Consider the following 105308-nt stretch of genomic DNA (forward strand, 5'->3'; position numbering starts at 1 on the left):
CGTGAGGCACCGTACCCAGCCAAATCTCTGTTCTTTTAAGCTACCAAATTTTTGGTAATTTGTTATGGCAGCCCTAGGAAACCAATACTCCTTGCAATGCTCTGCCCACTCTGCAACCTCTGCAATGCTCCCTCCCCTTCCAGGTTCCAGTAATCTCCCTCCCCTTACTCCTTGGGCATAGTGGTGATGACAGTTCTGCTGCTGCCAGACCTGTGTTCCTGCGCTATCCCTTCTGGCTGCCCTACACCTGTCCACACTTTTGTAATTAGTTCTTTTGTAAATTAACCCTCCTTGAATCATACTAACTTGAGTGTGCTGGTTCCTGTTGGGTCCCTGACAGATATACATGACAATTACATTCCCGAAAAATTCAACATATATTAAAACTGTATAAAAATACTTTATGATTATTTGCAAAACAGAGTTAGGTTCTAGGCTCCCATAATTGTAATGTCAGATAAATGAACACCTGGTGGACCAAATGAAAGCTGTGGGGAACGAGGGACAACTTGTCATTGTGTAGGAGTGTCCTAAGCATCACAGGATATCCAGCATCCCTTGACAAAAGGGTTCCAATATCATTGTTACAACTAAAAATGGCCCTGCAAATTTCTAACCCCCAGTTCCCAAGGGATAGCATCATCCTATTAAGAACCACTGATAGGCTGGGCACAGTAGCTCATGCCTGTAATCCTAGCACTCTGGGAGGCTGAGGAAGGAGGATTGCTGGAGGTCAGGAGTTCGAGACCAGCCTGAGAAAGAGTGAGACTCAATCTCTACCAAAATTAGAAAAATTAGCCAGGCATCATGCCAGGTGCCTGTAGTCCCAGCTACTCTGGAGGCTGAGGCAGGAGGATGGCTTGAGCCCAGGAGTTTGAGGTTTCAGTGAGCTACGATGACGCCACTGCACTCTACCCAGGGCAACAGAGTGAGACGCTGTCTCAGAAAAAAACAGAACAAAATTAGCCGGGCAACTAAAAATAGAAAAAAATTAGCTGGGCATGGTGGCACACGCCTGTAGTTCCAGCTACTTTGGAGGCTGAGGCAGGAGGATTGCTTGAGCTCAGGAGTTTGAGGTTGCTGTGAGCTAGGCTGATGCCATGGCACTCTAGCCTGGGCAACAGAGTGAGACTCTGTCCCCCTCCTACCCACCCCCAAAAGTCACTGATATATAACATTTCATTTAATCCCTATAATCACATTTTGACACACGTACCATCTCTATTTTACAGATGTGAAAACAGGCTCAAAGAGGTCAAGAAACCTGCTTAGGTCTGTCTAAGGTAGAATGGGGGTTCAGCCCCTGATTCAGTGAGACTCAAGGCCTGTGTTCCTAATTGCAAAACTGTACTGCTCCTTTGCACTTTGGGTCTTTGTCAGGGGAGAAGGGAGGGGAGGGCTGGGGCAGAGAGATTGCTGGAGGAGGTCGAGTCTAACTCTTTGTAGAGAAGAGGGACTCCACCAGCACTGTACTGGTCTGTGTGCTAGGCTATATGTAATAACTTACAACTTCAGAATCTCGGTGGCTTCACTGGTAAAGGCTGATTTCTTGCTCCAGCAAAATCCAATGTAGATCTTCTTAATAGTGACCCTCTCCTGGGTAGCTCTCCTCCAAGTGGTGAAATCACTTCCATTAGGAGTTTCCACCATTCTCAGGGCCTTTTGCTCCCAGCCTCATAGGTGGAGGAGAGAGGGTGTGGAAGATTACTTGGGGGATGTGATGGCCAGATGTGGAAGTGGCATGCCTCTCTTGTACCCTCTTTCCACTGGCAGAACTCACTCACACGCTATACCTAGATTCAAAGGGAGCTGGGAAACACAATCTGTATCTGGTGAACACAGCATTGCCTCTGCAGAAGGGGTTTCAAGCTCATCCAGTCCCTATAGCTGGAGCATAAAGAAAGGAGACTTAAGTTCAGGTGTTTTCTTTGCTATTGATTTGTTGCTTTGGTTTGAATGTGTCCCCCAAAGTTCATATGCTGGAAACTCAATCTCCAATGCAACAGTGCTGGGAAGTGGGGCTGTATAAGAGGTGATTAATGTCATTATCTCAGGAGCGGGTTAGTTATTGAGGGAGTGGGCTTGTTATAAAAGCGAGTTTGGCACCCTCTTGCACTCTTGCTCTCTCCATCCTGTCCTTCGGCCTTCCACCAGGGCATGATGCGGCACGAAGGCCCTCACCAGATGCTGGCACCTTGATATGGGACTTCCCAGACTCCAGAACTGCGAGAAATACAGTTTCTTTTCTTTATATAATAAATTACTCAGCCTGTGGTATTCTGTTACAGTGACACAAAACAGACTAAGACATTGATTGAATGATCGTCCTCATGTCCTGTCTCCTTTTAGTTTCTTCACTTGTTGGATGGCTATGGAAGCTCATCCCTGATATCTGCACAATGATCAGATGTAAGGGATGAGTAGAGGGCTAGTTGGGGGAAATCATGATGAGAGCGGCCCCCACATGAGGTCTGGCCTTGTCCAACAGCTCTCCTGACTCCACTTTCACCTGCAGCCGGGAAAGCCCAGCAGGATTTCCTAGTTGCTGAGGAGGCAAAGCTGCCTCCTCCTGTCTCTGAAGTTTCAAGTGCCCATGGTTTCTCTGAACACCAGCATTGTTGAGGAAGAAGGGTTCAGAAAAATGAATAAAGAATTGGAAGCCAGACACTAGAATCTATCCGAGGACACTGGCAAGGGCCCTGGAGACCCAGTGGAGGCTCTAGAAATCCAGGCATCAGTCTAATGAGCTGCTGGAGCTATGGCCAAGGAGCCAGGGCAGGGGTAGGGGTGGGTGATGCTCACTCCAATGCTCACCATTGCTTGGTCTTCCCAAAACCTCTTTCCCAGGTATTAACTCTCCCACACCCAAACCACATGGTTGTACTGGGAGTTACTATGTTTCTACAATATGATCTTGACACCTGCCTGGTCACTTGTTGGGGTCAGGTACCTGACCCATGCTGGCACAATAGGTTTTCTTTTTAGGAATGTTGAAAAGAGAGAACAGAGAGCTATATTAACTTCTCTGTGGCTGATTGGTCCAGTAACATAACATTTAAGCACATAGCCACTGTATTTTCCTCACTGTGTAGACATATAAAGCAGAAGGAGCTGGTTTGATGAGATAGAATGGAAGATGAAGAGACTCCCAGTGGCATTTGAGTTTCTAGTTCTACTCCATTCCTGAGGCCAGGCTATAATCTAGTCCCACGTCTCTGTGAGATGTCCTAGTGTCATTAGAATCGTTTTGCTTCTTAGTTAAGCTAGTTGAGGTAGATTTTTGTTAATCACAATCTAAAGATTACTAAGGAATTGTATGAACTTTCTTATCAGAGGTATTTACTCATTCAGGAAATATTTGTGGAGTAACCACTGTGTTCTGGGTACTGTACAAGGTGCAAGAAATTCAACAATGAATAGGATAGACCTGGTATACCCTCATGGACCTTCTACTTGGAGGTGGAATACAAGGCTAGGGCAGGAACAGATCTCAAGCAAGTGCTATACTGATAAAGTCCAGGTTTATGAGAACACAGAACAAGGTTATAAGAACATATGAGCTGAGAACTGAAGGACTGAGTGGGATTTGGGTGGAAGGAGCTGGGAATTAGGATGTAGATGGGGTAGAGCAGCCCAAGAAGGAAGAAGAGCTTGCATGCTGCTAACTCCACTCTGTCATGAAGCCAGCATCCTTTGGAGAGAGAGCAACACTTAGCTGAGTTGGGCCAGCTGAGGGTCCTGATTTCTCCCCTCACGCCACCTTGGGCCCTCAGCGAATACATTGGTTAGAAGACTCTTTCCTTCTCCCTGGAAGTAGCTCAGCAGGGACCACTCCATCCTATTCAGATTCTTCCATTCCTTGTCAAGATATTATGGGGAGAAATACAAAACATTTGGCACATTGATTTGCACATCAATCCCCTTTCATTCATGCCCCTTCTGGCAGAGAATCCTACCTTTCTTTCTAATACCCACTATCCTACCTTCCTTACTCCTAAATCGGGAGCAGCAATGTGTCCAGCTAATAAGACTACATTTTCCTTGCAGATGGGAATGGCTAATGAGAAGTCAGTGGAGGTGACTGGGTGGGGTCTTGAGAAAGCTGTATAAATGGGGCTCACTCAGCCAGCAAGCACCCCTTACCTTTTCCCTCCTTTCTTCCTCCATCCTCCCTGGGACACAGACTTGAGATCTTTTATCCATGAGGTGATCTTAAGGAGTAAAATCACATACTTTGGATACCAAATCAGAAAATAAATGGATTCCAATCTGGAGAGTCCCCATACCAGCCTGGCCTTTTTTAGGAGGAAACAAGTCTCTATCTTATTTAAGCTACTGTTGCCTTGTATCTCTCTTATAAGCAGCTGAACAAAATCCCTCATTGATATAACCCCCAAACCCTCTTGTAATTCAATTTCTCTCCACAAAATAACCCAAAGTCATTCATTTATTCAGTCATTCAAGTAAATACTCTCTGATTGACAACAACCATCCCATATTCTAGAATCAGAGGAGATTATGTGGGTATAAACAGGTGCTGTAAATACCAAAACATTAAACACATTAGATTATGGTATTATTTTTATTAATATTATGATTTATTGTTACTCAAGTGTCACAGTTAAGGAGATTTTAGTATGTAGTATGCAATTTACTGGGGGGAAACTCCTGTTAGTGGTATAAATTATTGAAACCCACTATGATTTATGTTGTAAATTAAAGAAGCATGGGGTGACTTAGTGCAAGTGCTTCTCAAACTTTAATATGTATAGAGGAAAAGTTGGGTATCTTATTAAAATGCAGATTCAGATTCAGAGGGTCTGGGATATGGCCTGAGATTCTGCATTCCTAACAAGGTCCTAGGTGATGCTGCTTGTGCTGGACCTTTGAATAGCAGGGACATAGGAGACCTTCCAGATACTGGGGAAGGAAATGATAGGAGAGGAGAAAGGTAGCTGAGAGCAGAGAGGAGAGAATTTCTGAAAATGAGAAATGAGAAGTTATTTAGAAGCTGTATCTCCAGGCAGGTTAGTAATGTTAATAAATGTCAGGAACTGTGCGTAAACGATTTCATTTAGCTTTTTACATCGTATGTAAAAGAAATTATAATCCTTATTTTGCAATTGAGAAAGAAAGTGGAGGCTCAGAGAAATTAAGGATGTACCCAAAGTTAGTGGCAGGGATAGGATCAGGACCCAGGATTTTCAGTGGCCAGAGCATGTATTTTTTTTCTAAGCATCTTGCTAAAATGCCAGGGGAAAGCTTGTTCCTTTTGCTGCATTCTTCCTCTTCACCCAGGACATATTGGTCAGGGGAAGAGGACAAGGCCATTCTAGGGAAGCACACTCACCTATATTTGAATCTGCTTGGCTCAACTCATGTATCCTGGAGGCTTTCTATGGCTGAAAGTTCTGTTTGCACACCCTGGAAGCTGGGTTTTGGTGGGGTCCCCAAAGTGGGGAGCGAGAGAGGTTCTAGTGGGATGTTTAAAAGTTTCTTTGCACACTTTCCACTTTGTAAGCTCAGTTTCCTTTCTGGAGGCTTCCATATCCCAGAGTAGCAAGAACACGTCCTGGCGAGTGGCAGCTGATGAGGTAAGAGCAACCCCAGCTCAGGCTCTGACCCAGGACCCTCCCTTCTCCCTGGATGCCTGAGAGCTTTGACAATTTGGCCCAGCAACTGGTGAACTGACAAATGCAAGTCTCAATAAGGACCCTCATTTCCTCCCAAGATAGGAGCTAAATGGGCATTTTGTGTCACCACAGAGGGCCAGCCACTCAGGGAGGATCCTCTGCCACAGGCTGCTGGTTCTGCTTCTTGTAGCTCTGGGGTACATCTGAGCCACTTCCTTCTCCAGTTTCCCACATGTGACCAGCCTTTGTCTAATGTCACCACCGTGGGGAGCTGGGGAGGGTTCCCAGCACAATAAATCTTTGATTGGGAAGGTGGTTTTATCATTTGAAGAGAAAGAAAGTTAAAGAAAGGGAAGATGTAAGTGATGAATGTGTTCAGGGGGCGATGCAAGGGATGTGAAAAGGAAGGGTGGGTCCCCAGCTGAACCTAGGGTGACAAGAAAGGGATGAGCCTGGCACAGCAGAGCAGGGTTGAGGAGGTGGCAGTGGGGATCACATCAGGAAAGCCAGCCTGAGTGCAGAAAAGTGTGAAAGAGCCTCCAGGTAAGAAGAGAGACCCAGACACACGGTGTAGTTCCCCTTCCTTTCCAGAGGACAAACTGTGGTCTGGTTTGACATTAGCTCCACAGATGTGCTGAGGCTGTTGGACACATTGGTTCCAAGGCAGGGATCCAGCTACAGCACAACCCCAGAGGCAAGGGTGGGGGTGGTCGAGGCAGCCTCTCACTGAAGGACGACCAGAGGCACCCTAGTGTGGAGCGAGCCAAGGGGAAGGACTTAACAGCATTTACTCTGGCCGAGCCTCACTCGTCCTCCAGCTTCCATTCCTTCAGAGATGTTTCCTATTCCCAGCCTGCTGCTCTTCCGTTGTTTCTGAGACAGCATCAGCATTTCCAGAGTGATGAAGGCCAAAGTCACCAGATGGGCTGCAACAACAAACGATGTTGGATATCCCAGACCACTCTTGCTCTGATTGCCCTGGTCCTAGAAGCAGAGAACAGCCACACAGTGCAGCCCACGGACTTCTCTGTCTCCCGGCCACCAGTGTCTCCTTCGGGGTCATGCTTCTCAAAATGGTTGACAGTCTTTGCTGCCACCACTTTTTCGATTCTTACTCTCCCAGCACTCTATATTCTGGCTTCTGCCCTGTTCCACCCATAGAAACTGTTCCTGCTGATGTCATCAACAGTCTGGGGCCAAGTCCACTTCTCAGCTCCTACTTTTCCTCTGAGCCATTGCCTATTGATTATACTTCTTTCTTTGTGAAAATCTCTATTCTAGGGGTTTTTAACCAGGGATCTTTCAGTCCCCTGGATGGTCTTTAGGAAGACACAATATGCAGTCCCCAAAATTGTTATTAAACAAAATGTTGTACATATGTGCGTTTTTCTAAGCAGGATGGTTCAGGGCATTCACTGAATTCTCAAATGGATCAATGAGCTGCCACAACGTTAAGGATCAGTGTGCTCTTGAAATCTATACAGCCTAGGATTAGGTTTGGCTGAGAGAGATCCAAGATAACAATGGCTTCTTTGTCTTTCATGTATACAGAGGCAAACCATCAGGGCAGGACTGACAGTTTTGTCCTATGAAATCTTCAAGGACTCAGGCTCTTTCTAACTCACAGTTCTCCACCTCTTAGGGCATAACCCTCAACCTTATAGACCAAGATGGTGTCATTTCATGCTCCAAGCAGCATGATGGGCGGAGGAACAAAGAATAATGTAAAGGACATGCTCCCACTGTCTCTCAAGGATTCGTGGGAGCTACTACGTGACAGTTCTACTTTCATATTATTGGTCCAAACTCTGTTGCATGGTCATATCTATTTGGAGAGAGGCTGGGAAATGTAGTCTTTATTTAGCTAAAAATTCTATTACCATGAATGAGTGGGAGAAGAGATATCAAAGGACAACTATTAATAGCAGCATGTGTCAGAGCTTCCATGGCATCACCAATGGTGGATACTGTGGACTGGTTCACACAACATCCCCTCCCATCTCCTTCTAGTACACTAGAGCTGAGAAGTCACACTTTCTAGACTCCATTGCAGCTGGCATTCTAAATGCACTTTAGGAATTGCCATTAAATGAACCTGCATGAGACTTGAACGTGAAACTAAGTGAAGTGAGGAGAGAGGCAGCAGGTGGGGCATTAATTTTGCTGTTGTAGATCATGGCAGACTGCTTTTGTAGTCCCCAGCTTCCTGGTCCAGTAGCTTCCCATGACAGGAGTAGTGGTGGCAGCTTCTTTCCTGATCACAGTGGCAGACACACGGTGATTCCAAGGGCTCGCAGTAATTTCTGGAAGCTTCGTTTAAAGTCTACTCCTGCAGCCCTTCCAGCAATGTTGTAAGCCAGAGTTTCTCAAATTTTAACGTTATATGAATGGCCTGAGGATCCAGCTAAAATGCAGATTTTGATTCAGTAGATCTGACAGGAGATCTAAGATTCTACATTTCTAACCAGTTCCAGGGTATTGCCTGATGGGTAAGATGGGTTTTTGAGTAACTTGATCCTAGAGTGTCCTCTGCTCACCTATACCTGGTTATAAATTTCTTCCTGCTTTAACTACTGTATTAGTCAGGGTTCTCTAGAGAGACAGAATCAATATGAGATACACAGACACAGACACAGACAGACAGACAGACAGACAGACAGACACACACACACACACACACACACAGAGGAGGTGACTGGAGAACCTGGGATGCTGGCAGCATGGCTTAGCGCAAGTCTGAAGGCCTCAGAACAAGGGAAGCTGATGGTATAACTCTCAGCCTGAGGCCAAAGGCCTGAGAACTCATGGGCCATTGGTGTGAGTCCTGGAGTACAAAGGCAGGGAAGCCTGCAGTTGTCCAAGGGAAGGAAAGGAAGAGTGTATCCCATCTCCCCAGACCCCCAGCAGATTGAATGGTGCCCATCCACAATGAGGGTGGATCTTCCCCACCTAATCCACTCAGACTTGTTCTGAGTACTTTCTTTTTTTCTTTTAGAAACAGGGTCTTGCTTGTTGCCCCGGCTAGAGTGCAGGGGTGCAATCATAGCTCACTGCAGCCTGGAACTCCTGGGCTCAAAGTTTCCTCCTACCTCAGCCTTCTAGGGATGAGCCACCTGCACCTGGATGTTAGTGTTTATTAATTGTGATTCTTAGGTGTCAGTTTTTCTGCTTGTAGTGTAAGGGAGGAAAATTAATTTTTCCTCAGTCCTCATAAATTCTTAGTTGGTTCCCTTTTTAAAATTTAATTTAATTTTATTTTTTAGAGGCATGGTCTTACTCTGTCACCAAGGCTGGAGTGCAATGGCCAGATCATAACTCACTGCAGCCTCTAAGTCCTGGGCTCAAGCAATCCTCCTCTCTCAGCCTCCCGAGTAGCTGTGACTACAGGTGCGTGCCACCATGCCGGGATAGAAAGTTCTTAGATGGAATGGACCCCTGTAACAAAAGACAGATTAACAAGAGAAAAACAAACAGAAATTTACTGGTATGTGTATTTCATGGGAAGTACCCAGGGAATGAATAGTTAGTTCTAAAAGAGGTAGGTGACTTTGAATTCCAGCTCACATAGTTCTTCAACAAAGAACAGTAAATTTTTTTGAGAAGTGACAAGGCAAAGGAAAAGGACTTAGAGTCTTTAGGGGCAGCAAACTGTGGGAAGGCAAATAAAATGGCAGATAAAGACTAGATAGTAAAGCTCCTTGTAGATTCCTCTGGTGCAATCTCCAGGCTGTTAAGCTCTAAAGTTGTTTTTAGTGGTTAACCTTTGTTTTCCTGATAGAGAGGGGAGGAAGGCACTTTTGTTTTTGTAAATCTCCAGTGCCTGCAGCTCAAAATAATCATTATGCCAAAGTGGTATTTTGGGGGTGGCATAGTCTGGTCTCCCACAGTGGATTTTGATGGCCCTGTTTCAGTGTTGATTTTACTCAAATGTTGAGTAATTCTAGACATTTGTTCATCTTTTAATTGTGCGTTCTTGTCCTTGTCTGTTCTGTTCACTGAGCCTACCTGTAGTAAAGTTGTGGAAGTAGTGGAATGTGTTGATTGGGTGCATACATGGGGGATGTCAGGAAGCAGAGGACCTGTCTTATCTTTGGTTGTGGCAATTGTCTTCCCTAGTGGGGGTCTTTGCTTGGGGTAAAATCCCCACTGCAGCTGGCTGATTAGTACAAGTGTCAGAAGGGGATGGATGCCTCAGATACTCTAGATACAGTTGCCCAACTAACCACCCCAAGGAATAGCCCAGAGCCCTCTTTTACTTGTATTTATTAACTCTGACTTTAGGGTAGAGTTCTTTCTTAACCTGCTTTTGCAACAATCTTCTTGTGCATGAATTCTTTTTTACTAGTGTCAACCATTTCTTTCTTATCTGTCTTTGGTGATAAACTTAGAATGGTCTTGTGTACTCCTTCTCCCTTCCAAAATTATAAATATTCAACTGTTTTCTTCTTTTACTATTTTTATGATGTTTTACATTCAAATCTTTAAGCCATCTGGAATTTATTCTAGTGTTAGCTATGAGTTGGGGCTCTGACTTAATTTTTTTTCCTAATGTTGAGTAGGTTGTACCCACCATGTTTTCCATGTGTGGCATTTTAAAATGCAGCCCAACCCTAAGAGCTCCATAAAAGCCTAGGAGTTCAGAATAGAAAAGCTAGGAGTATACTAACTCAGTCAGCTCCTAATTTCTGCTCCATTACTGCTCACTCTGGGACTCTGGCAGATCTCAGTTCTTCTTAGGGAAAAGCTCTGACCAATGATTTAAGGCTGGGGGTGCTGAGGCAGAGAGGAGGATTTGCAGAGAACCCTCTAGAGGAGGTTAATAGTTGCTGTGTCTCAGCCACTGTGCATGGCCTTGTGAGAAACAGCCACTCAGCCTTACAAGAAGCTGCAGGGGCCCCGAGCTCTACTTTTTAGCTCTATTTTCTTTCTTCAACCCCCAAGTCCTTTTTCTACTCACTCAAAGTCCGGCTCCAAACCAGTGAGGCTTAGATGCTCTTCCTTCTCCTGGGTCCAAACTGCATTTTGCATATATCTCTAGAGCAATTTTTGTAATTGTTGAATGTCTGTCATGGATGAATAATTAGTTGATAAAGTGATCAGGCATGACGGGTGCCATCTGCCAGGTGCAGGGGAACAAATACACCAAAGGACATGGGGTTGCTGCTGTCTCTGTAGACACTTTCATCTGTGTCATTTGTTGAGGCCCCGAGGGGGTCATGGCATAGTGGTTGGCACCATACAGCAGCTGTGACTTTGATTAGGTTGCCTGAAGCTAAGGAGTCTATTCTTTTTGATCAAGTATTAGGTGCTGGAGCTACCAGGGAGAGTCGACTTTGTCTCTTTCCTCAGGGAGCTCATACTCTGGTGTATAAGTGTATAGACAGAATCTTAGAAAAAACTCTAGGAAGGGGAGAATCAGGCACATCAAAATCTTCAGAGAGAGCAGGGAATGCAGTTGAGTTGGAGAATGCTCCCTCAACTATAAAAAACAAGTGCAATCATGGCGTCAATGCAGAAACGACTACAAAAAGAACTGTTGGCTTTGCAAAATGACCCACCTCCTGGGATGACTTTAAATGAAAAGAGCGTTCAAAATTCAATTACACAGTGGCTTGTAGACATGGAAGGTGCACCAGGTACCTTATATGAAGGGGAAAAATTTCAACTTCTATTTAAGTTAAGTAGTCAATATCCTTTTGACCCTCCTCAGGTCATGTTTACTGGTGAAAATATTCCTGCTCATCCTCATGTTTATAGCAATGGTCATATCTGTTTATCCATTCCAACAGAAGACTGGTCCCCAGCGCTCTCAGTCCAGTCAGTTTGTCTTAGCATTATTAGCATGCTTTCCAGCTGCAAAGAAAAGAAACGGCCACCAGATAATTCTTTTTATGTGTGAACAAGTAACAAGAATCCAAAGAAAACAAAATGGTGGCATCATGATGATACTTGTTGATGCCACTGTTATCATTCTCCTAGCAGAAGATAGTCCTACTGAGAAAATGAGCACTTTGATCATTCAGTCTTTGAACTTTAACCTTTGACTGGAAGTGACCTATAGGCAATGAAGACTACTTCCTTTTACTGCATTTTTACTCGTGTGCATCCTGGGTGCACGTTTATCGCTGGTTCCATCCAGGCAACTGACATGCTTTTATTAGTCATACAGTATTAATGCAGGTGTCAGGAAATGTCAAATATAATTCCATTTTTAATATTTATTTTTTTAAGCTTTAGGAAAAGTTCCAGGTCCTCACGTATTGTGCAATAACAATGACTTCCTTGGCAGTTTTGGGACGTTCATTGCCGGCAATGGATGTTGTAACAGGATAAGTTTTCATTAACTCCTGCCACTCAATGATTCATGCATGATAGGGCCTATGAAATGAATTTATCGGTTATAGTGGGATTATAAATAAAGTGAGGGATCCAACATTACTTTGAAAGTCACCCCAGCTGTTTATATTTGGATTCTATGCACTGTGATCTCATGGTTAACAGCATGAATTAACATGCATCTTTAAAGGACTGTAATGAAAATCATTGCATACTTATTTAATTCTTTTTTTTTTTTTTTTTTTTTTTTTTTTTTTTTTTTTTGAGACAGAGTCTCACTTTGTTGCCCAGGCTAGAGTGAGTGCCGTGGCATCAGCCTAGCTCACAGCAACCTCAGACTCCTGGGCTTAAGCGATCCTACTGCCTCAGCCTCCCGAGTAGCTGGGACTACAGGCATGAGCCACCATGCCCGGCTAATTTTTTTTTTTTTGTATATATATTTTTAGTTGGCCAGATAATTTCTTTCTATTTTTGGTAGAGACGGGGTCTCACTCTTGCTCAGGCTGGTCTCGAACTCCTGACCTCGAGCGATCCACCCGCCTCGGCCTCCCAGAGCTAGGATTACAGGCGTGAGCCACCGCGCCCGGCCCTTATTTAATTCTTTATATCTGCTGTCAAATTGTTTTGACATGGAAGGTTTTCAAGTAACATTGGCAGAGAGGTATAATATGTTATCCCTATGGTGAAAATAAATTCATTTGTTGTATATAGTTTCTCAATCTCTGAAGTAAAGGTATGAATAATATAGGGTATGAATGGCTTAACCAAGGCTTCATTTTGGAAGTAAGAAAAGTGGCGGTGATGATTAAATTGCTGCAGTCCCTAATTTGGGCTTGTTATTTGTACATTAAAAATTTTTTTCCTAGTAGATTACACTCTGTTACTTCCTACTAGCCATCAGCATGAGCCCTACTGCTTAAACACTATTTCATTTATTTATGTTTGGAAAATCTATAAACATTTTTGTTTGTATTCTTGTTTCTTTTGTTATGTTTTAAGTCAAATTTGAATGTTACTCTACTTTTATTGAAAAACTTTGTCAAGTTTTTTCTTGTAAATTTTCTTTACTTGTAAGTATCATCTTGTCCTTTAATCCTGTACCCTAAAATAAGAAATACATTTTTGACAGAGGCTTAATGTTTAAAAAAAAAAAAAAACCAAGTACAACAGCACTGAACCAGCATTTCCTGTGTGCTGAGTATGTCTGAGGCTCTAAACTCTTTGTACACTTTATCTCATTTGATCCTCACAGAAACCAGGTGGCATTATTGATTTCATTTTGTAGATGAGAAAACTGAGTCTCAGAGAAGGGAATATTTACCTAAGGTCATAAAGACGCAGCCACGAGCAGAAGCCCAGGTAAAGAAAGGGGTTAACTTTGGAGAGGAGAATGACCTAATCTTTGGCCAGTGTGTACTCCCTCCCCTTCTCCTTCTACTTGGAACTAGTTGTTGGAATTGAACAGAGTTTGCAGTTTTAGTCCTCTGGGCCTTTGCTCTTGCAGTTTCCTTTGCCTGCAATGCCCTTCACAGCTCTTCTCTTCTAGTGAAATCTTTGCTTTCCATTAAAGACTGGCTCCAATGTCCTGTACCTGGTAGGGCCTCTTCCCCATCCCCCACTCCCTCCCATGGCTCCTGTAGCCCCTCAGACAAGGGTCTAGCCTAGCCCCTGAGATCAAATTCATATCACTCCAGGGCCCTACCATCCCCAAGGCTGTTGCTCACAAGCTTGACCCGTTTTGGTATCTCCAAGGCCTAATACAGGGTCTGGCACACAAGCTTCTTAAATAAGTATAAGAAAACCAACATCTTTTGAGTACAGTCAATGTGTCAGTCTCAGAACTTGCATTGTTTGGAATCCACCCCTCTGAATCTTCACCCAGAGATTATGTGATACAGAGCTGAGTACCATTAAAATGCCCATTCCTTTGACTTGTCTTTTGCGTCACATCCTTGGGAAGCATCAATTTTTTCAAAAGATATTTTGCACTTTGAGAATTAATCAAAAGAGAATTTCTTTCTTTCTTTCTTTCTTTTTTTTTTTTTTGAGACAGAGTCTCACTCTGTTAACTGGGATAGAGTGCCGTGGTGTCAGCCTAGGTCACAGCAACCTCACACTCCTGGGCTCAAGTGATTCTCGTGCCTCAGCCTCCTGAGTAGCTGGGACTACAGGCATGCGCCACCATGCCCAGCTAATTTTTTTTTGTATATATTTTTAGTTGTCCAGCTAATTTATTTCTATTTTTTGGAGAGAAGGGGTCTCACTCTTGCTCAGGCTGGTCTTGAACTCCTGACCTTGAGCAATCCTCCGGCCTTGGCCTCCCAGAGTGCTAGGATTACAGACATGAGCCACCACGCCCAGCCAAAGAGAATTTCTTAATTTCCAGGTGTAGTATTAAAAAAACTTGTGGTAAAATAACACAAAATTTACCAACTCAATAATTTTCACATGTACAGTTCAGTAGTGTTTACTATATTCACATTGTTGTACAACCAATATCCAGAAATTTTTTACCTTGCAAAACTAAAACTCTGTAACCATTAAACAATAACTTCCCATTTCTCCCTACCCCCAGCCCCTGGCAACCACCACTCCACTTTCTGTCTTATGAATTTGACTTTAAGTACCTCATATAAGAAGAATCACCCAGCATTTGTCTTTTTTGTAACTGGTTTATTTCATTTAGCATAGTGTCTTTAAGATTCATCCATGTTGTAGCATGTATCAGAATTTCCTTCCTTTTTAAAGGTTAAGTAATATTCCATCCAAATATGGTTTTTTGCTTATTTAATTTTCAACTTTTCTATTACCTTTCAGTTTCTATTTTTGCTATTACTTTCTAGTTTTAGTGCATTGTGAGCAGAGAATGTTATCTGTACTCTTTCTACTCTTTAAAATGTATTGAGGTTTTTGTTTGCTTTGTTTTGTTTTTTGTTTTTTGTGGCCTTACATGTGGTCATTTGTAAATGATTCATGGGTACTTACAAAGAGAGTATATTCTAGCTTCTCAAGGTATGGAGTTTCATGTCTTTTAATCCAATGTACCTCACTAATTAACAAAGCAAGTCCTCTACAGCCATACTTATTGTATGGCTTATTGATCAGTCCTGGGCTAAGAGAGGTGAATTAAAGTTTCCTTCAATTATTATATTTCTATTTCTCCACATATTTCCCATGATTTTTTTTTTGCTTTATGAATTCTGATGCCATATTATTTTATACATATTTACAACAGATCTTCACTGTAGCCCTCAGCCTTTATCATTATAAAGTGTTCTTATGTGTCTTGTTTTTTGACTTTTTTGTGAATTCAACCATGTCTGATATCAATATTGTAACCCCTGTTTTCTTGTTGCTTGTATCAGTGGCATTTGTTTTTGTTTTCTATTTTTCCCTATCCTTTTACGTTTGGTCTTTCTGAGGAACACTGTTTTAGATGTATCTCTTGCACATGACATCAGTTGCATTTCATTTTGTGACTCCATGAGCTGTTTCTAAAGAGTGAGATCACTGGGTCTCAAGTAACAAAAGCTTTTGTAGCTCTTGACCTGAACCTCGCATCCAAATACATTGTTTTTCAGAGGCTGGACCACTTTACCCTGTGACCAGCCATTTAGAAGCAAACCATTTCCCTACCCCTGCCAGCACAGCTATTATACTACTGCTTAAATATTTAATAGGTGAAAATGGGACCTCATTGTTCTTCCATTTGCTATTCTTGGCTTCATCAAATTCTACTTTAAGTAAGTTAAGACGGAAGAAAGATGAAATCTAAATGAAATAGCCCTTTCAGATATCTTCAATGAGACTGATGGGTGGTGGGGTTTCTTATTCCCGATTCCCGTGGTGACAGTGGATCAATCCCTTCCCACAGACTCCTCAGTCCAGCTCCGAAGAAATAATCTGTGTCCCTTCCTCACGGCCCTTCACCTTGCTTTTTCTCCTTCTATAGAGAATAGGTAATATACCACGATAGGAAGATATAGAATCTGGAGCTAGAATGAATGGATTCAAACCCTACTCCATCTCTGCTTAGCCACTTATTGGCTGGGTGATGTATGGCAGTTACTTAACCCTCTCTGTGCCTTCATTTCCTGAGGTGGTAATTCCCAAGGGTAATAAAGATTACAATAGTAATGCCTATTAAAGTTGTGCAAAATAATTAACATAGACAAAGGACTCAGAGAGGGCTATTACTATTAGCTCTGCCTCTGGAAGATGCTCCTTTCCCCACTCCAACTATGAGGTTTTGACAGAAGATACTTCCTTCTCACATGACCCACTTCCTTAGCCACTGCACTTAGTCTTAGGCCGGGGCAGGCCCCTGAACAAGCAGAGCCAATCAGAGTCCTTTCCTGGGATCTCTGACACTGGGACATGAGAAAGAAAGCCTTTGCTGCCCCTCTGGTGGGGAAGCTCTCAGATGTGAGACACAGGCTATTGGCAGCCAGGTTTCCAGCCTGCAGAGGAAGCCAGGCTGCAAGAAGAAAGCTGATGGGTAGAGACAGAGGCAGGTGTTAGAGGCTGGCATTGTTGGAATCCCTAGGTCTTGCCGGCTCCAAATGCATCCTACGAGCCATAAATACCCCATTTTCCCTAAGCTTGCTCGTGTTGAGTTTCTGTCACTTGCAATCAAGAAAGAACTTTAATACACCTCCTAAGGCACCTTAGGACAGTACAGATTGTGAGGTCTCCCATCTGTCTGTCCATGTCTCTCTGAAAAGCCAAAAGCTCTAGCAAGCCCCTAAGACACACACACACACACACACACACACACACACACACACACACAGATAGCAGTTCCCACTCCAACCAGTGTGAACTGTGTTCCCTTCCCTGCCCGCGCTGCCTGCACATGTCTCTACTTCTCTACACACACCAAAAGACAGCTGTGTCAATGCCCAGGCCTCAGGAACTGCACTTGCTAAACAGGATGTTATTCCGGAAATCTGTGCCCTTCTCTGTATGCCTCTTGTCCTTTTTCACTGCCCTATTCAGTAACTTCACAAATATATAATGAGCACCTGCCAAGAACCATGTCAGGCCTGGGGCCCCAGAGAGGCGGCAAACAGTCCCCGCTGTCAAGGAACCCGCAGGCTGGTGGGGCCATCAGGCTGTGAAAAGACAGCTCCAAGAGAGACAGTGGGATGAGTGTTGAACAGATGTTTTTGCCAAGTGCTGCAGGAGCTCAGAGAAGGCCTTGTCATTTGTTGCCTGGGACAGTCGTCTGGCTGGTCGACCCGCCTCCAGCTTCTCCCACCCCAGCCCACCCCGCACATTGCTGCCAGGGTGTCTTCCTGAACACAGCTGTGTGAATTCCTCTCCCCTGCAGGCCTGAGCCCATGTTCCTTAGACTGGCAAAATCCTAATCTTGATACTGCCTCAACCCACTGTGTCAGCCACATCGTTCACTGTTCCCCATTCAAAACCTCACCCACAAGTCTAACCAGCCACTCACCTTCATCATTTCCTACCACACATCTCTCCTCGCCCTGTTCCTTCTGCCTCCCATCTCTGCATGTCTCGACCGTACACACCTTCCAAGGTGGAGGGTGCCAGGTGGATTTCATTCTCATGTGATACTCTGATCATCCAGCTGGAGTGTTGTGTTGAGAAGAATTTCGTGGGCATACCTGGGCTCAGTGAAACTGTAAAGGGATCTGTTTGCAAAATCTGCCACAGACACCAGTTTGGTGTGTGTAGGGGGAAGAGCACACTTGGGAGGTATTTGCAGACCTTGTTCCAGGTCTAGGAAATCGTCCTTGCTCCTCCAAGTGAAGTTAACCTCCTCCTTTTCTGTACTTTCATAACCCACTCTCTATGCCTCTGTTAGAGCACAGATTGCTCCTGCCTTTTTAGGGGTGCATATGTTTTTATCTGTCTGAGAAGACAGATGGTATCCTATGGAGTATGGTATAAGGTAGGGATTTGAACTGTGTACAGGATCTTTGGAACCATGTGAAACACCATCTGCCATTCAAAAGGATGGGTGCACAGCTGTTGAACTGCCTCAAGGTCCCTGTCATGATGAGCTGGCTTTAACTATTGGCCCTTGCCCAGTGCAGACTCTGAGAATAGCGTTACTGTGGCCATGTTTTCAGTCCTGAACTCACCTCTGTCTCACCTGTCATTTGCTATCTTCTTGTGACCCAATGCCTCCTGGGTGGCCAGTTCCATGCTCGCTCTTAGGGATACAAGGATGGTGTCCTGCCTTCAAGCTGATCCCTGAGTTAGGAAGAGTGGGGAAGAGGTGAAGGAAAGACAGAGTCATGAGTAACAGGATGCAAGGAGAAATGATGTGGCCCCAAGAGAAGAGCAGGTAGAGGGCAGTGTAGCGAGGCTATTGACACATCCACACCCTCACCCACTGAATTCCCTCTGCCTCTACCATCCTCAGCACCTTATAACTGGGCTCTTTGATTGCTGCAGCTGCAAACTCTGACCCCTACCCCCGAGTTTCAGGACCTGTGCAGATGGAAACATTTAAATAGCCTCAGTATATCTCACCACCCCCCGCCTGTTCTCCATCCCACACAAACACACAAACACCAAGAGCTCAGCGCTGATCACCTTCCCAGACCTGGAATCCAGATACTACCAACTGGACTCCCTTGAATCTTCTCCGCTGCAATTCATACCTGGGATTCTAGGGCCAGGTAACCATCTGGGCTCCTAAGCTGCATGAGGTCCCTGGTTCTCTTGTCCTTAGGTCTGGGTGACCACCATGGGCATCTGTGATGTCCCTAAATTATTACAGGGGCTCTAGAACTATAGGCCAATTTGCTAAGACTTCTCTGCTTTCTGTCCCTCTGGGTTCCTGGTCCCACCCTAGGTACCCCTTCCAACCTCCTCCACACCTCCCACTCCCCTGGCCAACATGTTTAGGCTGCCAGACCCAGCGGCAGAGCTGTATAGCCCTGTTGGCAGGAGACAGGCGAGCTCCAAGAGAGTTGGCTGGAGGGGAATGCAGCAGATCACATTTCTTCAGCTCAGGCCAGATATTATTCAGACATAACTTTTTCAGACAGACACAAATTGCTCATCCAATAAACACAGAAGGGCTATTCCCAAGACATTTATCAAAGTGGGGAAAGATTAGCGAAAGGACAAGTCACAATAGGCCTTTGAAAGTGGCTGGGTATGGCTGGCCCGAGGGGAGGTGGTGAGACTTTCATGCACTCTTGGGGTTTTCTCCTTAAAGAGCCTGAAACCCAGCACCAGGGCTTTGGGATTTGCTGTCATCATGACATACAAAGCCTTCGTTAGTGTATACACTTCGCTGTGGTGAACAGCGATGAAGAAATAGACGTGGGCCAGGCAGCCTTTGTGAGCAGATGGACCTCGCTCCCTTGTGACAATGGTCAGGTGGGAGAGCTGGCTGCAAGGCAAGACCCCTACCATGCATGCAGAGAATGTGCTCATGCCTCTTCTGTATTTTCAGGGCTCTCAGGGGGACAGTCCCTTCTTGCCTGGAACCTCTCACTTCTGGCTTACAGGTGTGAGAGTATGGTGACCAGAGGCACAGTGTCCTCTGTCCATATCAGCGGCTGGCCAAGCCATTAAAGTTGTTTGCCAGTCCATCTTGCTAGGCCCTTCTAACTGGCCCCATGAGCTTTCTCGTCCAGGAACTCAGCCCAGAGATGAGAGAAACCAGACCCTGGTCTGAGGCCCAACCTCTGGAGCCCAGAGGGAGGGAGGACTAGATGAGGCCTCTAGAGATGGCCTGGGTTCTCCCGCTGCCTGTGCCAGGGTCTGTGCCGTGCCACTGGCTCTCTGAAGTGTACCCAGTGGAGAGGGTCCCCTTTGGGAGAAGGAGGCAATGACTAGATCAGGATAAGGGTATGAAAATAATAGCCAACTTTTATATAGTCAGAATATCTTGAAAATTAAAGCAGAGCAAATAAACTCTCTATAGGGCCAGACTATAACCTGAGGTGGCAGTAAAGTGGGGACATTATGGCCCCCAGACCTTCATGGGAACAAGGTCCTTTCTGGCACATGGGGTTCTGATAATCAGGAAGGCTGAGGGAGTGTTCTCACAGCCCCACAAGGTAGGTGTGCTATTTGTGGTATTACTTTTTAGATAAGGCACTGAGAAGTTAGCTAACTGCCCAAGTCAAACAATTAATGACCAGGAGCCTTCAGAATCTGTGTTTTTAATCTGACCCTGCTATACTGCCCACAGGCCTCTGGAGAGATATGGCAGTTTCAGAAATATCCAGTTGTGTGGAAATCCTTAGGAGGGTAAGGTTTGGAGGTCTGGTGTCCCTAGCCTTGGGATGATATCTCCAGGGCACAATGCTCAGGCAGGGTTCCAGTGAGAACTTGGGGCCTCTATAACTAGGGTTTCCAGAACTGAGAGTTCTTGGTATGTGGGGCTTTCAGTTTTAAAACTGGGATCGTCCTGGGCAAACCAGCACAAGTTGGTCACCTATCTGTAACAAAAGGACTAGGCACGGATCATTGCCATGGACATCAGGACCCAACTGCAGCTCAGCCAAGACTCACACCCATAGGCTGGTGGCCACAGAATGTCATGCTGATTAGCAAGATGGGCAGAGCAACAACAAACTGGGACTAGCTCTTCCTAGACACTCAGGAGACCCAGACTATAACCTCAGGCGACAGTAAAGCAGGGACACTGCGGCCCCCAGACCTTGATAAGAACAAGGTGCCTTCTGGCGCGGCTGGTCCTCACACAATCAGGAAGGCGGAGGGGAATTCCAGGCGGAGGGATGTCAGGCAGGCAGTCAGCATGAACCTGGCGTCCTCAAAGGAAGCCAGAAGCAGAGAGGGCCCTGCCCGCTCTGCCTTGCAGAAAGGAAGTTTTTTTCTGGTTCCTGAGACTTCATTCCTCTCAGGAATGGCTTGTCTTCTACCTACCCACCTGGCTTTTACCCTTCTCCCTCTCTTTGTCCCCATTTATTGTATAACCATCTGTTCATCAGTCTCTTTGGTTTTGAAGACCTGAAACTCACTGGTGAAACACCTGGAAGATTTTAATATAAGGAGATGGGGTTTTGAGGCACAGAATCCATGGGCAGAAATGCTATTAGGCCTCAGGAAGGACCAGAATGTAGCCTCATGAATGTAGCAGTGCCCTCTCTTCATTTCTATGTCCATTTCTCTTCCCTCTGTGGTCTGTTTCATTCTCTCAGCTTTCTTTGCTTCTCGGTGAATTGGCAGAAGGTGGAATGTTTACATCATCTCAAGTCCAACCACACCCAGGGACACACTGGCAGTCCTGAATCTCAAATCTAAATTTTCAGGAGAGATCATCTGATTGGTCCAGTTTGGGTCAGATGGTCACCCCTGGCCCAATCAGCTGTGGCTGGTGGGTGGGGTCAAGCAATACAAACATGGCTGCCAAGCACCCTTCCCAAGGAGGGACAAGTTTTTAGAGAACGGAGTCTACCTGAGCTGGCTAGACACGTTCACTCTCTATCGTATATGTTTTCTGGAACTGCACCTTCTCTCCCAAGAGTTTATAAAATTTCCTTGGTGCTTGGTTCAATGTTAGTCTCGCTCTGGAATATTTTAAAAATTAATTTGGATAATTGTGATAAGCTATTCAACAAGCCAGTTCTTAAGCCCTGTGGCCCATCGCCTCTACCACATACAGCACCCTATCATTTTCCCCTTGCTACTCAAAGTGTGATCTACAGATTAGCAGCATTGGTATTGCTTGAGAGCTTGCCAGAATGCAAAATCCCTCCCTTACCTACTCATGCAGTAGCTGCATTTTAACAGCTCCCAGGTGATTTACAATAAAGTTTGGTAAGCACTTGGAGGGGGATCCTTGTCTTATTTGAGGGCAGGGAATCTATTTAGCACATTTCAATTGTACACTTTCTATGTGCAAAGTAATTTGCTTTCAGGAGACAGAACTCCAAATACAGTTTCAAGGGAATCTGAAGCTCAGAATAGTGGTTTAAGAGGGTAAATTAATTACAGTAGTCCCCCCTTAACCTGGGGGATCTGTTCCCAGACCCCCAATGGATGCCTTAAATTATGGATAGTACCAAACCCTATACTATATATATGTATATATATACACATACATATATATACCTACATATATATATACACAGTGTATTTTTTTAATCTCATTATCAAGACAGCTACCAAGTGTCTAACAAGTGGATGGCGTATATGGTGTGGATAAGTGGACAAACGGATGATTCATGTCCCAGGGAGGATGGTGCAGGGAGACAAAAGATTTTATCACACTCAGAATGGTGTGCAATTTAAAACTTATGAATTGCTTATTTCTGGAATTTTTCATTGAATATTTTTGGGCCATGGTTGATCTTGGGTAACTGAGACCCCAGAAAGTGAAACCATGGATAAGGGGTGACTATTGTATATGGTATCTGAGCTTTGCTTTAAAATAATCCTGCAGGAGGTGGAGCGAAGTTGGAGGTATGGATGAAACAAACATGGCTATATGTTGATATTTTTTAAAGTGGGGTGATGGAAACTTGGGAAATTATACCATTCTCTCTACTTTTGTGTACTTTTGAAATTTTATTTTTGAAAAATTATATGAAAGGGATAATGGTTGAAGTCATTGTAAGACATTACCTAGCTGCTCAAAAGGTTTGTTTCCTAGCCAAATGAAATAAATCCAAGGCATTAAGAGAATTTCCAAATGAAATTGCTGAACCCCTGTCAGAGACTTTTGGAGTATGAGTGGAACACTGGTCTTGTGCAAATGATTTTTTAATTTTGCAAAAGGAAGGGCGCTAGTCAGTTTCTTTCTGTTACTTCCTACCAGCTTAAGGGGGGAAAAAGGAGGGGGAATTTGCCAGTTCTCATAACTGGTCAGTTCAGGGGGAGTCAGATATGGCATATCAGGACACATCCCTCTTGCTTACTTGTTGGCTTAATTCTCAGGCTCTTTCTACATAGTGCATGCAGTGGATTGAATAGTACACTTCCAAAATTCAGATGTATCCAAAACCTCAGAATTGACCTTATTTGGAAATAAAGTCTTCGTAGATGCCATTAGTTAAGTCAAGATTAGGTCATACTGGATTGGGGTGGGCCCTAAATCTAGTGATTGGTGTCCTTATGGGAAGAGGAAAGGACACATCAACAGAAGGGAATCACACATGGAGAGAAGGCCATGTGAAGGTGGAGGCAGAGATTAGATGATGCAGCTATAAGCTGAGGAATGCCAAGAGCTTCCAAAGCCAGGAAGAGGCAAGGAAGGATTCTTCCCTAAAGCCATAATAGAGAGCATGGACCTGCTCTTATCTTGATCTCGGACTTTTAGCCTCCAGAACTGTGAGAGAATAAATTTCTGTTGTTTTATGCCACCAGGTCTATGGCAACTTGTTACAGGAGTCCTAGAAAACTAATGCAATGCTCTCACTAACTCCAGGCTGGAAATTCCAGAGGAAAGGAAGGGCCTTCTTCTCAACACTTGCAGCAAAGGCCCTGGAGGACTAGGGGACACTGGTCATTAGCTCTCCTTGGGCCATGTGTTGATCCCTGAACCAATCATTGTGGCCAGAGGGATATAGTGCTCTGATTGGCCAGATATGTCACCTGGCTCCCAGAGAGGCCCATGGTTAGACTGTCCCAACCACATGGGGAACAGTGGGGAGTCTCCTACCAGAAGGAGTAATGAATATGAGGCAGACAAAATCAATACCCATCCAGTACAGGGAAGAAAAGTTGATTCTACAAACTACGCTCTTATCCAAGAATAGATTTTTAAAGATATAAAGGAAATAAGAGTTTCTTAGAACAAGGCATGGCAAGGACAATCAAATTTCCTTTTATGATAGTCCCTAAACTGACAGATTGGAGAGCTGCTCTTGATAGTCTGTTTATTGGCAAATTGGGTCTTTAGCAAGACCTTTAATAATCATTGGCATGATATTCTTGTGGATAAAAACATAGTTTGGATGATAGTAAAATTAAGATGAAAAGCAACCTTCTAAATGACTCGCGTGAACCTTTGCTATTATATTTGTCCACTTATCATGCACCCCCATCTTATTTTGGAAGAATTTTCCAGTGTATATACTATTAGAGGGCTACAGTGCCATGGTTCCCAACATAGAAGCAGAAAGGGGAAGATTCTTTTCTCCTCTACCTGGCAGCTAGGGCTCAGGCATGTGAATTGGGCTCAGCCACTCCCACTGAAGACTGAATTGTTCAGGGGTGATGCTAAGAGGCAGGGGTGGTTGGAAATTATTCATGGCAGCAGCAGCAGCAGCAGCAGCATGGACAGTCATGAAGTGGTGGTGTTAAGTAATCACCGAAAGTGATGGTCATGGCAGAGAAGTGTTGTAATTGACTGTTTTTGTAGTCAAAAACCCAGATTGGTACAATGAATTTATTTAAAGGATTCAGGTCAATTTATAGAGGTGTTTCCACTGTTCCAGGACTTTGTATTCAGCCCTGTCTTTAGTTTAACATGAACATAAAAACGTGAATGTTGTTTTAGAAGGCATTGACGAAAGTGTGATATTTTGAACTATAGAGGTGATAGTCCTGCTCTATTCTGTTGCTCAGACCCCAACTGGAATGCTGCATTTAGTCCTGGGCCCTACTGAATGCCCAGGTAGTCCAAACCTGATCAAAGAAGAATGATTAGGACAGGGAAGGCACTCAACCATGAAGCATGAAGAACAGTAGAAATGATAGGTATTTGTCAGCCTAGAGAGGAGTCATCTTCAGGTTGGGAGAAGGCACATGGCTGATCTCTTTAAATAACTGAAAGACCCTCAGGTGGTAGAGGAGGATTCAGTTTATTCTGTGTCTCCAAGGAGAAGACGTGGTATCAGTGATGGAAGCTATAGACATGGATTTTAGCTTAACACAGATGCTTCTTTACTTATGATGGGGTTTTGTGCTGATAATCCCAATTGTAAGTTGAAAATGCATTTAATACATCTAACTTACCAAAGATCATAGCTTAGCCTATCCTACCTTATACAGGCTCAGGACATTTACATTAGCCTACAGTTGGGCAAAACCTTCTAACTCAAAGCCTATTTTATAATAAAGTGTTGACCTTTTCATATCACTAGCATGGGAAAAGATCAGAGCTCAAAATTTGAAGTATGGTTTCTACTGAATGAATATCACTTTCATGCCATTGTAAAGTTGAAAAATCATAAGTCAAATCATGGCAATTTGAGGATTGTCTAAGAAAGCTTAATAATTGGGTCAGTGATATCCACAGTGGTGCAGGCTGCCTCATTATATAGTGAGCTCCTTGTCACTGGAGGTGTGCACACAAAGCTGGATGAACTCTCAGAGAGTACACTGTATGTGAAAATCCCTCATTGGATAAAGGTAGGATTGGTGCCCTTCCATATTCCCTATGATCCTGAAATTTGACCAACTCCATAGGGCAGGTGGGAAAGAGCAGGAAAGGAGGTGAAGAGACCAGAGGTATTGCAAACTGTAAGCTGTTTTGGAGCACAATTCCCAGCTGGCATCCTAGCTCCAGGAAAAAAAAAGTTAGGAAGGATTGCATTATTTCCAATTCTTCACCACTCCTTATATTCAGTTCCTTTGCCATGTGACTTTGAAGTTCCTCCCACCAGAGGCAGAATGCAGTTTCCAGGCCCACTAATGTTGGGTTGGCCAATCAACTTGTTTTGGGTGACACGATGTGGGTGAAAGTAACCATTCCAGTCATAGGCCTTATGAGGCATTGGGGGTTTCTGATCACCCATCTTGTGCTTCTGCCATGACCATGTGAAAAACATGCCCTTGGCAGGCATCACAGAATAGAGACACATGGAGTAGACTCACCTAGCTACCTATAAATCTACAGCCTTAAGCAGAGCTGTCCAAGCCAACCCATGGATATCCATGAGAGAAAAATAAGTGATTTATTATTGTATGGCACTTAGATTTGGTGGTTATTTGCTATAAATAGCATTATTATGGCAATAACTAAGACAGATGGGATATCCCAACAGACTTTCAGATACAGCATAGAAGGCAGTTCCCAGGCTTCTTTTTTCTAGGATTAGAGGAAGTAGTACTTGAGGCAGAGAACTCATTCCAACAGATTGTGGGCATATCCTGTCCTGAGTGTAGATGTTGCTGGGAATAGACAGCCAAGGTCATTGAGTGGGGCCTGGACCCAGTGCTAGAGGCACCTTTATCCAATGAAGGATTTTCACATACAATATGTGATTGTGGCGATTGGGGTAAAGCAGTGGGAGGAGGAAGCTGACCCCACGTCAGGTCATGGGAAGATGTACAACTGGGCACTCAGAACAAAGTATGGATGGCAGTTTATTTGTGTTGTGATGGATTAAAGATGGCCACAAACTTTTTGCCACATCTCTTATCAATATGTGGAGTCTATTTCCTCTCCCCTTGAATCTGGGTTGGTCCTATGGCCTATGCTGACCAGAATAGACCAGAACAGAATGTGGTAGATGTATCATTGTATAACTTCCAAGATTTGGCTTTAAGAAATCTTCTGTTCCCTCCTATGCATTTAGAATGCTCCTTCTTAGAAGATAGCTGCCATGCTATGAGGAAGCCCAAGCAGCCATGTGGAGGCCAACATGGAGGAGACCTGAGACACCTGACTAACAGTTCCAGCTGAGCTCCCAGCTGGCAACCAGCACAACTTTCAGCCATGTGAGGCCATTTATACCTCCACACATTCCATCACCCCAGCCAACATTGTATGGAAGCAGAAAACCACCTGGTTAATGCACAGAATTGTAATAAATTGTTGTTGTTTTAAGAAACTCATTTTTGGGTAGGTTTTTTTTTTTTGCAAAATAATAAATCAGGAGTTGGCAAACTTTTTCTGTAAAAGATCAGACAGTAAATTTTTTAGGCTTTGCAGGCCAGATGGTCTCTGTCGAAACTACTTAACTCTGCTATTGTAGCATGAAAGCAAGCATAGACAATACATATACAGAAGAACATAGCAGAGATTTAAAAATTTTTTCATTTACAAAAACAGGTGGTGAGCAAGATTTGGCTGATGGGCCCTGCTTTGCCAATCCCTGCAATAGGTAATTGAAACAGAAATTGTCACCTGGAAGTGGGGTGCTTCTATAACAAAAACCTAAAACATATATTAATAGCATTGACTTTGGGACCAGGAGGCTTGCAAAATTCTGAAGGGTAGTGGGGAGAATGAAAGGACAGTAAAGAAATTGTTACTGGGGCCTAAGTTACATACTGGTAACATACAGTAACATGGATAAGAGAAAATGTATCAACTGAACCTGTAAACTTGGTATGGAGATTTCCAGACCAAATATTCAAAGTTCCAGCTAACTCCTTTTAGCTGGCCATGAAAAAGTACAGGAAGAAGAAACTATTTTGTTTCCAGCAAAATTTAGAGGAACTGCAGAGGGCACAGAATATTCTCTATAGCCAGCAAAAGATGTTCAAAGTAAATTAAAACTAGAGGGAAGAATTAATTCCAAGAGCCTCCCAATAAAACATGGCTTCAAGGTTAAGATGTGGCTATAAGCCTCTGTTGAGATCTCTGAAAGATTTAAAGCAGTGCTTCCTTGAAGAAAAAAAAAAAAGCAGTGCTTCTTAAACCTCTCACCTAGATGAAAGTGCTTCTAAGAACCTTAATTATTTGTCCTATAGCACCCTGATTCACAGCCTAAAGGAGGGAAGGGCTTATCTTGAGATTTGGGGGTATAGTTTTTATCTAATGGAGTAAAACTCAATAAAATTCACTGAAAATCCACAGTTTTTTTCCCCCTAAGAGAATTGTACTAGCATAAGCACCAGTGGCTTGAACTAAAATAGACAAAGGCAGTTCAAAATGAAAAGAGGACACTGGGCACCCAGTGAAGCATCTTGAACAAGTTACTGAGCTACAAACAAAGGCTATTTCTTTTGGAAAAGAGGAATGACTCAAAGGATGGAGCCAAGAGCCCAAAAAGTAGAGATAAGAGCCACAGAGAATCATATTCCCTGCCCCTGGAGCAGGGGGAATTGGCAACAAGTACATGATTAGTTCCCAGGTTTGCTAATGACTGCTATGTCTCTCTCTTTTTTTTTAATTTAAAAAAAAACTTTTATTTTTAATTTTTTCTCGTTTTTTCTATATCCTAAATCATCAAGCAATGTTATGTACCTCTTATTAATCCCCTTTCTAAATAGGAGTGTCTACTGTGGTTTTGCTGTCATTGTCTTTCTATTACATGTTGGATATGTAAGGGAAAGATAAAGTTGCAAGTTTAGTACAAATAATCTTTTGGACTACAGTCATATGTTGCTTAACCACAGGGATGCTTTCTGAGAAATGTGACATTTGTTGATTTCGTCATTGTGCCAACATCACAGAGTATACTTACACAAGCCTAGATGGTGTAGCCTACTACATACCTAGGCTATATTGTATAGCCTGTTGCTCCTAGGCTATCAATGTGTATAGTATGTTATTGTACTGAATACTATAGACAGCTGTAACACAATGGTAACTATTTGTGCATCTGAACATATCTAAATGTAGACCTGAAGTCTTCATTAGATGAGCCTTTGAGGGGACCTTGGGAAGAGATTATAGTATTTTACCTATGAGAATAATTTAAATAATCTCTAGCCACTGGGCAAACTACAGTGGATTAAAGATGCCTGCCAATTCTTTGTCCCTCCTCTCATCAACAGAAGGAGTCTATTTTTACTCTTCTTGAATCTGGATTGCCCTTTAACTTGCTTTAACCAAAAGAATGCCCACAGAAGTGATGCTTAAGGCTGGGCTTTAAGGGATCTGTATTTTCTTCCTGTGTTTTTGAAATGATCCTTTTTGGAAAGCTTCCTCCGGTTTGTGAGGAAACCCAAACAGCCACATGGAGAGGCCTTTGTGGCGAGGTCCACGTGACCCACAACCCATTCTGAGCTTCCACCCACCAGCCCTGTGAGTGAGGCCGTTTTGGAGCTTCCAGCTGTGCTAGTTCCCAGCTGACACCAGGTGAGGCAGAACGTCCAGGCAACTACCAGGCTGTGAGAAATGGTTAAGTGTCAAAACTTGTTAAGACACTATGTTTTGGGGTGGTGTGTTATGCTCCATAGATAACTGAAATAACTGTCTACCACATGCCAGGCACTATTCTATGCCCTTCCTTCTGATCTACAAGGGTGAAAATAGAAATGTAAACTGACAGTTTCTGTCAGTTTACATTTCAGAAGAGGGCGCTGTGAGAGAGCAGAGGAAAGGCCACTGACGGTGGAAGGCAAGCTGCAGGGAGAAGCAGAGAGCTGTTGCCTCTGGGCAGGTGAGCACTGGATGGGCCAACTGCCAAACCTATGTGCCAGCTTTGGGCCAGTCAACACTGCGACTGCCCCTTCCAGGCGTCTCACTTGATAAGATTAATTTTTCACCTGACAAAGTTGAGCGTAGAAAGAGCTGAAGGCCATGGAGGAGAAGGCTGCCTGGGTCTGTCTGTCCTTTCTCTAACAACAGTTCTTGTTTGGACAGTTGGACAATGTTGTCCTGAAGGTTTCTGGACCTTCTGGACCTTTCAGAAGCAACAAATTTACCGATTCTAGGTACCTCCGGATCAGGGGCTGGTGAGGCTGGTGCTCAGGCCTCAGTGGACTCTGCATGACCCTGAGGGATAGGCAATTAGCAAGTGTTGTTTCTTCTCATTGATTTCTAGCCACAGAGGGTCCCGGGACAGGTCTGTGACTTCTAACCTCCCCTTAATCCTGTCTTCTGGACATCACCTATTTCTATGGAAGATACATCTCCATTTTCCCCTCCCCTCATTTTTCAGATGGGGGACTAATCTGAAGTCCCCTCACTCACTGGCCAGGCAGAATTTTCCCCTAGACATAGGCTGTTTGGGTCAGCTTCACCCTTACCAACTCCTTGCAGAACAACTCTTGATTTTGTGTTCTTACAAAGTATTTTAACAAATACTTGTTCGGTGCCAACTATGTGCCAGGCTCAGTTCTAGGGGCTGAAGATACAGTAGTGAACAAGAGAAAAAATTCCTGCCCTCATGGAGCTGATCTTCTAATGAGGGAGACAAGACAACAGAAAATAAATGCATAATGTTGGGTAGTTGATACCTACTCTGAAAAAATCAAGCAAAATGAAGCAGAGTTGGGCGGGAGAGACTATTCCACATTGGGTAGTCTGAGGTTTCTCTCATAAGGTGACTTTTGGGGGACCTGAATGAAATATTGGGGAAGAGTGTTTCAGGCTAAGTGAAGAGCAAGTAAAAAGGCCCTGAGGCAGGACTATGGCAAGTTCAAGGAAGAGCAATTAGGCCAGTGTGGCTAAGGCAGGTCCAGCATGGTAGATAGAGGGTGATAAATGAGGGTGTGGAGGGAGATAGGAACCAGATTAGATAGGGCTTCTAGGGATTTGGATTTTGTTCTGAATAAAATGGCACGATCTGATTTGTGCTTACAAAGATCTCCCTGGGTGCTCTGGAGAATAGATTGGGGAGGAAGCATGGAGGAGGTAGAAGCAGGGTGACCAATTAGTAGGCTATCATATAACCCAGGCCAAGCTGATGGTGGCTTTGCCCAGGATGGTTACATCAGAGTTAGCTGGTGGTGAATTTTGATGTTTTGAAGGTAGCACTGACAAGACTTGCTGAGGGACTAGAGATGGCATTTGGGAGTAAGAGAGGCACATCAAGGACAACTTTTAGGTTTTGGGGAACTGGATGAACAATGGTACCATTCTCTGAGGGAGGTAAGAATGGGAGTGGAGGGTAAGGAATAGGTCGTTGGGGCAGGATGCACTGAGTTTAAGATGCCAGTAAAATAGCCAGTTGAGTATGAGTCTGGAGGTCAGGGAAGGGATCTGAGTTGGAGACAAATTTTGGAGTGATCAGCATATAGCAAGTGAGTAGACACAGAAAAGAGCATCATGGACTATACCTGGGGCCTTCAGCAACTGGGGAAGAGAAGTCCAAAAGGAGACAAAGAAATGGCTGGTGAAGTGGGGAAGATCAGGTGGACCTGGAAGTAAGGAAAGAAGATTCTGTAATGGTCACAACCAAGTGTCACCTCCTGAGACTCAATTTTCTCATCTGTGAAATGGAGGCTGTAACAACGCCTACACTTCATGGCATATAGTAAACTCTCAAAATATGGTAGCTATTGTCATTCCCCACCTCAGAGTTGGCTGCCAGAGCCCTCAGCTTCCCCACCCACATAAATGACAGCACCTCCATGAGTCTTTCTCTGAGGTAAGGTGTCTGCTCACTGGAGCACTCAGTCAGGTGGGTCTGATGCCCCTCAATCAAATGTATTAATAGGTCAAGTGGCTTCAGAACCTATGTCTCACCCACATAACCTTCAGCCCTTCCTTGCAAATCAATATGGGGTAAATGTGTGGAAAATAAGGGTTTTGGAGCCAGACTTCTACCTCTCACCAGCCGTGGGATCTTAGGCAAGTTTCTTGACCCCCACTGGGCTCCATTTTATTTTTACCCATCTATAAAATAGCGACAATTCCTACTTCACGGGATCATATCCAGCCCAGTGTAGATTGTAAAACTGGCTGTTCTACACGCTGGTGTGGGGGTTACTGAGGCTTCTTGCCGCCCTTCCCCTCAAAGCATCTATCCTCACAGGGTGGGCTGCACTTGGAGGGGCACCTCCCCCTCCCCAGAACCAAGCTGGCTGGTCTCTGAGGTCCCCTAGCCCAGGCTCCACGACGGTGAGATGAGAAAAATGGCAGCTCATGCACTTTCTTCGCGCAGGGTGCCCAGTGAGCCGCGGCTTCTGGCAGGGCCCCCACATTGGCGGCGGGGCTCACCTGGGCTAAGGGAGGGGATTTCGAACGTCCCAGAGAGTCCCTCAGCCACCATCACCCCCTCGCCGGGCGTGGAAGCCGGTTTCCTGGCAACCGTTTTGTGCCCCTCTTCCTCACCCCTAGGCCTACCGAGGCCCACTGGCGAGGACGCCGTCGCGCTCCCAGGCCGTCCACACAACCACCCGCTTGCTCCCCGCCGCCGCGCCGCAGGCCCAGGCCCGCACCCCAGTCCGTGTGCACCCCGGGAAGTGGCGCGGCCTCTCGACGGCAGCGTGGAGGAAGAGGAGGCGGAGGAGGAGGAGGAGGAGGTGCGGCTCGGGAGCGACCGAGGCTCCGCGGCGAAGGCTCCGGAGGAAGAGGGCGGTGCGCGGCTGGGCGTCCGAGCCGCGGTCAGACCCCGGGCTGCACCGCGGGCCAACCCTGGAGCTTCGCGCCGCGCCCCCTCGAAGCGACTCCGCCCCGCCGCCCCGCCTCCCGCCCCCCGCGCGGCCCTGTCCCGCCACGGACGGTCCCGCCCCCCGGCTCGGCGCCCCAGCGGCCCCGCCCTCCCCCTCCTGCCCAGAAAGCCCGGCCCGGCCCCGCCCCCGCCGCCGGCCCCGCCCCGGCCCCGCCCGCGCCGCCGGCGCCCTTCTGGTCCCTCGCGGGTCGGGCCGGGCCGGCCGAGTCTCGGCGCTCGGCCGCCCGCCCACTGGCGCCACGCTCTACGGCCTCCCCCCGGGCTCTCCCCTCCTCGCAGTGGTCAGGCAGCTCCTGGCCGGCGGCCCGCGGGCGGGTCGCCCTCCCCTCCCGCAGCCCACACCCCTCTTAAAGCGGCGGCGGGAAGATGAGGCTTCGGGAGCCGCTCCTGGGCGGCAGCGCCGCGATGCCAGGCGCGTCCCTGCAGCGGGCCTGCCGCCTGCTCGTGGCCGTCTGCGCGCTGCACCTTGGCGTCACTCTCGTCTACTACCTGGCCGGCCGCGACCTGAGCCGCCTGCCCCAGCTGGTGGGAGTACCCACACCGCTGCAGGGCGGCTCGAACGGCGCCGCCGCCATCGGGCAGTCCTCCAGGGAGCTCCGGTCCGGAGGGGCCCGGCCGCCGCTTCCTTTAGGCGCCTCCTTAGAGCCGCGCCCGGGTCGTGACTCCAGCCGCGGTGCGGACTCCGGCCCCGGCCCCGCGAGCAACTTGACTTCGCTCCCACTGCCCCGCACCACAGTGCTGTCTCTGCCCGCTTGCCCTGAGGAGTCCCCGCTGCTCGGTAAGGATTCGGGTCGTCGTCAGTCCGAGGACTGGGACTCCCCCGGATTTCCCCGACAGGGTCCCCCGGACCTTCTCCTATGCCCTCTTCCATGACAGCCAGGCTCTTTTTTCCGGATCAGAGACCTTAATCCCAGACAGGCTTTGGGCTGAGGGGTTGGGAGGTGGGTCCCTTGGGAGTCGTGTTGGAGGCTTGGAGCCGAGACCCTACAGGGAAGCCCGCAGGCCCCTCTGGCCGCACAACCAGAGAAGGCCTTGGAGACTTCCTTGCTCAGGCCCAAGGCTCAGGAAGTTTTGGAGTTTTGGTCTGTTTTAGGGCGTAGAGCAGTCTTGTCCTGTTAACTCTGGTAGGGACCTCAAGTAAACCCACTCCCTTATTGGGGACTGACAGTGAGGCTCCCAGTGGGAAAGGAGGTTGACCTCTCAGATCACAAGTCTTCCCATAGAGCCACTCTCCTGAGAGTGGATTCACTTTTCTCCTGAGTCTTTGGGCAAGTGACTTCTCTCTAAACTTCAGGTTTCTCTTATGGTAAATGGGGATAATAAATGGTACCTGTTTTAAGGGGTTGTTTTGGAAGATTAAATGAAGTGATGTAAACAAGGGTTTAATTAATGAGGATAAGCCCTCAGTAAATTGTAACTATTGTGTTCATTTCCTCCTCTGTGTGGATCCCTGGCTTGGGGCCCTTTCCCCCAGCTTCCTCCCTGGGTATGGGTAGGTTCCCCAACCTAGGTGAGCAGGGTCCTCCTAGGGGCAGAGGGCACATGTACTCTGGGGGCTGGAGGGCTAAAATATAACCAATCAACATGGGGTTGCCCAATCCTGGTACTTCCAGTAGCAGCCAAAGTGTCAGTTATCCTGTCCAGATGATCTGAACCCTGGCCTCTAGTCTCTGTTTCAGTGTAGGCTGGGAGCTTGGGTAGGTGGGTTTTGCATTCCTTACTGCAGGAGGCTGAGCCTAACCTGGATTGCTCCTTGCCCTGTAACCCAGTGGTCCTCAACCTTTTTGGCACCGGGGACAATTTTCATGGAAGACAATTTTTCCACGGACTGGGAAAGGGGAGATGGTTTCGGGATGATTCAAGTGCATTACATTTACTGTGCACTTTATTTCTATTATTATTACATTGTAATATATAATGAAATAATTATGCAGCTCACCATAGGTTGGGGACCCCTGCTGTAACCCATAGGCCCAAGGCAGCTACAGGTTGCCTCCAGGGTTACCAGACAGGTGGCCACTCATCTCCAATGCTAGATTTTGGAGAATTGTTCTGAGTGAGGGTCCCTGGCAGGCGGGCAGGCATCCCGCCAATAATTCTGTCACTTTCCCGCAGAGCCCTGGCAGAGCAGGCCTTCCTACCTGTTCTTGCTTGGTTTCTGCAATAATTGCTTCAATATTTTCATACCAAGTTTGAGAGGGACATCTTGGAATTGGTCAGACATGAACTATGGTAACGAGAGGGAATTTTTTTTTAAAAGCAGAAAATTGAATTGCTTTGCATTTATTTGATGGTTAGTCTGGGAAGCAGACGAGTCCTATAAAACAAAGTATAATAGACTCTTTGCCCTACTGCTAAGTGTCTGACTTCAGGCACGTTATAGAGTTTCTTAGAGTCTCATGTGTAAAATGAGGTTGTTGATGTTTACCTTATAGGTTATTTTTAGGACTAAATGAGATTGTGTACAGTAAATACGTGGTACATAGTAGGTACTAGGTACATGATGGTTAACAATAATATAGTAATAATATTTGCTTGGAACCTTGAAGTTCCCATGGAGATGGCTCTGAACAGCAGAGAGAAGGGGGGAAGAGACAGCACAAGTCCCAGGCCACAGAGAGGCCAGGGTTTTTGCTTTTGTTTTTAATTGTTGCCTGGACATTGTACAAAAAGAAAGAAAAATGAGGCAAGGTGAGGTGGCTCATGCCTGTAATCCTAGCACTCTGGGAGGCTGAGGCAGGAGGATTGCTTGAGCCCAGGAGTTAGAGACCAGCCTGAGCAAGAGTGAGACCTACTAAAAATAGAAAAAATTGGCTGGGCATGGTGGCGTGTGCCTGTAGTCCCAGCTGCTTGGGAGGCTGAGGCAGGAGGATTGCTTAAGCCCAGGAGTTTGAGGTTGCTGTGAGCTAGGCTGATGCCACGGCACTAGCCTGGGCAATCAAGTGAGACTCTGTCTCAAAAGAAAAACAAAAAAAAAAAAAAAGAAAAGAAGAGAAAAAGAAAAATTAATTAGCAAGTTAAAGAAAAGTACCCCAAAGTTCATTAGATTGGTATTTGAGGCATAGGGTCTCTCTGAAGCATAAGAGTCATGGTGGTGACCATAGCTCTGCTTTGTTTTGTAACAGTGTTGCTAGTATTAGCTTGTTACCAGTTACTGGTGTTTCTAAATGGATTCTGAATTGGCTGCTTGAAAGGACTTCCTGAGATAAGGTTTCTGAGGGCTTTCTCTAGCTTGCCTGCCTTCATGTGACATGTATGAGAGACCATGACGCTTAGGCTGCTACTGAGGCAACTCCAGAAATGAGAGTGGAGGTATTTTCCTCATTTTAGTTGAGCCCTTAGTTTGAATGCTTGGGTGCAGCTCTCCAAGTGGAGGTTCCTGCCTTGAGAAAGCTGAAAGTCTCCCCGGGAGTGTGGGTGAGGGGAGTTGAGCCCATCTGTTCATGGGCAGGTGTCAGCCAAAGCCCTTGTGGGGTGGTTTTGAGGTTGATGGGAGAAAGCATCCGTGGGGTTTAGAGTTGTGGCCTTTTCACTACTTGCAGTTTCTTTCCCTGACTTGGCTCTGCTTTCTGGTGTCCAGGGGTCTGGGCCAGATACTGTGATCCCTCTCAGCTGATAGGTGATAGGTATGGACAGGCCTTTTCCTGGAGGAGGTAAGGCACCAGACTGGATTTCTGGCGGGCCACTATTTGATCCGTCAGAGCCTTAGAATAGACTTCAAATAGACGTGGGTTAGAATCCTGCCTCTGTCTATGCTATCTGTGTGACCTGGGGCAGACTGTAGTATTTGGAACCACAGTAGTCCCCATCCAGGGCAAACTCCATGGGCTAGTGTGGGGCCTCCAGGAGTAAGTGCTGAAGGGGGTTGGTGGGCCTTCCCTGAGGGTTCCTACAGCATTCCCCAGGCAGTTCTCCCAGCTAGTTTAGGACTGTAGGTGCTATCCTCTTTCCCTGACTCTGTCTCAGGTCCTCAGGGGGCCATGCAGCTTCCACTCCACTGACCCTACAGTTGAGGCTCTCTTTTCTTGCCACCTGGGTGTTTGCCTGAGATGGGAGGAACAGTCGCCTTGCATTTCTTCTCCTGGAATGTTTATCTCTACTCAGACTTGGCAGCAGCTCAACAGGACTTGACTGGCTGTAGCGCTGCCAGTCTGGAGAGGGGTGGGGTGGGGGAGGTGGGCGGTACATCAGACTGCACTAGTTAGGGGAGGCCAGGGCTGGCTGGCCTGGGGGCGGAATGAGTACTGGACTGCTTAAACCGTAGAGGCCCCTCTTGCCCAGCTATACTTTGAGGAGATCCTCTTCATTGGGCATCTGGGCCAGCAAACAGCAGCTACAGGTAGCCAGGGTACATGGGGAGCACTTGTCCCTGAGCCAAATTCCCTGGTTTTTATGAGGGCTGTCAGCTGAGCCTTTGCCAAGGTTTGTGTCCTAGCACTTGTAGGTCTCTGCTGGGTTCTTGGTGCTCAGGTGTTTCTCTTCTAGCATGCTGCCCCTCCCCCCCATGTGCACACACGTGGACAGCAGCAGGCTGCCCAGGACAGAGTGTACTTAGAGGCTTGGGAAAGGGCACCCTCTTGCCCCTTTGGGGATGAGTGCTGGAGCCTCATCACCTTCTGGCTTGGGGTAGAGCTTCATCCTGGGGGTTGGAGAAGGCTCAGGGAGGAAGCCTCATCTGTGTCCAGATCTTGAAGCCTTAGGCTTAGGTAACTAGTCCTTTAAACCAATTTGTCCTGTTGTTTTTTTCCAGGGAAAATAATTTATCGACATAACACGCAGATACTCCTTGTCTAACAGTCTGCGATTGAGAAATACCCTCCATAGCTATTTGGCTTGATTTCTTCCACCATAGCTATTTGGCTTGATTTCTTCCACAGCCTGATGGGGGTGGAAGTGATCCCTGCCTGTTGTAGTTCATACCAGACTCCAAGCAAGTGCAGGAGCTTCCTCCTTCTGCAGAAGGGCTTCTGATGAACCCAATGGAAGCTCCCTGGGGCGTGAGGAGTAAGGGCCAAATGTAGGATTGGACTCAAAACTGCAGCTTCTTAGAACCATAGCTTCGAAGGACAGAACCATCCCATGCTTTTCCCTGAGGTTATTACCCAGTAGACACTTAGTACAGAGGTTCAGGGGTGACCTGATGTGGCTTAGAGTTTTAGGAAAAGATCCCTGCAAGGTATGTCTGTGGGTCCTTCCGAAAAGTCTTGTATGGTTGTCTTGTATGGATGGCTCAGGCATCTGGTAACCTCATTCATTTACTTCCAGCAATGTACCTGGACTATGCTGGGCACTAGAGCTACAAAGAAGACAAAATACCTTCTCTTTAGGGACTCACAAGTTAGGCAAGGGAGGCATAATTAAACAGTGCTAATGTGAACTGAGGAAACCAAAGAGTGTGTGTGTGTGTGTGTGTGTGTGTGTGTGTGTATGTGTGTGTTTATTTATCCCTTTCCCTCTGCCTATCACTCCCCTCCCTCCTGTCCTTTCTTCTTTTAAAAACCCAAAGTTGATATTAAAGTTCTCCAGGCCTGGTTTTATCTGTGTGAAAATTTTCCTCTAATTTCTGAAACTGCGTAATTAGCTCTGCTGGGTAATCTTTAACTTGCTGCTTTATGAAGATTTTAATGAGACATCAACAGCCATATGCCTGGGTATTATGGTCTTTGGGTAGCAGCAGGGTAGGGATTTCTAGGATGGGACTAGGCTAATTTATGGGTTGGGAATGATGGGACAGTTAATGCCAAGACCGTCTGAGTCCTTCCACAGATTCCACCCTGGGGACCATCTAGACTTTGGGAACAGGGCCCTTAGGCTTGTCCCCTCTGGGCTCAGCTGGGCTGTGTGTGTGTGTGTGTGTGTGTGTGTGTGTGTGTGTGTGTGTGAGAGAGAGAGAGAGAGAGAGAGAGAAAGAGAGAGAGAGAGAGAGAGAGAGAGAGAGAGAGAGAGAGAGAGAAAGAAAGGGCCTAGTTCTACTGTAGTCAAACCTGCTGATTTCTCCACTGCCTGCTTACCCATTACCGTACCTTGTTCCCTGCCTGCTCCTGCCAAGAAGCAGAGACTGGAATTCTGCTTGAATCCACATCCACCTGGAAATTCCAGTTTTTCTTATCCAGTGGAGCAGGAGTCCAGTTGTCTTATGACAAATGTTCTGCCCTTGCAGCTTAAGTCCTTTGAGGGCCTGGCACTGTGACAATTTTTTATTTGACTTTGGCACAGTCTGGTGTGGTCTCTGGACAGTGAGTGAGGTCACTGTAAAGGCCAGCCAGACAGACCCCGACTGCTAGGGGTTAACAAGGCATGGGATTGGACTCAGTGATCTCCATGGGGTCCCTTGGGTCCCTAAACTTGGTGAGGGTTCCTGGGAGCCAGACTACAGGCTGTGATTGTAAAGACCTGCGGGGTGGGGGTGGGGTGTGTGTCTGTCTGTGTTTATCTGGGCCTAAGCGGGGTGAGGTGAGGCGAGGCAGTCACTAGCTTGAGGAAAGACCTCAGGATTCTGTTCTAAAAGTCAGAGACCTCCACATTAGAGTGTGGGGCTTGGAGGTGGGGGACAGGGTTTTGCTGGGAGCTGGCTGTGTGAACGTGTCCTAAAGGGATTCGTCCTTAGAAGACAGAGGGGTGAGTCACACACTCAGTGTTTCAGGTTCCACTTTCCAGCTTGGCCTCAGCCCGCCCCTTCCCTACACAAATGAAGGCCAAGGGCTATATAATTGGCTGTTGCTGAATTCTTTGGCAGTGATTTTAATGTCTGGTCTGGGTGTGTTATGTAGCTGCTTCTCTGTCCCCCCTGCTGCCTCTCCAAAGCCCCTCACAAAGCCCAGACAGAAAGAGAGAATGGTTTGCCTCACAGGGATGCTGGGGCTAGGGCTGCCGGTCTTTGCTTTTACCTTTTTTTTGAAATAGGATAATCTCTTCCTCCTTTTTGTAAAAAGTAATGCAGCGTCATTGAAAACAATTTGAAAAGTTGAAAGCGATAGAAAAGCACACCCATATTCCTATTACCTAAAAGAAACATGTTGGCATGTTTCCTATTAGTCTCTGTCTTGTATAGGTTTAAGTATATAGCTGATGTCTTTATAGATGGGTGGATAGATTGATATTGATATAGATTCACATAGATAGCCAGGTGTTCAAAATTTTCCACTTAAGATTCTGTCAAATACTTGCTCTTATATCTTTAAAAATCACAAAGGCAGTATCATATCCTGTCAGCTGAATATGTCGTAACTTTCTTTGTCATTCAACTGTTGCTGAACATGGACACGTACGTATTTAGTTTTCGTTTTTTCTTAGTGGTATGGTGAGGCTTGTGCGTATGGGGAGTGGTTTATGTACGTTTTGAATGGTTTCTGTAGGAGAGCTTTCTAAAAAGGAAGAAAAAGGGTGAATGCTTTTTGAGAAAGGCTGGGTTTTTAAGCCAGTCTTACAAAGGGATAGACCCACTGGAAATTACAGATTTGCTTACTGCTGGCAGATGAGTATTGCTTATTGCTAAATGGTGTGTCTAGAATTCTGATTAAAAAGGAAACTAGATCCAGGAAGTGCCTGGGGCAGGGGCAGAGGGCCAGGCTACAGGACAGGCTCTTAGGATCTGGCTGAGCAGAAATCTGTTGTGAACGGAATCAGTGGGGGTGATGCTTTCTCAGTGACTTCTCCATTTGTTTCCTTAGCTGCCAAGTCTCTGGGCTAGGCTTACATGAACTGCTGTGGCTCCAGGCCATGGTGCCGGCTGAACACCAGCTAGCTAACCCAGTGCTGGTGACATCACTGAGATGTGACACATCGGAAAGGTGGAAACAAGCTAGGAAATCAGATTCTGAAACATACAGCACAGCTCCCTCGCCTCCATGTAGTCCTGAGATCTGGGCAGGGGCCATGAAATAAGCACCTTTAGGTTTGCAGGGATTCTTTTAGGGAGAAGCCTCAGAGACCAGCAGAGCCTGGGTCTCAGTCAGGGCTTGTTCACATATGTCAGTTAGATGAATAAAGCCTCAGGCCAGTGTACCAGGCCCTTCCCAAGGAGTGCATTTTGAAGTTACGCCCTTCTGAATGTCCTCAATGGAGTTAAATTCTCTTCTGAGGGGCAGTTTGGCCTGCCAGGGGTCATTTGGCACAGAGCTGGGGAGCTAGGGTGAGGCACTGAGGGAAGGGGCAGGATTATGTCAGCAGTGTGATAAATATGGTGTGAGGTCAGGGTCCTTCCTGCCCCACCACATGGGCCTAGAGGTCATGGGGAGAGGCCTTGGCAGGAGGTTCAATAATTGCTTGGCCCCATGACGCGTGCATTCTAAACATGCCTTTAAATTTTTCTTTCAAAGTTTCTTCCTGTTTTGCATAAGGTCCTTTTGCCTTTGACATCCTGAAACTACAGAGCTGTTGTTGGTGTTACAGGACGTTGCCACCTTGGGGGGAAAAAAAAAAGGATAAGACTCCAAGTTAAAGGGGGTCTATGGAAGCTGGTATTTGCATTATAGGAACATGAGGACTTGGCATTGAGGTGTCAGGTAGTTCCTGGCATTCAGATGAGCACTTCAGACACCCCGGGCAGAGCCCTAGCCTGGCCAAGGATATTTAGAAGGGAGTCTTCATACTAAAGTCAGGAAGGGCCCCAAGGAAGAGAATGAACAGGGACTCATTTGCTCATTCAGCAAACTTTTATTGGTAACCACACTGTACAAAGGACAGGAGTTAGACATGAACAAGGGCTGACCCCTGCTCTCAAGGAACCCCAGAGAGTGGACAGCCTGGCAATATGGTGTGGTCAGAGAGAGGAAGCCTGAGTCATCACAGCATGTTTGAACAGTCTCCCTCATTGGGAAGGGCAGGGGTCTACTACTGAAAGTAGCCTGTGATTTCCTCTAGTTGCTGTCACAGAGGGAGAACACTCTACCTGAAGTTCCAGCTGTTGCATAGTGTTACCAGCAGGGCAAGAGAGGAAGGAAATGGAGGCAGAGTGAGCATAAGATGATCAGAGAGAGGGAAGGTGGTGCAGTTGGGACTATTCTGGACAGTGGGAGGCTGTGGATAGCTGGACTGAGGGACCACAGAGAGGCAGGTGGAGGGGAAGAGAGCTACAGAGAGAGGGATTCATGGTCTGCAAAGGGTCAGAGCAAGACTTGGAAACTAAGGGCATTGGCATGAGGATTCCGAGTTCTGATCTTCATTCTTTTCCTAATTGATTACTTCATTTTAGGCAAGTCCTGACTTTCTTGGTCCATGTTGTCTTTCTGAAATTTGAGTGGGCTGAGCCTGTTGGTCTTTAGCCCCCTTCCTTCTCTACCTCCTAGATTCTAGTTTGGTGGATGGGGGAAATCCTGGTTATATTTTTAACATGAAAGACCTCTGAAATTCCTTTTGAAGCTCACCACCCACTTACCCATGAGGCTTCTACTGAGGATTTTGCAATGTCTGTCTAAGCAGATATAAAGATTTTAGCAGGTGGATGACCCTTAGAATTGGCACAAGGAAGTATCACACGGCTAGCTGTTTGGTTTAGGAAAGTTGTTACTCTCTGTGTGCCTCAGTGTTCTCACCTGTAAAATGGGGATAATAATAGTGTCTACCTGTAGGTGTGAAGTTTAGGTAGTAGCCATGAAAGCTTAAAACAGTGCCTAACACAGAATAAACCCTAAATATATGTTACTTGTTATTGATAGAAGTGATAGTTATTTGTGAAGATTTTGGCTTTTGCATTATGGGATTTCTTATTTTTTGTAGTTGAAGATACAATGTTAACACATTAAATGTTAAAAAAATTCTATCTACTATTGTAACAAAACTTGCTCCTACCCTTGATAACAAAACTTGCTATTACTTTCCAAATGCATACATGTTTTACTCTGTTGCAATCATAGAATGAAACTGTTTGTTGAGCTGTTTTTGTCCAACATTATCTTACCAACTGTTCTGTTTATAATTATCCTAATTATCTTTTGTTGTAGCTGTCTTGTATCCTTATGGATATTCCCTTAGCAGACACCATTCCAGGTTTCACCATCAAAGATAATCTTCAGATAAACATTTTTGTAGTGTGTGGCTTTTTCCTTCTGTAATTTCCTTGGGATAAATTCCTGGAGAGGAATTTCTAGGCCAGAGGATATGGTCATCTTAACAACACTGGGTCACATTGCCACATTGCTTTCCAAGAGGTTTGGAATCAGTCACAGGCTCTAGATTGGAAATTCCTGACTTTTAAAGAATGTGGATTCCAAGAGCCAGTCAGATCTATCTGGAGCCTCATATTTACAGTCCCAGCCTGTGTGTGTGTGTGTGTGTGTGTGTGTGTGTGTGTGTGTGTGTGTATGAGAAAGAGAGAGAGAGAGAGAGAAAGTTCCCTGTGCGGGACACTGTGTGGCCTCTTTGGACAGAAGGCTTTTCCTGTAAGTGATTGCCTCAGCCAGTTCCTGCTGAAGTCACTCAGTATCCAGGAAGGGAGTCTTACTGGGGCTCTTGCAACACTCCACCTATCTTTGCCAGAGTTGGTTTATTCAAAGTAAGAGCTTTCTTTCCTTCTTCCTTTATATGTGGAGCCAAACCTGTAGAATGGGGGCAGACCCTGGCTTTAAAATCCTGACTTAAAATGGTGTTAATCTAAAACTGTGGATCAGTTGATGTGTGTAGCCATCCATAGAAACCATGTTAGGTTCTGACAGGCTAGTCTGGGTGCCTGCTCATTTAACCCAGGTGGATGAACTCCTATCTGACAGCTCTGGCTTATGGGATCCAGAAACAGGGCCTGAATGAAGAAAGGCTTTTAAATTATATTGGATAAAAATAAGTTGATCCAATAGCCCACAGTGTGCAAATGTGAATTGCCAGTTCTGTCCATGTAGCCACCCTCCATGCCTCTTTTGTAGACTTGTAAATTCAGACGTCTGCTGAATTGCATAAATGGCAAGATGACATTAGAACTAGTGATTTCAGTGACAAAAAGTTTACTGATCCAGTAGATGAGGGGCATTCAACTTGTGACTGCCATTGCTTTCATCTTATAGCCACATCATGTGTCTTCTCTTCTACTGCATTCCACAGCAGTGAGTTGTGACCTAACTGGGCAGTCTGAGTGCATTGAATCATGTGAGAGCTGTTTTGGTACATATTGTTCCTGGGGACCCATGGCAAAATGTTTACTGTGTAAAATGGGGAGATGATTTCTTATCTCAAGGGGAGGACAAGAGGATTGAGTGAGATAAGGTCTATGGTAATATCAGTATTCTGAATGTCTTTTTTTTTTTTTTTTTGAGACAGAGTCTCGCTCTTTTGCCCTGGCTAGAGTGCCGTGGCATCAGCCTAGCTCACAGCAACCTCAAACTCCTGGGCTTAAGCAATCCTTCTGCCTCAGTCTCCTGAGTAGCTGGCACTACAGGCATGTGCTACCATGCCCGGCTAATTTTTTTCTATATATATTTTTAGCTGTCCAAATCATTGCTTTCTATTTTTGGTAGAGACAGGTCTCGCTCTTGCTTAGACTGATCTTGAACTCCTGACCTCGAGCAATCCTCCCACCTCGGCCTCCCAGAGTGCTAGGATTACAGTCTGAATGTCTTTTGATCAGTGCCTAACTCCTCATCCCCTTGGACACAGAAGGCATATATAATCAGTGCCTGTAGACTACATGGTAAAATTTCTTCCTCATGCAGTTTTTTCATCTGTCCTAGGGCAGAGTCAAGAGAAGGAGAAGGGAAAGGTATGAAGCTGTGACCACAGTTTAGGGACAGGGTGTACCCCAAAGCCAGTGTCTAGTGGAAATTGTGTCCTGGCCTATGTGAACAGATCTACCCCAAACCACAATAAGAAGGCCTCTATCCCCCAACACTGGGAACCTGGAGTATGTGTTGGTATGCGTCAGGTATGCCAGGACTTTGTGGCTGCCCACAGTCTTCCCTTCTTCAGGTGGATATTTTTTGTCAGTATTCTGGGGAGAGGCCATTATAGACCACAAAGAGCTGAGTGGTTAGGAAGAAGAGCTGGAAGAAGGAGCATGGAAAGCTTGGTGGAATCTCCGGAGGTGAGAATGTATGTGGTTTCAAAAATGGGGGGAGGGCTGGGTGTAGTGGGGTCAGTCTGGTTTATGCCTGGTGTGTTGGTAGAGAAACTAAGGCACAGGATTATAGGTAGCCTGCTTTACTCTACCAGGGGGCTTGTGTTGGAATCCGGGATGCTAAACCCTAAAGTCCAGCCCTGTTGCCAACCTACTGAGTAATCTGAGAGAAATTGCATCGTCTCTCTGGGCCTCAGTTTACCCATCTATGAAATGAGGTAAAAGGTTAGCTTGCATGTTGTCTGGTCTCTTCCTGCCTGGGAGTTCTGATGTGCTAAGTGTGGCTAAATGGCTTTGTTGTAGGACAGTTAAGTGCTACCTCCACTAGGGCAAGCCGTGTAGGGTTGTAGTGGCTGTCAGTGGGCCATGAGTGCCAGGATTGAGTCATACTGGAGAAATCTACATCCACCTAAACTTGAGACCCTTCCAGCAATTCCATTCTCCAAGCAGGAAATCAAAAGGCAGGGGATGAGTAAGTAGATAAGTCAGTCAGTGTAAAAATCCAAACAGTGGGAGCCACTGCAATTGCAGGGCTCTAGGCTCCAGCAGTAACCACATACATTACCCCCACAACAGATAATGCTTATTCAGCACTTACTACATGCAGTTCATGGGAAAAATACTTCATGTGCATTATTTTCATTAAATTTCACGACAGCTCTTTTTCTTGCCTGATTGCTCTTGTTAGAACCTCCAGTGCAATGTTAAATAGATGTGGAAAGAAAAGACATCCTTGTCCTCTTCCTTAGGGGGAAAACATCACCTATTAAGAATGATGTTGGCTCACGCCTGTAATCCTAGCACTCTGGGAGGCTGAGGCAGAAGGATCATTTGAGCCCAGCAGTTTGAAGTTGCGGTGAGCTATGATGATGTCACTGCACTCTAGCCTGGGTGACAGAGTGAAACCCTGTCTCAAAAAGTAAAAAGTTAGCAGAGAGTTTTTAATAGATGCCCTTTATCAGGTTGAGGAAGTTCCCTTGGATTTCCTGTTTGTTGAGTGTTCTATTCATGAAAAGGTGATGGGTTTTGTCACATGCTTTTCTGTATCTGTTGAGACGATCATGTGTTTTTTGTCATTTATTCTATTGATATGGTATATTATACATTGATTTTTTTTCAGATACGAAATCATTCATGCATGCCTGAGGTATATCCCACTTAGTCATGGTATATCATCCTTTTTATTTGTTGCTGGATTGAGTTTGTTAGTACTTTGTTGGTTTTTTATTCATAAGAGATATTGGTCTGCAGTTTTCATTCCTTGTGATATCTTTGCCTTGTTTTGGTATCAGGGTAACAACTGCCTCAACGAATAAGCAGGTTAAGTGTTCCTTTCTCTTCTATATTTTGGAAAAGTTTGTGGTGGATTTTTAGTAATTCTTCTTTAAATATCTAGTAGAATTCACCAGTGAAGCCATCTGGGCCTGAAAACATTTACTTTGTGGGGCTAGAGTGCAGTGGCGTCATCATAGCTCACTGCAATCTCAAACTCCTAAGCTCAAGGGATCCTCCCACCTCAGCCTCCTAAAGTGCATGTGGGAAGCTTTTTGATTACTAATTCAGTTCCTTTACTTGTTATAGGTCTATTCAGATTTTCTATTTATTCTTTTCTTATTTAAAAAAAATTTTTTTTCAGGCCCAAATCACTCTACCTGACAGATTTTTCTATTTATTCTTAAGTCAGTTTTGGTAGTTTGTGTATCCCTAGGAGTTTGTCCACTTCATCTAAGTCATGTAATTTGTTGGCATATAGTTCATAGTATTTCCTTATGATCCTTTTTATTTCTATTAAGGTCAGTAGGGATATTGCCTCTTTTGGTCCTGATTTTAGTAATTTGAGTTTCCTTTTTTTCTTTATCAGTCTAGCCAAAACTTTGTCATTTCTGTTGATCTTTTCAAAGAACCAGCTTACACTTTATTAATTTTTCTCTAGTTTTTTTCCAGATTTCATTAATTTCTGCTCTCATCTTTATTATTTCCTTCATTCTGCTTGTTTTAGGTTTAACTTGCTCTTTTTCTGGTGTCTTAATGTAGGAGATTAAGTTATTGATTTGAAATTTAAAGGTTATGCACTTTTAACATTTTGATACATACTGTCAACTTGACCTCCAATTTATACTTATTAACAGTATATGACTAGCACTCTGGGAGGTCAAGGCGGGAGGATCACTCAAGGTCAGGAGTTCGAGACCAGTCTGAGCAAGAGTGAGACCCCGTCTCTACTAAAAATAGAAAGAAATTATCTGGACAACTAAAAATATATACAGAAAAAATTAGACAGGCATGTTGGCACATGCCTGTAGTCCCAGCTACTTGGGAGGCTGAGCCAGGATTGCTTGAGCCGAGGAGTTTGAGGTTGCTGTGAGCTAGGCTGACGCCACAGCACTCACTCTAGCCTGGGCAACAGAGTGAGACTCTGTCTCACACACACACACAGAAAAACAGTATATGAGAGTGCTTATTTCTCATACTCATACAAAACTGGATGTTACTAATCTTTATACATTTGCCACTGTGATGGTTAAACATGGTATCTTGTTGCTCTGATTACTAATGAAGGTAAGCAAATTTTCATGTGTTTGTTGACCATTTGTCTTACTTATCTTGTCTTTCTTTCTTTCTTTTCTTTTTTTGTCTTGCTATGTTGCCCAAGCTAGAATGCAGTGGCTATTCACAGGTGCTATCATAGTGCACTGCAGCCTTGAAATCCTGGGCTCAAGCAATCCTCCAGAATAGCTGAGACTATACAGGTGTGCACCGCTGCACCTGGCTTGGCCATTCTATTTCTTTTTTCTTTTTTTTTTTTTTTTTTTCATTTTTTTGTAGAGACAGGGCTCACTATGTTGCCCAGGCCAGTCTTAAACTCCTGATCTCCAGTGATCCTACTGCCTCTGCCTCCGTAAGTGCCAGGATTATAGGCATGAGCCACCATGCCTGGCTGGCCATTTCTATTTCTTATGTGAATTACTAGTTCATATTTTTTACCCATTTTTCTATTTTTTACATGTTTGTAGGAACTTTTTATACTGTGGATATGACTCCTTTATTAAATATCATTTGTAAATATGGCTTCTCCATTGGTTACCTGTCTTTTAACTTTATCTTTGGTCTCTTTGGCCATACAGAAGTTTTGAATTTTTATGTATTTAAATATGTCTTTCCCTTTATGACTTCAGGGTATTTTTACACTTAGGCAGGTCTTTACCACCCCAAGATTATAAAATTTTTCTCCTGCATTTTCTGAGTTGATTCTTTTAACACACACACACACACACACACACACACACACACACACACACACACATATATATTTCACAGACAGGATTTCACTCTGTCACCTAGGCTAGAGTGCAGTGGCATGATTATAGCTCACTGTAACCTTGAACTCTTGGGTTCAAGTGATCCTCCTGCCTTTGCCTCCCAAGTAGCTGGGACCACAGGCACATACCATCATGCTGAGCTACTTTTTGTTGTTGCTGTTTTGGTAGAGGCAGGGTCTTGCTATGTTGCTAAGGCTTGTCTCAAACTCCTGGCCTCAAGTGATCCTCCTGTCTCAGCCTCCCAAAGTACTGGGATTACAGGTGTGAGCCACTATGCCCAGCCTGGTTCTTTAATATATTTAGTACTTGTTCCTTATAGTAAAAGATGAACAGAACTGCTGTTCAACCCACATGTGTTGCAGAAAGCCTTATATTATACCTCAGGGCCCCTCGGAAGTCCCAGACTCTTCCTTCAAATCTATCACTGATGCTAGTAGAGAAGAGTAGAAATGTGAAAGTTTAACCACTTGTGCTGATAGGACTGTAAAAAGGGAAGAAGGCAAAGTAACATTTATTTATTTATTTTTTTTGAGACAGAGTCTCGTTTTGTTGCCCAGGCTAGAGTGAGTGCCGTGGCATCAGCCTAGCTCACAGCAACCTCAGACTCCTGGGCTTAAGCGATCCTACTGCCTCAGCCTCCCGAGTAGCGGGGACTACAGGCATGCGCCACTATGCCCGGCTAATTTTTTCTGTATAGATTTGTAGTTGGCCGTATAATTTCTTTCTATTTTTAGTAGAGACAGGGTCTCGCTCTTGCTCAGGCTGGTCTTGAACTCCTGACCTCGAGCGATCCACCCACCTCGGCCTCCCAGAGTGCTAGGATTAAGGCGTGAGCCACCACACCCGGCCAAAGTAACATTTATTAAACATCATAGTGCTAAGCACTGTGATAAGTAAGTATATGTATTATCTCACACCTGAAAGGAAGACATAATTATCCCTACTCCTTAGAGAAGGAAATTGGAGCTGGCTGCATTTGGAATGGTCCTGATACCAGAGGTATTGCCAGGAGTGCACAGCTGGTTGACTGCCAGATGGCGCATAGGGGCCATAGGCTCTCTATAGTCTAAGGTCTGGTTCTAGATGGAGAGAGAAGGATGTACTTGTAATCAGCGTTACAGCTCCAGAAAGTCTGTCAGAACTCCAAAACTGATTATAGCGGGGCAGCTGACTCAGTAATAAATCTCCCAGGAGACTTAGGCACATGCTGGAATGCTAAATTGCTGCTTTACTGGGAAGATTAGAATTGTTGTCTAGCAGCTTAGAATTCTCTGGCTGCAGGCAGCACTATAAGGGAAGCCATGGGGTAATCAGGCAGCTGTTGAGTCAGAAGTCAGAGCAGGGAAGTAAGATTGATCTTAGATGGTGTTGGGCTGTCACGGCTGATGAATCTGTCCGCATAATATTGCAGACCTGATTTGGGGTCCTTGCTCTGGTCTGGGGGCCAGGGCTCCCTCGTTCTCTGTGCAGCCCAGGAAGGATACACTCAGCTGTATCCTCCATCTCTCCCTTATTTATGTTCTTCTCTTCTTCCTTCTCATCCAGCCTTCAAACTTGGTTTCATGGCCCATTATCATCATGGGTCTACTCATGGACTTTCATTTTCTTTTTTGCCTTATTTATTTATTTGCTTTATTTTATTCTCATTCTCACTTCCATTTCCCAACCACACCATAAGCAGCCATTCTAATGTATTCATAGCCTGTATCTGTTTTTGCTCTTGCTAACATAGATGCCACTGCTAAATATATATATTTTTTTAATTAAAAAATTATTTTTTAGTTTAACATACAATAAAATTGGCTTTTTTGGTGTATAGTTCTATGAATTTTAACACGTGTATATATTTGTGTAACCACCACCATAATCAGGATGCAGAACTGTCCATCACTCCCCAAGCCCTCCTGTAGTCACATTCTCCTCCCACCTTTAACCCCAGGCAACCACTGGTCTGTTCTCCACTACTGTTATCCTTTTGAGGATCACATAAATGAAATCACACAGTACCTATACTTTTAAAAAACATATATAAATGGCATCTTATGGCTCATTTTGATTCCAATTTCTCATCCAGTTGTTTTTTTTTTTTGTTTTTTTTTTTGAAACAGAGTCTTGCTCTGTCGCCCTGGCTAGAGTGCAGGGTGTCCTCATAGCTCACAGCAACCTCAAATTCCTGGGCTCAAGTAATCCTCCTGCCTCAGCCTCCCGAGTAGCTGGGACTATAGGCATGTGCCACCACACCCAGCTAATTTTCTATTTTTAGTAGAGACAGGGTCTTGCTTTTGCTCAGGCTGGTCTTGGACTCACTACCTGAAGCGATCCTCCTGCCTCAACCTCCCAGGGTGACAGGCGTGAACCACCACACCTGGCCTGTTTTTTGTTTTTTTTTTTATTTTAAAAAGTTTGATGTAACTTCAAACTTATAGAAAAGTTAAATTAATAAAAGAATTTCTAGATATCCTCTGGATTCCCTAAATGTTAACATTTTACTACGTTTGCCTTTTCTTCTCTCTCACATGTGCACATGCTCACTCTCTCTTTTTCTTTCTCTGTCTGTATATGCTGAATCATATCCTTTTACCCTAAATATTCAGTGTGTATTTCCTAAAAACAAGATTTTTTTTTTTTTTTACATAACCATAGTATAATTACCAGTTAGGAGTTCAACTTTGAAACATTTCTATTATCTCATTTACAGACTTTTGAAGATTTTTATCAGTTGTCCCAATAATGTCCTTTATAGTAAAAGAAAATTGAAGACTCTATGTTATATTCAGTTGTCATGTCTCTTAATCTGGAGTAATTTCCCGAGTTGTCCTTTGTATTTTATGACAGTGACGTTGAAGAGTTCAGGCCAGTTATTTTGTAGAATGTCTCTCAATGTAGGTGTCTGATGTTGCCTCATGGGTAGATTCAGGTTATTCACTTTTTAAAAATATTTATTTATTTATTTTTTAATACAGAGTCTCACTCTGTTGCCCAGGTTAGAGTACAGTGGCACGATCATATCTCACTGCAACCCTGAACTCCTGGGCGCAAGCAATCCTCCCTCCTTAGCCTCCCAAGTAGCTGGGACTACAGGCACGTGCCACCATGCCCAACTAATTTTTTTAGTTTTTATTTTAGAGATGGGGTCTTGCTATGTTGCCCTAGGTGGTCTCGAATTCCTGGCCTCAAGTAATCCTCCCACCTGAGCCTCCCGAGTCACTGGGATTATAGGCCTGAGCTATAGTGCTCAGCTATCCTATTATTCTTTGAGTACTTTCTTACTTTTAGGCACAGTAAAATGTTCCAGGGTCCTCTCGTTCTTCTTATCCCCAACTCAGCCCTAGAATCAGCCACTTCTCCAATGAGCCCTAGTTCCTTTAGTAGAAAATGGCATTTAGAAACCAAGAATTGGGCACCAGATGCTCACCTTTGTTTTTGAGGTCCATCCATGTTGCTACATATACATCTAGTGTGTTGATTCTACCGAACAATACCCCATAGTTGTCATCCTTCCCAGTTTTTCCCTCTCCTTCCATAATGAGGATCTCCCAGACTGCCCCCAATACTACTTTCACAAATATCGCTGGGAGGAACATTCTTATGTATGCCCTTTATGGACTTATGTGACTGTGTTTACCAGCTTCCTATTTTTTGTGAAACTAATAGATGTACTGCAATAATTCTTTTTTTTAACTTGCTTTTCTCTGATTCCTAATGAGCTTGAGTATCCCTTCATATGCTTCATGGCCTTTGGGATTCTGCTTTGGTAAATTGGTTATTAATAGTAATCCTTTGCCTGTTTTTTCACTGGAGTTCTTGTATTTTTCTTGATGGTATGCAGGAATTCCATATACATCCTGGATATTAATCCTTTCCTGGTTTTAGGCATTGCAGATATCATCTGAATCTGTTATTTATATGTTTACTTTGTCCACACATATTTTGTTTGAACATAAGACTCTTTTTCCACTTTGTTCTGTGCAGTCTCTCACCAGTGCTCTTCTTTTGCTGTAACTATATTAATACCGTTTGTTCCTCTACATGTTAGGCATGCTGTTATCATGGATTTCAGCTGTCTCTACTTGGTAAACAGTCTGTCTTTATGAACTTTAGACTCTATTGACTTCTCTCTGTTAAGAATGATTTGTCAGCCTCTTGGAGTGTGAGGCCTACATGCAAGTATTATTAATATATTTATTCAGCAAATATATGGTGTGGGCCTGCTATGGGTTAGGCACTGTGCCGTCACCAGTGAGGTTAGGAAACTTGCCTGTGGCTTTTCAGAGGTGGAACAGCTGTTTGAGCCCTGGTTTGTGGCTTCCTACCATGCTATTTCCCTTGGAAATAGCATTTGGTTCCTGTAGACTGTGTCAAATGTCCACATCTCTTCTAACAAGTGTCCTAAGGAGGTGCAGAGCAAAGCATCCTCCCCAGCATCCTGACTTGGCACTGACGGCTGGGACCCTCAAGGGGGTTGAGGTAAATGTGACTCTGAAGTTCTTAAGTGGCAGGTCTTGGGCTACTTGCTGGTAACTGGCTCCAGGCTGAGAGAGAAGGACCCAGAAGAGGCCAGAGGAGGATTGCCCCAGCCTGGAGGTGAAGATGTTAATATAAAACACTAGATGCCTATACTATTCTAATCCTTTCTGAGAAGCTCAAATTGTCCCTTCTGGAAGTACTCTAGTTCTAAGAGGAGAGAGATACAGCAGAATCTTCCTGGTGCTGACGTGGGGTTTCCAGGCAAGTTGGCTTCTGAGCCTTTTCCTGGTAGTGGTAACTGTGGGCAGGCACAATTTTGGCAGTTTCCACAAATTCCAGCTGAGGGAGTGAGAAAGAAGAATCTCCCTTTGGGCCAGGACCAAACAAACCAGAAATTCCTCCTGGGACATTTTTCCCCAGAGGCCAAACACTTGGGAGCCTGTTTACTGGACTTTGAAAGCTTGTGACCCCCAGCTACTGTTGCTTGACCCCAGGACCTTGCATCTCCAGCCCCTGGACAGAAATGAGCTGTTATGTGGCCACTTCTGGGGTTCCCCCTGCTTTCTTTCTGATTCTACTGCCTGGCTGAATTGGGGAGCCATGACCATGTATGGCATAGAAATTAGAGGGTTTAGATCAGTGATGTCAGATACGATTCACTTTTATGCCACCTCAGTCAGGTGGTGTTTCCCTCCAACTCCATATGGAGAGGGATTTGGAGACAGTCCCCATGGACAGAGCGTAGGAACAGCGGAGGCATGTGTGCCCTGATTTGCTATCTACTGCGTGGATGCATCTGTGAGCATTAGAACCCTGAAAGATTACCAAAGGGAAGATGAGGACAGCTTTTTGGTCAATCCAAGAGTATTCTTGAGGAAGACTGTCAACCTCTCTGGCCTTCAGTTTCCTTCATGCGTAACCTTGGGGCTGAAACATGGTTCTCAAGGCTCCTCTGGCTCTGATCTGCAGGATTCTTTAGGGTCTGTTTTGTGGTAGACCCTGACCTTTCAAGGTGATGGGATCTAGCTGTGGCTTTGGTACCTTTGGCGACAGCATTCTGCACTGAGTGACCACCCGAGGCTTTTCTGGTGATTTTGTGACCCATGTTAGACTTTGAGCTTAGGGGTTATTCTCTTAAAGAGTGAGTGGACTTGGTGAAGAGCCCCTTTGGCATGGCAATGTAAGGCTTGGATGAGGAAATGCAACATTTTTAATTGGAGGTTGGGTTGTCCATTGTCACAAAGTCTTAAATTACAGGCCTAGAGCCTGGAGGAAACTGATTTTAAAATTGAGGGTGTACCAATCTCAGGTACATGGGGGAAAAAAAAAAAAGTCAAGTGTGGGCGATGTGCTTGTGAATCAGGTGCTATACCCAGAAACAAAGCTCGTTAAAGCCCAGAAATGAGGTGTTTTTGCCCCACCTTGGCCAGAGATGTGCAATTAGGGCAAAAATCATAGATTCTATCACTTCAAAGGTAAAATGGCTCCTGGCTCTGTGAGCTCAGCTTCTTAACAATTGAACAAGTGCTATGTGGGTCAACACCTGTTTGCTGATCCTGCTCTGCCAGGACCTGTCCCGAAAATAGAAAGGAATGGGACACAACCCCTGTGCTCAAGATGTCTGATGGAGGAAGCCCGCGATAGACTGGCGCTAAAACCCAGACTTCCAAAGGGTGTTGCAGGCATATGGAGTGGAGACTGGCCCCAAGAGGGGCTTGGGGAAGGCTCTATAGGAAGATGACATTTGGTTTGAACTTTGAAAGATTATTACTTTACCTCTTTTACAAAAGTTTTTGAGATAGTCTATAAGAACACATACCATAAAAAGGACCGATATAAATAAGGTAAAATCAGAAAAAGAGAAAACGGAACTTAGAAAGTTAAGACTGAGTAAGAGTTAGAATGGAGATATTGGCTGGGCGTGGAGGTTTATGCCTACAGTCCCACCACCGTGGGCAACATAGCGTGACCGTGTCTCTACAAAAAATAAAAAATTAGCCATGTGTGGTGGTGAGCACCTGTAGTCCCAGCTGCTGAGGAGGCTGAGGTGGGAGGATTGCTTGAGCCCAGAAATTCGAAGTTATAGTGAGCCGTGATCGCACCACTGCACTTCAGCTTGGGTGACAGAGCAAGACTCTGTCTCCAATAAATAAATAAATACATGAGATATTTAGACCATGGATCCCAACATAGTTATTATATCTGACCCTTTGCACAAACCGGAGGAGAATATATAGTTTCTGAGTGTAAGTTGTTTTTCCTGACCTCTTAAATATCTTCCTGGGAGTGGGAGGGAAGTGGTGGTTAATGAGTGAACCTGTAAACCAGTGTTTCTCAAAATTACAGTCCAGGGACTTGCATCAAAATTACAGTTACCTAGAGTGCTTGTTAAAATGCAGATTCCTTGGCCCCTGCCCCAGGCTTACCAAGGCAGAGTCTGGTGAGTAGGACCCAGGAGTCTGCAAATTCACACACTTCCCCAGATGCTTCTACGTGCACTCCGCAGTTGACAGCCACTGCAATTGATGGAAACCTCGACAGCATTTTGAAGCGAGTGCTTGGCCTTTGAAGGTTGGCTGGAACTTTAACGAGGGAGAGAGCAAGGCAGGAGAAATGGCAGTTCCACTGAGGATGGTGTGGTGGTTTGCTGCTGGCAGGGTAACTTTTAGGTCGTATTTTGGAAGATCCATAAGGTGTAGCAGTTCAGGCGCTTGGCAGGGCTGCTCCCAAGCACAGAGATACCGGAGCATCAACTGTCCCCACTGTGCCAGGTTGGTCCAGCTTCCCACTTGGCCACCTGGGCTCTGCTCTGTAGACCTCCTCTGGCAGCCTCCTTTATTTTTTGAGCAAGTACTTTATTTTTCTTTACATCTCCAAATACAGGGTTCTGAGACCACAGATGTGTTCTGTTTCCTGTTGAAAAAGCATTTCTTTCCTTGGGGTCTCATAGTGGCTTGGATAGTGAGTTGGCAGAAAGAACCATGGGTATGGGGGTATGTTCCGTGTGTGGTAGGCCCAAGACACATCATGTCAGCATTTGTCATTGATAATTCCTGTTTTCTGGTCACTGAGTTATATGTTTTGAAATCTTTATTTTGGAAGCTACTTCCTTGTTGGGAATGGGACTAGGGAAGGGGGGTCCCCTTTCCCCTCCTTGGTTTATATTTTAAAATGCTTATTGTTCAGTTTTAAAGATATATCCAAAGGTATAAAGAAAAATACCATGAATATCTGATTTAAAAAACAAATCCTTTCCAGTACCTTTGAAGCCTTCACAAGTTAGAGTTTAAAACTCAGTGAGAAATGGTTAACATGGAAATTGAGAGTCCCTTCTGGTAGCTCTTCATGACATGCACTTCCATAAGGTTTTCTTGCAGGCTTATCGAAACTCTCTTTGCTGCCTGAATCAGTGGCAGAGAAGCAGGGAGGATAGCTGTGTGCCACCCACATGGCTAAGATCTGCCGGCATGCTCCCATCTGCGTGGCAGCCAAGGCAGCTGGCCGACAAGTAGATACAATTCTGTGTGATGAATCCTGCCCAAGAGGAGCTGAGGGGCCCAGTCAAAGCAGCTGCTTCATTGCAAAGCTTTCCTTGACTCTCTTCCCTGGCCCCGGAGTTGATTTCCCTTCCTTTGTGCCAGTTCAGCTTGTTCTCACCACTGTCACACTCACCACTGTTGTTTGCTTTGCTGGTCTTCCTGCCCCGCTGACGGCAAAGACTTCCTAGCCCAGCCCTCGCTCTGCACGCCTGGTACCACCTGGCACATGGTGTGTACTAACTGGGTATATGTTTGAATGGGTGTGGTGCTGTGAGTGCTTAGCGGGTGTGGACGAAGAGTAAGAACCAACCTCGTCGAGTGGTCTGGAACCGCTTCCTAGGGGAGGTGATGCTTGAGCTGAGGCCGGGCAGCTGTTGGATTAGGTGACACTGATGTCTTTGGAAACCTAGAGAGCTTGTCCTCCTCCTAGAAGGACTGGAGAGGAGGTTTGAGATGAGGCATGCACGGTGCTTCTCATGTCTAGTCAAGGGGCCACAAGGGGGGCACCATGATTTCACAGGAACACTGCAAGCAAATCTTTTCTCAAGCTGGGGAATTTGGTGATAGTGCCTGGCTCAGCTTCCAGTTGTCGAAGTCAAAAATGTAGAGACAGATCTCAAAATGTAATGTTTTACTTGGGAAGAAATATTGCAATTCAGGGCATAAATGGGAGGCTGGGTAGTTTTCAGTATATCTGAAGAACAAAGAGAAGGTTAGAGGTTTTATTAAAAGGGAAAAATGTTATGTATTGCTCTTTGAGAAAGTTCATTGAAGTTCATTGGCACAAGTAAGGCTTTGCGGAGCTGGCAAGCTCTGATTGGTGAGAACGGAGGGGTGGGCAAAATTAGTCCTGGAGTTGCAGCAAGTTATCTCAGAAGCTATAGATAAAACTGGTTTCAGGTTACAACAGTTTCAGCAGTCAGGCTTGCAGAGAATTACATTCTTGGAGCAATGTTTTGTACCCTGAAAGCTTTTTTCCCCCCCGCAGCTTCTGGACTCTGTTTTAGCTGGGTATGACAAGAATGACCCGATTTGTACCATCAACTTTCACACAGTGCACACCTGGCCTTTGGCAGATTGGTGCAGACAGAAATGGCCCACCCACGAGCCTATCGAGCAACATTGCAGTGGGGAAGATGGTTTGAAGAGGGGCGAGGCAATGTACTGTCAGGTCTGAGACCTGGCCTAGGAAGAAATGCCAATATCCTAACTTTTAAAACCACAAAGTTCTAGGCACTGCTTAGTTCCACATATTCCCAAATGTTTCCCAAACATTTGAACTTCTTACCCAGAAAATTTTCAAGAGAAACTTAAGGGCCTGACCCATGGCTGCCAAGGAAGGATTTTTAAAAAATCATTCCAGCATCAAAATTTACCACGATCATTTCGTAAGAGAAAGGACATTTTACCATTTAAATTGTAAGAAGCACTTCATCTTGGAAGAAAAGGCTTCCTATCCATTGATACATTTAGTTTGATGAAAAACCACCTACGTGGTCTTACTTTTATCGTTTCATCCTGGGCTGGTGAAACATTGTCACAGTCGAGGATCAGGCCAAGGATTGTGTCTTGAACCACTGGCCAATCTGTTGAAAAGCAGTGATTACATGTTTTCAGCCTGTTTTGCTGAGGCAAGAGGATTGAACTAGTGGTTCAGCCAGCATGAAATCGAGGCAGGAGTCCGTGCTGGGTTGGCTTAGATTAGCAGGGCCTTTGATGGAGGGGCATGTATGTGTTTGGGTTTGCCGTGCCAGGCAGGAGAGCGGTGGAATTTGTCTGAGTTGAGCTCACACATTGAAGTTATTGAGCGACTTACACGCAAGGCCATGACCTGGACTCCCAGCCGAGAGGCCCACGTGGCGGGGCTTGAGCTGGGGGAGCCGAGGACAGCTTACATCTGCTCATCTGCTTACGTAACCCTGCTTCCTAGCTCCCAGAGCCAAGAAAACACACAAGCCAGCCCAGCGGGGCTGAGGGCCTGTGGTAGCACACGCCATGCGCCGCACAGCACGGGTGCCTTGGCTCAGCCTGAGGACTGACATGAAGCCCTCAGCCCTCTGCCTGCTCCTGTAGCCCCTCCCTGTGGCCCCAAGCAGTGGCTCTGAGACCTGGTAGCAGGTCTGCATGGTTCTGAACAGAGCCTGGTCATTGCCCTCCTGGAATCTGAGTTCTCTGGATTTTTTCACTGGGACGGAGCCAGGTGTGTAGTGGAGCATGGCCCCTGCAGCGTGGCAGGAGGTGGGCAGGGAACTCAGGAGGCCTCCTGCCTGGCACCGGACCCAAGAAGGAATTCACCTCCAGGCTGGGGCTGCTGTGCACCCTCCAGTCTCAGAGGTGTGAGCCGCAGGATTCTCAGAGTTACAGAGGCTTCAGAGAGAGAAGGTGGGGAAAGAATTGCCAGACTAGGCAAGGAGGGCAGGACTGGGGGTCAGGGTGCTCTGCATCTGTTGGAGGCATGGTGGGAGTTGTTTGAGGGGCACAAAAGGGAGCAGTAGGGACAGAAGAGGCTGTTCATTGACAAAGCTCTGCACGAGCCCTTGGAGGAGCAAGTTCCTCTGCCAGCCCTGAACCAGGGTAATTTTCACTTAGGTTCTGCCGTATGCTCAGCAGGTGGGAACTGTCTTGTTCATCTTCCCTCCCTCCACCCACCCCTCCTTGGGTTGGCACACGAGTTGGCAGACAGTAGGTTCCCAGAAAATATTGATCAAAACAAATTGAAAGTGGTCTTGATGTGTATCATGTGTGCGTGCGGAGTTTGCGTTAAACAAACATTTCAGAATAAAGACTCTGGTTTGGTATTTGGTACTTGATAGGCTACTGTGGATTGTCAGAGTGCTGCTTACACCTCCTGTGTGTGTGTGTGTGTGTGTGTGTGTGTGTGTATTGGTGTTGGGGAAAGAGGAGGGGGAATAGAAGATGGACCACTCAGGAGTCAGCTCTTGTACTGGGTGGACAGCAGTGTCAGTGCCGAGGGAACCCTGGAGGAGAATGGAGTTTGGCCATAGGTGGTGATGGTGGTGGGATTGCATGAGAGTTCATTTGGGGCAGGTTGAGTTTAAGGTGCCCAGGGCATGTGGCTACTGTGTCCTATTGGCTGTGGGGTCAGAAGAGAGATGTGGGATGGAGACAGAAGTTTTTGAAAACTGTCACATGCTTAAACCAAAGACCCGAGTAATAGAAGGGAGAGTGTCTAGGGAGAGTAAGAAGAGAAAGGGCAAAAATGGACATCAGGACAGAGGCTGAGAAATCCTGGGTAGTGAGGTAGTGGGGACATAGGTGAGTGTGATGCTTGGTGACCAAGGCATTTTGTCCAAGACCCTCTCCTCTCCAGGGCACTCATTTCTTTCTGCCTGCTTGGACATTCATGCTGTCTGTGGGGCAGGGAAGGTGAGAGCAGAGATTTATCAGAAGATATTGCTTTGGGTCCCTGCTCTCCTGGTTTACCAAATGTCTCTGAGCATGTCAGGGTGTTTTGAGACCTTAGAGATCATCCAGTCCAATCCCTTTGATTCACAAATGGGGAAACCAATATCCTGAGAGTAGATGGGAATTGCCCAAAGATCATCCATCATGTCACTGGTGGAGCTGGACCAGGGCCCAGGCATCCCTTCCCCTGTCCCAGCACCTTACCTCAGGGCTACCTTTCTGGAAGCCATGATGGTGCAACATCTGGACACTTGCCAGCCTGCAGGTGCCTAGTCCGCGGAGGGTAGGCAGGCCACATGTGAATTCCTGTCTCCTGGGTTGGTTTCAGAAGGTGTGAGCAAGTTGGTACCGTGACAGCCCAGATGCTTCTTGGGTTCCCGAAAATGGAGTTATGTTTAGCAGCATCTTCAGAACCAAAGGTGGGGTGGGGTGGGAGCTGCAGATGTCGCGGGGGCCCTCGGAAGTGAAAAGAGCCCAGTGACAGATCTTCTTTTCATGTTTTTCACAAGTTCACTGTGCAGCAGGGCCTCCCAGGTTGGGAGTTGAGCAGCCCAGGCTTGGCAGACCTTGTGAGGAGGGTGTAAGTGGTGAGAATCCCCAAGGACCCTCCTCACCTGAAAGCCCAGGGCTTGTGAAGATGGGGCATCCAGCTCTCTGGTGCCCAACTTGCCCAGTAGGAATCACCGGGCTCCCCGTGTATTATCCATCTAGGTCCCTCCCAAGGTCTGAGAAATCAGACTGTCTAGGGGAGGGGCCTGGGATTCTGTATTTGCACTAATTGCCTTAGGTGATTCTGGGGATAGTTTGGGGAAAACTGGTCCAGGGTGGCCAATGACTTAGTCCTGGAGCTTAGTGCCTGCTCAACCAAGGGCACCCTGGGAGGGTGGAGCGGGTCATCAGGCAGTCTTGTGAGGGACTGATCTGCTAGGGCCCTGTCCCTCCAGGAGTGACGAGCAGGGCTTTTGGAGCCCTGGGGATCTGCTTCCCTTCCCCAGAGGGTCTGTGGTAATGAGAGCAAAAGGACAAAGCTTGATTGAGGCCTGTCTCTCAGTGCCAAAGTTTGCTGGTTAAAAAACAGAGGGAAGGGCATTTCGGGCCAAGAGAAAGCGTGGATATAGGTATGGTTTATAGAAATGGGGAAGGAGATGGAGCTGAGACTGATGGGCCTTGTTGCCAAGCTAGGGCTTTGGCCTTACAGCCACTGGAGGGTTTTAATGGGAGAGTGATACAGTCAGAGCCGTGTCTCAGAAGAAAATGAACTCATGGGAACAAGTCCTGTGCTGATGGAGCTGGGCCAGCCACAGACGGAGGGGAGGTGTGAGGGGTGCACTGGGGCAGGGAGAAGAGGCAGCAGCTGGAGCAAGGCTGCTTTTCTCAGACTGTTAATTCAGAAGGGTATGTGCTCCCTGGGGCCAAGGGGCGCTTGGGGACCTCGTGGTCCCCAAGGAGGGCAGACAGGCCTGTGCCCTGGGCCTGTGGGTTCTCACCAGCATGGTTCAGGTGAACTTTGATGTGAGCTTATGGTTGCTGTTCTCACCTCTGTTCTCTAGGTTTCTTCCTTTGTTCTTGTGGCTAGTTTGCTTCATAGACAAAGCTGTTTACACTAGAGTAACAGTTCCCAAAGTGTGTTCCCTGACAGAACGGTTCTGTGGCCAAATTACTTTGGGAAATGGTGGGTTAAATAAAGTGATGGGGGTTTCTTGACTGCACAACTTTCAGAGCCTTTGGTGTGGCGTGACTTCCCAGAAGCAGGATTTAATATTCAGGGTTCCCGCCTGTCATTGAACAGGGGATATGTTTTTCCATCGAGCGTCTTGCTGGGTCTAATGCTTCCTGGAATCCACTGTGAGGAAGTCTGATCTGCGGAGAATACTAGGAGCCTGGGTTCAGCTCTTGGCTCTGTCTGACTCCCTGCGTTGCTGGGACCACACTGCATGTGCCATGTGCCCTGTGTGTGGGTCTTCACTTTTTCCTCTTCCCTCTACTCCTGACCTGCCACTGTCTCGAAATCCACCATCTGTGTCTCGTCAATTTTTTTTCTGTGCCAAGAGCTCTCTTACTAACTCATTTCCCTTATCTGGACCCGTGTTCTTCTAGGCCGGAAACTTTGGATCATCCCTGACTCTTCCTCCCTTCTTCACCCTGTTGTTACTTTATCCCTCACTGTTACTAAGCATTCTTCTTTGATGTTCTTTCTGGCTGTTTTTTTCCCCTCAGTCTCCTCTGGGGCCTTATTGGCTCCATCCCTCTCCTAGCTTCGTTCACCTGCACATCAAGCCCCTTCCTGAGACGCGCTTACTCCTCCACTCCTGCCACCTTCTTATGTGAAGCTGATTCCCTCCACGCTGGCCTTCCCAACATGCGCGCACGCACACGCACACACACACACACACATACACATGCATGTCCCTTCCTCAGGCTCGATTCAGAGAGGTGATGTCAGTCATTTGTCCAAGGCCACACAGCTGGGAGGTGGCAGAGCTAGGTAGGTTTCAACCTCAGGGTTTCTGAGAACATGCTTTCTCATCCATACTCACTAAGTTTTACAACAGCCTGCTGGGGAGTCTGAGCAGGAATTATTTCCACTTTACACTGGAGTCTGAGGGCAAGGCTGGGGGTCCTGGGCAGATGAGTGCCTCACAGGGTGACCAGCATCTGGGTTAGCCCAGCACTGAGGGTTTCTTAGGGGGGTTGGTCATGCTCGTGCTGGATGTGGCACCACGAGCACCCTTTCCACGGCCACACTGACTCCCAGGAGGAGATGTCTCCTCTGCACCTGCAGCCTGACCATTTCAGGCAGCCTGTGGAGCAACGAGTCCTGTGGCCTGCTAACTTCTCCTTCCCTCCTCCTCTCTAGTTGGCCCCATGCTGATCGAGTTTAACATGCCTGTGGACCTGGAGCTTGTGGTGAAGCTGAATCCGAAGGTGAAGGTGGGCGGCCGCTATACCCCCAAGGAATGTGTCTCTCCTCACAAGGTGGCCATCATTATTCCATTCCGCAGACGGCAGGAGCACCTCAAGTATTGGCTATATTACTTGCACCCAATCCTACAGCGCCAGCAGTTGGACTATGGCATCTATGTTATCAATCAGGTGAGGTCTGGGAAGATGGAACAAGAAAGGGGTGTATGTGTGCAGTTTGTGCATAATGAGGGGAGTGATTTCATAGACGCCTGGCATTTTGCAGCAAGGAGCCAACCCCACCACCAATGCAGAAGAGCTAAGTGCCATTGTGCTTGCTTACTGCTGTCAACTGTGTTAGCCAAGGGAAATTGCTGAGGTGTGTTTGTTTGTTTTGTTTTTGTTTTTTGGAAGTAGCCTTCCAGCAAAATTGAGAAAAAAGACAACCCTAATTATCCCAAAGTAAACACTGATTATTTCCCATCTTTGTATAGCTGTATATTTTCCTTTTAAAAAGAAAACCGCTATTTAGATGTCAGACTTTTAGGCAACTTCCAAGTTTATCCAGTCAGACTGTGTCTTCCGAGGCACCTTGGTTCGGGCCACATGCCAGCCCCTGGCTAAATATGTCTGGGGAAGTCTGTCTCATGGGCCATCTGAGAGTCACGTGGACTGGGCCAAGGCTGAGCAAAGAGTTTCTTACTGTGTATCTGATCCCTGTGTGTTGGGCTTTAGCCCTGCTTAGGAAACTAATGCTGAAGATGTATCAGCCCTCATCACCATGACCTGGAGAATCAGATTATCTAAGAGGCATTTTTACTGAAATAAATTTATTTCCAACCTGAGGAGCATTATTAATTTTTTCTAAGAATATAACTTTGGTATTTCAAATTTATCCCAAATTCTTAAATACATATTTTTATACTATAACTTAGGCGCAATAACACATCTCGCTTAATCTGTGTACCAAATTTCACTGAAGTTCATTTGAAGAGAAAGAGTATGCCCATTCTGCAAGGCCCAATGTCCATTTCAGGATAAACTCTGGGTCTCCTTGAGGTAGTAAAATTGTTGGCAGTTTACAGCTTCCATCAAAGCTGAGGGACTGTGTGCATCTTCCCTTGGTCCACAAGGGAAGCTGGAAACAGCAGTCTGTCCACCGAGCACTTCTGAGGACTACTGTGGCATGGTGCTGCAGGGAGATACTAAAGAAGTGTAAGGTCTCAGTCCTACCTGTCCTGAAGCTTTCAGCCCACTTCTGGCAAGTAGGATCCTCCCAGGGAACAATTTGTTAATAATCCCAAAGGCATATGATTGGATGCTGACTGCCAAATGCTTTGGAAGCTCAGAGGAAAGAGAGAGAACAATGGCCCGGAAGAATCAGGATATAAACTAGGTTCGGGGGGAGAGATGAGCATCTCAGTTGGGGCCAGTGAGCAGGGACCTCAAGGCAGAAAGGAACCTTGCAGGTTCCTGGAGATCAAGATGACCATCGGGGTAGGAAAGCGCCAAAGGCTCTGAGGCCAAGTGTCAGAGCTGAGCCTGTCAGGTGGGGAAGAGCAAGGCAAGCCCTGTGACAAGGAAACTGAAGCTCAAGGTGGGAGAGCAGGTGGTGGGCAAACCCCTCGGGGATTTTTGAGTGTCTTGGTCAAGTGAGGTACAACTAGGTCCCTTATGAATACCTGCAAGCAAGACAGCCATGCAACTGTGGGTCATTTTGGAAGAATACTGGAGAATGAAGGAGAGAACAGGTAAATGTCCTGCAAAATGCAGATCACTTCAATCCAACAAGTATTAGTTTAAGTCAAACCCTGTGATCAAGAAACATTTGTCTGGTGCCAATGAGCACATATTGATCATGGCAAGACTCAGGAGCCTGTTACTGAAGCAACAGCAGTGAGCACCTGGAAGAAGCCACAGTCACCAGGAGCCAGCAGGGATGACTAAGAACAAGCCATCCAGCTGTATCTCATGTCTCCCTTAACAGTTATTATGCCAGTCGATGGATACACTGTAGACACCATGCTGTCAGAGCTTATTCAGCAAGGCATCTGGTGGTATCCCTGATTAGAAGACAAATCCGCCTGAGTAGAAGACAGACAACTGTGGTCTGGGCGGCATATAAGTAGATTAAAATATGTAGCTGGGTAAAGAGGGTAAAAGAGAGTTAGTGATGATGCCAATTCTTTGAATTTAGGTGGCTGTGGTCAGGGAATACTGGAGGGGAAGATGCTATGTCTAGATATATTGTATTTTGGGTGAATGGGAGACTTCCCTGTTCAATTATAAAGTCAAAGCAAATATTGGACTGGTGAAATTTAGCCTCCAGCTTAAATTCCTGAGACACAATTTATATATTCCCCAGGCTTCAAACAACAGATTTCTGAATGTCCTCCATCAGCTACACGCTCCTGCCCGCCCCAGTCCAGTTTGGTGGAACAGCAAAACAAGCCCACTCAGACCAGTGACACCACTGTGCTGGCTGGGACCGGCACTGCCTGAGACGGTGCTCCTCCCAGAGTGTGTTTTCCAAAATGGAGCCACACTCACTTGAGGAACACTTGTGAAGCAGGTCTCATTCCCGCAGAGCCTTCAGAGTGTTTCCCGAGCTTGCCTAACTGGAGAAGTGTTTTCCGAGAACCCTCTTAAGTGATGAGTGTTTTGTGAATCACACTTTGGGGGAAGCAGCCTAAATTAACACCTCCTCCCAACCAGCCCTTACTTTCCCTAGGATGCTAGGAACTTCCCATCCTCCCTCCCTCTCCTCTCTTTTTCCACTTTCAGCTTAACATCAGAAATATTTTATTTTTAGTTTTTCAAACATACATACGTTTTTCTCTCCAGTCTTGTCAGCATCATCTTTTTTCCCCTTCATACGTGGTTTTGTTTTGTGTTGTTTTTTCTTTTTATCCTTTCTTTCTCTGCTGAGGGTTAACTTTCCACCTCAGGAGAATCTTTTCCTCTTCTCCCTTTCCCCCACCTAGTCATATATCTTATGCTCCCATTCCACCCTGATTATCTTTTTGGGAAAATGTGGTCAGAGTCCAGATAACCAAGTCAAAAAAAGCTTGAAGTCTTCTCTGCATTTCCTGTGAAGAATATTATCTAATACATAATAAAGTGATGATAGGAAACCTGAACCCTGAAACAAAAGAGGCAGAGGGGAAAACATTTGGAATGTGCCCATCTATAAATTAGGAACTTCCGTGTGTTCTCTATTTTATAGCTATAATGTAGAAGAAGAAGAAAGGGATTTTATGGCACCTGGCTTTGACCTTTGTGCTCTGTTTGTTGAGCAAATGAACCTTATGAGCTATTAGGCCTCATTAGGGCCTCTCAGCCTCTTCCTGTCCCAGACACTTGCTGTCATTTTGACTTTTCATTCACACATCCACACCTACCACTTAAGATTAGATGTAAAGAATGTTTAAAGTAGGGGTGGCCTCTGAGACAGCTAGTTCAGGGACTCCCAGACAAGCTTCTTAGTGTAATATGGAACTTCTTTCTGCCCGCTGAAATGCTATACAGCCTGCCTTTTTCAGCAGGTCACAGGAATGCTGTTCTACTTGAAGTGGGTGCCATGTCCCATTTCCACCTCCTTAGCGTCCCCTTAGGTCTTTGCTAGGATTTTCCCAGACCTCTGAGGCCACTGTGAAAACTTCTGCTCCATGTCACAATTTAGGAAACTGAGGCTCAGGGAGGGAAAGTGACCAGTAGAAAGTCACATAAATAACAGCAGGCTGCAGCTCAAACCCCAAGTTCAGTGCCCTCTCAGCGCACCACAGTGACTCTCCTTGAGGCCATGTAGCCCCTGCCCCCACCGTGTTTCTCAAAGCCTGGTGTCTGGGGCCGGGCGTGGTGGCTCACGCCTGTAATCCTAGCACTCTGGGAGGCCGAGGCAGGAGGATTGTTTGAGCTCAGGAGTTCGAGACCAGCCTGAGCCAAGAGCGAGACCCCGTCTCTACTAAAAATGGAAAGAAATTAGCTGCACAGCTAAAAATATGTAGAAAAAAAAATTAGCGGGACATGGTGGTGCATGCCTGTAGTCCCAGCTACTTGGGAGGCTGAGGCAGAAGGATCGCTTGAGCCCAGGAGTTGGAGGTTGCTGTGAGCTAGGCTGACGCCACGGTACTCTAGCCCGGGCAGCAGAGTAAGACTCTGTCTCAAATTAAAAAAAAAAAAGCCTGGGGTCCGGGTCCGGGGCTGGGAGAGCTCCGTACCTGGCCTCAGTCCTGGCTCTGCTGCTTCCACTTAGGCTCTTCAGACCCCAGTTTCCTCCTTAGGGGAGGGGAAGGGTGTAGCATCTACCTCCTGGGGCTGGTGACCCCTCAGTGAGCGTCATCTGTTTAGCATCAGCTGTTTGTCGCTTCTCCGCCCTCCACTCTTCCTGCCTGTTTCCTGTGCCGGCACGGTAAGTCCTCCCGTGCTCTCCTGCCTCCTGCCTCACCCCCACTCAGTACCGGCATCAAGGACCCTTCCTTCTATTGGTTTGGACTCCTTAGGGTTAGAATAATGGATAATAGTGGGAGTCTGGTGACAGAATCTCAGAGGTCTCAAGGGCCATGTGATGTGTCTAAGCTGTTTCAGAGTAGAGTTGTGTCTCAAGCTCTGCTCACAAGAGTGAACTTTCACAGGCTTTTATGGCTCATACTCCTGCCCACAGTAAGCTATTAACCACCCCCATTTGGTTTAGGCCCCTCTAGTCACCACAACAACTTCTATCTCACAGTAAGTATATTGGAGGGGTGAGTAGGAGAGGCTTTCCCAGGCGAGAAAGAAGAACAAGCCGTGCTCTTTGTCCCCAGGGTCTCCTCCGCCCCTCCTGCCTTAGCTCGGTGCTGTGGGAGTGTCCCATTTGGCTCCTGGCATCCTGAGACACAGACGTCCAAGTCCAGCACCGGAGGCGGTGGTTGGGAGGTGGATGTTGAGATGTCATAGCAAACGGGGGATGCATGCTGCACTTCCTCATACCTTAGCCTGGAGAGGAAAGTCTCCAAGGTCTCCCAAGGTGGAGGGAAGGCAGGTTGCCACCTGGCAGCACCAGCCCTGAATAAAGGAATGCAGGCTGTCTGTGGGATTACCTATCACAAAAGTTACAAAATGGGTGAGGAATGTAGGCGCAGCTGGCCAGGTGGGTTTGTCATGACCATGTCGGAGCTGGTACCCAGGACTGGTCTCTCCAATTTCATCTGTTTATCTTCTGGCACTTCTGTTCTTCTCCCTCAGCTGTCTGAGATCTTTCTAGTTCTCACCGTGTCACTCCCTCTCTTTAACCCTTCAGTATGCCTCCAGTGCCCACAGGCAATGGTCTAAAAGGTCTGAAGCCCTGAGCTTAGCATCTAAGACCATTTGCAGTCTGGCCCTAACCTACCCAGAGCTACGTCCTCCTCATCCCCCTCTGACAAGCTCTGTGCCTCAGCCACTTCACCCAGACGCCTCTGTCCTCCTCCTTGTGGCTTTGCTTATGCAGAGTCCTCTATTCCCCTGGGGCTTGCTTTCTGGCTATCTTTTAAGCACCCTCCTCCCCCAACCTCTTTGGCTCTGTGGGGCCCTTAGCAGGAGCTGGCTCCTCCCTCCATGCTGTTCCCAGGCCACTCAGCACTTTCTTGCAAAGGATGATGATCTGTGTTCCTGCCTCACCCCAGCCCTGGACTCCCAGTCCCTCGTGCCTGACTCCCTCTGCCTCCCTGACCAGTAGCTCCAAAGGTAGGCACATGACGGCTGGGTGGCAGAGCTGGGATTCAGACAGAGGTCACCTGAGGCCTAAGGAATGCCTCACCTTGCCAGGGTTATTCCCAGAATGCCACACACACGCTGCCAACACTGAGTGTCCCTAAGACCTAAGAGGAGGGCTAGCAGCTCTTGAGTGACAGCCTCAGAGCCCCCCACCCTGCCCCGCCCCATTGTTATACTATCTTGGAACCCCTGGCCTGACAGGCTGTGGATAGGTAGAGGGAGGACCCAGCAAGCTGCCCTGAGATGTCTTTGTCTGGCTTTGAAATTTGCTTCCTTCTCCTTTTCATCTGTCTACTGTGTTAGGGTGATAGGGTGCTAGTTCCAGGCTGCTTGTGGACAGATTTGGAGACAGCCGTTTGTGCTTCCAGTGAGCAAGAGCATCTGTCACCTCACTTCAGCAGCTTATCTCTGTCAGTAGTCTAGGCAGCTGGTTCCTACAAGAGGTCAAGATCACTTGGGAGGCCGGGCGCGGTGGCTCACGCCTGTAATCCTAGCTCTGGGAGGCCGAGGCGGGTGGATCGCTCGAGGTCAGGAGTTCGAGACCAGCCTGAGCAAGAGTGAGACCCTGTCTCTACTAAAAATAGAAAGAAATTATCTGGCCAACTAAAAATATATATACAAAAAAAATTAGCCGGGCATGGTGGCTCATGCCTGTAGTCCCAGCTACTCGGGAGGCTGAGGCAGTAGGATCGCTTAAGCCCAGGAGTCTGAGGTTGCTGTGAGCTAGGCTGATGCCACGGCACTCACTCTAGCCCGGGCAACAAAGTGAGACTCTGTCTCAAAAAAAAAAAAAAAAAAAAAAAAAAAAAAAAAAAAAGATCACTTGGGGTATAGCAGACTCATGGGCCCACCCCATTAGTGAGGGCAGTTGCCTGGGCACGATCATGTCTATTCACCAACCCCCATCCTGCCTCTCCTCCCCGCCCTGAGCTGTTAGTGCCCAGATAGGTGTGTGTGGGCCTGGGGCTCCGTGGGGAGGGTGGAGCTGGTCCTGGCTGCAGGTGGTGGGGGGAGGTGGGAGGAGGAAGTCTGGGGGTGGCTCTGTGCCACCACTGTTTGAGTGCTGCCTCCTTGCTGTACTGCCCCCCACCCCCATGTCTCTCTCTGTTCTCCTGGAGAATGTGTGGAAGCACTCGTATTGCTGCTGAATTGCCTCTGTAGATGTTGTTTTGGGAAGGGACAAGGAACGATAGCTTGTAAGGATCTGCCTTTGCGTTGGAGCAAGGGTGGGCAGAACCGGCCCCTTTTCCTTTGCAGCCTTGACCTTTGCCTCTCTTTTCCTTACCTTGCTTCCTTGGATCCATCCTTTCTTTTCTTCTTCTTTTTTTTTCCTTCTAGTGGGGCCCTTTGCCTTTACTTATAAATCCTGTTTGTAGCAAAGCAAGCAAAAGGAGGAGTTCTCTGTGATCTGCTTCTTGCTCTCCACCTACCTTCTCCTCTGTACTCTCCGCCTCCTATAAAGAAAGAGAGTAATGCCGACCTAACTACTGCTGCCACCGCTGCTGCCACCACCGCTGCCACCGCCACCCTGGTAATGTCCACACGCCCCAGATCAACCTAGAGCCAGGGCCCTGCTGGTCAAGGGGAAGCCACGTGAATAAAATAAGCCCACGAGTGTGTCATCCTTGGGCCTTGGGGTCTCCCAGGCAAGGCCAGGGCCTCTGTGGGCTCACTGGGAGATGCCAGCGTTGCTGGAAGCCAGCCTGTGGTGCAGAGGTCCGAGGGACTCTCCCTCTTTAGCTTCAGCCACAGTCGAGCTCATACTTTATGCATATCAACCGTTGTGTCCTGCTTTTTTTCTTAAATCCTATATCATCTGCATCTTCCATGTTATTTCATTGTCTTCATACTCATTATTTTCCATGCCTTCATAGTAGTTGATCATGTAGTTCTGTCATAATTAACATCCTTTTCTCTGTTAGAAGGTGTTTAGATAATCTCTACTTTTTCACAAGTGTAAATAATACCATAATGAACATCTTTGAATCTGAAGTTTATTCTGTGTTGGCTTCTTCCACACTTAGGATCATCTCCCCAGGCTAGATTTTCAGATGCAGGATTATGGGTTCAAAATATTTTTTTACACATTTTTAATAGTCCTTAATACAAATGGCCAAATTGCTTTCCAAAAGAGAAGGCTTTATTTTCACAAGTATTTTTCTCCAGCTTGTATCTTAAACATCCTGAAAGTGCTTAGTGCCACCTTCTTGATGTCTTCTACAGAAAACCAACATCACAGTGCCTTGGGCCCTGGAAGAGGCAGGCAGCCTGCTGGGGTGTAAAACCGTCTCTGTGCTCACCTCACCTAGAATCCCTGCTGGGCTGTTTTAGGAGCTCAGTTCTCTCTGAAGGCGACTTTAGGGCCTCCATCCAATCTGGGCTCCTGTGTGGCAGGGGTCAAGGATGTGCTCGCTCTTGAGAGTGACTACTGTGGCCAACAGAGAACCACCCCTCAGCCTGGTCCCTGGCCCTGAAGGGCCGTTTTCTCTCACTCAGCGGATGAAGAATTTAAGTCTCAGATCCAAGTTTTGTTGAGAGCTCCACTGTCTGAGCTATTATAGTTCAAAACTAGAGCCCAGCTGCTGTGAACTCATGGGTGAGTGAGTATTAGCCCTCCACAAACTCAGCATTTGTGTAATCCCAGGCTCTTCCCAGTAATTCTTTGGGGATCACTTCCCAGCCTGTCCACTGTCCCAGATCCAGACTTAGGCTGCATAAATGCCCTGTCAGAGCTTCTTTGCTGCTCGTCTGTTACCACTTTCCCGCAACTCGCTCAGCCTAGCTCCTTCTCTTGATGGCTGAGTGGGCACAGATGAGTGCAGAGGGTGTTTCAGCAAACATTGCCACTGGCTGCAGACCTGCCCCTGGGTCTGTGGTGTTAAGAGCCTGGGGGTAACTGCGTGCCTGGTAGGGTGGGGGGTGGCTTTGTGATAGGCCACAGTGCATGTATGGGAGCCCTAGTGTCTCTCCCATCACATAGAAATTTTGATCCATCGAGAGTCTTGGCTTTGGGTGGATGTTTCCAGCCTCGTTACTGCTGTGTCCTTTGGTGGAGGAGAGGCCAGGTATGGCCAGTCCCTAAGCCATCACGATCTGGGACGTGTCTGTTGGAGTACACACGTGGACCTGGTATCCAGGGAAGGCAGGGTAGGGCACGGAACAGACCTTCCAGAGACTGCTAGGACAAGGGGGGATATGGCTTTCTGTCATTGGTCATCTGAGCCCTATTGTAATCAGGGGAAGGCCACTCTCACCTTCCTTAACCACATATTTAGCATTTTCCTAGGGATTGGACCAGTCTCTGGTACCTGTCCTGAACCCTCCCACAAAGGCTGCCTGCACGTGCAATGCACATGCCCAGGGAGCAGGTGAGGAATGAAATGGGAAGTGGAGCCTCTGCCTTTAGCCCTTGGGGGGAGGCATTCTCTACTTAACCACCATTATTGCCTAGGCCTGTCTCTCACTGGAATCGAACAATAGCTTCCTAACCGGTCTCCCTGCCTTCACTTGGTTGGGGCACAAATCCCTCCTTGATATGCAAAACATAGTTTAAGACTCCCTTGGCCTAAATATTAATAAAAGATAAAGCCTAAGTACCTTAGCAAGCACCTAACCCTCTCTGCCCTGCCTGCCCGCCCCCCCCCCAACAATTTGGCCCACTTCTGCCTTCTGGCCTCACCCATTCTGAAGTTCCTCAAATGTTTTCTTTTCCCCACAGACTTTACAAATGTGCTCTCTGTGCGTGCCTTTCTTTGCTCCTACAACTGTCCTCTCTCCCGCCACTGCCTCTGCAGTCTGGGTCTGGTCCCATTCTACCTGCTTTCTCTGGTCCCCCTCCTGCAACGACCTTTGCCCAGTCATTTTGGGATCATATGTACTTTTTGGCCTCTCTTCTTCCTGTCTTCTTCCTCTAAGAGCAGTCAGTTGCCCTAGAAGGAAGTGATAACTATAACCCTTATTTGCCAACCAAAATGAAGCCCACAAAGGGACACCTGCATCTAGCATGCCAGCTCCTCTTCACCAAGTGTGAGTTCCCACACATTTCACAGGTCTCTGAAGGGCTCTTTGCTTTCTTTTGCTGCTAGAGACTCTAAATGCATAAGCCACAGGCTAACGCACTTGAGTCTTGACCCTTTTTAGAAAGTCCGCCTCCATCAGAGAAGCAGGATTTGGGAGGAGTCTTGAAGCTGATTGGGAAGGACACGGGAAACACTACAGAAGGCAGAGTTTCTGGGTTGGATCCCTGGGAGACATTTTGAAAAGTCTGAGTGGTCAAGATAGATGGGAAAACCTATTCCTATAATATTAATAATTACAGTAGCTGACACTTATTGCCAGACAGTGTGCTAAGGTTTTTTCATGCATTGTCTCATTTAGTACATCTCATTTGTTATCTGCATGACTCAAAAGCAGAAACTGAGGCCTGGATGTGTGATTTGCCCAAACTCACATAGCTAATAAATAAAGAAGCTGACATTCCTGGGATAAAAATGCATGTACCTGTCACGATAGTGTATTTGGCCTGGCCTGACAATGCTTGATCAATGTTTACTTGAGTGAATGAAGTGTCAGATGCACTGGAGGAATGTGCTCAGGGAGGAGGGACAGGAAGGAGGGCTGGGTGTCCTGCCACCTCCTGTTAGTGGTGGGGATTGGTAGGCTTGCCAGGGCCTGTCTTTCTTATCAAGAAAGGTGAGTGCCCAGGTGTTATGGCATTTCACCCAAAGAAGCCTAGAAAAGGCTGACTTTTCTGTAATCCCAGGGGAGAAAGAGGAAGACATGATTTCCTCATCCACCGTTCTGTTGGTCTGGTGTTCCCAGGGGTCCTGACAGGTCATGTCACCTGTTGAAGTGTACCAGGCTGTTCCCTTCTCCCTGGATCACACAGATGAGGCCAGGCTGGCAGCAGGGCTGGGAGGAATGATGTGTAGTTTAGGTTATTTTGGAAAACTGCCTGGCCAGTTCTAAGTGTGGGCCAGACACTGGGTGCCTTACCAAGTTGGAAGAGCTGTGGCACCACCTGTGGTCAAAGAGGTAGAACCAGGTCTGCTTCTTGGGCTTTTCCTCCAGGCTGCCATTGTTCATGGGCCTTGGCTCCAGAGGTGCCCATTTATGGTTCCAAATTTCCAGTTCCTGGAGAGGAAAAATGCTTAGTTTAATCTCAGGCATCCAATTGATCAAATAGTCAGGGCCAGCAGGCCAGATCTTGTGGTACAGACATGGCCACCAAGAGCCCCCTGTGCCAGTTACTGGGGAGTGACCTAGAGATGGGAGCATTGGCATGAGCGGGAAGCCTCCCTCCGGGTATCTGCTACACAGGTATAAAAAGGCTTTGTTGGAACACCTTTCTTTACTTTTTGGAAAAGTGTTCAATGGGGCAGAATATGTTTGAAATGTAAGCCTGGGTTGGGGTGAAAGTTGTTACAGGATTGTCAAGGTGATTAAATGAAATGCCGTACATGTAAAAACACTTATCTCATGCCTGATACATGATATCCCCCCAATGAATATTAATGGTATATTGTGATAATAATTCTAACAACTGCACAGTTTTTATATGCAGTTTCTAAACTTTGAACTTCTTTGAACCCATGATGCAGAATCCTAAATCAACTCTTAGCCAGTGGGACAGCCAAGGAACACAGGGTGCCTTTGGGCACAGCCTTCTTTTACCACACATGGTTAGAAGGTGTTGGTGGAGGGAGGGGTAAAGAAAGGAGCTCCTGTGTGTAAAATGTGTCCTTAATCATTTACTATTCTCTTGGCTGCTTTTTCTGATCTCCTGGCACCTGTCTTTGTCTCAGTGGTTTGCTTCCCTGCGACCCCCGGCTGAGGCTGGGTGGCTGCGGCGCGTCCATGTGCTCTGTACGCACACAGGCAGCCTTGTGTGGAGTGTCAGTTTCCAGTCCTCTTTCGGGGGCGTGGAGAGAGGACTTTGCGTGCCCCACTTTTGAGATTATGTACTGATTGCAGGCCCTTGTGGAACGCTTTTCCCTAAAGTAGAGGGTCCTGATCTTGTTCATCCCAGACGTGGGGAAGAGCACTAAGTGAAGAACCCAAAGGTATTGGGCCTTAGTTTGTTTCTTCATGGTGCTATTGCAAGGATCCTGGTCAGGATGAGAGCAGGTGTGCAGAAGGGCTTTGTGACTGCTGAGAGTGAGAGGCAGCAGTGTCGATGCCGGGGCTTCCTCACTAACGTGGGGCTGTGGAAATTGGTAAGAGCGGAGTCCTCTGTGCTGACCCCTGAGGGGCTCTTTGGTTGGAGCTTCCCAGAAGGGGTTGCCATCTGCCATTGTACGTTGAAACCCATCCTTCCATCTATTCATTGATTCATTCATCAATCATTCATTTATTCAGCCAGCCAGCAATTATGTACTGAGCTCTTACTGTATGATGGGCAGTGTTCAAGGAACTGAGTGAATAAAAACCAAAAATTCTTAGCCTTCATTGAACTTGCATTCTAGTGGGGGAGACTGAAAGTAAACAAGATAAATAAATAAAATATGCAAGGCCTTTGCACCAGCAGACTTGGTGCTTGGGGACCCAGGGTTTGTCACCCTGAAATAGGTGTCCCTCTTCTCTATTGCACACACTATTTCTATCATGGTGTTAACCACACTGCTTCCCACCCTACACTGTGAGCACCATGAGTGCAGAGATTGAGTTGGCTTCACCATATTTCTCTGGTGCCTGGTTAGGGCCTGAAAGACACATGGAAGGCACACAATGTGGTAATCAAACCGTGGTCAACTATATAAAGAGGGTAGAAGTGAAAAGTCCCACAGGTACCCACTAATGTCACCAGTTTCCTGGGTACCTTTCCTGGAATTAGTCTATTTTATAGTGTGTGTGTATATATATATATATGTAAATGACATATATATATGTATATATCTTTCCTTTTAGACCTTCTTTAATTTTTGTTAACAGCTCTGTTCCATTGTATGGATGTACCATAACTTATTGAATCAGTTCCTAGTGACACTTATGATGTTACTTGCAATCTTTTGCTATGATGAACACTCCACAGTGAACAATGTTGTTCATAGTCATTCATACACATGCAAGTCCTTCTGTAGGATAAACCCCTTGAAGTGGGATTACTGACTTAGAGGGTATCACACTCTGATTTGTAAAGTGGGGACAAAGAAATGAGGCCCAAGAGTTGACTAATGACCATATATGTAGTGGACAAGTTACCAGTCCCTGTGAACGTTCTGCCCAAGGCCTTCAGGCATCTGATATTTTTTTGTTTCTGTACCAGGCCGGAGAATCTATGTTCAATCGTGCTAAACTCCTCAACATCGGCTTTCGAGAGGCCCTGAAGGACTATGACTACAACTGCTTTGTGTTTAGTGACGTGGACCTCATTCCAATGGATGACCATAACGCCTACAGGTGTTTTCCACAGCCAAGGCACATTTCTGTCGCAATGGATAAGTTTGGATTTAGGTAAGAGGTGTTCAGCCAGAGTCTGCAGTAAACATGTTTCTCTCGGATGTTGCCTGGGAAATGCAGTTCCTTCAGCTCAGGAGTGTCTGTTTAGGCTCTGGAGGAGAATGCCTCATTTGAGAAATGGGTGCTCTTTAAGCCTTAAGTCAGTTATTATTTGAGAAGGAAAGATGGGTCCAGAAATGCAGGTAGTCTCTGCACATACAGACAGGAGCAGGTTATAATGTTTTGGAAGGCTCCCATCTTTAGGCTCTAAACACATACTGTATTTTCTTGCTTTGTTCTTTCCCCTGCCCCACACAGTTGGGGAAACAAATTGGAATAACTTTTCGCCCTCTGAATTCTTGAGCTTGGATACCTTAGCAGATGTTCCTTGGCACTTTAAGAAGGGACATGATTCTCTTTCCCAGTAGAACACAGACTTCTGCTTAAATGCAGAGCCCAAACACTTCCATCGAAATGCCCCTAGTGAAGAGGCCACCCCAGATGCCGTACTAGGGTATAATCCAAAGCCTGTTGTTGTAGGTGGGAAAGGGCCTTGTAGTCCATTGTATCAGACTCTTTTTATCTTCATTTCTTCCTACCCTCTCTTGCTGGGGGCATGAGGGCGATGATGTGAATATAGATGTGTCTGAAGTCCTTCCCCCAGATCAAAGGTATTCAGGCCCTAAACTTTCTGTCTTAAAGGGAGAAAAATTTGAATGTAATATCACTTTTATTTATTTATTTTATTTATTTTTTGAGACAGAGTCTCAAATCTGTTGCCCAGGCTAGAGTGCCGTGACGTCAGCCTAGCTCACAGCAAACTCAAACTCCTTGGGCTTAAGAAATCCTACTGCCTCAGCCTCCCCGAGTAGCTGGGACTACAGGCATGTGCCACCATGCTTGGCTAATTTTTCTATATATATTTTTAGCTGTCCATATAATTTCTTTCTATTTTTAGTAGAGAGAGGGGTCTCACTCTTGCTCAGCCTGGTCTCGAACTCCTGAGCTCAAACAATCCGCCCTCCTTGGCCTCCCAGAGTGCTAGGATTACAGGCGTGAGCCACTGCGCCCAGCCTAACATCACTTTTACACTCTTCAGAAATCACTTTGCCCTTCTGTCTTCCCTCCCTCCCTATTTGTATAGCTTCTTCTTTTCGAAATACGCAGGTCCATACCCTGACCCCTCTCAATTCCTGCCTTGGAGCCTGGTGGTGAACCCGGATGGGGCCCAAGTGGTCATCTGATTCCTTGCCACAGCACCATGTTTGTTTCACAGACAGCCAGTCAGGTTTGGGGATGGGGCAGGTAGTTGAGAAAGGAGCTGGGACAGCAAAATCAAATCTTGTGAATTTTGCATGTACTTCCCCCTTGAAGTGGCTAAGAAGTTAGTTCTGTAAAGACACTGATTATCAAAAAACCTCAATGGCCTGGCCACCTTTGGTTCAGACCCTCACGTTAAAAGTGTGGACAGTAGCATGGGGTGTGCCAAAAAGTGAATGACTCAGCACTAAAGTGAGGACACCTAATTACAACAGGTTCAGTGAAGCAGGCCTCCAGGGGTCTTTGCTTGTGGATACTTGCAGTCAGAATTCCCAAATGCATTTGAAAATAATAATTGCATCTTTATTTTCATATGCTCTATATGGTTTGGCTGACTTCCCCCTCAAAGTCTGAGTTAGAGTGTTCCTTAATTTATGTGATGGGTTTTGGTCTCTTTGGATTCCAGTAAGAGCATGAGTGTGGTTTAGAGTCACACTGAGGATCAACACAAAACTGCAGCCCTTCCTTAGAGAACCCACAGGGAGGCCTTGGGGCATGTCCTGATTATTGACATTTCTCATTAGCACTTATTCTGTGTTCCTCAGGAGTTGACAAGTCATAACTATTGAGATATTGAAATGCAAAAATTTTTGGAAGGGTGAGAACCCAGGTGCCATACTACTTGCTTGGAAATATATAAAAATAGGTTCACCATTATGCATTTTGTTTAGTCAGGATAAAGCAGAAATTCCAAAGAAAATTTTATTTTAGCAAGTTTCCAGAAATGCTGCCTCAACTATTAGGGTCAGTGTTCAAGCCAAAGAATGAAAAGCTAGAATGGTAAATAGGATAGGAGGTGGGGCTGGGGGGGAGGGTCCAAGACAGTGGGCATAGGGAGACTAAAACAATCTCAGATGCCAGGACCTCCTGCATAAGGACTTCATTTGCAGGAGGAGGGCACAGGGGAAGCAGATGCCTCAGCCACTCTGGAAGAGCTGGGCTCATGCCTGTTCTTGTTACTGACTGATTTTCTAGATAACTGTAGAAACAGCTCTGTATTCTTGGAAAGAAGATTCTACTTTTGATATCTGTGTCTTTAAGATAACCTGAGCCGTGATATAAAAGCAAAACAAGAAAAACCTTCATAAATCCCCCATCAAAATATTCCAGAGAATAAAGAATAACTTTAAAAGTGTGTATGTTTTCAGTAAGCTTTGTTTTGGAGATTTTAAGACTTAACTAACCACTGGTCCTGTGTGTATGTGTTTCTCCCCCAGCTTGCCTTATGTTCAGTATTTTGGAGGTGTGTCTGCTCTAAGTAAACAACAGTTTCTCAGGATCAACGGATTTCCTAATAATTACTGGGGCTGGGGAGGAGAAGATGATGACATTTTTAACAGGTAATGATCACAACTGAGATCTCTTTCTCCATTGTCAACTTTCATGTTCAGTTTTTGAATCAGTGAGTGCTTGGTTATTTTGCAAGGATTGACAGTCCCCACTCAGCTCAAATTCTTAGCTGTGTCTTCCTGTAGGTCCTGAAAAGGGTCTTTAGGAAAATGAGCTTCTGATATTTTTGGATTAGCTTTGGAAAATGTAAAATGGGAACCAAGTGAAGGGATGAGTTTACTTTGACTTGCCGTGTGCCATTTCATACTGAAGGAGTAAATATATGTTCTTTGTAAAAATTCAGCATCTCATTGTGAGCCCCTTTCAGCATAAAACAAGTTTCCTTGGGAAACTTTCTGCACAGAAACTTTATGTTATATTTCTATTCTGGAGTATTAGTGGGGTTTTCTTTGTTGTTTGTTTGTTTGTCTTTGACACAAGGTCTCGCTGTGTTGCCCAGGCTGATTTTGAACTCCTGGCCTCAGGTGATCCTCCAACCTCAGTCTCCTGGGTAGCTGGGACTACAGGTGTTTCCCACCATGCACAGCTTATTTTGAAGTCATTTTAACATAGACAAAACAGGGTAATGAAGACCCATCTGGCCCTAACAACCATCATGCCATGGCCAATCCTGCCCCATCCATATCCTAGGGCTCTTTTTAAGCTGGTAAACCATTATCATTTAGGTTGTCTTTACAGGTGGTAAAAACAATCTATCAGTGGCATTTGAGTTTTGGTTTTGGTTTTCTTGTGTGCGTGTGTGTGACAGTCTTGCTCTGTTGCCCTGGGTAGAGTGCAGTGGCATTATCGTAGCTCACTGCAATCTCAAACTCCGCCTGAGCTCAAGTAGTCCTCTTGCCTCAGCCTCCTGAATAGCTGGGACTACAGGCTCTCACCATGTGCCCAGCTAATTTTTCTATTTATATTAGAGATGAGGTCTCGCTCTTGCTTAGCCTGGTCTCAGAACTTCTGAGCTCAAGCAATCCTCTGGCCTCAGCCTCCCAGAGTTTATCAGTGGCATTTGAAACCACGTTGTTCTGCTCAGTCCTCTCTGGAAATGGAGGCTTCAACCCCACCAGGTGTCGAAAAGAAGCACCTTCTTCCTCTGCGAACCAGTCTGAACTTGTCACTGAGTTTTATATCAGAACACACCCTTGTGCAGCCTTTCGTAACTGGAGTACATTTATTTGCTAAATTAACAGGAGTCTGTCAGAGCAACACCTAAGTCATTCAGGGTTACCATTGTGTGAGAACTTGACATAGACCCAAGTCTTTAATATAGGCCTCGAATAGAATATAGGCCATGTTCTATTAATTTTAGAACATGCAGGTTGGTTATCAAGCATGCATGCGCTTATTGAGCATCTGCTGCATGTAGAGCACTGTGCCAGGCAGGCCCAACGAGGCAGACACTGAAAACCTGAACACAGAGTCCAGACAGAAGCAAACCTGCTTCCACAGATCCACCCCTGGGCAAACACTTTGGACCTGTATGATAGTGTGCAGGGTTGATAGGAGGCCCCAGCCCTGAATGGTCAGCATGGCTCGGGAGCCAGGGGGCATCGAGGACAGAGACGCTAAGGCCTGGAAGGATGGGAGATGTGTGAGCAACTGTCTTGAAAGAGAAAAGACCTAACATTTATCGTGACCTACTTACCATATGCCAGGCACCAGGATCAACACTCGGGGGAGGCAAGGCCAGGAACCTTGAAGTCATCCGAGATCAACCAGTCCTGCCTCTTAACCAACTGTGTTATTTCTGCTATTGGGGCTTTAATTTTGATCCTCATTCCTTTTCCCTGAACCAACACAGAATCTTCCACCCTGTTCTGGCTGCCTCTAGTCTTGTTCTCTGCCCTCCATGCTAATACTACTTATACAGAGAGACTTCCCCGTGGTCAAAAGCTTGTGGGGGAACGCTACACGTTATATCCCTTTCAGACTCTGGCACTGCTGGGTGCTATGACAGGGCCTTGCTCTTCTTTTCAGCCTCATCACCTGCCACTTCCCACCCCAGACCCTTGTTACCAGTCCCCAGAAATTTATGTTTCTCCCTGAGGGCACCATGCTTGCTGTCACCTCCATGTCCCTGTGCGTGTGCTGTCCCGGCCACCCAGGGTGCTCTGGCAGACACCTGTTCATCCTCACAGGTGGCTGTGTCCAGTCGGCTCTGGCAGAGTTGGCTGCTCCTTCCTCCGTGCCCCCAGCCCCATCTTCCTCTCCTCACCTCCGTCCCGGCACCAAAGGCTTTATGTTCTGTGCACCGACCCTGTGAGTTTTGTGAGGGCAGACACCCCAGTGCCTGGCACATGGTAGGCAACACCACAAACTGCAGAACCGGTTGTAAAAGGACATGGAGTAGGAGTGTGAGTTTTAACCAGTGTTGTGCTGTGCTAGGTTCTGGCATGATGCTGGGTGTGGGCCGAGTGAGAACCCAAAGCAGGATGGTGTAGGGTAACAGTCTTGCAGCTGGGACTATCTCTGTGACAATGACTTTTCCCCTTACTCTTTGCAGATTGGTTTTTAGAGGCATGTCTATATCTCGCCCAAATGCTGTGGTCGGGAGGTGTCGCATGATTCGCCACACAAGAGACAAGAAAAACGAACCCAATCCTCAGAGGTACATTCTACGTTTATTCTTATTCCTTCGTTCCCCTCTAGGATGGGGAAGGCAGGCTGCAGAAAGGAGGCTCTGGAGAAGGCTCTGTGCCTCAAGGGAAACTGGGAGGCAGGGGAGTATGTTTAATGATTTCTTTTTAGGATTTTTGTTTTGACACCATCCCTTTGTACGTTTTCCTTCTAGGTTTGACCGAATTGCGCACACAAAGGAGACAATGCTCTCTGATGGTTTGAACTCACTCACCTACGAGGTATTGGATATACAGAGATACCCATTGTATACCCAAATCACAGTGGACATCGGGACACCAAGCTAGCGTTTTGGTACGCGAATAAGAGACCTGAAAATAGCCAGGGACCTTTGCTATGTGTCTCTGCCAATCTGCTGGGCTGGTCCCTCATTTTTACCAATCTGAGTGACAGGTCCCCTTCGCTCATCATTCAGATGCCTTTCCAGATGACCGGGACAATTGAGATATTTTGCCCCCAACTTGGCTCGGCATGTGACTTCTTAGCTCTACGAGGCTTTTGTCATTATAGAAACTGTCAGCCTTTGCGGGGGCATTCTTGGTGTGTTCACAGTGTCACCCCAAAGAGTCAGAACTGTACACAGCCCAAAATTTGGTGACTGTGGGACTCATTTCCAGTGATAATACTGCTAAATTGTTGTGAAATAGGACAGAATTTCTCTAAATTATGGTGTTCTCAGTACTGAATGAAAAATCGGAGAGTGCTGCTGAAATTGGATTGGTGTGATATTTTTTTGATTATCATATTTTAACAGAAAAACACACAATTTCAGTTATTTCATGCCCCCCCCAACTTCTTTCAGTGGTATGCAACTATTACAATCACTGTGTGTGTGTGTGTGTGTGTGTCTGTCTGTCTTAGCAAAAGAATTTTAGAACTTGAGCCTTGGACCTTTTGTCCTGCTAATGTGTGAATTCCAAGGCAACTTTAGCCAACAGAGCAAAAGCCTTGGGTATTCCCACATTCAGTGGTCTCTCTCCAGACTGTCTGATTTCTGAATGTAAAGATTTTTTTTTAATAGCAGTTTATAGTGTTTTAAAGAAAGAACAAATTGAGTTCTAATTATGATCTAGCTTGATTTTGTGTTGATCCAAATTTGCATAGCTGTTTAGCGTTAAGTCATGACAATTTATTTTTCTTGGGCATGCTATGTAAACTTGAATTTCCTATGTATTTTTATTGTGGTATTTTAAATATAGGGAGGGGATTGAGCATTTTTTTAGGGAAAAATAATAATGTATGCTGTAGTGGCCACACATAGGCCTATGATTTAGCTGGCAGGCCAGGTTTTATGAAGAGCAAAATCACTTTCTGGGTCCCTTGACAGGCAGGGCCTTCCAGTCAGCATTATCCTGCCAGACCTCTGGGACAGAGACCTGGGAGACACAAGCCTCTGCAGGACTCCCCCTCTCCCCAGGTGGGCAGGGTGGAGGGAACCTCAACCTCCTTGGACCGACCCCTCAGGGCCCTAGGCTGTGGGGTTGTAAATAACAGCAATCAGGTTGTTTACCAGCCCTTCATACCTCCCTGGGTGGAGGGAACCTCCTTTCTGGCAGCTGGGGCCACCTCCCTGGGAAGCTCTGCCAGCCACACTCCCCGGCCCACACTGCATTACCAGTTCTCCTTCTTCCTCCTTCCTTGCTTGCCCTGCCTTTCTCCTTCCTCTCCCATTTTGTTCCTTTGTCTCTTGCCTGTTCCCTAAAACTTGACTGTGGCACTCAGGGTCAAACAGACTATTCATTCTCCAGCATGAATGTGCCTTTTAATTAGCGATCTAGAAGGAAGTTCAGTGGAACCCACACCCCAACTCCCTCCCAAGAACTCTGGTGCCTAAAGCTTCCCATTCCACCTCAGGTTTGTAGCAGGTGCTCCTACCCCAGTGAGGCTCACCCACGGGGATGTCTTTCATAAGCCCACCTCTGCTGGGAGACGTTGAGCCGTCTGGGGTGAGATGGCACGAGGCACTTCCTTTGCTGAGTGTCTTTGCCGGGTCCAGCCTGGGCTGAGGTCCTGAGATTCCGCTGCCTAGTCGCAGGGTTGAGCCCTCTGCTCATGGCAGACCCCAACCACTGCCCTCCTGGGCACCAGCCCTCCGTGTGGAGGCTGGGCTGGTGCCAGGCCCCAGTCTTATCTGTGCCTTTAATGCTTCCAGCATCTCACATGGTAACTTGGTTCTCTTTCCAAAAGCCTTTGTATTGGTTAACAATTATTTTCTACTGCAGAAGCAGCTGGGCTATGCAAAAAGTATTTCTCTGTCAGTTCCCCACTCCATAATAAGGATGTTATTAAAACCAGGAATGACTGCACTGAGACAGGGTTTTGGGAAATGCAAAGAATAAAGGCCTCTGTCCCCAGATTCTGACTTTTCCAAAGTGCCTTACAAGAAAGGAGACAAATGCCCTGAGTGGTAACTTCTTTGTTACTTACTTTACTCTTAAAATAAAATTCTACCTTTTCTTTCTTTTTTTCATTATGTTTTTGTTCATGTCAAGTATTTGGCTCATTCTCAGAACCAAGGGAAATACCGCCTCACCCGTTCCCCCCATTTGCTGACCTTTTAGTGCTCTCGGGGGGGCCAAGGCACGTTAGGCCTGGACACTTGCCTGGTCCACAAGGTGCTGCGGGCCCTCTTTCCTCACTGGGGGCTGCCAGGGCTGCGGGTTCGGGGAGCATTTCTTTCTCTTGGGAGTTATGACCATGATGTTGTCATGTGCTGTGCCTTTCTTTGTTTCTGTCCATGCCATTGCTTGTGACGCTGTGTGAAGTGCCCTTTGGGAAAGATCAGAGGACAGAGGTGGCACAGGAGGGTAAAGACAATGTTGCACTGGCCCTCAGCCTGGGCAGGGTCTCTGCTGACCGCTGGGCTGGGCCTGGGGGGCCCCACACAGCCAAGATGACAGCTTTCGTGTTCTACAGACCTGTTGTGCTATGTATTTTGATTTCCTGTGTATGCAAATGTGTGTATTTACCATTGTGTGTTGGGGGGGGGGGTCTGACCTTGGTGTTCAAAACAAAAGTGTATTTTTGCCTTTAAAATCCAGTAATATAACGTCAATAAATGACCCTATCTTTGTAACCAGAAATCATTTCTCTTTGCTTTGTTCAAGGGGTATCATGGTTGTGGGGAGGGGTCAGGTAGGGTTGTGGCTGTAGCTGGGACAACAGGCATGTACCACCATGCCTGGCTATGGTTGTGACCTGTACTGACAGGGCTGTCTCCTGGGGCGTGCTCTACATAGTACACAAGCCTCCCTGGAATCAGATATTTCCCCATCTGGAACTCATTTTCCTTATCTGTGAAATGGGAATGGTAACACATGGAGAATTTTTTGAGGCTCAAAAGAGATGCTATATCTAAAACAATGACTGATGCCTCACAGGCTCACAGATACTCACTACATAGTAGCTACTGCCATTTCAAAGTAGAATTTTTATCCCTAGCAGTTCTCTGGCTACATTTTGCTTTTTTTTTTTTTTTTTTTTACTATTGCAGAGGATGGTTTTTAACAATTGCCAAGATGGTTCAGATATAGATCTCAGAGCCATTTGTACAAGGTGCTCACAGTGTAACTTAAATGGAATTATTCAAAACAAAGTTTCTTGTCAGTTTCAGGAAATTTAACCAGATGCTCTTTAGAGTCCTAGTTGTTATCTAGGCCCTTACGAGCCCCAGGCATCTCCTTGGTAGCCCTGGGTCAGGCGCCAGCAGCCTGTCACATGCTGGTTGGATTGAATTGGCACTCACAGAAATGGGCCAGAGGAAACCAGTGTGCGGGAAAGGTGCCGTCCAGGTGAGGGGCCCTGCTAGCATGAAGCTGTGAAGGCAGGAATCACCTGGGAAATCGGGGCAGGCAGGCCAGCCCCTGTAGCCATTCCAGGGCCATCCGGCTGCCTCCATCCATCCATGTGACTGCTGGAGGGATCCCGGGTGGCCTCAGGCCTGAGCAGAGGTGGCCCAGGGTTCAGATCTGACCTTCAAACAGGATGACTCTGGTCCTTGGGACAAAGTGCTGCCTTAAAGCATCTGACAAAAAACCAAAGTGTTTTTACTTCTCTTCTCACACACCGCTACTCTCAGCACTTCACTTTGACCCCCAGATGTGTGGGGATTTCTCCCCACCAACAAGCAACTCTCCAGTGGACACCAGCTGGGTGTCCTACAATTTAACTCAATTCTGACACTATCTACCTAGAAATTGCATCAGATCCCACAGGTTGAGGGCTCAGTCTCACAAGATTGTCCCTACTTCACATGCCAGTCACAAGTAGTAGGTTGTGACTGACCTATACTTCTTTTTGAAATAGGGACAGAAGAGATCAAACTCTCACTCTTCGCTGATGACATGATGTTGTATCTGGAAAACCCCAAGGACTCAACCAAGAGACTCCTGGAATTAATTAAGGAATTCAGTAATGTCTCAGGTTACAAAGTCAATACACACAAATCAGAGGCATTCATATATGCCAATACCATTCAATCGGAGAACCAAATTAAGGACTCAATACCTTTCAAAATAGCAACAAAGAAAATAAAATATCTAGGAATATATTTAACTAAAGAGGTAAAGGACCTCTATAAAGAGAACTATGACACGCTAAGGAAGGAAATTGCAGAACACGTAAATAAGTGGAAATCCATACCATGCTCATGGATTGGAAGAATTAACATCGTTAAAATGTCTATACTACCCAAAGTAATCTATAGATTCAATGCAATTCCTATTAAAATACCAACATCATTTTTCACAGATTTAGAAAAAATAATTATACACTTTGTATGGAATCAGAGAAGACCCCGGATAGCAAAAGCAATCTTAAGCAATAAAAACAAAATGGGAGGTATTGATTTGCCAGACTTCAAACTATACTACAAAGCTGTGGTTCTTAAAACTGCTTGGTATTGGCACAAGGGCAGGGACACAGACCAGTGGAACAGAACAGAAAACCCAAGTATAAAACCATCCTCATATAACCATCTAATCTTTGACAAAATAGACAAAAACATACTCTGGGGACAAGAGTCCCTATTCAATAAATGGTGCTGGGAAAACTGGATAGCCACATGTAGAAGACTGAAACAGGACCCACAGATTTCACCTCTCACAAAAATCAAATCACGGTGGATAACAGATTTAAACCTTAAATGGGAAACAATTAGAATTCTAGAAGAAAATGTAGGAAAGACTCTGACAGACATTGGTCTAGGCAAAGAATTTATGAAGAAAACCCCTAAGGCAATCGCAGCAACAACAAAAATAAACGACTGGGACCTGATTAAATTAAAAAGCTTCTGCACAGCCAAAGAAACAGTCAGGAAAATAAACAGACAGCCTACAGAATGGGAAAAAATTTTCGCATACTACACATCAGATAAAAGACTGATAACAAGAATCTATTTAGAACTCAGGAAAATCAGCAAGAAAAAATCAAACAATCCTATCAAAAAATGGGCAAAGGACATGAATAGAAATTTTTCAAAAGAAGACATAAGAATGGCCAAAAAACGTATCAAAAAATGCTCAACATCCCTAATCATCAGGGAAATGCAAATCAAAACCACAATGAGATACCACTTAACTCCAGTGAGAATGGGCTTTATCAAAAAATCCCAAAACAACACATGTTGGCGTGGATGCAGAGAGACAGGAACACTCATACACTGCTGGTGGGAATGCAAACTAGTGCAACCCCTATGGAAAGCAATATGGAGATACCTTCAACAGATTCAAGTAGACCTACCATTTGATCCAGCAATCCCATTATTGGGCATATACCCAGAAGAACAAAAGTCATTCTTTAACAAAGACACCTGTACCCGAATGTTTATAGCAGCACAATTTACAATCGCAAAGATGTGGAAACAACCCAAGTGCCCATCGATCCACGAATGGATTAGTAAACTGTGGTATATGTATACCATGGAGTACTACTCAGCTATAAGAAATAACGATGATACGACATCTCTTTGGTTCTCCTGGAGAGAGCTGGAACCCATTATACTAAGTGAAGTATCCAAAGAATGGAAAAACAAGCATCACATGTACTCACCAGAAAACTGGTTTCCCTGATCATCACCTAAATGTATATAAGGGAAGGATACCAATTGGATATCAGACTGGGATGGGGGGAGGGGGGAGGGGGGAGGGGGTGAGTGTATGCCTACATGATGAGTGCGTTGCACACCCTCTGGGGAATGGTCATGCTTGAAGGTGCAGGCCCGGGGAGGTGGGGGGGGGAGGGGATGGAGGTATGACTACATGATGAGTGCCAGGCGCACTGTCTGGAGAATGAGAACAGACGCGCTTGGGACTCTGACTCGGGGGGATGGGTGGGACATGGAAAATGTATATAACCTAAACTTATGTACCCCCATGATGAGCTGAAATAAAAAGGAAAAAAAATAAATAAATAAAAAATAAAATTTTCTTTATTTTTTAGAGACAAGGTCTTCCAATGTTAACCAGGCTGACCTCAAATTCCTGGGCTCAAGGGATTCTCCCACCTCAGCCTCCCGAATAGCTGGGACGACAGGCATGCACCGCCACACCTCGCTATAGTTGTGACCTGTACTTCTGACAGACCAGCTATGAATCGGGGTTCCCTTAGCCCCACCTCGGGTTTGATTAGTATTACAAACGACACAGATGAACAGCCAAATGGAGAGATGCATAAAGCAAGGCGTGTGGGAAGGGGAGAGGAGCTTCCACGACCTCTCCAGGTGCACCACCCTCTAAGCACCTCCACGTGTTCAGCCGTATTTTTTTAATAAAGGCTTCATCATATAGGCATGATTGATTACATCTCTGGCCATTGCTGGTCAACTTGACCTTCAGCGCTGCTCCACTTCCTGGAGGATGAGAGGTGGGGCTGAAAGTTTCAAGCTTCTAATCATGGCTTGGTCTTTTTGGTGACCAGACCCCACCCAGAAGCCTACCCAGAGTCACTTCATTAGGACAAAAGACGTTCCTATCACCCAGGAAATTCTGAGGGATTAGGAACTCTCTCAGGAACCAGGGTCAAAGACCAAATATTAGCACAAAAGATTCTCCTAGCACCCCTATTGCTCAGGAAATTATAAGGGTATTAGGAGCTCTGTTCCAGGAACCTAAGCAGAAAACAAATATATATCTTTTATTATATCACAATATCACGCAGGACTTTGCAACTGTAAGGTCTGGGTTAAGTGGAACACACAAAGTGAAAAGAAAGTTCACCTTTCCCTCCCAAAAGACACACATATCCACACAGATGCATACATCCTAACATACATAACATGCCTGACGTGCCTATCCAACATGCCTGGGTTCAAATCCCGAAGATTAAGTGAGTTACTACTGTACTTACAAAACACTAAGAACATGCCTGGCTCGTAATAAGCATTGTAAGTATGATAAATGCTTATTTCATTTTAAAAAACGCACGTGGGCACATGTGTTGACATATGCCTACAGACTGCCGTGTATACATTACACAGATAGACATGCGCACACTCCCAAGTGCGGGTCTCTCCTTTTTCCTCTTCTAGGGCACACGACTTGAACCTCGCTACATGGCAGTTGGGTGGGTGAACCTCAGGGTAAGGGCTGCCTCTCCTCTGGAGACACCCAGGACCCCACTGGAGTGAAGGTGTTTGGAATGGCAGCCTTGGGGAGGGAGGTGGTTGGCCCCCACTCCATGGGCTCCAAGGAGGGAGGTAGGGTGGGAGAAAGGGGACCAAGGATAGGCTCCTGGAATTAGCCGTCCTCGAGAAGTGCTCTGTCTCTCATCTCCCACTTCACACAGGACCCAGAAGAACCGAGCTTGGGCCAGGCAGAGCCCAGGAATCATGAGAGTGGGTTTGATGGGCACCAGACCCCCCATATACTACCTCTTTTCTGTGGGAGAGTGTGACCTGCGTGCTAAATCACTGACCTACCACTGTCCTTTGGAGGCAGGGCCATGGTGCCCAGGAGGTGGCTGTTCCTGGAGGCTGACGAGTGGAGCCTCCCAGGCAAGGAGTGTTTGCTGCTCCTGACAGAGGCCAGCATGAGTGTGTGGTGGGGGGCAGGGAATGAGAAGATGACCACATTCTAGGGGATTAACATGTTTCTACCACACATCCAGGCTCCCCTCCTCTTGTTCCTTCCAGGAGGTGAGAGTTCAGACATTCCTACGGGCTGATTTCTTCTTAGAACTGGAACTTCTTACCCTGTCAGAAAGGAAATGAGGTTTGTCTGGCTGAGCTGGTCATGCCAGACTAGCCTCATTTCCTTCTTTGGCAGAGTCCCCGGGCAGGGAAGGTGGCTGCAGCCTTTGTCTGGGCTTCAGGACCTGTACCCAGGCTGTGAGGTGGAGGGATCTGCAGGACATGGTTGTCATGGGCGATAGGGTCCAAAGACTGGAACCCAGAGGAACGTGGCACTCCAAGGACAAGATGTGTGCCAGGGCCACCAAGAGGAGACAGGGCACAATGATGTCACAGTGTATTTGGAGACAGTGTGGCCAGTTCATATGACCAGGAAGAAGCCATATGAACAATGATCATTACCTCTGACTCTGTCGGCCTTCCCACTCGCTGTGTGTCTCTGGGCAAATCAGTTCCCCTCTTTGTGTCTCTGTTTGCTTTTTTGTTTTATGACATGCTCTCAGAATCCACTCTTGGTCTCCCCATAGTTCTGCCATTCCCCCAGTAGGAAGGACCCTGGTCTTGGGTTTTCCTCTCATCCCCGAGACTAACTTTTCCTGTGATCTTGAAGGCAGTCACTTTAGTTCTGGGTCTTCATTTATAAAAACAGCAGGGTCATCCCTGCCTATTCTCCCTCCCTCCCAGGGCTTCCTTGAGCGTCACAGAGTAAATTGTCCAAGTTCTACCCTGTGAGGCCAGAGGGCTGGGATATCATTGCTGATGCTGTGCCCTGCTGCTGCCTCGTGCCCCTGCAGGCTCTGGTCAGACGCTTCCTGCCCATGCTGATGGCTGCCCCTTGGAAGCACTTCTTTGTCTCCATTCTTCCCCTCACCTGCTCCGGCCTTGAGTTTTCCAAACTCAGGCTTCCTGATCACCCCCTACCGAGTTCAACAGGCTGGAGAGTACCCAGGGACATGAGGGAGAAGCACAGGGACGGGGCAGGTGGCTAAGGCTCTGCTCAGCTCCTGGGAAAAGCGGGTAGGATTAATGGTGGTGTAGGAGCCACCTCCATACCCACGTTCCTTTCACTGGGCCATCTGCCCTGTGATGAAGTGATCTGGGGTTTCCTGACCTTAAGAATGCTCCCAGTGGAAATGCTAATAAAAACCACAATGAGATACACCCATCAAGAAGGCTATTATTAAAAAAAAAAAAAAGAGTTGGCAAGTATGTACAGAAATTGGAATTATTGTGCATTGCTAGTAGGAATGTAAAATGGTACAGCCACTGTGGAAAATAGTGTGGCAATTCCTCAAAAAATTAAACATAGAATTACTACATGATCCAACAGTTCCACTTCTAGGTATCCACCCAAAATAAATAAAAGCAGGGACTTGAATAGATATCTGTTCATAGCACCATTATTCACAATAGCCAAAAGGAAACAACTCACGTGTCCATTGATGGATAAATGGACAAACAAAATGTGGTATACACAAAGGAATATTGTTCAGCTTAAAAAGGCAGGAAATTTTGACATTTACTACGACATGGATGAAACTTGAAAACGTGCTAATTGAAATGTCAGTCACAAAAGGACAAATGATTCCACTTATATGAGTTATCTAAAATAGTCAAATTCATAGAGACAGAAAGTAGAATTGTGGTTGCCAGGAGCCAGATGAGGAGGAATGGGAAGTTATTGTTCAATGAATTCGGAGGTTTAGTTGGGGAAGATGAAAAACTTCTGGAAATGGATGGTGGTGATGGTAGTGCAACAATATGAATGTACTTAATGCCACAGAACCTTACACTTAAAAATGGTTAAATGAGTGTGGTGGCTCATGCATGTAATGCCAGCACTTTGGGAGGCTAAGGTGGGAGGATAACTTGCAGTCAGGAGTTTGAGACCAGCCTGAGCAACATAGCGAGACCCTATCTCTACAAAACATAAGAAAAATTAGCGAGGCATGGTGGTGCACACCTTGCAGTCCCAGCTACTTGGGACGCTGAGGCAGGAGGGTCAACTTGAGCCCAGGAGTTTGACGTTGCAGTGAGCTATGATGACACCACTACACCCTAGTCCAAGCAACATAGCAAGACCCTGTTACCAAAAACAAACAAACAAAAAAAAAGGTTAAAATGATCAATTTTATGTTATATATATTTTACTACAATTCGAAAAAATAAAATAAGAAGGCTCCTGGTAGTCAAGGCTTCTCCTTGTTGTTCTGCTTTGGAGGTGGCAGAGTATGGTGGTTAGTTCCAGCCTCCACCTGGAGATTTGAGAGTGAGATGGGCTGGCCATGTGGGATGTGCCACCTGAGGACTGGCAATCATGGGGACTCAGCTTGGCAGTCTGCCCCAGATAACTGGCTTTTCAGTTGCTACCCTTTCCCAGGACAAATGTCCTTCCCTAGGGAGGCTGGGCTGTGGCAGAGCTACAGCACAGGTACAACCATCCCTTCACGGGGGTAGGGGCGGTGGTTTGGGTGGAGAAGATGAAGCCTGGACTTAGGATCTCAAAACTGGAGAGCAAGGAGGCCCTGACTCTCAGATGCCCCCTTGGTTCCCACTTACTGTTGGCAGAAACTAGAGGTTGAGCTGAAGGCTTTTTATTTATTTATGTTTTTTGAGACAGAGTTTCACTTTGTTGGCTGGGGTAGAGTGAGTGCCGTGGCGTCAGCCTAGCTCACAGCAACCTCAAACTCCTAGGCTCAAGCAATCCTCCTGCCTTGGCCTCCCAAGTAGTAGCTGGGACTACAGGCGCATGCCATCATGCCTGGCTAAGTTTTTGTTTCTATGTTTAGTTGCCTGGCTAATTTCTTTCTATTTTTAGTACAGACGGTGATCTCGCTCTTGCCCAGGCTTGTCTCGAACTCCTGGGCTCAAACGCTCCTCCTGCCTCAGCCTCCCGAGAAGCTGGGACTACAGGCTTGTGCCACCATATCCGGCTGATTTTGATATTTCCATTTTTAGTAGAGATGGGGTCTCACTCTTGCTCAGGCTGGTCTTGAACTCCTGACCTCAAGCGATCCTCCAGCCTCGGCCTGCCAGAGTGTTAGGATTACAGGCATGAGCCACCATGCCAGGCCGAGCTGGAGGCTTTTTAAAGGAAGAAATGACAAGCTGGGGCCAGATTATCCCTGGGGATGAAAACAGGGAGAGCCACCTAGACTGGTTCTGTCTAAATGGAGAGGAGAGTCTCTGGTGTCTGGAAGGAGAGCCTGGGTTCGATGTTAGATCCTGGGGCTGGGAGGATGGGCAGCACACTCTGGAGTGATGGCACTACAACTGGTGCTGGCAAGGGTGTTGCCACCTGGTACGACCTTTCTGGGAGTGGACTGTAGAGAAATAAGTCTTAAAAGGGGACCTATCCTTTGACCCCACAATTCAGCCTTAGGAATTTATTGTAGGAAAACCATCAAATCCACACCCAACAAATATGTGTAGCCTTGTTTGCCCTAGTGTTGCTGTAACCCCGGAAAATGAGAAGCCACCATCAACAGAGGACTGTGTAGCTAAGTAAAGTGAGGGACATCCAAACAGTGAAGTACCACACAACCATTGAGAATGATGAAGTGGATCTATATTTATTGATCAGAACGAGGTCTTCAGAAAAAAAGGAAACTACAGAATGGTGTTTCCATACATGGCAGGAAAATGTATGAATAATTTAGCACAGAAATTACTCTGTAATTGTATGTGGGAGCAGATAAGCAAAAAAATGGAGCCGAAAAAGACGTTCCCTTTCTCTACACAGATTGGGGCCAGGCTCCTGTTCTGGGTGCCCCACAGACTGAGGCCTTTGCTAGCAGTGTTGGCTGTACTGGGAGAACAAGCTGGGCTGTCCCCTAGCGGGGAGTTGCATCCCCCGCCAGTCCCCCAGCCCTGGAAGGCTAGATGGAGGCCCAAATCCCGTTCACATGCGGTAGGACATAGCATGGCTGTGGGGATGCCTGAGGAGGCTGAACAGGAGCTCAACATGGGCTGGGAGGCTTCTAGCAATTCTCTCAGATTTAGAAACATGGTTATGACTTTTTCTGCCACTCTTTAGTGAGTGCAATTGAACATTCATGCTTGTTGCACCTGTATGATAAAAACACTGAAGAAGTGAAAGAGCAGGGTTGGGAGGGAGGAGTGTGCCCTGGCTCTGGAGGGGCCAGACTGGCCTGAGCACCTGATTGGGGCCCTGTGAGGAGCTGGAGCCCAGGAGGGTGTGAGGGGGACCCCATTGCCAGCGGGTCTTTGGCCCTGGAATCCCGGAGCCCTGTTGTTGAGGGAGGCCCTGACATCTGGGTTTTGATGCAGACCTGAGCCTGGAGCTGCTAGAGACTCATTTCCGGGCCAGATGTGGAACTCGGGACAATCGAGTATTGTTGGAGCCTTCAGAGTGCTCCCTGCCTGGGAAGGTGTCCTGTTGCAGTGGCTGCAGTGACTTTGGGCACTGAGGCTGAGGTACCCTGCCCCAGCCAGGGAAGTCGCAGCCCTCACTGCCCTCACTAGAGCCTGGTGTTGGCAGCACTGCTGAGAGAAGTGCGGCCTGGATCCAGGGCTGGACCAAGAGCACCCCTGGGGTGCAATTGCATGTGTTTTGTTTTGTTTTCTCTTCACAGTTTTAAAGGACTTGGGAACTTGGTAAACCTGGTGGCAGCAGCTCCATATACTCCAGGCATCAGTGTTGCCTCTGTCTGGGAGACATACAGGAACGGCTAACACTACAATTATCCAGGGCCTGATGTGTGGGAAAGAGCGGGGAAGGGAGTCCCCTGGGGGTGGAGGACCCACATACACCTGAAGAAATGGGGCTGTTTTCTGCCTCTGGAAACATTACTGTGGGCAGCAACAACCAGTCCCTGGTTCGCAGACAACACAGCTTCTTCGTCCTACTGGACCTGTCCCTGCCCTGGGCCAACACCTGGTGTCCAGGAGGGCTCAGCATACTATTTGTCCCAAGGCTGTGGGGACCCAGTGGGGCAAGTGGAGAGACAGGACGCTCCAATAAGGCCTGGATCCCTCAGCTCTCCTTTTCCCCTCTGGGCACCTTTCCTCCCCCACTGTACATCGCCTTCCCAAAGGAGGGCAATGGCCCCACTATTCCCAATCCTCCTATGAGTTCTTGGCCAAAGGCATTCTCCTAAGTGAAGCCAGGGACTGTGGTTTGTTTTGATGACTCATGATTTTTAGGCAGGCTGAGCCAAGAGCTCTAAAAAGCAGGCTGTTGGGTTTAACTTCATCAATTCCAGACCTCGATGATTTGTGTTTCACATGGTTTGCTCTGGATAGACGGTGACCTAGCCATGATGAGACCATGGAATGGGGAGAGAAAAATTGCATGCTGAGGACAGGAGAACTCTTGCCCATGACCAATGTGTCTGTTGGGCAAGCTGTCTCAGACGCAACCTGGGCCGTTCCTACCAGCTCTGACTGCTGTGTGGCTGACTCAGATGCTGTGTGTCTCTCACGGGCTTGTACACGGTGAGTCTGGCTGACGGAGCTTGGCCCTGCTGACTCCTGGGCTTTGTGGGCACTCTTCCGTCTCGGGCCTAGCCAGTCTTGCAGGTTCACTGCCCACAGCCTCCAGGAGACTGTTCCAGGGCCTTTCTTCATGGGAATCAAGGCCTTGCAGGCTGTTTCTTGGCCCCTCTCCCAACCTGAGGTGAGGACACGTCCTAGCACACTACTGGGGATGCCTCATTTTTGGGGAATGCAGGCAACGGGGGAGCTGAGGAAGCCCCGGACTGGGAGACCAGGATTGACCCCTGGGTGACCAAGACAGATCATCTCTCGCTGGTCCCGATCTAGAACCTGGGTGGGGAGATTGTGAGGGCCCTTCAGAGCTGCCAGCTTGTGGTTCTAAGAAAACTCTAATACAGAATTCCCCTAAGGCCTCAAGGCCAGAAATAAAGGTCAATTTTGTCAATCCAGGAAATCAAGGAAGAAGGGAGGCAGGAAACAAGTACAGCCTCTGGCGGTTCTGAGGGACCTCCCCCGCCCCTCCAAGGGGCATGGCCTGGAGGCTGAAGGGAACTAGGCCTTGGCTGCATGTTTTCCTGGAAGGACCTATTGCTTTTCCTTCTTCAGTCGGCCTCACCCCTTGGACCAAAGCCACAGAAACACAATGTTCTTCTTACAAATTGAAACACAAAACTTGTCCCAAGGGTCCCTAGTGGCCTAGCTCCTGCTTTCTCCCAAACTGCCTTGGAGGCAGACTCCAAGGGCGCCTCAGAGCACTGGCTTCTCTAGTGCTCTGGGAATAGCCTAGCCCTGAGCATCTGGGCTACAAGGTCCTGCTTCAGCCCCCTTGCCCGTAGCCAACCAGAGGGCCACTCTTCTAAGGGGACTTAGTGCTCAGGTGCCAGCTGCACTTTACCAGAGAAGAGGGGGACCCACCAGGGGCTTCAGGGCATAGACTTTAGAGCCAGATACATTTGGCTTGGCTTCGCTACCTAGCCACTGTGGGACTTAAGGCAAACTGCTTTTTTCCATACAGATAGCCAGTGATCCCAGTAAATTTACTGACAAGACTGTGGTCCTTTCCTCATTGTTCTACAGGGCCACCTTGGTCATCAGCAAGTGTTCAGGTGGGTTCTGGACTCTATTCTAGTTCATCACTCTGTTTTTCTATCCTAGCGCCACTGCCACACTGTATTAATTGGTATGCCTTCTTAATGAATCTTGTTTTTTTTTCTTTGGGTGTTTTGCCTCTTGCATTTCCACATGAACTTTATAAGCAGTTTGTCAAGATCCACCAAAAAAAAGCCAAACCAAACAAAAATCCACCACCACTGTCATCCCACTTGTTGAGATACTGACTGAAGAGATGGTGAGTCTATGGATCACTATGGGGAGACTTGATATCTTTAAAACATTGAGCTTTCAGTCTATAAACAAGGTGTAATCCTCTTTTGGTATAGGTCTTCTTTAATTTCTTCATGGGGATCTTACATATTTTTTCCTAGGTATTTGATATATTTTTACTGTTATAAATGATGGCCACCCATCCCCACCCCTTGCCTCTAGGCTTTTTTAAAAAACAGAAAAAAAAAAATTCTTCCTTGATCCATATCATTCCTCTTCATATCCCACCCCATTTCTCTGCTTTCCTTCATTCTAGGAAGAGTTGCCCCCAAAGTGCTATTTCTACTCTCTCATCCTATTCACTCCTACCCTGTTACAACATTACTTTCATCTCTACAATTCCACAAAGCCTTCTTATGTCAAGGTCTCTGATGATTTCCATGTTGCCAAATCCAACAGGTATGAGGAAGGACACCAGGATAGAGGAAAGGAGGTGAGAATGGGTGCAGCTACAGACATAGCTAGGTCCTCATCTAGAGAAAATTGAGGATCACAGGTTAAGGAGCATTTCATGTCTTGCAATTTGGCCCAGCCCTACCACTGAGGACAACTGGAAAATATAAAACAAGTCTGCTTACAGGCACAGAAGAGACGATATTAATGAATTGGGACTACTTATTCCCTGAGGGGTATTTGTCAATGCTAGAATGGAGGACCAAGAAGAAGATGGTTTTTTTGAACAGGAGAACAGGGATTGGACAAGGATAGCCAAAATAAGGACCCCGATCAACCTCCCTTGGGTTGAGATCCTGAAAGGCTGAACCTTAGAAGTAAAGATGACTTAGAAAGTAGACAGGCCCTCACAGGAATCAACTTCAAATCATCTCAATCCCTGAAATTAGAATAAGGTCATTCTGGAATTCCAGTGACTCCCAAGAGCCTGGCAGAAGCATACTTAAAGACTTTCTGTAGGAAGACATCATAGGCTTCAAATTATTGCTATAAACATTTTTTTTGCATTATATTTTGTAAATACAGTATCAGGCCTATGAAGAGATAATACAGAATGAATGAAAATGAGCAAAAACAATAGACAATAGAAATAACTACACAGTGGCTCCAAATACTGGAATTATAACAAATAGACTTTAACAAAGTGGTAATAGACTATAGTGGCCAGCTCCCAAGATCCAACTACGAACTTTTTAACTGCAGCAACTTGAAGGCTCGAGGGAGAATTTTAAGAGTGAGAGATGGACGGGCACAGTGGCTCATGCCTGTAATCCCAACATTTTGGGAGGCCAACGTGGGAGGATCGCTTGAGTCCAGGAGTTCAAGACCAGCCTGGGCAACAAAGCAAGACCCTGTTTCTAAAAAAAATTAAAAAAAATTAGCTGAGCATTGTGGCATGCACCTGTAATCCAGCCACTCAGGAGGCTGAGGCAGGAAGATCACTTGAGCCCAGGAATTTGAGGTTACGGTGAGCTATGATTGTGCCACTGCACTCCAGCCTGGGTGACAGAGCAAGACCCTATCTCTAAAAAAAAACACCTTTTGAATAAAATATAAAAAAATGTGTTTTTTAAAAAAAGAGTGAGAGATACAGAAGCATGTCTGTATGCTGATGGGCATGCTTGTGCCGATGTATATATTTCCCATCCTCATTACAGGTATATTTCTCATGGTAAATTAACAAGTTAGCTTTGTGTGTCTGTCTCATAGTGGTGTTTTAATTAGCATGAGTCAGAGCCCATGGGCCCAGCCTTTCTTATCTAGCCACAGTTACTTCCATTCTTTCTCTCCTCACTCCTACATCATCTTTGGCCCTAGATCAAGCCCCTATTCCCCTTATCTGACCTGGTGTTCCTGACTGAGCTTCCTGCCATCAGGGGCATCAGTTTCCAGCCCCTTCGACATGCAGCTACTAGAGCCATTCGTACTTACTATGTGCCAGGCACTATTCTCAGTGTTGGGAACTCTAAGTGGAAATTTAAACATGTCATTCTCCTTCTTAGTAGCACCTCTTGGCTTCCCATTTTCCTCTGGCTAAAGCCTCTGTTTTTAACTTGTCCTTCTAGCCTCACCCTTCTCACCTTTCACCCAAGTTGGAGTGCAATGACATGATCATAGCTCATTGTAACCTTGAACTCCTGGGTTCAAGTGATCCTCCTGCCTCAGCCTCCTGAGTAGCTGGGACTGAAGGCATGTGCCATCATGCCTGGCTAATTTTTAAAATTATTTGTAGTGACAAGGTCTTGCTGTGTTGCCCATGCTGGTCTCAAACTCCTGGCCTCAAGTGATCCTCCTGCCTCAGCCTCCCCAAGTGCTGGGATTACAGTGTGAGCCACTGCACCCAGTCCCCTCTCTCCCTTGACTTCCCTCCCCAGCAGGCTGCTATGTGAGGTAAGGCCGGCCTGTCTGGGAAAGAGATGCTTGGGTGGGGGCTCTGAGTGTCAAGGCTTGAATGCTTAGTCTGGCCTAGCCGTCCCAGTGGCACCCTGTGTCTGAGCAGGCTCTGTTTCCCTTGGCTGAGATCCCCTGGGGCAGCATTTAAGCCAAAACTTCAGTTCCAGGGATACAATAGTAGGAGTAGACGTCCCAGACTGGTGAGCCAGGGCTGAGCTGTGCCAGGGCCTTTGTTTCCAACTTGGGAGAGGCTTCATGTTTCTGTCCTTTTTCTAAGAACTATGGATGTGCCACGTGGGCACCACAGCGGCCAGAGTCAATAAGAAAAACAATACCCGGGGGAAAATCTCACTTCCTTAAGTCACAGGATTATGGGGTATGTGTATGTGTGTGTGTGTGTGCATCAAAATTTCCATGTCTGTTATATGATTTTATGTGTCTCCTCTATATATGTATTTCCTACCTATGTATGTGCATGTCCCTGTGTGTGTACCTCTCTGTGTTGTATATTGGGGTGGCGGAAATACTAGAGGGTCTGTACTGTGTCCTGTATCCGTGAATTTGCGTGTGCCCGCCTGTGCTGTGTGCCTGTGTACATCTGCATGTATGTCTGTATTCCGTGTCTGGGTATAGCTGACATGTCTGCGTATGTTTCTATGCTTACATGTATTTAGCCCCCAAATTCCATGATTTCCTTCACTCTAACATTTCCCCTCACTCTACTTCAGCCACTCCTTTGTGGCCATGTCCTTAATCTTGTCATCAGTAAGAAGGGCTCTACCTCAGAATCCTCAAAATAAGGTATTTCAGGTTCTGACATAGTCTCCTTTCCATTCAGTTCTCTCACATCTGACTCTCAACAAACCTGTCTTCCATCTCACTGAGGCCTCCAGCCTTTCTCAGCTTCCCAAGCCCTTTAGCCTTGACCTGCAGATGTATGGCTTCAACAGTTCTCTCCCCATCATCCTCAGGGTCCTGCCTTCTTCCTTCTATAGTCCCACCCAGCAAATCCCTGACAATGCAGTTGAGCCTTGCTGGAGAAAAATCATTTGCAGCTAGTTGAATGAATCCACCTAAAATTCATCACCTACAACCACAGCTGGGGAGTCCTCTACCTCTGTGGTCTTCAACCCCTCAACCCCATGGCCCAGTACTTGTCTGTGGCCCGTTAGGAAATGGGCCACACATCACTGCCTGAGCTCCACACCACACCACACCCCACCCCACGGCACCCCACCTCTGTGCCCCTGGTCCCTGGCAAAATTGTCTTCTATGAAACTGGTCCCTGGTGCCCAAAAGGATGGGGACCACTGCACCTGATACAAACTGGCTTCCCTCTTCTATTTACAGCTATTCCTTTTTCCAGCTGCACACTCCTTTCTGACCCCAAGTGCTGTGGTTGATCTCAGCACAAAGATCTTGCCTCATACTGCCTCACAGAAAAAAACCCTGAGGTTAAAGGGTGGGAACTTCCTCCATTTCCTGCCCTCTACCGGCTCCAGATATGTCTGTAGCTGCACCCATTCTCACCTCCTTTCCTCTATCTTGGTGTCCTTCCTCATACCTAAGGCTAGAGTCTCCGGAAACAATCCATCCCAGCTCCTTTTGTCAGTGCTCTTTTAATCAAAAATGATAGAATCGTGGCCAGGCTTGGTGGCTCACACCTGTAATCCTAGCACTCTGGGAGGCCGAGGCGGGTGGATCGCTCGAGGTCAGGAGTTTGAGACCAGCCCGAGCAAGAGCAAGACCCCGTCTCTACTAAAAATAGAAAGAAATTAGCTGGACAATTAAAAATATATAGAAAAAATTAGCCGGGCATGGTGACACATGCCTGTAGTCCCAGCTACTTGGGAGGCTGAGGCAGAAGAATTGCTTGAGCCCAGGAGTTTGAGGTTGTTGTGAGCTAGGCTGATGCCATGGCACTCTAGCCCGGGCAACAGAGAGAGACTCTGTCTCAAAGCAACAAACAAACAAAAAACCAAAATAAAAAACAAACGATAGTATCGCAACTCAAACCACTTTAAGAAGACAAAAAGGGATATTTTACCAGCTCACACAACTAGGATGTCCAAAGTTGTACTCTTTTTAGGAACAGCTAGATCCAGGGTGCCACCTGGACAACGTCTCAATTCTGCATTTCAGTTTCCTTATCTGCAAAATGGGATATTAATAGTCCCTACCACACAGAGTTTTTCTGAGGAAGAAAAGCAGTCAGAAACCCAGATAATACTCTTCGTGGCTCCCATCTCTCTTTTTCTCTGTAGCCTGGCTTTCTCCGCTTTCCAGTCACAGAACAGAAAATGATCACCCATACCTCCTCAGCATCCCAGGCCAGTTAGAACTAGAATATTTTGGTCCCAGTTCTTAATACCCAGAGAGAGAATCCAATCAGCTTACCTTGGGCCAGTGTCTACCAATGAGCCATTCATATATGGTGGGAAGAGAAATACCCGATAGAATATGGCTATTGGTGGCCCACCCCTAGGGGTAGTTAAAGCACCACAGGGAGAAAAGGGAATCATGAGCTTGGCAGACACCTCAAAAACTGCCCATTGCCATTAGAGAATGGAGAATCCCAGGCTGCTCCAACGGTAGGGATAATATGGGGAATGAGGCTGGAAACTTCCCCTTAATCTAGTTAAAGGAAGGCCAATCATCCCAGGTATACAAGTTTAGAACTTATTCTGGCCGGGCGCAGTGGCTCATGTTGTAATTCTAGCACTCTGGGAGGCTGAGGCCGGAGGATCGCTCGAGGTCAGGAGTTTGAGACCAGCCTGAGCAAGAGCGAGACCCCGTCTCTACTAAAAATAGAAAGAAATTAGCTGGACAACTAAAAATATATACAGAAAAAATTAGCTGGGCATGGTGGCACATGCATGTAGTCCCAGCTACTCAGGAGGCTGAGGCAGGAGGATTGCTTAAGCCCGGGAGTTTGAGGTTGCTGTGAGCTAGGCTGACGCCACGGCACTCTAGCCCGGGCAACAGAGCAAGACTCTGTCTCAAAAAAAAAAAAAAAAAAAACAAAAACAAAAAACAACTTATTCTGTGCCATAGAGTCCCTGGAGATTGTAAGAAAGTAGTCTGGATAAGGAAATCAGAGATGCTATTTAAGAAAAAGGACAACAGTGGGAAATCCCTGTGGGGAAAGTACAGGAAACCTCTGGGGCTCATGTGGCCCAGCCCTGTGGATTCTGTTTGCGCAGATGCCAGATCAAAGATGTACTAAAGGGTGCCTCTAGAAACCACAAGTGCTAACAAGTCATGATGTGGGGAGCTGCCTCACATTTGAGCCCCAGCCTTGTGGGAAGAACCCTTTCTGTGTAAACAAAGAATCTGCTGGGTCCATGGTGGCTTTGTGTCACATACACTGAATTGGCCAGCACGACACAAACAGGGATTCCAGGGGGCAAGAAAAAGTAGAGGACTACTGGAGACTAGCCAGCTCCCACCAGGTAGCACATGAGCTGGGTGCAAGTCCATTGGTGACAGCAGCATCACACTAAAGAGGAGAGTAGTCCCATCACTCCAAAACTGACCAGTTTTAGACTTTAACTCACAGTATTTAATTTCTTTGTGTTACGAAACATAAATAATTAAGGGGCTTTTTCTTAGTGTGTATAATAATAACAACAACAAGCTCTTTCTCAGTGCTTCTACATACCAGGCCCTGTTTTGTTCTAAGTGTTTTGTATGTATTAACTCATTTAACCCTCATAATTTATAACTCATGTCCTGACATGAGCAGGTAGAATTGTGTGGCAATTTTTCTCTACACTTTGCCTTATTATCATGTTAGATGAAATTGGTCCAGTTTAATAGGAACTAAAGATAACTTTTCTCTCCATTTTGTCACTCAAATATTGACCCTGCCTTCTACTGTACTTCTTTTGCCTATGGGACCAAGGATCTCTCTTCCCTCCACCTCTATTCCTTAATAGCCAGTTAGACATCTGGAGGCTTGGTTTACAATGGCAGTTTTTCTGTGGCCATCCTGCCCTCTGCTGGATTAAGGACATGAACTGCAGATATGTGGACTGGGAAGTGGCCAATTCTCCAGAAAGTGGGCATGATCAGGAGACGGGATTTCCCTCGGGGTCACTGCCATTTGGTCACTAGAAATTTGGTTTGGAAGACTGTGACCCAGCCTCTGAATATGGGGTGAGAGGATTCCTGGTGAGGTTAGAAGGTTGTCTCTGTGTGTGCCTGCTTGAGTTTCTTTATGCATGTATGGATGGAGCGATGGAAAAGAGAGACCTCATTTGTCTAGTGTTAAAAACAAAATTTCCTAGAGAAATTGATCTTTGGCAATTGGCAAAGTTTATCAACTTGCTAACAAGAGATCAGCAAGTTGACAAAATCTAACACTTTTGGATATGGATAGGGCATGGAAATCGACAGATTATATGGTTGGGATACAGAAGACTTATAGAAGCAACTAGTTTAAGAGGGAAAAACCTCCCCAAATAGATAAGAATTGTAGTTTCATTACATACGGTAACAAAAACATCATATCCCACTGTTATTATAGAGGAAACATGGTTGAAGAGGGTTTGTGATGCCAGGGGTGTTGGCTGTCAAGAAGAGATTTAAAATTCAATACATCTAAGAAGCAAAGGATGAGGAGGCATCTATGGCTGCTAACTATAACGATCAAATTTCATTTCTCAAAAATGGTGTCCATGATTTCATGATTCAATTGACGTGAATGTGTAAACCACAGACACAGCAGCAAATACCAAGTCTGACTTGAAACAGACCATTAGGCACCAGGGATTTTCTCAAGCAGCAAGAAATGCAGACAGAAAACAGTTTATACCCTCTTCCCTGCTTGCTTGCTTGCTTTCTCTCTCTTTCTCTTTCTTTCAGTTTAGAGGCAATTTTTTTTCTCTGAAATTAGAATTATCGGGGATTAATTTTTTTTTTGTTTTGAGACAAGGTCTTATTCTGTTACCCAGGCTGGATGCAGTGGCTTGATCACAGCCTACTGCAACTTCCAATTCCTGGGCTTAAGCCATCCTCCTGAGTAGCTGTGACTACAGGTGCACACTACCATGCCCGGCTAATTCTTTATTTTTATTTTTGTAGAAATGGAGTCTGGCTATGTTTCCCAGGCTGGTCTCAAACTCCTAGGCTCAAGTGATCCTCCTACCTCTGTCTCCCGAAGGGTTGGGACTATACAGGCTTGAACCACCATGCCACGCCTCTTCTTAAATTTTTAAAAAATATTTTATTTTTCATGAATAAGATTTTTGTGAAATTCTTAATCCATGAAAAAGAATTTTAACTATGCAGAAAATGGAGAGAGCAAAGTATTAGTTCTAATCCCATCACCCAAAACTCTGGTTTCTCTTCAGATTGTATTAATCTTTTGCCTTTTACTAATCCCATCACCCAGATGATGTGAAATCAACATCATTCCAAATAGCCCTTATGTATGCCATAATAGGAGATTAGATAGATAGATAGATAGATAGAACAAGTTCACAATACTTTCTCTGAAAATCTTTAGGCCAGAAATATTTTGGAATTTGGAAATTTTATATTTTGGAAAGATAATATGGTATATATGTTATATATCTTAACTTCCTCCTAGCAAGATCTAGAGCATTACTTCATATCAAGTATATTAATATTTCTACATATGAATAGTCACACTAAAAGATGTTTAAAAGACTATAAATACCCTCACTTAAGTTCAGGACAGATTTTGCTGCTAAATGACTTATAAAATATGTTTGATTTTAGCTGTGGTGGCTCACTCCTGTAATCCCAGCTATTTGGGAGGCTGAGAAGGGAGGATCACTTGAGGTCAGGAGGTTGAGACCAGCCTGGGGCAACATAGCAAGACTCCATCTCTAATAAAATAAATAAAAAAATAAAAAATTTTTAAAAAATACCTTTGATTTTCACAGATTTTTAGATTTTAGAATTGCAGATAAGAAATTGTGGACCTGTGCTTTCATAAAATAGAATAACACATGCTATTTTTTAGAGAAAACGTAATCAATTTAATTGTACTTGTAACTGAATAAAAGGAAACTGAAGTGAAAGCAAAAGAATTGCTGAACTTACATAAATGTTTCTTTATTCTAAGAGATTTTATCTTTCAAAAAGATTTTTCTAAGGTTGAAAAAAGAGAATAAGGAAAATATTAAGAGACTGCGGTTATTATTTTGGAACCATTTCTGGTAGGGACCTCTCCAACACATTCTCAGTTCTTTTAGGCTCAACACCCTCCAAATATTTTGTAACATTCTCTTCAGTACCCTGAAATTTATAGATGATATAATCTACTTACACAGATAATGAAAAAAATCAATATAATGCCTACTATATAGGAAAAATTAAAAATTAATGTTATGTAATAAAGTAGTATATATTTCAATATTGAAATCCACGTACATTACTATTAAGACATAATGAAGCCATGGGATGATTACACCTATATATAATGAACAAGCTTGGATTTAAAGGAGTCATAATAAGAGAAACCATTCCATTCAAAATGGTGTACACTAGAACTGTGGTCCCCAACCTGGGGGCCGTGTACAGGTCTGTGGCCTGTTAGGAACCTGGCGGCACATCACTACCTGACGTACCTCCGCCCCGCCCCCTAGTCCATGGAAAAATTATCTTCCATGAAACCAGTTCCTGGTGCCAAAAAGGTTGGGGACCTCTGCACTAGAATAAAACCTGGTGTTAAATACTTACAGAGAAGATTTATTTGTATAAAAGCAAAATAGAGAAGTAAACTTAGCTGAAGTAAGAACAACATGACAAGCATTAGGTAGAGAAAATGAGGACATACGCTACTGTTGCAAATGAGCTGGGTCTTCTTTTCAAGGAAAATGTTATAATAATTGTCTATATTGTGTCATGAGATGAGATAGTGAAGGAGATCATATAATCCATCTTGATATCTCACCACACATTGAGGCAAACATTCAGACTCTAAAATGTTTGGGACCTTGGAGACCATATCCCTCAAGAGTTGATGGGAAATAGAGGATGATTTGAAAAAAGCAGCAGTATTTAAAAGGCTACAGAGAAGTTGTGTGTCCTTTGGGGTAGTATCGGATAAGACTGAAAGCCAGCAGGAAACCCCAAATACATCATTTCAATATGTAATTTGATGCATATATTTCTTATCATTGTGCTGCAAATATTTTTAAAAACTGATATACTAGGCCAGGCGCGGTGGCTCACGCCTGTAATCCTAGCACTCTGGGAGGCCAAGGTGGGTGGATTGCTCGAGGTCAGGAGTTCAAGACCAGCCTGAGCAAGAGCGAGACCCTGTCTCTACTAAAAATAGAAAGAAATTATCTGGACAACTAAAAAAGTATATATAGAGAGAAAAAATTAGCCGGGCATGGTGGCGCATGCCTGTAGTCCCAGCTACTCGGGAGGCTGAGGCAGGATCGCTTGAGCCCAGGAGTTGGAGGTTGCTGTGAGCTAGGCTGACGCCACGGCACTCACTCTAGCCCGGGCAACAAAGCGAGACTCTGTTTCAAAAAAAAAGAAAAAAATTGATATAGTAAAAAAAAATTGATACAGTAATATTTTTACAGTAGCCTTTGTTTATGAAATTCGTTGACATCTCTCCATTTCATTTGTCACTATCAATTTAATAATATAGGATTGAAAGTCTGTTAAAAGGAGTCTCAAA

The 105308-nt window shown here is 46.0% G+C and overlaps 2 protein-coding genes and 1 long non-coding RNA gene across 4 annotated transcripts; 2 read left to right on the forward strand and 1 right to left on the reverse strand.

Annotated features, from left to right (window-relative positions):
• Positions 1-4545: 4545 nt before the first annotated feature.
• Positions 4546-32112, reverse strand: LOC123646219. 2 transcript variants are annotated; one of them, XR_006737830.1, is made up of 4 exons: positions 31840-32112; positions 30831-30911; positions 18094-18194; positions 4546-6559 (listed from the first exon to the last, which is right to left on the reverse strand). It is a non-coding gene; the product is annotated as an uncharacterized LOC123646219 (long non-coding RNA). The 2 variants fall into 2 exon arrangements; XR_006737829.1 differs by having other exon boundaries at positions 18083-18194.
• Positions 11132-12116, forward strand: LOC123646218 (ubiquitin-conjugating enzyme E2 W-like). Its single transcript, XM_045562981.1, has one exon. The coding sequence runs from the start codon at positions 11134-11136 to the stop codon at positions 11530-11532; it is 399 nt and encodes a 132-aa protein (XP_045418937.1). The 5' UTR covers positions 11132-11133; the 3' UTR covers positions 11533-12116.
• Positions 32113-32343: 231 nt separating the features above from the next.
• On the forward strand, positions 32344-83414 carry B4GALT1 (beta-1,4-galactosyltransferase 1). The gene is made up of 6 exons (XM_045562983.1): positions 32344-32945; positions 61817-62052; positions 74861-75048; positions 77571-77693; positions 80198-80302; positions 80486-83414. Exons 1-6 carry the CDS (start codon positions 32534-32536, stop codon positions 80616-80618), a joined length of 1197 nt encoding a protein of 398 aa, XP_045418939.1. The 5' UTR covers positions 32344-32533; the 3' UTR covers positions 80619-83414.
• Positions 83415-105308: the final 21894 nt, after the last annotated feature.

Source organism: Lemur catta, chromosome 10 (genome assembly GCF_020740605.2).
Source record: "Lemur catta isolate mLemCat1 chromosome 10, mLemCat1.pri, whole genome shotgun sequence".
Taxonomy (NCBI): Eukaryota; Metazoa; Chordata; class Mammalia; order Primates; family Lemuridae; genus Lemur; species Lemur catta.

Coding starts and splice junctions, on each gene's coding strand:
- LOC123646218 (XM_045562981.1), top strand. CDS start 11,134: ATGGCGTCAATGCAGAAACGACTACAAAAAGAACTGTTGGCTTTGCAA.
- B4GALT1 (XM_045562983.1), top strand. CDS start 32,534: ATGAGGCTTCGGGAGCCGCTCCTGGGCGGCAGCGCCGCGATGCCAGGC. Junction 75,049..77,570: donor ATGGATAAGTTTGGATTTAG/GTAAGAGGTGTT, acceptor TTTCTCCCCCAG/CTTGCCTTATGTTCAGTATT. Junction 77,694..80,197: donor GATGATGACATTTTTAACAG/GTAATGATCACA, acceptor TACTCTTTGCAG/ATTGGTTTTTAGAGGCATGT.